The sequence below is a fragment of the Meriones unguiculatus genome, chromosome 11, assembly GCF_030254825.1.
Source record: "Meriones unguiculatus strain TT.TT164.6M chromosome 11, Bangor_MerUng_6.1, whole genome shotgun sequence".
Lineage (NCBI taxonomy): Eukaryota > Metazoa > Chordata > Mammalia > Rodentia > Muridae > Meriones > Meriones unguiculatus.
The window spans coordinates 74,864,954-74,967,881 of NC_083359.1; the positions used below are offsets into that span (position 1 = coordinate 74,864,954).

A 102,928-nucleotide genomic window follows, 5' to 3' on the forward strand; every position below is an offset into this window, starting at 1 on the left:
ACCTGATATGACCAATGTGCAATTGTCATACTAGCCAATTAACAGCGGTCACTATGAGTTCAATAACTGGTGGAAGATAAGCAACCAAGAATGGTTTGGAGTATGCTCAGACTTTAGTGACTAAGATTAGGAGCAGTAAGGAAATTGGATGGGTAAGGATAACGACTAAGTGTTAGATCTACTCTGAAAAGATAGGGTGGGCAAATATAAGAATAAATATTAGGTCTACTTTGAGAAGAAAAAGCAGGATGGGCAAAGCAGCTAGCAGGAAAAAGATGGTATACGAAAGGGAGTAGCAGATGTGAGACTGCTAAAGCTGTGAGAGATCTTAATTTAAAAGTAAAAGAATAGAGAATAAAAATAAGACAACAAAAAACAGAAATGGGGGTGGTGCTGCATTCATACAGTATCCATTATGTATCCCAGGTTCTGTGTGTGTGTGCGTGTGCACCTGTGTGTGCTCTCAGGGGTTGGTTCTCACCTGCCACCCAGTACTGAGTCCAAGTCATCAAACCAGCACATAAGCTCCTCTACAAAATGGGCCATCATACTGGCCCCAAGAAGTGTGTGCCACCGTATCTAACTTTAAAAACTAATCTTAATAAAAAACAAAACAAAACAAAACTGTCTCATGGAAAACATCAGTCAAGTGCAAAAGACCTTTGACAAGAAAGAAAAAAAAAAGAATGACTAAAAATCGTTAAACATCATTAGAAATAGGAAAGAATTGGTTCCTATGACCATTGTCCACTCTTACTCTGTGAGTGATGCTCTCTGAAATGGGCCTCTGGCTCTCAGCCATGCTTACTCAGGAAGGGCTTGCCCCTTCACTGGCCCCCTGCTCTTTGCCCACTCTTACCCTTGACAGTGCTTTGTTAGTCTACAACAAATTCTGTCTTTTACACTAAACTTTGTGTCTTGGACCAATTTACTGGGACCCAAAGGGAGGTAGGAGCTGGATGTTGCTGACACCACCAAAGGACAATTTGTTTCTGGCATTCCCTCCCGCTCTTGCGTGTATCTTTGTGAATAACTGACAGGATTCACTGCCACTACAAAAATCTTCCCTCTGCAGGCTATCACTGAAACATTATCTTTGGAATTCATCATCTTATCAGAATACAGCCAAGCAGAAACCCTTCATTTCAACGATCTTTACAGAGTATCTGTTTTCAGTCTTGTTATTTTGAGATGGGATCTCATGACAGCCCAGGTTTGCTCTAAGCTTGCTAGGTAGCCAAGAACAACCTTGAACTTTGGATTCTCTTTCTTTTGTCTCTTTCCAAGCACTGGCATTACAGGTGTGCACCACCATGCCTGGCTTATGTGAGGCTATGAGTCACACCCAGACCTCCAATCATCAGTCAGGTGAGCATCCGCCAAATGAGCTTCTTCCCGTCCTCTTTGATGAATGTTCATAATTTTGATTTTTTTTTCTCTGCAGCCTTTTCCCTCAATAGCAGCTGCTGTTGTGATTTTGGCAGGGGGGGGGAGGTTGGTTTGGGTTTGGTTTTTGAGACAGGATGTTGTTATTATGTAGTCCAGACCAGCTATGAACTCCAAATCCTGTCTCCAACCTCTCAGGTGTTGGCATTATTGATATATGCCGCCATGCCTGGGGATACAATTTATTTGTTTGTTTTATTTCATTATTATTTGTGTGTGTGTGTGTGTGTGTGTGTGTGTGTGTGTGTGTACGCGAGTGCACGTGCCTTCTCAAGTGCTTGCACAGTGTAGACGTCAGAGGACAACTTTACGGAAGTTGATTCTTCCCTTCCATCTTTACAAGGCTTCTGAGGATGGAAGTTAGGTTGCTAGGTTTGTAGGGCAAGCACCTTTACCCACTGACCCATTTTGCTGGCCCAACAACTTCTTCAAAAATTAATTTCCTTGAATCATTTTATCTAACAACCTCTCTCAGCCCCTTTCCTTTGCATTACGGATACACTGCCAAGAGCTAATTCACATATTTAAATTTTCATAATTTGGCATTCATTCAGTTATTATCTATCACACCTGTGGGTTTTGTTGTTGTTGTTGTTGTTGTTGTTTGTTCTTTGTTTTTGAAGCAGGGTCTTGCTATATAGTTCAAAGTGGCCTCAAACTTGCCATCCCCCTGCCTCAGTCTTCTTCAGTAGTAGCAGGATTATAAGCTTGGGCCACAAGGCTTGCTTTGTTGAAGCATTTTAAAAGTATTTTTTTGGCTACACAGACTGAGCTCCTCCTGGACAAGTCTCTTTGTTGAGAGGCTCTGAGAATGTCCTTACCTGGGGGCCGACTAGGAAAGAACTTCCTCTGTGGGTGGATGCTAACAGGCCTGTCTGGAACAAGCAAAAGAAAAGGCGCCAAAGTCACCCTTTTCAGCTTTCCCTGAAGGACATGGCAGGGTTCCTTGCTGGCGGCTTGGCACACCTCCTGTTCGATTCATGAGAGTCTTTGAGGCTTGAGATATGTAAATGAGATAGATTTCTTGCCAGTCAGGCAAATTTTGTCACTTTATATCTGTTAAACAACGCTGGCCATGGCACAGAGCACACACACAGAGGTCAGAGGATGGCCCCCAGGAGTCAGTTTTTTTCTTCTCCCATGTGTGTGCCGCAGGGATTGATTTCTGGCCATCACATTTGACAGCAAGAGCTCCTATCCAATGACCCATCTTGCCAGCCTGTGTTTCTTCTGTGTTTGTTTATTTTGTTTTGTTTTGTTTTGTTTTGTTTTGTTTTCCGAGACAGGGTTCCTCTGTGTTGCCTTGGCTGTCCGGGACTCACTTTGTAGAACAGGCTGGCTTTGAATTTACAGAGATCTGCCTGCCTCTGCCTCCCACAGTGCTAGCACTGATGTGGTGGTCGTTCTGTTTTATTTTGGACATAGAGTTTCACTCTGCAGCCCAGGCTATCCTGGAATTCACTATGTAGTTCAAGCATGCTTTGAACTTGCCTAAGTCTCCCGAGTCGCTATGGGCCTGGGCTCAGTGGTTTATAACACATGTTACTCTTGTAGAGGACCTGAGTTTGATTCCCAGCACCTACAAGGTAATCCATAACCCTCCTTAACTTCAATTCAGGGGACCCAGCTAGGAATGTGGTATATGTACATACATGCAGGCAAAACATTTGTGAATATAAAGTGAGTAAAAGAAACATTATTTTTTAAAGACAGGGCACGGAAGGCAATAATAAAAGGAGTGAAAGGGCTGTTTGCTGCCAGCTGCTGTGGGCACCATTCGGAACACATGCACATCTATGTTAGCTTCCTCTGGTAAGAATGGCATGTTCCACGCTGAAAACATCCTTCTGATGTTGACAACCTGGTGCCCACCTTCTAGAACATAAATGCCAACATGGTGACAAAGTGTCACAAATTAACTGGATATCAGCATATCTGATAGTTAATAGTCCCCGCTAACAAATGGCTTGTTCAGAGGTTGATAATATTCTTTTGATGTAGACAGCAGATGCTTCCTCTGCCCAGACAAGGATTCCCTGATAAGGGAAAAAAACAAAAAACAAAAAACAAAAAACAAAAAACAAAAAAAAAACAACCCAAACCAGCCTGAAGCCAGAAAACAGAAGAAACATGATATAGCTAAAGACGTAAGAAAACGAGAGAAATAGCTGACCCTTCCATCATGAGACATGAACTTAAACACACCTTTGATGTAGCTGCTGCCGACCCTCACTGCTAAACCTGTTTTTGTTTTTGTTTTTTAATGTGCATTGGTGTTTTGACTGAATGTGTGTCTGTATGAGGGGATTGAATCCTCCAGAACTGGAGTTACAGAGCCGCCACGTGGGTGCTAGGAGCTAAACCTGGGTCCTCTTGAAGAGTAGCCATTGTTCTTAACTGCTGAGTCATCTCTCCAGCCCAAGCCTGCATTTTTCTTAGATTTATAAATAATTAAATGCAATTATTTTCTCCCCTCTTTCCATCTTCCCTTACAGACACTAGCCTCTTTGTCCTGATGTCCCAGACATATTCAGTCTCTTGAAGACACAGTCCTCTCCTACAGCTGCTTGTAGACTTCCATTGAGGCATTTGCTCAAATTTTTTTTTAAGATTTATTTTTATGTAGATGAGTGCTCTATCTGCATGTACACCTGCAGGCCAGAAGAGGGCATCAGGTCCCCATACAGATTGTTATGAGCCATCATGTGGTTGCTGGGAATTGAACTTGGACCTTTGGAAGAGAAGACAGTGCTCTTAACCTCCAAGCCCATCTCTCCAGCCCCCAGTTGATTTCTTTTAAGGATTTCTGTTTTGTCTTTGCTTGTTTGGTTTTGCTGTTTGGTTTTCTGAGACAAGGTCTCTTTATGTATATGTAGTCCTGGCTGTTCTGGAACTCACTCTGTAGACCAGGCTGGCTCTGAACTCAGAAATCCGCCTGCCTCTACCTACTTCCTCCCGCCTATAGTGCTGGGATTACAATCATGTGACGCTGTGCCCATTTTAAAGGTTTTGTTTTTTCAAGACAGGGTATCTCTGTATAGCCTTGGCTGTCCTGGACTCACTTTTGTAGACTAGGCTGGTCTTGAACTCAAAGAGTTCCACCTGCGTCTGCCTCCCTGAGTGCTGGGATCATAGGTGTGCGCCACCAAGCCGGGCTCTGAAGCTTTTGTTTAACCTATCTTCTTTCTTTCCTTCCTTCCTTTCTTCCTTTCTTTCTCTCTCAATTTTTTTATTTCTTTCTTTCCTGTGTGGGTCTTATTCAACCCACCCTTACTGGCAGCACAGAGTTTTCATCTATTCTATGTGGACTCTGATCATTGACTTAGGTGATGTCACACAAACTTCTCCATGGGACTGTCATGTTTTCTCCCTTTATGTTAAGTATTTTGTAAAGCAAAAGATTTTGTGACATGATATAAAAAGCTTCACCAACATGTCAGGGGTTGTTTTTTTGCTGCTGCTGCTGTTTCTTTGATGTTCCCCTGTCTATATTTATTTTTGAGTTTGTGAGGGATTTTGCGTTTGCATGTATATGAGCACAGGGATGTATCTGTGTGTGGAGGCCGGAGGTTGACATTAGGTATTGTCCTCAATCAGTCTCCACACAATCTCTCACTGAATCCAGAGCACACAAATTTGGGGAGTCTAGCTAGCCAGCTTAATTTAGGGAACCTGTCTCCACTCTGCAGCCCTGGGATTATAGGCAGGCTGCTATGTGGGTGCCGGGGTCCACACTTGTGCTTGCACGTCAAACCCTTTGTCTACCAAGCCTTCTTCCCACCCCACCCCACATCATCTTTTCAGTAGTTCCTTCCTTTGGAGTACAATAAAATATTCTAGGCTTATCTTGTTCCCTCCCTGCAGCAAGCCTGGAGTCAGACAGTTTTATAAGAAGTCCCGGTTCCTCTTGGCGGAAGGTGACATTTAGAAGCCAATGTTCGAGTATGTGCTGAATGTTTGAGTCTTATGTTGTTCCATAACAGAATTGGGGAATGTATATTATGTCTGCATCTATCCATCCATCCATCTGTCTGTCTATCTATCTATTGTCTATATGTCAAGCCTACAAGCTCACATCAATTCTAATTCCATTCTAACAACAACGTGTTGATTCTGGTTCACTTTCTACCTTTCCTTGATAGTGAGGTGTCCATCGTTATTAATGGTTCTATTATTTGATTGGTTCTTCGTTATTTAACCATGTTCCCATTGCTTCTGCTCCATGTTTCGTCTATTCCAGAGATAGCAATAACTCCAGGCTAGCATGAGTGGGGTGGGGTGTGGGAGGCACCAGAGGGAAGTGATAGAAGAGAAAATCAGCACCATATCCCTAGTAACTGGATTTTAAACCTTCATTCTGATTCCAGCCTACAACAGGTACCATCCAGACAGCAGTGAAATTTAACGTGCACGATGGGTGGCTTTATCCCTGGACTCTCTTCTCTCTAGATATGCACCCCCACCCCAGTGTTTTATCTCACTGTTGTGTGTCCAAGCGTGTATGTATTTGTGGGAGAAGTGAATGTGTATGTGTTCCGTGTGGAGTCCAGAGGACAACCTCGAGTGATGTTCTTCAGGCAGTGTCCACCTTTATATTTAAGGCACGGTTGGAGACTGGCCTGGAATTCTCCAAGCAGCTTAGTCTGGCCAGCAAGCATCAGGAATCCTTTCTAGCTGGGATTGTGAGCATGCTACCAAGCCCAGTATTTTGGGTTTGTTTGTTTGTTTGTTTTTGGTAGATTATGGGGATTGAGCACAGTTCCTTGTGACCATAACACAAGTACTTTACTGACTGAGCGATCGATCTGTCCAGCTAGATATTCTGTACCTTACAGTCACTCGTGGGTTATATAGCGAGAGACCCTGCCTCAAAACAAACAAAAGTCAAAACAGGGACGAAGGAGAGCTGCCTTCAGATGCTGGGACTACAGGAGAGTGCCACCACACACATCTTGCTTTGCCGTTTTTGTATGTATCATAACACATAACGGGTACCTCACAGTTTCAGTTAGTTACTGTTAATTCAAATCTTTAATTTAAAAGCTAAATTAAAATTTTGCTGCAGCAATGTGTTAACTCTCTGGGCGTTTCATGCTTTTTCTTTCAGTCATATTCGCTTCTCAATTTGTTTCTTTAAAGCACAACTGAGCAGTCCTATTTTCTAAATATATATTGGCTGGATTTTTTTATAGAGGAAGTAATGATCTGAAGTATTTCAGAGGAAACTAGCTTATTTTTATGTATTCTTAAGGTTTTCTTTTTTAAGCATTCTATTGTGTTAGATGTGTAGCTTAGACTTTAACAATGACATTTCCTTCCCCTAGCCACCAATGTACTTATTTCCTTGGCAAACACTGACTTGGGGCTTCCAAGGTTTACAGTAGGAATGAAATCAATCCACAGCAAACCCAGGAATCAAAGAGCACACGGGGCTGGGGATTTAGGCTCAGTTAAAAGAGTTCTTGCCTAATATGTGTGGTGGTACACATGCCCATGCTGTAACCCCCAAACTCTGAAGGTATAGGATCAGGAGTTCAAGGTCATCCTTGACTATGTAGCAAGTTTAGAGGCCAGCCTGAGCTATAGGAGGCCCTGTCTTGAAGGGGAGAGATAGGTGCCATGTGAGACCACACAAACTTTTTTGAAGGGGTTGGGAGTGGGAGGCAACATTTGAGATTTGTTCATCCTTTCAGTCCTAGGGCACATTGTAACTCTGTCCTCGCAAGGAAACCCTCACCACTGTAAGTGCAAAATAACAGGCCCAGTTCAGAAATGGAAGGACTCTTAATTAAAAGTTATAAACAAAGGAATTTTTAACACAACCAAGGGGTTCTGTGGATGACGGGGAAACTGAGACACCTGGGGGTAGTGTGATAACACAGGCATTAACAAGGTGGAGTTCTAGAGTGCAGATGCTGGGGCACAGCAGGGACCTGCTACTTCAGCTGTGTCCACAGGAAGGAGACATCCTGCAGAAGACACAGCTGCTGGAGGTGTGCCCTCAAGTTGAGCCAGAAAAAGAGACATCTCTTCCCTTCCACCTTTTCCTGCCCTCTTGTTATTTGCCAGCGACTCCCATTTAAATGAGCCTAAGCAGTTAGCAGGGATTTCAGCATATCCTAACCACGGTAACTTCACAAAAGAAAGTTTACTCTGGGCTTGTTGCTCCAGAGGGCTAGAGCTCCAAGCAGCAGGACAGCATGGCCATAGGAAGCAGGCATACGGTTGGAGGAGGAAGCTGAAAGCTCCCATAAATCACTGCAATCCTGAAGCAGATAGAGCAAACCGGAAGCAGGCAAAGCTTCTTTGCTTTCAAATCCCACCCCCAGGGACATACTTCCTCTGGCACAGCCACAAGACTATAAGGGACAGATCCATGGTCTCGCCTATATCACAGAAATTTCCCGGATCTAGTGGTTTGAATGAGAAATGTCCCCTATAGTCTCAGGCATTTGAACATCTGGTCCCCAGCTGCTGGCACTGTTTTTTTGTTTTGTTTTGTTTTGTTTATCAGAAATTTAGGCAAGATATAAATGTATGCAAATACCCTGCATGCTGGCAAGGAAAAAAAAAACATTGAGCCAAGCATGGTGGTTCAAGTCTTTAATCCCAACACTCAGGGAGGCAGAGGCAGGTGGATCACTGTGAGTTTGAGGCCAGCCTGGTCTCCAAAGCAAGTCCAGGATAGCCAAGGCTACACAGAGAAACCCTGTCTTGGAAAAACAAAAAACAAAAGACAAAAAAAAAAAAAAAAAAAAAAAAAAAACGTAAAAGTGGTATTTACCATTTGCAGCTATGGAGTATGAACCTGAGGCAGGGTTTAAAAGACTCCCCAAATGACAAAAGCAAGGCCCGTGTCTGTAATTGCAGGATTTGGGAGGTAGAGTGTCAGGGTCATCAAGGATTTAAGGCCATCCTCCTCAGCCAGACAGCAAGTTCGAAGCCAGCTTGGGTTACATCAGACACTGTCTCAAAACACATACACACACACACACACACAGAGAGAGAGAGAGAGAGAGAGAGAGAGAGAGAGAGAGAGAGAGAGTGAGAAAGAGAAAGAGAGCGCTTATACCTATAATGCCAACCCCAGAAAGGCTGCAGTAGGAGGGTTGCTGTGAGTTTAAGACTCGCCTGGGCTACTATGTGAAACTGTATTTATAAACAACAAAATAGAGCTCAATAAGGGTTTTTCAAAACTGTTGGGAAAAATTTACAGATTCAAGAAGTATTATGAACCATTGAGAAGGAATAGATACAAAGAAAACACCTTAAGGTGAAGCCAGTCATGGTGGCAAATGCCTTTAATTCCAGCACAGCAGAGGCTTATGCAGGCAGATTTCTGAGAGTTCAATGTCAGCCTGGTCTACATAGAGTGTTCTTGAACAGCCAGGAGACTAAACAAAACAGAAAAAAGTAAGTGGGAGGGGGGTAAGAAGAAGAAAAAGGAGAAGAAGAAATCGAATGAACCCAGACAGCTCCACAACATGATTGACAGCAGATGCATAACAGAAACAATGGGAGCCATAAAATAATGGAATGAGATCTTCCAAACGACGGAAAACACAGTCCACTAACTATATCCAGCGAAAATTACCTTCAAAAAATTGAAATGCTAGGCAGACATGGTATGTACCTCCTATCCCGGTGCTCAGGAGGATGAGGCAGAAGGACCAGGTTCCATGTCCTGGACCATCCCAGAATACATAATGAGAACTGTTTTAAATAAGAAAGAAAAGAAACAATGAACAAAAACCCCTAAAGGTATGTATACATTATACCTAATATCAGTGAACTGAATACTTCAAAACGGTGGCACTGGTCTGTAATCTCAGCATTTGGGAGGCTGAGGAAAGAAGCCAGCCTGGGCTACAGTGTGAGTTCGAGGCTAGCCTGAGCTACAGGTTTGTTTGGAAATCTGTCTAAACGGTAGAACTATAGTTTGGGAGATGCCTCATTAGAGCAAGTTATCCAGGCATTTCAGATTTAGAAAGAAAGGGCTCCCATGGTGAGTCTGAAGCCTGAAGCCGACCTGGGCTGTGGAGCGAGATCCTGTCCAAGAAAAACAGCTTATTTGAGTGATTTACAAGCCGAGTTTTCACTTTGCCCCACGCTTGACCAGTGTCTGATGAGCATGTGAGCGGAAACCAAGTCCTTGTGTGGACACGTCAGGTACAGCAGGGTAAGTGCTTGTCTGGCCTGGCACAAAACTTCTGCCCACTTCAAGTTGCAACACAAATGCTCAGTCTGTTCAAGGGCAGATTGTCTTCCTCGAAAAGTGCCTTGTTAATTCATCTGAAGACTAGAAATGACAATGACTATTATAGATGAGCTGAGCTGTGGCACTTTCTGATCTTTTTTTTCCCTCCTCAATCAAATTCCTTTCTTTTCTAACAATATACTCTAATTTCACATTAAAAACAAAGCCTTCTCTATTTGCCCAACTACCTATCAAGGAAGCAGACATAAAGTCCAGGGAGAGTCAAGCTGAGTAGAAAGACCACGAGCAGGTCTGTAACAAGTGGGAGCCTGGTGTGTGGGGTGAGAGAAATTACGCAAGTTAACGCCAGGACAATTTACTTGTTTTGTTTGGTTTAACACGAGGTCTCCCATAGCCTGGGCCGGCTTTGAGTCCACTGTGTGGCTGAAGATGGCCTTGAACTGCGTTTTGTTTTCTGGAGAACCTAAGTAAGATATAAACTACATTGCTACTGGCAGCCATGATAAAAAAAAACAGCCGAAAAGAGACAGCTCCATCTGTGGTTCTCCACCTTCCCGACGCTGCGACCTCACGTTGTGGTGGCCTCCAACCGTAAAATTCTTTTCATTGATACTTCGTAACTGTAAAATTCTTGCTGTTATGAATTGTGACGTAAATATATGATATGCAGGCTGGTCTTCGGCGACCACTGTGAACGGGTTGCTACGCATCCACCAGGGGTCACGACCCACAGGTTGAGAACCACTGCCCCACATGGTTCGTTCGCACCCGTGTTTCTAGCTTAGTCTGGCTCTGAGGCCACAGTCACACACCACCTTGCTGGTCACCTGGGTTCTCTGATGAGGTTTTGAATAAAACTCAAGTTAAAAAAATTATTATTATTGTTATTATTATTATTATTATTATTATTTTGGTCTTTTGAGACAGAGTTTCTCTGTGTAACCTTGGCTCACTTTGTATACTAGGCTGACCTCAAACTCACAGAGATCTGCCCACCTCTGCCTCCCTGAGTGCTACAATTAAAGGTGTGTGCCACCACACCCTGGCAAGTTAAAAGTTTCTAACCCACAAACAATTTTTTTTCCTGTCTAATTAGTTCCCCTCTGTTACTTACTATTTCCTTCAAATATAAACCACATCTTAAAATTTGTACCTTACTTTTTTTTTTGAGACAGGTTCTTATTATTTTGCTCAGGCTGGTCTTGAACTCACCTGGTCTCAGATTACAAATTGCTAGGATTAGGCCCTATGCAAAATTTATTAATTATGCTTTATTACATTTTATATATGTGTTGTGTGCTTGAGAAGGCACATGTGCATAGGAGGTCAGAGGACATTCTGTGGGAGTCAGTTCTCTCTTTGCACTATGTACGTATGGATGGATGGATGGATGGATGGATGGATGGATGGATGGGTGGGTGGAACTTAGGTATTCAGGCTTGGTAGCAAGCAGTCCTTTACCTCTTACCAGCCCCTAAAACATTTTTTAAAGGTTTATTTAATGTGCATTGGTGTTTTGCCTGCATGTACGTCCGTGTGAGAGCACCAGATCCCCTGGAACTGGAGTGACAAACAGCTGTGAGCTGCCATGTGGGTGCTGGGAATTGAAGGTGGGTCCTCTAGAAGAGCAGCCAGTGCTCTTCACCACCGAGCCATCTCTCCAGCCCCCATAAAACATTTCTTAAAAACAGATTCACAGCCTGCCTCTTCCCTGGGAGCAGGCACCTTGCCAATCTTTGTATCCCAGCATCTGAACTCACTAGAGTTGGGAAGGGGAGGGGAGGAGCAGCTCACTCCTATAATCCCTGCTAAGGGAGGCTGAGGCCGGATTGTGAATTGAAGCCAGCTTGGGCGACAGAGTGAACCCCTATCTCAGAAAACGAACAAGCTCATGGGTAAAGAATTAGACCCACATCATATCCCAAATATATCAAAGCAAGTCATTTACCATAATTTGTAAAATATGGGTCAGCCCTGACAGTGGATATACACTGTGGTAAGAGGGTTGATTTCCCTTATTAAGTTCCTGTCTGATGCAACCCATCTTAGTATCCTTTTCCTTAGTTGAAGAATGTTAAGTGGCAGCTCCTCAAATGCCTTTAAAGCTTTGTTTGCAGTTCCATCTACCCACAGTACTGATCAAAGTTCAGTGAGAAAATGAGGCAATTATTTTTCTTGGTTTAGAGTCTAATTGAACATCCAGCAAGGGTCTCTGTTTGGTTGGGTGGGTCCAGTTTTGTGAATGAATAACTCCTTTACCGGCAAACAATACTGTAGAGCCCAACTATTAATTAATTGGGAGTTGCTATCTTCTTTCTGGTAGTTATTGCCAATAATCTACAGCAACTGTGAGAAGATTTCAGTTCCTACTGTTGGGCAAAAATTAACAAACAGACTTAAAAAATATTTCCAAAGCTCTTTAAAAAAAACAAAACAAAACAAAAAACATAATTTTCCATTGGTAATGTTTTCATTTAAAAAAAATCATGGTTTCATATTGAAAATCTAAGCATTTTTTTAATTATTATGAATTTTCAATTTGGGAATCAAGACTATTCATAAATTTCTTTCACATTAAGCCTTGAAAATTTAGAACTGATACAATGATCAAATGGATAGTTTACCATGCATGTATCTTGTCTCCATCCACAGAAAATAATCTGCAAAACCTAAAGGGAAGGGGACTGGAGAGATGGCTCAGAGGTTAAGAACACTGGCTGTTCTTCCAAAGGTCTTGAGTTCAATTCCCAGCAGCCACATGGTGGCTCACAACCATCTATAGTAAGATCTGGTGCCCTGCTCTGTTCTAGTATGCAGGAAGAATGCTATATAAATAATAAATAAACAAATTTTTGGAAAAAACAAAACAAAACAAAGGGAGGCCCTACTGTAACCTGTAAATGCTGATTACAAGAAGTTAAACAAGTTATAGGCCAACCTGAACTTCCCGGTTTCAGGAAGAGAAAGAGAGAGGAAAGAAAGGGAGGGAGAGAGGAGCGGAAGGGAGGAAAGGAGAGGAAAGGAGCGGAGGAGGCAGTTCAACAGCAGATGTCGAGCAGGAGTTAACTGATATTCTGTCTTCAGCAGCTTGGTGACAAAAGCAACTGACGCTCATCTATCTTTCAAAAAAAAACCCTTTCGATTAGTCACTGTGACTGCGTGGTGAAGGCAGAACAGGCTTGTCTGGCCTCGGTGTGCTCAGGAGCCAGGGAGTCCTCAAAATCCAAAAGAAACTCAAAACTTAGGAAAGGAACATGTTCTTTCCTCCCAGTTAAGGTAAATTGAGGCCCCAACCCCCAACTTTCAATTCAAATGGTTGATAACAAGTATACTGATACTGAACTCTGACAGAGTCTAGCCCAAGTCTGAAAATACCAACCACTACCCTTCCTCATTGTCTCCTGTGTTTACTCTGGTTAGAAGGAATCTCCAAAGCGTGTTCACTCCATTCTGGGCTTTTGTTCACAGAGTTATCAATCTGAGTGGGAATGTGGGTGGGTTTTGAATTTGTAAAAGCATGATTACATTTATCTAAAATAATCCGGTTCCTATCTTATTGGGTCTTGAGTTCAACGTAGTCCATTTGTATGAAAGATTTTTAGGCAAACCCACTCACTGTTTAACACACCCTGTGTCCCCGCAGTGTCCTTTCTCATTCAATCTGCTCTGGTTTAGATACCACATTCTCGTATTGGAGGAGGCTTCTCACTGCTTTGCTGTGTCTGTCAATTTTTAATGAACAGCCTAAATAGCTCTGGGCATCTCTGGATCTGCAGTTTCTCTTTTAATAAGCAAAACAGGTCTGTGGAAGGTCCCAGGAGTAAACCCTGATAGAGGGACAGCCTTTACCCCTACACTGCCCCACGTCATAGTGACAAGGGGCCAAACAGTTCCCAAGAACTGAGGTAAAAGCAAGAGCACTTCAGTGTTGGCTTTAACATTTGTATGATAGGTTTTTTTTGTTTGTTTGTTTGTTTTGAGACAGGGTCTACTCCCTAGAGTAGACTGGCCTAGCCTTGAAATTTCTTCTTGCCTCTCAAGTTTTGGATTAAAAGTGTGTGCCCCTAATACCCTGCATGATTATATATATATGCCCTAGGTTTGATCCTTATTACTGTATTAAAAGCTGGGAGTGGTATCACATGCCTGCAACTTCAGCACTCAGGGGACAGGAGCTCAAGACTATTCTCAACTATATGGAAAAAAATCTAAGACCAGCCTGGGCTACCTAATACCACGTTCTGAAAGTAAAAACTATATACACATATAAAGTGTATCCAAGAAATACAAATGGACAAATGAAGTAAGAGAAGCTGACAAAGGCCTCACAATGACAATACCAAAATAGACAATGAAACATCTCCAAGGAAAGGCCATCTTGCTCTGTGGTTGTAAACTCCTCCGTAGAGCTGACCCTGATTTAAGCAGTTTATTCAAATATGTTTATTAGAAGGATACTGGGTGAAAGCCGGGGAGCTCACAGCTGGGAAACTATAGCAAAAGCCATAGAAGACAAACTAGCATGCAGGAAGTCTCACACAATTGCCCTAAGAAGTGGCTTCAGGCCACACTCCGACCACACAGAAAACGGACGTCGGCCTGAGAAGGAACCAGCGCTGCTGGTCTAGCAGCCAGGTGACTGAACTGTATCTGTGCTGCCTGCTAGCCCCAGGGCTGACCTCCCGGGGAAGGACTCATCTGAGAATCACGTCTGTCTTCTCTGTTTCTGCTCATGTTTGCAGCACGGATGTCTTCAATAGAGAGGGTTTCCTAAGCGCCTCCTGAAACAAGGCCTCACACATCTGTGCCTGAGGCTGCAAGGGACCTCATAAAACTGGGGGATCTTTATGTTGGAGAAGCAGACCCCCTAAGACCAGAGATTTCCCAGAAATAGCAAAAGAGGTCACTGTGTACAACAGAAATAACGGATGACGTGCTAGAATCTCTACAAGGAGCTAAAAAGAAAGCCATCTTTGTAGATTAGTGATCTCAAGTAACCTAGTAACTGTCTCATACTCGTAACATTCTGGCTTTTTGGACTCCTGTAGCTGAAACTGGCCTCAAACTCCTAATCCCCTTGCCTCCACCTCCTAAATGCCGGGATTACCACCATACCTCGCTTACACCTCTTTAGATGATTTATCCATTTCTGAAGAAAATTGGTTATGTGGCAATGTGAGGATACTGCCCTGATGCTTCTTCTCACAAGGTGTGGGTGTCTGCACCCCTCTCCCAGTCATGTGACCAGCAGGACTAGTCAAGTCACTGGGACTTGTAGACTGGCATGCTGACTTCATCCACAGTGGCCATATTGACTTACCACTGCTCTCTCCATACAATTCCAGTATACTAGAGCTCTCCATGTCAGTGCTTTGAAGCACCATTTGCCAGGCATGGCCCTGTTTACACCGTAGCCCCTCCTGGATTTTGAAGGAAAGTGAAACAATCCATTAAACCTACGGTGAAATCAGAAAATCGTTTTTCAATAAGAGCTCTAAGGAAGGCAGCTTAGCCACAAAACCGCCATGACTAAAGGCACAAAGATGGGAAACCAGGAGGACCCAGATCCAGCTGTGCCTGAAGCTCGGCACCTCCCCCCCAAAACTCATAGTCTGGTGAGTTACTTTAAAAGGCGGGATGGAGAGAGAGAGCAAAAACACTCACTACACAAATGTGAGCTCCAGTGTTTGGGTCTCCAGCACCCATATCAACACCAGCTGGGTGTGGCCGCCCACCTGTAATCCTAGCACTTGGGAGGCAGGGGCAGAGTCCCTGGACCAGCTGAATCAGCCAGCTCTGGCTTCAAGCGAGAGACCCTACCTCAATATATAGATGGAAAGTGATGTAGAAAGACAACTCTGTATGCATGAGCACACACACACACACACACACACACTCATAAAGGTTCAAACACTGGTACATAAATACACGGAACACACACACACACACACACACATCACAATAACTATTGTATATACTATCAGGCAACTAGGTATCCAGTCAATGAGTGAAATGACTGCTTTGACTTTGGGGCATAGGACCAGCTTCACAGAAGGAGAAGTAATCCAGAGCCACGCTAAGGTTTTAGGATTAGTACGTGGGCTTCCTCTTCTTTAGAAATTCTCTCTTCCTCGGGCACCCTACATTTGCTCGGTTCTCTTTTGTTTGAGGCAATCTCACTGGGTAGCCTCAGCCTCCAACTTGAGATCTTTCTGCCTCAGCTCCTCAGCGCTGGTATGACGGTCGTAGACCACCAACCCACCCTGCCCTGCAGGGCATGCTTTGACGAAGACCCATTCATTGCATATGCTCCCAAGCAGACGGCCGAGCATTTTACAGGTGAGCACATATACCACCCTGCCAGCTGCAGAGTTGAAAGGCTCATGCAGAGGCGTGGTAGCCCAGGCCTGACTGGGACTCCCGACACATCTGGGCAGGCCAAGGGATGAAGAGCCCAAGGGAATTTTGATGAACAAGTGCTCTCCAAGGGGCGCCATCTCTTTTTCTGTGGCCTTGCTGCTGGAGGGGACATACCTAACAGTGAGGAAACAGGAAGGACACGAGCTACGTTTTAGATAAAGGAGGTGTCTGACATAGGCGCAATTTCTCCTCGTTGCCTGTTTGATAAGTGGAAAGGAGCCTTCTAAGCAGAGAGGAAAACAAACAAACATAAAAAGCAGTCTTGTCTTCACCTTGTGAATGCTGTGCTGAAAATCTTGCCTCTGGATAGTTTCTTTGGGCTTTTGCCTGCAAAGATCGTGACAGCCACCTTTGGTTAGCTCAGGCCAGAATGCATTAATGGCGAACTAGAAAACTCCAGTCAAGGCCAGTTCGTGGCAGGTTTTGATTTATCTTATAAATGTCCTTCATTTTGTCTCGCATCCTTGAAAAGTTAATGTTTTGAAAGGATCTTAAATCTGAGCGATAACTAATGATTGACTAGAAAAACTGAAACAGGTTGGAGCAGACTGATGAGGAATGGTGACTGCCCGGCCCTGCCACCAAAAACTAAACTTCACTGCTTTTGTCTTCAGTTGCATTCCCATGACCAGCATTTAAACCTTTGTACAGTTTAATCCATGCTTCCTTTTCCAGCTCTGTCGCCTGAAGAACTTTATCCCATACAAGGACCTGTGGCTTTCTGACCTGAGTTTTTATCCAGCTGTCCCACTCTTGTTCAGAACATCCTGTTCCTCTCTTTCCCAATATTTGCCCATGAAATTTATATTCTCATGGCAGATCCCAGGAGGGCAGAGAAAAGGGAACTCTTATACATTGATGGTGACAATATGAACAAGATCAGCCAGCCTTCTAGTGAATGCGGAGATTCCTCAGAAAACTAAAAATAGACCTACCACTTTGGGAATAAACCCAAAGTGTGAAGTGAAAGAAGCCAGATGTAAAATGGCAGATGTCACGTTTTCTGTCATATGTGGGTTTGAGTAAAAGAGAGACAATCTAGAGAAGACACAGGACCAGTAGGAACGTGGGGAAAAAAATGGAGGATACAACTCCAGAGTGTAATCAAAATACATGACCTACATGAATGGAATCTCTCTCTCTCTCTCTGTGTGTCCTTCAAATTCAAATATGTGAGTTCTCAGTCACCCTGTCTCTGCTCTGCCATCATGGACTCATCCCTCTGGAACCACAGCCAAAATTCTGTGTAGCCTTGGTTGTCCTGGACTCACTTTATAGGCCAGGCTGGCTTTGAACTCACAGTAATCTGCCTGCCTCTGCCTCCCAGTGCTGGGATTAAAGGCGTGTGCCACCATGCCCTGCTAAACTTTTATATTTTAATGTTGACTCATTCTATTTCTAATCCAGTAAAGGTCCTTCTCTATAATTGGAGATAGGAAAGTTAAGAATTCCACTTTGGCTAGGCACGGTGGCACATGCCTGCGATCCCACCACTCAGAGGCAGAGGCAGGTGGATCACTGTGAGTTCGAGGCCAGCCTGGTCTACAGAGTGAGTTCGAGGACAGCCAAGGCTACACAGAGAAACCCTTTATCGAAAAACAAAACAAAAGAAAAAGAATTCCCTTTTGCTGCTGGCCTGGGGAGCAGGCCACATCAACCCAATGAGGTGGGTTCTACCATTATTCCAAGTGACAGGCGGAGCAGTGGACCCCAAAAAGACTTCAACTACATTTCTCAACGTTACACAGCTACCACAGGCTTTGCTCACAGTCTCCAGAATCTGTACTGACAGGCATCCTGGTGGTCCCTGGTAGGGGTCAAAAGGCATCTGTCTCCATCAGTGTCCTCTGGATAGCCTCTTCCCTGGCAATTCCAGGCTTAGGGTTAGCATCAGGATTACAGCAGACTTTTCCCTCCAGGAAACACTTCATTTCCTCTAGTGCAATAACTGCCTTCCCTTTCCATATAATTCAATAGAGTCAGAAACTGAGACAAAGGGCTACAATTTGACTCCCTCCTTCCTTCCCTGCGCTGTGGGAGAAAACCTGAGGCAGGTGCTGGAACCCTGATTTATATCCCTAATGCTTTTTGTTATTTTTATTTTTGAGACAGGGTCTCCTGTGGCCCGAACTGACCTTGTACTCCTGATGGTCCTGCCACTACCAGCTCCTGGGATGACAAGCGAATGCCAGTGTGCCAGCCCTCCAAAGCTTTTTTGCTTTTTTTTTTTTATGTCTGTGTATAGGTATGTCCATTTTATGCAGACTCACTCCGAGGCCAGAAGAGAGCAATCAGATTTCCTGGCTCTGGAGTTACAGACAGTTATCGCATCTGGGCGCTGGGTATTGAACTGGGATCCTCTATGATAAGAAAACGCTCTTAGCCCCTAAGCCTGTCTTCAGCTGGTCCAAAACTTCCTTAAATGCCATAAAGACAGATCTACCAATTAAGATGTAACTGTGAGAACACAGAACAGTAAATACTCATTTCTAATATTTTTGCCAGGTTAAGAAGGACGTGAAACAAGAGAAAGATCCTGGAAGGCCAGACATGGTAGCGCACACCTTAGATCCCGGCACTCACACTCGGAGGGCTGAGGCAGGAGGATTCTGGATTGGAGGCAAACCTGAATAATACAGCAAGACCTTGCTTACAAATGAAAAACAATGAAAAATAAATTAACTTAAAATTAAAAACAAGCTGAGCAAAAGTTTTGCTCTAGAGCACTTCAGCGATGTAGTGAATTATGTTAACTATATAGCAATATAGTCAGTATGGAGTGAAATATGAAATGCCTCTTCACGCTCGTCACAACCATGTTCTCCTCCACAAAGGCTACAGCCGAATAACGTCTGCCTGTGTGCATGTTTGTGTGTGTGTGTGTGTGTGTGGTGTGGTATACTGATTGTCTATTGCTTCCTCGGTGGCTTCTCTGCTTCATCTCATCTACTGGCCGCAGTAAATACTGTTTTCCCTGTTAACTAGGAATTTCTGCTCTTTTCAATGTGATTCTAATTATCTGATGCCCTTGGAGACCTTTTCCATCAAGCCCGAAACGCAAGCATCCTGCCGGCTGTTAAGACCCGCAGGGGCCGCTAGCTTTTCTCAGGCGTAGCCGTAGCCAGGGATTTAGTTTGTGTCCTTTCTTGCCTCTGTCTAGTGCCATGCATGAGCCCTTAAACAGGACGGAGAGCCCTTTGTGCGGTTTATGCAGAGAGAAAATTTAAACCCGTTTTTGTGTAGGAAGGAGGTGAAAGAGGAGGCTGAACAAGTACGGAGGGGTCGGCCCTCGCCGCCAGAGCACGACGCCTCAGCAGAGCGGCGTGCCGGAGGTTAGAGCGCTGGCGGCGGTTCCAAGTCTGAACTTGCTCGCTCGACTGACTTCCGAGCCACAGCTGGACTGAGCCCCCGCGGCAGGAACGCTGCGGATCTGGGGACTGGGGATGTCCCCCACCCCAAAGCTCTCCGGTGCCGCCCTGTGGTCAGACGAAGGAGATACACGTCGGAGCGTCCACCTTTGCAGAGTTTGGGCAAAGTTGAGGGCGAGGGTAAAGAAAATACAGTTGATGAATCTGTTGCCAGTTGGAGCGCTTTTAGGAACAATTATTTATCTGTTCAATTGGGAAAATAATAATTGTGTACAGTTCCAAAAACAACAAAAACCAAGCTTCCGCCATCCAACACTTGAAAATTTCTGATTCTTCAGAAGCACTCATTACATCTCCGGAAAACGTAAGCCTTATGCACCTTTATCATGGGCTTGGGGTGTAGCTCAGTTGGTGGAGAACTTGTCTGGCATGCTGGGTTTCAGGGCCAGCCCCAAATCAAACAGTTTGGGGTCACATGCCTATAATCTCGGCCGTCTGGGGGTGGAGGATCCGAAACACAAAGTCATTTTCTGCTACATAGTGAGTTGGGGTTAGCCTGGGCTACATGAGAGCCTGTCAGAAAAAAAAAAAATCCTTCTCCTATAGGGGTGATTAAAATAGTTTGTTAAGGATAAAGGCCCTAAGCTGGAGTTGTTCCTTATGTCCCCGGGGACCTTGTGCCTGGGAATGACTTGCTGATGGAAAATGACCCCCTTATTTCTGAAACAGCCAAAGTCGAAGATTTTCCTCTTGACACCCTTGAAATCCTTGTGCAAATGTCATCTTCCCTCCGACACCTTCCAGTGGGTTCTCCCCTCCCCCTCCAGAATTTGTCATTCTCCACAGCATTCATCAAAAGTTATGCAGCCTGTCAAATTACCTTCTAAATAACCACACTCGTGTCCACAGACTAGCACTAGTGTCAGCTTTGGGCAGAGAATATTCTTCTTGCAGTGGTCTCTGGTGACTGCAAAGATTCAGTACACATTTGTCTGGCCAGGCACGGTGGCACAGGCCTGTAATCCCAGCACACAGGGAGGCAGAGGCAGGAGGATCTCTGTGAGTTCGAGGCTAGCCTGGTCTACAAAGTGAAATAGTGAGTCCAGGACAGCCAAGGCTACACAGAGAAAAAAAAAGGTCTGGTTGGAAGGTAGTGGCACACACCTTTAATCCCAGCACTCAGGAGGCAGAGAAAGGCAGATCTCTGTGAGTTTGAAGCCAGCCTGGACAGCCAAAGAGTTCCAGGACATTCCCTGGGAAACACGCCCAAAAAGGAGAGAAGAAGGAAGAAGAGGAGGAAGGGGAGGAGAAGGAAGAGAAAGAGGAAATGACAGCCCGGTCATAGGTGGGGCATACAGATCACCTTTCAAAGGTTCAGGAAACATCATGAAAGGAGGAAGAAAGAATGTAAGAGCTGGTGGGAGCCTGGGAGTGGCTTCCCTGCAGGACAGGGCTGTTGCAATCTTGAATTGACAGTACGGAGACTACCTGCACAAGCTCAGGACCATCATCATCCTGTCAGGGAAGGGGAGGGGCTCGTGGGATTTAATGTCCACTTGGATTTAATGTTTCATGGAAGAGGGGGGATGTCTTGTTCAATGGTGCAGCCCCTGCTAACAAACTCTCACCCTACTGCTGTAAGCACCCGTAAAGAAACACTTCTCCACAGCTTCTGCTTCATCTCCTACCTCCACGTTCCTGCCCTCTCACTCAGTGATGGCATGTTGTTACCTGAGGGCTGTAAACTGAAATAAACCCATAGTTGCTCCATAGTTCCTCCATAGTTGCTTTTGGTCACTTTTTTTTTTTTTAAAGATGTATTTATTATGTGTACAATGTTCTGCCTGCATGCATGCCTGCATGCCAGAAGAGGGCACCAGATCTCATTATAGATGGCTGTGAGCCACCATGTGGTTGCCGGGAATTGAACTCAGGACCTTTGGAAGAGCAGCCTGTGCTCTTAACCTCTGAGCCATCTCTCCAGCCCCTGGTCATGGTGTTTTATCACAGCAATATAAATCCTAAGATACTAATATTGCTGCCATGAACATTTATACGTTCTTTTTATTAACCTTGTGTGTGTGTGTGTGCATGTACCATAGTGCCTTTTACATGGAATAAAGGGTTAGAACTCAGGTTTTAAGATTTGCTTAACACGTGTCTTTAATGACTGAGCCATGTCTCCAGCTGTCCTGTATAGGTTTATGGGTGATACATATTGCCACTTTCTGGATAACTCTTCTTTTAAAATAATACGTTTATCGCCTCTCTCCTCCACAAGAATGTGGCTTAGGAACTCTCATGTGCCTCACAAGTCATCAGCAGCAGCTTGCTCACAGAGCCTTTATCTGTAAAAGCTGTTCCCTTCCCTGCTGGGCAAGCCTGCTGGGCTCGGATCTTTACATTCTGTTCATTCTGGACCCACCTAAAGCCATGCTAAAAGTCATCCCTAGGGCCAGGCGTGGCAGTGCTCACCTTTGATCCCAGCTCTTGGGGGACAGAGGCAGGCCTGATGTTCATAGCACATTCCAAGCCAGCTGGGCTCCATAGTGACACCCTGTCTGAGGAGTCATCACTAGGATAACAAGGTAGCAAATCTTCTGGGTCCTTGCTTTCTTCCTGGTGCCTTCTCCTAATTCCAGACCCAGCTATTTTGCCCTGGAGCCACCACTGCACCTCAGTATGTACGTCTGTCAAGTAGCTCTGTTTTGTCTATGAGCCTACTCATGTGCCTACGAAGATGAAAAGGAAGTGTTACAGAAACTCATTCTGAGTGCATCTCTGACCTCTGACCTGTGAGACTCTTACCTATTTTCTGTTCTGCCTAGAGTCAGCTGTTACTGTGTGTCAGTGGTCTGCGTTCTCCTTTTAAAGGAAAAAAAAAAAATCCAGAAGAGCTGTGTACTCAGCGAGACTGCAGGCTTGAAGGAATTTACAAGCCTAGGTTTGGCTTCACGCTGAGCCAGAAAGAAAAGTTTTGACCAGAATTTTTTTTTCCCCTGATAGAAAACGAAGTATACTTTTACATGAAATCTTAGAAATGTGTTCATCATGAGACAATGTGTGGACTCAACCCCGAGGCCCCCTCCTATCGCTGCTTCAACACCCCTAACAGCAACAGCATAAAATAGGTTCACTGAGTTGTAAAAATTAGCAGATGTGCACTGACTGAAAGCCTGTGCTAAGCAAGGTCTTCACTAACATAAGATGAACAGTGTCAGGGTAGGACCTACCGAGTACAAAGGACAAGCACAGAATTTGGAAAACATTCATTGTTCCCCTCTAGCTATGTAATTCTTTTTTTTTTGGGGGGGGGCGTTTGTTTGTTTTGTTTTTTGAGGTTTTTGTTTTTTGAAACAGGGTTTCTTTGTATAACAGCCGTGCTGTCCTGGAACTTGCTCTGTAGACCCAGGCTAGCCTCCAACTCATAAAGATCTATCCGCCGCTTCTACTTCCCAGGTGCTGGGATTAAAGGCATGCGCCACCAAGCCTGGCCCTAGCTACCTAATTCTTACAACTTTCACCAGTTAGACACTAAGCATCATGGAAGCACTTGGAGAGTGAGGAGAAAGAAAGCCGAGTACAAGCCATAGCCTACGGACCTGAAACCCAGTCTTCAACAGAAAGAAGAAAAACTCATGGCGAAGCATGCCCATGGGGATTTGGCAATGACCTAGTACAGGAAACGGCGACACTTGGGGAATATTCAGGGCCTGAACTCTTGAATTCGCTTTTAAAGAAGCAGCAGAAGAGCCTGGCTTTTGAGGCTGCGGAGCATGGAAGAGGACAGGATCGGCCTGAGTGCCGCAGAAGCGGAGAAACTGAGTAACAAAGCCACCTACCCCTCCTTAAGACAAAAGACACATGAACTTCGGAGTACAGGGAAGTTTGTCCTTGATGGACTGGTTCACATCAGCCATAAAAGACTTGAATGGTAATGGGGTACAGGCTCAAAGAAAAAGGATTCATTCAGTTCCATTTAGTAGTGGGGCAGTTATCACCTAGAGTGCTCAGTATTTGCTCTCCCTGAGGGAGGGTATATTAGAGGAAATAATTATTGACACAGCCTTTTAGCTAAGTGCAGCCAATAGAAAGCCAAGAGTCGTAGTGCTTGCCAGAAGCCAGCAGGAACTGGGGGATGGCAGGCTAGAGAATGGCCCTTGGATTTAGACTTGAGCCTAACAGAACAAGCCAGTCCTACCAAGACCATCAGGTGTGGAAAGGTTACAGTGGGCCTAGGGAGCAGCAGCGCCCCAGCATGTGGAAGCTGGACGGTTCGCAGCAAATGTGAAGTAGGAGGGCCACGTGAGGCAGTGTCCTCCATCTGCACTGCTAACCTGACGTCGCTCTTCTAACTCGACACTGATCGAAGTGTTTGTGTCTTTTCATACTATGTTGGACCTTGGTGGTGTTTCTTTTTCTGTATCCACTTGGCCACCCAGGTGGCACTTACTTGAAACCCATGATGGTAAAAGCTTTCAGAGATTCTGTCCATCCTTTCTAATAATGTTTCTTTATATGGCATTGACCCTTGAGTGTGATGCAGACTGTAAGAGCACCCAAAGGAATAGTAAAGACAGCAGCTAAAGAGTTTTTAAAAGAGGACACAGTATGAATAGAAAGGACCATTCCCAGAGGCTATCAGGTTGTTGAATGAAAACCTCAGTGCCAGGGCTAGGTTATCTCCCGTTGAGCTGTGGGCCAGTGTCCTTAGTTTTATGTCAACTTGACACAAGCTAATGTCATCTGAGTGGGGGAAGCATCTATTAAGGAAATAGATAAACCTCCATAAGATCCAGTTGAAGGAAAGCCAATAAGGCATTTTTTTTTTAATTAGTGATGGATGGAAGGCACACCTGGGCTGGTAGTCTTAGGTTCTAAAAGGAAACAGGCTGAGCAAACTATGAAGAGCAAGCCCGTAAGCAGCTCTCCTCCATGACCTTTGCATCAGCTCCTGGCTCGAGATTCCTGCCTGGTTTGAGTTCCTACCTTAGCTTTCCCCAGTGGACTGCCATTCAGGATATATAGGTCAATAAACCCAAGTTGCTTTTGGTTATGGTGTTTCATCACAGAAATAGGAACTCTAAGACAGCCAGGGAGGTCCCTGAAGCACCACAAACTACCAAGGTTATTGCTATTGCAGTTGGTTGCATAAGTCCCTTTTGCTGAAGACGCCAGATGTTTTGGCTGAAGGACATGAAGAAATCAAGCCTGTGCTGAACCAGACTTTTCCTCCCTACTGAACTGTCTTTACAACACCAGAAGGTAGAGAACTGTCACCAACAATTCTGCTTGACTATCAGCCCTACATGTTATAGTACCAACATGTCAGGCCAGAAGTTCTCATTGGTATAATAGTGTCACAATTCTTTTGGGTACAACCAACTGCTTTCCTGTTATATATGATGCCTACAACACAGGAGGGAACCCACAGCTGGTACCATAAGCCAGGGAAAAGACCAAAAACTAGGGAGGTAATAGGCCCCACTGGGGAGGCCATTGCTATTGTTTTGTTAAGCAAATGTGATGTTCCTGGCAAACTGACTTCAACATTTGTGCTTATCCTATAAATCACTCTTTCTGTCAGCCTCAATTGGTCATGGAACAGAACTTTCTTTTCCAATAGAAAGTACAACTTCATGCAGTTGTACTCACAGCTTCATCATGCTTTTGAAAATAAGTGACTGTTGCTGTGATGAAGAAAAATAACCTCTTTTAAGGCTCAGGAATCATTACAGAAGACATGACAGAAAGAATGTAAAACCTAGAGGAAGGAGTGGAGTGCAGTATAGCAATTCCCTCTAAACTGAAACATTCCTGGAGAGAAGTGCATTAAGTCTCAACAAGACAATGATCAGAAAGTTAGAAACTCACAAGTCTCAGGGAGTTCCTGAAACTTGTAAGATTCACAAGGACACTCCCCAAAGCCACTCCTTGCAGTAAGGATGCAGCAGAAAGAAAATTCCAACAGATTTTTATTAAGCTTTCTACAAGCCAGGTGGTGGCGGCACATGCCTTTGATCCCAGCACTTGGGAGGCAGAGGCAGGTGAATCTTTGTGAGTTCAAGGCCAGCCTGTTCTACAGAGCAAGTTCCAGGACAGCCAGAACTCCACAGAGTAAGCCCTATCTTGGGGGTTGGGGGGAAGCTTTCTACAAGGTCTGCAGGGCGCCCAAGGAGCTTTTGTGAGCTGTTACTCAGGCTGTGGCAGGCTTGAGGTATCCATTTGTTATCCATAGTCCTCAAAGTAACTCATTGGTTCACCAAACTGGCCTTTTGTGAAATAATTTTATGATATGTTGTTAGAGTCCCATCTAGGGTAAGATATTTGCTTATATTTTTGTGGGATCCACTTAGATCCAACATAACTCAAACAACCAGGTCAATGCATGTGACAAAAATTTATTGTAATTAAGCTGCTACTGATAGATCAGGGCCTCAGAACAGACTCAGGAGCTGAACTGCAACCCCGAGCCAGAATATCTAAGCTTGAAAACCACAAACATCTATGCCAAGTTATTTTACATTTTTCCACCAATCAAGATAGGGGTTAGTTCCTGGGTCTGGGAACATGAACTTATTTAACCCTGCCAGCAAGATGGAGAAGTTGTCCTTGAGATGTCTGGACTCAGACAACTCTTTCCTTACAAGCTGTATCTGAGATGGCTGGACTCAGACAGCTGTTTCCTTACAACAGAAGCTGTTTGGCTATTGGGAAGTCCCCAGTTCCCCTAAGCCTGGGACCTTGCACTTAGTTTCTCCCTATGATTAAATGGAGTCTGAAAACAAAATGGCAGCACTTAGAATAAGTTGGTTTTGTTCATTCTCAACAATCCAACCAGGCCATTCCTGAACGGGCTAAAGAAAAAAAAAAAAAAAAAAGGCATTGAAGGAGTTGGCCAGTATATACTGGCTTGAACCTGAGAACTCCCATGAGAGCAGTTATGGAAGGTCCTGGAGCAGAGGGTGAAGCATAAAGTTGTAAAAGTGAGAATGGAGACAACAAGAGTTTAACCTAACACTGGAACTCACTCTGTAAACCACGTTGGCCTCTTAAAGAATACAGAAATCCATCCACCTGCCTCTGCCTCTGATTAAAGGCATGCTCCACCACACCCAGCCTTGTATCCAGTGATTGTATGTCTTGACAACCTGACCTTTGCCCCAGTTTGCCATTTCTGCATTAGTCATATTTTACTTAAGCCAACTTTTTTTTTTTTTTATGGGCATGGAGCTTTTTTCCTTTTACTTGTTCTTTGACAATCACACAGGTAAAGGCTGCACCCCACCCTCTCCCTCCCTCTCACCCCCAGCATCTGCAAAGTGTCCTCATCACCTCGTATGGTCCCCTTTGTGTTGTTAATAACCCACCGTGTCCAGTCAGTTCTGCCTGCTGGAATGTTAACTGATCTTGTCTTTGATCTTGTGCAGGGAAGCCGCAGCTGTGGCCACGCCGTGTCCTGAAGACAGATTCCACAGCACGCCTCCCTATCCTGAGGCTCTTACATCCTTTCCACCCCTCTTCCACAGTGTTCCCTTATAAGCCAACTTCTTTTACTCCTTTGTAGGAACAACTAATGACTCTCTGTGTTTTTTTTGTTTTGTTTTAGACAGGGTCTCACTTTATAATCCTGGAACTCATGGAGCTCTGCTTGCCTCTGCCTCCCAAGTGTCTCTGCATTCTTTTTTTTTTTTTAAGAGTGTTTTTTTTTTTTAAGATTTATTTATTTATTATTTATACCTGTGAGCCAGCAGGCCAGAAAAGGGAACCAGATCTCTTTATTGAGGTTCTCATTATCGATGGTTATGAGACCTCTGGAAGAGCAGCCAGTGGCTCTTAACCTCTGAGCCATCTCTCCGGCCCGTGTCTCTGCATTCTTCACGGTGTTCTCGCCTCTGTTTTAGCCCCGCCTCCTTTGCCTACAGCATACTTCTCTTTCAAAACTCAGCCCCACTGGGAATTGTATATCTTGTAATGAAAATATAAGTTAAACTTCTGGGGAAACAATCTGCCAACACAGTCCTTTTTTTAAATTATTATGATTATTATTAAGGTTCCAGTGTACAGCCCTGGCTGACCTTGAACTTGCAGAGATCCTCCTGCCTTTGCCTCTCCAGTGCTGGGATTAATCCACCCCAGCTCTAAAAAAAAAAGTCTTCTTAACTGCTGAGCCATCTTTCCAGCCCCAACACAGTATGGCTTTAAAATATGTAATAATCATAGTCCTTACACATGGCAGTTGTCTACTGACCCATCTGTACACTTCACTAGGGTTTGGAGGCCATGTGTCTTTTATCTGTATGCCTGTGCCATCTACATAATGCCTGCCTGGCACCTAGTAGGTCCCTAAAAAACATTTGTTTCTAGAGAAAACAAAGACTGCTGCTGTTTTTTAAATTTTAAATTTAAACTCTTTGATCCAGGACTTATGATGTTTATTACTCTGAACCTGAGGACTATAACAGTAGTAATAATAATGGTAGTAGCAATAATTAATAAAAAAAAAAAAAGAAAGAAGGGGGCTGGAGAGATGGCTCAGAGGTTGAGAGCACTGGCTGCTCTTCCAGAGGTTCTGAATTCAATTCCCAGCAACCACATGGTGGCTCACAACCATCTATAATGAGGTCTGGTGCCCTCTTCTGGTGTGTAGGTGTACATTCAGGCAGAACACTGAATATGTAATAAGTAAATATAAAAACTTTAAATTTTTTTAAATTAAAAAAGAAGAAGAAACAAAGTATTAAAACAAAAACAGAAGAGTAAACAGGGAGTGACTGTGGGTATCTATAATCATGGTGTCTGGGAGGCAGATGGAGAACCCTGAAAATTTGAGGCCCAGTCTACGTTATTCTACAGAAAAGCGTGGATTATACTATAAGACCCTTCACACCAGAGGTGGTGGCACACACCTGTAATCCCAGCATTTGGGAGACAGAGACAGGTGAAGCTCTGTGAGTTTGAGGCCAGCCTGGTCTACAAGGTGAGTCCAGGACAGCCACATCCACACAGAGAAGACTTGTCTTGAAAAAAAAAAAAAAGGCCCTTCAGACACACACACACAATAATGAGTTAAAAGAGAAGGAAGGGTAAAAAAGAGACAGCGGAGTTAATAGATTTTATTTGGGTAGGTGGACTTGGGCAGTTAAAAATGGCATCAGTGTAAAGAGGGTCACAGTTTAAAGAAGGTTACAAATAGAGTAAACTCAAGAATCCAGAATAATTCAAGTCGTCATTATTCTGGAATGTTTCCTTCAAAATAAACTCAAACTTAACACGGCGTCCTTCCAAATGAGCTAGAAGGCAGGCAGGTGTTTTCCCAAGGCACCTCAGCTCTGGAGCTGTGGGCCCAAGTGCTGAGTTCAGAGCTAGAGTAAACCATATTCCAACTGGCTCAACGCACATTCAGCCCTAAACACCAGATATTGGAGTTCTGTTGTTCTTCAAAGGCCTTGAGCAGCCTTTCGGAAAATGTTATTCACAGATTTCTCCCATTGCCACCGCTGGAATCCGCATTACAGAACTGCGAGACACCCATCAGAGAGAATTCCGAGTAGCTCCACTGACTAATCTGTCCTTTTGGCGTGGCCACACCTTGTCAGAAAATGAGCAATTTGTCGAAGATATGAAGGAACTCGTAAGCTGGGATCTGTGTGGAAAGGTGACCCCAGGTGGCTACATCTATCCCAGAGTTTTTCTCTTGTAATAATCATCTGGTCCCAGTTATAATTGCCTCCTAGCATAAAAACCTGTTTTCTTGGCCTGGGGATATGATTCAACCTGTAGAGTTCTTGCCCTGCATGCACTGAATGGCGTGGGTGGCTCAGGCCTGTGAACCCAGAACTTGGGAGGATCGGAAGTTCAAGGTCGTCCTTGGCTACATAGGGAGTTTGACGCTAGCCTGGTCCAGAAATGTTTCAGGACTTAAGAAAACCAGGCGGATCCTTTCAGAGGACCCTCTATAGTAGACTCCCATCCTGTTTCTTCTCTTCCACCACTTCTGGTGTCTATCCTGTCTGCCATTCTGAATGAGATTTAAGCATCCTCCCTAGGGTGCTCCTTAGGGTGCAGCTTCTTTAGGTCTGTAGATGGCTGTCCTATATTATACAGCTAATACCCACTTATTAGTGATTGTATACCATGCCTGTATTTTTGTTTCTGGGTTACCTCACTCAGGATGATCTCTTCTAGTTCCCACCATTTGCCTGCAGTTTTCATGATTTCCTTGTTTTTAATAGCTGAGTAGTTTCCATTGTGTAGATGTTCCACAATTTCTGTATCCATTCCTCTGTTGAGGGATATCTAGGTTGTTTCCAGATTCTGGCTATTATGAATAGAGCTGCTATGAACATGGCTGAGCAAATGTCCTTATTGAATGGTGGGGCATCTTTTGGGTATGCACCCAGGAGTTGTATAGCTGGGTCTTGAGGTAATGCTATTCCTAATTTTCTGAGAAAGGATTCACCTAACAGGGGATCAAAGCAGATGCTGAGACTCAGGGTCAAACTTTGGGCAGAGCCCAGGGAGTCTTATGGAGGAAGAGGGGTGGGAACACAGTGACATAACGGGGACAGGAGCTCCACGAAGAAACCAACAAAACTAAAAGATCTGAGCCCAGGGGTCCTGCAGAGACTGATGCACCAACGGAGGACCATGCATGGAGAGGACCTAGACCCCCTGCTCAGATGTGGCCGATTGGCAGCTCATTCTCCATGTGGATCTCTGAGTGAGGGGAGCAGGGGGCTGCCTCTATCCCAAACTCACTTGACTGCTCCTTAATCACTTGCCCCTGGTGATGCGGCCTTGCCAGGCCACGGAGGAAGAGGATCCAGTTAGTCCTGATGAGGCAGATGACAATGGAGGAGAACTCCCCCTTTCAGTGGAACTAGGGGAAGGGGATAGGAGAAGAGGGAGGCAGAGTGGGACTGGGGGAGGGGAGATGAGGGAGGGGACTTCAATCAGGATATATAATGAATAGATTATGAAGAAAAAATCAAAATGAAAAAATGAAATTAAAGACAGAAAAACAACAACAGAAAACTGGGCTTCTGGGGTCTGGGGTTAGGCGAGCGCCGGGAGCGATGGGCGGAGTCAGAGGCAGAGCACCGCCCCTGAGCTGCGAGCTCCGGCGGCTCCTGCTTCCGCTCTCAGCTCCGCGCTGCGCACGTGCCCGGCCGCCCGCCGAGCGCGCGCCGGCTGCGCGGTCCCGCGCGGGGAAGGCGGCCAACGGCTGCTGCACGGACATGGAGTCGGACCCCCAAACCTCCGAGCCGAAGGCCGGGGTCTGCAGTGCGAGCCGGCCAGCGGAGCAAGCCGTCCCAGCCACCCCCAGGGACTCGGCGGCCGCGTCCTCCAAGGACCTCACGTCCCCCGTGCGCTCGGTGGTGGCCTCCCCGCGCCCCGTGAAGGGCAAGGCGGCGCGGCGGCGGCTCCAGCTCCCACCCGTCTCTCAAACCGAGACCGGGGACGAGGAGCCCGTGCCCGCGGTGCCCGAGGACCAGGAGGAGGCGCAGCCCCTGCCGCCGCTCTGCGCATCCCCCATGAGGGGTATGTGGCGCAGCGAGAAGGTGGCCCTGTACTGCGACCAGGTGCTGCAGGGCTCGAAGGTGCGAGGCCGAGGCTGGGACCTTAGCACAGCAGAGGGGGGGCGGGAGGAGCAAAGCTGTCTCTTCCAGTCTCTCAGATTCCAAGGTGTCTGGAATGGCCACGCTGGCCGCTTTGGACGTGCCCAGACCCTCAGCCCCTACCCTAGGAGTTGATTAGACTGTCATACAAAATAGTCAGTTAAGATGACACCTCCTAAAAGACGAGGTCGTGGAGGTGGCGTCACAGCCCGGGCATACATCTTACTGTTCGCACCTCTGTCCACACATCTCTATGCTTCGGTGTCCGCACACCCTAGTGTCCGCACCTCGATGTCAGAACCTAGTGTCCACGTATCTCATTGTTGACACACCCCAGTTGTTTTTTTTTGTTTTGTTTTGTTTTTAATACATCACAGAGTTCTTAGAATATTAGGTAGCAGTAGCAATTTGGGCCCAACCGTAAACCTGAGGTTACACAGTAACTCTAAAAGTGGGAGCCAGAGGGATGGCCCATTTGTTAAGCCCTTGCTGCTCTTGCAGAGGACTCAAGTTCCCAGAACCCACATGGTGACTCACAACCATCCTTAACTCCAGTTTCAAGAGACCCCAGATCCTCTCCTGAACCTTACCAGGCATCAGGTGCAGAGGGGTGTGCATACCCACATACACTAAAACAGAAACAAACCCAAGATGTTCTAAAAATTGTTGCCAGTCAAACGGGTCGGTGGGGCCACATGCCTTTAATGCCAGCATTCGCGAGGCAGAGGCAGGTGAATTCCAGGCCAGCCTGGTCTACAGAGCAAGCTCCAGTACAGCCAAAGCTACACAGAGAAACCCTGTCTCAAGAAAGGAAAGAAAGAGAGAGGGAGGGAGGAAGGAAGGAAGGAAGGAAGGAAGGAAGGAAGGAAGGAAGGAAGGAAGGAAGGAAGGAAGGAAGAAAGGAAGGAAGGAAGGAAGGAGGGAAAGGGAAAAAAGGTTCCTAGTGAGCAAGCCACGATGTAGATATTTTGTATGGAAAATACCTGTTAACACCAAACAAAACGAATATATGTTTTCATACTATTTTGTTTTTTAAAAGGTATAGCAGAAGAATTTGTGTACAAGTATATTTATTGCTTTTAAAATTTGGCTGAGCATGGTGACTCATGCCTTTCTTTTGTACTTTTTTTTTTTTTCCTCTAGACAGGGTCTCACTTGCTTTGATTATCCTGGGACTTGCTATGTAAACCAGGCTGGCCCAGAACTCACAAGGATCTATCTGCCCCGGCCTCCCAGTTGGAGGCATATGCCTGTAATTACAGTATTCAGGAGGCTGGAGCCTGAGGATCATGAGTTTAAGGTCAATCTAGGTGATGTAGGGTTTGTTTTTCTCAATAGCAAAGAAATAGCTGAAGGTTTCGTTGAAATGGTAGAGTACTTGAAGTGCTGTGTCTGAGGCCCAATATCGCAAGCATACTCGGCATTTATTGACACAATTCCTGCACTTCATGGAGCACTAAAAAACTACATGCCCCTGTAAGCCCAGCATTTAGGAAGCTGAGGCAGAATTGCCCTGAGTTTGAGGCTAGTGTAGGCGATGCAGCAACATCCTATCTCAAACAAAAATAACTCACAAAGAACTTCCATGGCGTCACACAGTGGAAAACTATGCAGTTGTAAATCCATGTTTGTGCTATAATTAGGTTGAAAAGCAATCAAGTCTGGAGGAGGATGTGACGGCCGGGTGGGCAGATAGACACACAGAAAATTGACCGAGAGGAAACACAGCATGAGGTCAACAGTGCTGGTCTTTGCCAGACTAGGGCTGACTTAAATCATTGTCTTTGCGTTTCCTATATTCTGTTTTTCCCCCTTTCGATTTTTGAGAGTCTCACTGTGCAGTCCTGGCTACCTGGAACTCGCTAAATAGTCCACTGTAGCCTTCAACTAGTGTTGACCCTCTTTCTCCCCATTTTGCAGATACAGATGTCCCCACCATAGTGGCCACACATTTCTTGTGTTTCTTGTAAGGGTTGCTTATCTTAGAGACAGGAGAGAAATTTAATTTTAAAGACATCATTACTATTCAAGTACCTGTTTTTAAATCAGAGTTGAGGGCCAGATCTTCTAAAAAATAAGTGGGAATATTTGCATAAATGATTCTATCATTGATTATGGCCTAATGAATTTCTTAATAGTTTAGATTACTTACCCTTTAACTAGCTGACTTTAAATTTAAAAGTGAAATGGGCAGATATTTACTGAGTGTTTAATACACTCACTTGTTTTATAAAATGGAGCGCAATTTGAAATTTTTATGTGCCAAATTTGTTTTTTGGTTGGTTTTTGAGCTGGTCTCATGCAGTCCAGGCTGGCCTTGAATTCGCTTTATGATGGGTACTGGCTTCAAACCTGGATCCTTCTGTACTGACCTCCTACGTGCTGGGATCACAGATGTGACTCTGTGGCTCTGAATGTTTTAAACAGGCAATGCCAGTTTTTATATTCATCAAAACATTCTTATGAGTTTTAAAACTGCTGTTGCGATTTCTAAAACCACACTCCTCCTGCTCAGTGGATTAATAAGCTACCCGAAGACATAACATGAGTGAATAGAGCTCTACATTCTATTTTTTATATTTATAACAGTTTCTGCTAAATACAATTTTAGTTAAAACTTATTAATTTTTCCAAATTTTTCACTGTTTTTTGTTGTTGTTTGTTTTTTGTTTTCTGATTTTTGAGACAGGGTTTCTCTGTGTGGCCTTGGCTGTCCTGTACTTGCTTTGTAGACCAGGCTGGCCTCAAACTCACAGAGATCCTCCTGCCTCCACCTCCGTGTCTACTGGGATCACAGGTGTGCGCCACCACACCCAACTCGGGCTTTTCACTGTTTAAGGCGATATTGGTTATATTTCCAAGTAAAAATATTTGTTAAAAACTTCTACATATTTATGTAAAAGTCCTATCCAGTTAAAAAATCATCATCTCTCTGTGTGTATGTGTACATGCGTGTGTCACAGCACACATGAGGAGGTTGGGAAAATGGGTCGGAGTCATTTCTCTCCTTTCACCTGTACAGGGGTTCTGGAAATTGAACTCAGCCTTGCTCTGCAAGGAACTTGGAGCTGCCTCTCCAGGCTCGTGTTATCTGTACAGCTGTGTCTTCTCTCTCATTAGGCAGAAGATGCAGATGAAGCTATGAGCAAATACCTGTCAGAAAAACTGAGACTTAAGGACAAATGGCTTGGAGTCTGGAAGAGTAACCCTGAGCTATTCTTTGAGAAATATGAAGAGGCTTCCATTCCTTTTGTTGGTATACTAGTTGAGGTAAATCTTACTTGCTTTGTTCTATGAATGAAATTAGTAGCCCCTTTTATAATGGAAATGTCATTTTATTAATCTGGAACTTCAATCCTCATACAAATGCCAAACCAGATGAGCCTGTGGAAAAAGATAAAGATGAACACTGGCATACATTTACTTGGGGACAATTAACAGTGAAATGGGAACTGGTAGCATTGAACAATAATTATGAGCTCAGTTTCCTTTGCCCTGTAAAAATAACAAACTGTATTTCTTGCCAGGGGGGCAAAGGCAGGCAGTTAGAGGCCAGCCTGGTCTACAGAGAGAGAGTTGTGGGAGAGCCAGGTGACAGAGAACCTGTCTCAAAACAACAACAACAAAAATATATTGCTTGAAAAATTAGTAAGTTGGGCTTTCACAAATGCTCTATACTGTCCCTTTTATTTATCTGAATTTTTATATACATTGGTTCAGATGAGGAAAGAGATTAGATCAGAGAACTGTTGTCAAAATTTGACTTTTCCAGTGTAACCAACGTGCAAGAAAGACATCACCTTAAGCTTCAAATTCATTCAGTCCACAGGCCGTATAGTGTAGCATATTTGGTGTCATAAGTTTAGGTCACTTAACAATAATTATCCTCATACAGAAATTAATATCAGTGGCTGGCTCTTTGACCCTCCCTCCCACATCAAGGGAGAAGCAACCTTGCCAGGCCACAGAGGAGGACATTGCAGCCAGTCCTGATGAGACCTGATAAGCTAGGGTCAGATGGAAGGGGAGGAGGACCTCCCCTGTCAGTGGACTTGGAGAGGGGCATGGGAGGAGATGAGGGAGATAGGGTGGGATTGGGAGGGAATGAGGGAGGGGGCTACAGCTGGAATACAAAGCAAATAAAATGTGATTAATGTAAAAAATTTTAATTAAAAAATGAAACTTTAGAGAAATCTTTAAAAAAAAAGAAATTGTTACCAATATTATACTCATGATTGGCACTTGTGTCCTCCAGTGGATTTTTTTTCAATTTTTTAAATTTTATATGTGTGTGCACATTCTTGCATGCATGTGTGTGGAGGTCCAAAGACAACTTTCAGGGGTCAGGTCTCTTCTCTTTCTCTGTCTGGTCTTGAACTCAAAGACTTAAGCTTGTTGGCAAGCCCCTCAGTCCACTGAGCCGTCTTGCTGACCTAGACAGATGTTTCAAATATGTTGTTTTGGTCACAAGGAAAACCTTGAAACTTATCACATTACACACTACTTGAAAGCAATTAAATATATATATATATATATATAGTGTGTGTGTGTGTGTGTGTGTGTGTGTGTAAAAGTGAGTAACTGACAATTTTCAGAAAAGGAATGGTGCCTTTCCAGTAATAGATATTAGAAAAGCAGAGTCTAGGGGTTTACTAATTTTTCAGCAACGTGCTAGTTTTTTGAGAGACTTTTTATCTTCAGGTCTGGGGGGGGGTTGTCTGGATCTTTTATAGTGTCTCTGGACTTTTTCTCATGGGTAAAGTAGGAGTAGGTAGATTCCATCAGTGGCAATAAATGTGGGTATGTTTTAAACAGTATATTGAAGGGGGTTCTAATCAAGGGTTCTGTGGCAAGTTAGCACTCTAACACACTACCTCAGCATATGAACAAACGCACTACTGAAAGAAGGGCCAGGGCCCCAGCAATTGCTCCACACCCTTTTCTGAGCCTATGACAACCCCATACTCCCAACAGACTTCCCAGCACTGCTGAGGCTCTGTGGAAATTTGCAAATTTATGTGGATGGGTTCTTCCTGGTTTTTGACATTTTATTTCTCTCCCCCTCTCTCTCTGTCTCTGTCTCTCTTTGTGTATGTGTGTGTGTGTGTGTGTTTGCATACATGCTACAAGTCAGATGACAGCTTGTGGGATTCAGTTTTCTCCTTCCTCTGTAGGGGTCTCAGGTCGAAATCATGTCATGAGGCTTGGTAGAAAGCACGCTCACCTGCTGAGCCATCTCACCAGCCCTACATTACATTTGCAAAAGTTCTACCCAGGTCTAAGGCTCTACATGGAATAAGTTCATTATTCAATTTGTCTTGTTGCTTTTCTCTCTTTAGACAGGGTCTCATATTATAGCCCTGGTTGGCCTGGAACTGCAAATATAGACCAGGCTGACCTGAACCTTAGAGATCCACCTGCCTCCTCTGCCTTCTGAGTGTGGGATTAAAGGTGTGTACTACCATGTCTTTTTCTTAGTCTAAAAATAGCAATATTGAAAATTATACTATTTTAGAGTATTTTATTTTATTTGAGAAGGGGTTCTTTCTCTGCTGCTCTGGCTAGCCTTGAACTCAATATATATATATATTATAATATAATATAAAATATTATATATATATTCACACACACACACACACATATATATATGTATATGTTTATATCTCATGCTGTGCTCCTGCCCATGGTTTCTGAGTACATGCAAACAGGGCATGCACCAACATACCCAGCTGCTTTAGACAGCTCTAGGAGATGCTAACCTATAATTAATTAATTGATTGGGTTTTGTTTTTGAGGCAGGGTTTCTCTGTGTTTTGAGGCCGGGAGTCTCTGTCCTGGACTCGCTCTATAGACCAGACTGGCCTTGAACTCAGAGATCTGCCTGCCTCTGCCTCAGCTTCCCAGAGGCTGGATTAAAAGCGTGAGCCACCACTGGCCAGCTGATAATCTCTTTTTTAAAGACAAGGTCCCATTGTATAGCCCAGAATGTCCAGGAACTCATTATATAGCCAAGACAAGCCTAAAACTTTTAAGAATCCTCCTGCCTCAGCCTCTCAAATTCTGGGAGTATGGTATGAACTATCATGCCTAGCTAATATCCTTTAAATGTTAATGTCCTCTAAACATCAGACTGATGGATGAAATGGGAGAGCTCTTTTTCTTTAAAATAGCATATTGACTTTGTCTAATCCTTGAAATTACATGGCCACTGAGCAAGCGAGACTCCCTCTTGTGATCTCTTCCGGAGCTCAGACCTGGTTGTCTCCCTCTGCTGCTTGAGTCTCGCTGAAGCCAAGTCTCAACAGTGCTGCATGGTGCATTTTGTTCTAAAGTTATTTCTCTGGATCCCAATCTGCCACTCCTCCTACAGTCCTGTAGTGTGTGTGAGAGATAAAGACAGAGACAGAGACAGAGAGACAGAGAGCAAGAGCACACACATGCACACTAAGGATTGACCCCAGAGCCTCATGAATTTTAGGCAAGCTCTCTACTGCTGAGTTACACCCTAATTCTCTTGTCATTGTTTGTGTTTCTCCCACAGCAAACGACCACAAGGTCTGTGTATTAAGTGTTTTGAGTTACAGACCTTGTAACTCAACAGACCTTGTAACTCAACAGATCAGAAGTGTGCTACATGACTAACAGTGCTGAGAGTGAGGCACAGACAGAACTGCAGACTTTCCTGGAATCTGCTTCTGTGCCTTTTTCAACACTTAGAAGCGTCCTGCATCCCCTAGCTTGTGGCACTTCCCGTCATCCTCAAGTTGAACAAGGCATTGCATCAGCGTGGCACTCACTAGGCTGGAAGGGTTGCTCCCCTCAGAAGGGACTCCTGGGACAGGCATGGACCCAGCCCGCTCATCCAGAATAACCTTTCATCTCTGTCTTCCAGTGTAATCTCTCTGCAAGGCCCATTTTGCTGTGATGGCAGCATAGTCACAAGTTGCAAAGATTAGGGCCTGAGCATCTGTAGGGGCCATAATTTTACCCACCACAGTCAGACACTGAGCAAAAGAACTTGGAAGCACAGTCCTTGTGTTTCTTCTAGAGGACTCAAGTTTGATTCCCAGCAGCCATGTCGGGCAGCTCGTAATCACCTCTCACTCCAGATTTAGGAGTCCAACACCCGCATGAGCATCTGTGCGCACACACACATACCCATACACGTAATTTAAAATACAAAAAGGTTTGTGTTTCAAGGTGGGGAAAGTGTGAATGAGAATGTCCCCAATGGGCTCGTGTGTTTGAGGACTCGGTCCTCGGTTGGGGGCGCTGTTTGAGGAGGTTATGGAACCTCCAGAAGGTGGAGTCTGGCTAGAGGAAGTATGTTACTAGGGACAAGCTTTGAAGGTTCACATGCTCATCCCAGTTCCAGATCCCGCAGCAGAGGTAAGGGAATCTCTGTGAGTTCAAGGCCAGCCAGGGTCACATAGTGAGATCCTGTCTCAAAAAACAAAAACAAACAAAAATGCAGAAGGACACATTCTTGGTTAGGATTTCCATTGCCGTGACAAAACACCTTGACCAAAAGCTACTTGGGGAGGAAAATATTTGGTTTACATTTCTATTGTATATTGAAGGAAGTTGGGTCAGGAACTCAAATACAGCAGGAACCTAGAGGCAGATTCAGAGGCCTCTAGGAAGAGGCCTGCTTACTGGCTTGCTTCCCCTGCCTTGCTCAGCCTGCTTTCCTATAGAACCCAGGGCCACCAGACCAGGGGTGGACCCACCCACAATGGACTTGACCAATGATCAGTAACTGAGAAAATGCCTCACGGGCTTGTGTATAGCCTGATCTTACGGAGGCTTTTTCTCAATTGAGCCTCCCTCCTTTCAGATGACTCTAGCTCATGTCAAATTGACATAAAACTATCCAAGCGCACAGTCTCTTTGTAAAACTTTAAAACTAACACCTTTAAGGAGATGCGTGAAGTACTTGGAAGGCAGAGGCAGGTGGATCCCTGGGTTCTGGACCAGCCTGGTCCACAGAGCAAGTTCTAGGACAGTCAGGGCTATACAGAGAAAACCTGTCTCGAAAACCAAAAGTAAATATATATATGTGTATATACATATTTGTTTTTCTTGTAAAATGGAGGTGTAGCCAGGCTTGGTGGCTCACACCTGTGATCCCAGCAGTTGGGGATGCAGAAGCAGGCAGATCTCTGAGTTTGAGGAGAGCCTGGTGTACAAAGCAAGTCTAGGACAGCCAAGGCTACACAGAGAACCCCTGCCTGGAAAAAAAAAAAACCAATAATAATAACTAACAATAAAAAAGGAGGTGCTTGAAAGCCTGCTGGCATTTAATGTTTATCCAGAATTATTCAGTATGTTGGTTGCGAGAGAAGCCATAAGAATTGAGAAGGATCAACACTGTGACTAGCTCATACGTGAGAAGTTCTGGTGGCTTCTGTATCTTTGCAGTTACCTCCTGTGTGACATTTATCCTAGGTGACATGTAAACCACGCCAGAACTTGTCTTGTTTCAAAGTGACCGTTTCTGTGGCTGAGCCCTTTTCATCTAACATTGCAAACATCCCGAGGGACTTGGTGGACGAGGTTCTCGGGGAGATGGAGTACAGTGCACCTCTCCTGGAAGTGTACCCCGTTGAAGGACAAGGCACAGATGTCCATGAGATTGCCCTAGCCTTGGAGGTTGTCAGGTAACAGGCTTCCTTTTGAAACTTAACATTACTTTATCCAGCAGCTCAGTTTCATGTGTAAGTTTTGCTCATATGAACATGTTTGTTATGCATACAGCCTTCTGCCTGCATGTGTGCCTGCTCACCAGAAGAGGGCACCAGGTCTCACTATAGATGGTTGTGAGGTACCATGTAGTTACTGGGAATTGAACTCAGGACCTCTAGAAGAGCAGGCTGTGCTCTTATCCTCTGAGCCATCTCTTCAGGCCCAATTTTCCCATTCTTAATTAACATAATACATTTGTAACTCAGTTAGTTACAAATTGTGTAAGTATTAGATATGGTTAATGAAAAGTTTGTCCTGTTTTTATCTTGTACTCTATGAAAATTGACTTTAGAAGACTTATAAGCCTGATGTGATGGTGAATCCCTTTGATCCTAACATTCAGGAGGCAGAGGCAGATGGGTTTCTGTGAGTTTGAAACTAATTTGGTCTCTGTAACGAGTTCCAGGCCATCCAGGGCTGCATAATGAGACCTCGTCTCAAATAAATAAGTAAATTAAAAATGAGAGAGTTCTCGAAGGTAGGTGCAGTGACAGACCCTGGGATGCCAGCATTGGGGAGGTAGACGCAGGAAGATCCACACAAGGTCATCATCAGCTGCACAGAGGGCTCAAGGCCAGCTTGATCTAAATGACATCTTGTTTCAAAGAGAAAACAAATTCTAGAAATGACAAGACACTCCTATCTGTGTTTAAGCATCTGCCTTAGTCTACTTTCTATTGTTGTGATGAAACACTCTGAGCAAATTTAGAAAAGGAAAAGGTTTATTTGACTGACACACCCAGGTCACAATCTATCAACCTGCAGGCAGACACCATGGAGGAACACTGCTTGCTGGCTCCTTATACAGCCCAGGGCCACTAGGATACTTCTGCTTGCAGTGGGCTGGACCCTCACATCAATTAACAACCGGGATTTCCCACAAACATGCCCACAGCCTTGTCTGAGCTGGGCAATCCCTCAACTGATATTCTCTCCTCAACAGACTCTAGGCTGTGTCAAGTTGATAGTTAAGTAACCAAGACAGCATCTGAAATAGATTTGATTTCTTGTTATTTTCCCATACAAATTGTGTTAAATTTTGCAAATTATTTTTTATAGCTCAGATCTATAAAATTTAAGACCTGAATGTTATACTCTCACTTCCAGAAACACTATTTTATTCTTCTTCTCTTCTTCTTCCTCTTTTTTTTTTTCCTTTTGTTTTGTTTTGAGACAGGGTTTTTCCTGGTACTCACTCTGTAAACCAGGCTTGCCTCAAACTCAGATCCTTTTGCCTTTGTCTCCCAAGATCTGGGATTAAAGATTTATGTCACTACCACCTGGCTATTTTTTCTCTTTTTGCTTTGGCTGTCCTGGAACTTGTGCAGACCAGGCTGACCGCAAATTCAGAGATTCTGCAGCCTCTGCCTCCGTGCTGGGACTGAAAGGGATGTGCCACCACCTCCCAGTTATTTCCTCATCTTTAGTAACGTAAAATATAGTCTAGGCCACTTACTATTTAAAGTTTGATCTCTTATTATTGGGTAAATCATAGACTATTTCAAAATATTTTCCTTAAGAAAATTAATATTTGGCCTGGAAATAATGGCTTAAGATAGAGTGCCTGCCTAACATGTATGTAGAAGTTCAACTTCTAGCACGAAAAAATTAAGGTATGGGGAGAGGAAGGTGGGGTCATGGAGATGGCTCAGGGGGTAAATGTGCTTGGTGCTAAGCCTGGCTGTGAGCCCCATCAAACTTGAGTTCAGTCCCTAGGACCCTTGTTGTGGATGAGAGTACAGACTCCCACAGGCCTGTTCTCTGACTCCCAGGTTCACGTTGTGGTGAATAAGTGAGAAAGCACATAATTTAAAAAACGGTTTATTTTTGTTTGGGGTTTTTGTTTGTTTGTTTGTTTGTTTGTTTGTTTTTGAGACAGGGTTTCCCTGTGTAGCACTGGCTGTCCCTGACTCGCTCTGTAGACCAGGCTGGCCTCGAACTTACAGCGATCTGCCTGCTTTTGCCACCTGAGCGCTAGATCAAAGGTGTGCGCCACCACCGCCGGGCAGTAAAGGTAATTTTTCTTAAGTTTGAAATTCACACTAAGTCTTGACACTGTTTTAGAAGTGTCTAAACGTGGTCTATGAGTTGTCGGTGACTGTCATCCTAATTTGGTTTGTTGTAGGTTTTTTTATGACTTTCTCTGGAGAGACTGGGATGATGAAGAAAACTGTGAGAATTACACTGCCCTTATCGAGGAGAGAATTAACCTGTAAGTAGAGCTGCGAAGGCCCTGAGCCGCCTGGGGGAGAGGAGCAAGTGACACCGTGCTGTTTTCCAGGTGGTGCGACATACAGGACGGGACCATCCCTGGCCCCATCGCCCAGCGCTTCAAGAAGACGCTGGAGAAGTACAAGAGCAAGCGTGTCGAGCTGATCGAGTACCAGAGCAACATCAAAGAAGACCCGTCCGCGGCCGAGGCCGTGGAGTGCTGGAAGAAATACTACGAGATTGTGATGCTGTGTGGCCTGCTGAAAATGTGGGAGGACCTGCGCCTGCGGTGAGGGCTTGTCCCGCTGGAGGGGCGAGGAGGGGTGGAGCGCGTGGGAACTCCGAGGGAGCTGGGCGCGCACGGGGAGCTGGAAGGAGGATCAGCAGCTAGGCGAGCCTGGGCTACGTGAGAGCCTGTCCAACACCACCACCACCATAGTAATAATGACGATGCCTTGCTTATGAGTGAAGCGTAAGGTACCACAGGAATATTGGAAGATTAGTTTGATACTAGCTACTTATCAGCAAGCGGTAAAGTGCTTCAGAGACCCCGAAAGCCCGAATCTAAGTAAGTGGCCAGTAAATGTGTGTGTGTTCAGGAAAGGAAGCGTCACCTTCGGCTGACAGGAATGATGAAAGGCAGAGTTAGACGGGAGCTTTCCCCTGATGGGAAAAGAGACAGGCCAATGATACAAAGACAATTCTGCTCGGAGGGCAACCGGCCAGGGTTTTTAAGTCACATCCTTACAAGCAAAAGCAACCTGCTCACTAAAGATGCCTAAAATCAAGGGAACCGGAGGGACAGCACAGCAGTGAAGAGCGCTTGCTGCGCTGGCAGAGGACCGGGGCTCAGTTCCCAGCACCCGTGTCGGCAGCTCACAACCTCCTGGAACTACAGCTCCAGGGGAGGAGTGAGGGGTTCTGGTCTCTGCGCACTGCACTCTCATACACACACCCTCTCCCACGCTCACACACCTACACATAAAAACAAAATAAGCCTTTAAAAAGTTAAATACGGCAGCTGGGTGTGGTGGAGCAGCCTGTAATCCCAGCTCTCAGGGAGGCAAAGGCAGGCAGATCTCTGTGAGCTCAAGGCCAGCCTGGTGCTCTACAAAGTGAGTCCAGGGCAGCCAAGGCTACACAGAGAAACCGTATCTCAAACAAACAAACAAAAATTAAGTATGTCCCGAAACTTTTTTATGCCTCCAGATCCCAAGACACAAACCACCTCTACTTTACATAAGTCTACAAGAGTAGATTATAAAATAAAATCAAGATTTCTTTCCTACTGTAATGGAAAGTCAAAGTGACTAAAGCAGTGGTTACAGTAGGTTGTAGATTTCTCCATTTTAAATAACAAGCCCCCCAAAAGAAAAAGATTTTCGGACGTGAGAGTTTAAACATCAGTTATCTGAAAGATCTTGGTGGCCAGGCGTGGTAGTGCCCACCTTTACTCCCAGCACCTGGGAGGCAGAGGTGGGAAGTGGGGGTGGGGATGGAGGTGGAATCTCTGTACGTTTTGGGCAGGGCTGGTCAACAGGTAGAGTTCCAGGCAGCCGGACCTATACGGTGAGACCTTGTTTCAAAACACCTAAATCAATCAATCAATCAGTCAATCAATCAATCAAAATGAAAACTCCTGTTAAATTGCTCTCAAGCTGCTCGATGCTCTTAACATGCTTATGGTTAATAAGCCTTGGTAGCTTTCAAAGTGAAGACAGGTTAGGTTTTTCCGTGTTAATTTACTCGCAAATATTTTCTACTGCAGAGTTCATGGACCCTTCTTTCCAAGGATTCTGCGGCGTAGAAAAGGGAAGAGAGATTTTGGGAAGACTATAACACACATCGTAGCGAAAGTGATGACCACTGACATGGTAAGAGGCGCTTCTTTCTTGTGAGTCCACTTAAGGGTGCGCTGCACAGCACCGTGGAAGAAGCTCCCGGATGTAGAGTTCTTGCCTGATGTGGGGATGATGCCTTGTCTCTTTCTTATGCTGTTTCAGTGTTGGCAGACAGATACTAAGTAAGCTCCCACAGCTCCTCCCAGCACCCGGCCTTGTTGCCACTGAGTAAGAGACATACCCCCAAGAGAGGCTGCAGTCAGGGGAGACAGAGCACAGACTCTCCGTAAGCTTCACAGATTTCATGATGGAGAGATGGTCAAGTAATGAGGCAGCGACAGCCACAATGCAGACTAGTAAATACTGCGGCAGAATATGTACAGGGCTCATGTAGAATGGGCCAGATGTCAAAGGATTTGGAGAATGCTGGCTGGGAAAACGAAGCCAACTGAAACCTGGGTTAAATATCAAAGGAAAGAACCCTGGGTGAATAGGTTTGGCCAGCCTCTGAACAAACGTGAATTGTTCTGAGACCGAGAGTAACTATTTCCACCCAATGTGATGCTTAGTAGCATTTCATGGCTCCATCTTTGAACTGTTCTGCGTTGCCTTGTCTCAGCACTACCCTGCTTTTCATTGTCTCTAGATGCTTTTGCCCTCCTGCCCAGTGTTTCTCTTTTTCCTGAACTGTCTAGTCTCCATTTTTCAGGCTCTTGTTAGAATTTCACTTGTGTATCGTTGTAGTAAATAAAAAATAATGAGTGTTGGGCTATATAATGTTTATTATTAGCCCTAAGATTATTACATCAGCATTATTTAACTCGCTATCACAATAAGACACAGACACCTGTTAGACTGAGAATTGCCTTATGTACCTTGGGCTGGCAGATGTTTCTCCTACACTGTCTCCAGATCCTCACCATCCATCTCCCAGCCCCATCCAATGCCATCAGCCTTAATACTCCGCAGCTGGACTACCTTTCATCCATAATCGATGGTACTTGCTTTTATTCTTTGTCTGGGCCCTTCCATGTCTTCACTGGAGTTCTTTTCTCCAGTACTACGTGGTTCCTTCTCCAAGCTAACCCATCATGGCATCCTCCTTCCTCCTCTCTTCCCCTCTGTCTCCCATGATTCTCTCTTGAACCCAAAAGCCCGGGAAAGCCACGCCTACCTCATTCTGCCCTGCCCAGGTATAGGCAGTTTTATTAGCCAATTAGTTTATTTGAAGGCTAGTAACATGCATTAGACCAACCTCCAAAAGTGTATGTTTCTTTTCTATTTCTTTTGGTTTTTTGAGACAGAATTTTTTCTGTGTGGACTTGGCTGTCCTGGACTTACTTTGTAGACAACCAGACTGGCTATGAATGCACAGAGCTCCACCTGCCTCTGCCTCCCAGAGTGTTGGGATCACAGGTGTGCCCCACCACACCTGGTTCATTTGTGTATGTTTACAATCTGAAATATATATATTCACAGGCCGGATATTTGTTCTAAGCCCAAACTACTCCTGCCCATTGCTCTTAAGTACTCCAACTCCCATCTGCAATTAAATTCAAGCTCTTATGCACTGGCTTGCTCATGTTCCAGAACTCTGTCCCAGTAAATGGCCCCAGCATTGTCTGGTTGCTAATTACAGCTTTTCAAGAGTTACTTTAATAGTCCAAATCACCTTCATATACACTGTAGGATTGTACCCAGGCACGTGCAAACTTGTTTCTTCAATGTAATGAGTAAATCTCCATTATTCAGAATTTGGTTTAAATAACATTTCTATAGAAAAGGGCCTTCTGGGGTTGTATGTTGTATGTTACCTGCAATCCATTACCCAGGGGACAAGGTAGGAAGATCATGAAGTCAAGGGTAGCCCGGGCCTCATACTGCGACCCTGTTGAAACGGTTGTACCAAGTGGGGACATTTTCCCACCTTGGAGAATATATTGCATTGCTAAATTCATTTATAGTGCCCCATACTTTCCTTCTATTATAAGTATAAAAGGATTTTCTGTGGCTGTCTTTTTGGTTTTGTTATTTTTAAGACAGGTTCTTGCAGCCCAGGCTAGCCTAAAACTCACAATCCTCTTGCTTCAGCCTCCTGAATGCTGGAATTCAGGCTCATGTCTGCTGCGTGTGGCTGTCTTTTGAATGCTATCTCAGTATAAATGTGTTGAACACCAGGCATGACCTTGGCATATTGTAGACGTTGACTAACAGTTTTTGTTGAATCAATAAACTAGTATATGACAAGGAAATAAGGTACAGGTGAGGAAAATCAGAGAAGTCCACCCAGGCCACACCTGAGAAGAGTGTGTGAGAACAAGGCTGAGCTAAAGGCTCGTCTTGTCTGCTAGTGAATGTTTCTATTGTTTTCTCTTATTACATTTTATTTATTTGCTGTGTCGAGGAGGGGACATGTGTGTTACAGTGTGCCTTGGAGGTCAGAGGATATATTGTGAGCGTCAGTTTTCTTCTTCCACCATGTGTTAAAGATCCCAGGTATTAAACATAGGTCGCCATGGTTGGCAACAAGCACCTTACCACCGAGTCAAGTGGCAGCCCCTGTTTCTATTATTTGTAACAACATTTTCTATTTTTCATTTTCTGGCAACTGAGTATAATGTAATATCTTCATACACAAGATGTCTCCCTTCCAATGGTCACCTGGAGACCATTTCACCCACGACTCTGTGGCTGCCAGCCTTTGTCACACCTCAGCAACGGTGTAGCATATTTCTCTTTCTCAGGGAAGAAAAACCCAGTTTGTTTCCTTTGCTGGTAACAAAACTGTTGGAAGGCTGTGGCAAAGCCATTGGCATTGGCATTTTTTCACATGGACGATGTAAGAAGAATCAGGATCTCTCTCGTGGTGTTTGGTGACCACCAATTTTTCCCAGTCTGGTTACCACACATAGGTTACTAAGTGCCAAAACTTATTAAGTCACCTTGTGACCTGGAACAGAAGGTCATTCTTTCATGACAGCTCCTGAAAGAGAGGACCAGGGGATGAGCAGGTAGGGAGATCTGGAGGTCTTGTACAAGCTATGTCTTATGCCAAGCAAGCTTATTAAGAAGAACAGCATCTTAGCTACTGTTTCCAGGGGAGAAATGGGACAAAGCCAGCAGAAACTGTCACAACAGGATGAAGTCAGGAGGTTACTCTTGCCAGCCTCCAAATCAATGTGAATGGTGCCACTGCCCCTGACAAGCAGAGAATGTGCTCCTACCATGGTCCCCCAGACCTTTCAGTATTGTGCTCATTTTATAGCTACACAGTGCTATGTGGCCTGCACCACATAGCACCACAGTTTGTTTACCCATTCATTGGAATCATTGGGCTATATGACTGATTCTCTGTTTAAACTTATGGGGAATTGTCATGGGGCCCAAGCCACTTTTAACCCTCGCCTGCAATGCAGAAATGTTCCCGTTCTTTCAACCTTTACCATACCAGGTTTTTGTTGCTGTTTTGGTTTTGAAATACAGTCTCATGTAGACCTGGCTGGGCTTGTGCTGATCCTCTTGCTTCTACTGCCGAATTACTGGGTCTTAAACGCAGGTGTCACCATGCCTGTCACCCACATTGGTTACCAGCAGTCTTACCTATCACAGTCACCCCAGCAAGATGAAGAAGTATCTACTGTGGTTTTGATCTTCATTTCCCAAACGAACCATGATTCTGAGCCTATTTGCAAATAGCTCATTCATTTGTCTATCTTCTTTGGAGAAATGACTTTTCAAAGTGGGTTGCGTGCTTCTTGTTGATTATGTGAGTTCCTTATATATTCTATATGCATCACAAATATTTTCTCTCTTTCCATAGGCTGTCTTTCACCTTCGTGATACTGTTCACTGGTGCACTTAATTTTGAAGAAGTACAACTTACCTTTTTGTTGTTGTTGTTGTTACTTCGTTTTTGGGTATTACATCTAAAACCCATTGCCAAATTCAAGGTCATGTTTACTTTCTTGCTTTATTCTAGGAGTTTGATGGGTTTTATCACATTCATGTGTGCGCACACACACACACACACACACACACACACACACACACGTGTGTATGTCTATGTGTAGGTGCTTGCCCACCTGCAAATGGGAGCCAGAGTTCACACTGTCAGATATCTTCTTCATACCTTCTTCAGTAGTCTTCAACTTTTTTTCTTTTCTTTTTCAGATAGAGCCTTACATAGTCCAGGCTGGTCTCAAACTCATCAACTTGTGGAGGATGACCCTGAGCTCCTGATCCTTTTGTTTCCTCTCTGAAGTGCTGGGATTGCAGGCATACACTACAATGCCTGTTTATTGGCGCTGGAACTGAAGAGAGAGCTTAATGCATGCTGAGAATCTAACGTACCATCTGGCTGCACTCCCAGCCCTTCCCTTACTTTTAGAAACAGGGTGTCTTACTGAAGTTGGAGTTCTCTGACTGGCTAGGCTGCCTGGCCAGCAAGCTCCAGGATCACCTTGTCTTTGCCGCTGCATTGTTGGGGTTGCTGCTTTGGTTTGAACACATTAGGGATAAACTCAGTGTCACTAATAATGTTTCAGTGTTATATTTAGGAAAAGAAATTAGAAAGCACTTCCCCTTGGTATAATTTAACCAAGAGTGAGCCCATTTTTTTGGTCTGTTGTATGAGTCTCAGTCTACACCTTGCCTGAATCCTCTTTTATGAGGATCTCTGTCCCTGTGTGTGTTCCCAGCAACAGGCTTTGCTTTCTCTCTTATTAAACAGCATAGAAAACGTCACATGGTGGGAAGGAATGGGATCTATTACAGAAATCTCGAAGAAAGGTTTTACAGGTTAAGGTTAAGTCACTCACTGGTTTCATGTGACCCCAACTGGCCCAGATAGTAAAAACTATATTGTCTTCAACATTTATGGTGGATATTTATTTATAAAATTGCTTTCAAACTGTATTTGTATTTTCAGCAAATGGTGATCTTACCACACATACAAACACACATGCATTATTCTGGGTCAGGGGCATAGAAGAGTACATAATTCAAGATTATAGCTATGCATTAGTTTAGGTTGTAAAAGCTGAAAGGCAAGACAAGTAAATTTGGTTGTTCCATTGTTCTTTTTAAAGACAGGTTAAACAAACAGGCTGAGTATACACAGTGGGATTTCAGTCTAACTCCGGTCAGTCCGGAAGCATGTAAGAGATAGTTTGATAATAATGTCTCATCACATGTAACAGATGCACACCACTGCACTTGGCTTTTTTTTTTTTTTTTTTTTCTTTAACATGGTGGCTAGAGAACTGCATTCAGGTTCTTGTGTGTGTGGCAAGGACTTTACTGGCTGAGCCAGTTCTCAGCCATAGCTCATTCATTCGTCCTAGCATCATTTGTCAAAGAGACGCTCTCTACACCTTGAATTGTTCTGACATCCGTGTTGACTGTTAACTGGATGTTCTTTTTCTAGCTTGTTGGTTCTATCACGCTGGATAGTGTCCTCCTTGTCCCAGCACCACACTGTTTGATCACTGTGGCTTTGTAGTAAGTTTTGAGATCAGAAATGTATGTTCTCCATTATGCTCTTCTTTTTCAGTATTGTCTTCTTGCAGTGTCTTATCATCCCACGTGCACTGGAAGATAAGCTCTTACATTTCTGCAGAGTCCCACAGAAGGGCTGAAGAAATGACTTAGTGAAATGCTTTCCTGGCAAGCATGAGGACCTGAGTTCTATCCGCAGAACCCATGTTAAAAATTAAAAAAGCTGCGTACTGGGGGTATAGATAAGCCCACCGTAGCAGGCATATATTTCTTGTATTTCTCATAAGGTTTGCTTATCTTAGGGACAAGAGAAATTTTTTATTTTAAAAACATCATTACTGCCAGGTGGTGGTGGTGCAAACCTTTAATCCCAGAACTCAGGAGGCAGAGACAGGTGGATATCTGTGAGTTTGAGGCCAACCTGGTCTACAGAGTAAGTTCCAGGCAGCCAGGAAACCCTGTCAAAACAAAACAGAAGAAAAGCTCTGTTGAGCATGGTGGCACTTGCTTATAACCTCAGTGCTGGGGCGATAGAGACAGGCACCTGAAGTTTGCTGGGCAGCCAGCCCCGCTCAGGACCCTGCTCACTCTTGGTCCTAGTGTTTGCCTAGGCATGGTGGTATGCTTACTGCTCTAGTAAGTGGTGGGACCTAGAAGGATGAAGCTGATAAATGAGGTGACTAAGTCTCATGCCAACCTTATTCAGAGCCTCAAACACTTTTATACTCTAAGGGCTAAAAAGGGTCACAAGAGTAGAGTGTAAGGACAAGCTGAATGTGAAAGAAACATGGTTTTCCCAGAGAGGAATATAAACAAATAACAATAGGCAATTATAATGAATAATCTGAAGTAAACTCACTCCTAACCTCTCTACCTGAGCAGGGACATGAAAGTACATTCCATAAACAATTCCCTGTTTTCTTGGAGTTTTCTCATAAGCACTCAGAATTCTCCTCACTGGACGTCATTCTTGGACTGCATTCCAACAGTGGCACATGCCTTTAATCCCAGCACTCAGGAAACAAAACAGGAGGTTCTCTGTGAGTTCAAGGCCAGGCTGGTCTACCTAGCAAGTTTCAGGTCAGCTAGGACTACAACAGTGAGATACTATTTCAATAAATTAATAAACAAATGGATAAATAAATGCCATTGCTTTTCATTATAATTAATGAAGTTCCTCTCTATTCCTAATGCAAATCTTTAGTACTTTTTGTATATAACTCCAGAATCTTCAGTACATGAAATTGTGTGAATACCCCACAATTGGAAGATCATTCTGAGCTAATAAAAGCAAGGCAGGGCTGGTTCAGTAGGTGAGGGGGCTGATAACGTGAGTTTGCTTCCCAAAACACGCATGGTGGATGAAGAGAAACAACAGCCATAACTTGTCCTTCACACAGTGGAGCATGCACACACACATACAGTCACCTAAGTAAGTGTTAAAAAACAAAACAAAACTGGGCGGGATCTCAAGTTCCAGGATAGCCTGGGCTACTTGGGGAGACTTTGATTTAAAGAGAAGAGGTAGAAAAGAACAGGCAGGAGGGGAATGTGAGGAGAAGGGGAAGAAAGAGGAGGTGGTGACAGCAATAGCAGAAGGTAGTTGGTACATGAGAGTGAGTGTAAGGGCCAGTGTCACTTGCCCTGCATTTAAGACTTGACCTCAGCCCTCCTCTCCGTCCTTAAGCTATTCATTTAATCTCACTGCTTAAGGTAATACAGAGCATTCAAAACGGCTTCTGGCCTGTAATCCATACCCAGCACTTGATAGAGGAATAATGGCCACCAGGTGAAAGCATACTATCTAGGTAAGTCTTTTGGAGAAAATGACGTGTCCAGGAAGCGTATTTAGTGGCATGCTGTTGAAGGTGCACTGCTTTCTTTATCTTTCCAGGTAAAGAACTTGTCTTCAGACACACTTCTCCAGCAGCACGATGATTTGAATCTGGCTTTGGACAGCTGCTATAGTGGAGATATAGTAGTCATTTTCCCGGGAGAATATCAAGCTGCAAATCTTGCTTTGCTGACCGATGACATCACTATAAAGGGTTAGCAGGCAGTCCTTTGCAGGTTTTCTTAGAGCAACATAGACTGGCCGAACTGTGTACTAATAAGCATATTTAATCAAACAACCAGAAACCAGGACAACTTGTCCTTCCCCAAATCCCTGTGCCTTTTACAGTAAAAACCATGTTGCTTATGCTGGTCTCAATCTTTTGGGCCCAGGTGAGCTCTCCCTGAATCAGCTTGGTGAGTGGCAGGAGCCACCCAGTGCACCATGATGCCCAGTGGCCCATCGTATCTTTTCTCTTTGTAGTTCTTGGGACGGAACAAAGGGCCTTGCCCCTGATTAGGCGAGCACTCCACCACTGAGCTATAGCCCCAGCAATATTCATCAGACTTTTTGTACTTCTGTGTATATTTCGATCAAAATGTTTGTGTCCTGTTAACTTTGAAAGAAGAGTATTCCAATTGTGGTAAAAAGAAAATAATAGCGAACTTACATTCTACATATGTGTTTTGAAAATTCAAGCAAATCTTCACTCTAAAAAGTATTATACCAAACACTCTGGATAATAAGGATTATATAAGCACCTTAAAACAGATATAACCTCGATGCTAATTTTGGACAACTGCTTTGGTTAAATTATTAGTATGATTAATCTAAGATTCTCTGCCAGGTGTGTGTGTTGCATAGAGGTCAGAGGACAAGTTTGAAAGCAGGTTTTCTCTTTCCACCATGTGAGTCCTAGGACTAGAACTGAGATCACCAGGCTTGGCAGCAAATCATTGCTATGGTAATTAATTATGGTATTGAAAGCAACTTCAGATGTTGTGCATTTTTTTTTTGTCTTAGATATCTATACACAATTGTTGATTATAGGAAAATATGTGAGATTTAGAAATTGGGTATGGCGCCTCATGCCTGTAATCCCAATACTAAGAGGCTGGGGCATGAGTTTAAAGCTAACCTGGCTCCACAGTGAGTTCTCCAGTAGCCAGCCCGGGCTAAGAGTGAGGCTTTTGTTGTTGTTATTTTATTATCATTATTAGAAATAATTAGTGGAATGAGTATGTTGGATAAGTACTGTAAGTGTATAGTTAGATCTATTATAAACAAAGATTTCAACATCAAGTAATCAACGTATTACCAAAGATCATTTCGTAGGTGTGGGTGGGGAGATGGCTCAGAGGGTGAAGGGCTTTCCGTGCCAGCATGAGCATCTTGAGGCTCCCGTGTGCCACATGCTTTCGAGGGGCAGCGGGTCCATCTGTAACCCAGAGCTAGGCAAGTGGAGACAGATAAGATGCTGGGACTTACCTGGCCAGTTAGTCTGCCTGAACCAGTGAACTCCGTGTGTACCAAGAGGCAGAAAGAAATGGAGGAAGATGCTTGGTCTGCCTCTGGCCTCGGCGTGAACAGGTGAGCGAGCTGCTGGGCACACAAGATTGCGTTATAGATCGCCACTTGTCAATAGTGAATGTCTGCGCACACACGATGAAACTGAACAGACGTGGCGAACATTACTGAGTGACTAAAGAACTTTCAAATCTTGGATTACTAATTTGTTTTTGTCTCTATGCATCAGGTGTTGGAAAGAGAGAAGAAATTATGATTACTTCTGAGCCTTCGCATGACAGTTTTGTGGTATCCAAAGCTGATAATGTGAAGCTAATGCAGCTCTCTTTGATACAACAAGGAACAGTTGATGGTATTGTAGTGGTCGAGTCTGGTCACTTGACTCTAGAAAACTGCTTGTTAAAGTGTGAAGGAACAGGAGTGTGCGTTCTTACAGGGGCGTCACTGACAATCACAGACAGTGAAATAACGGGTGCCCAGGTACTCCCTTCTATAAATAGTATGGCCTTGTATAAGTACAGTTTGGGGTGATCTTAACTTAAAAACAAAAGTTAACAATTGTGTACATGTTCGGAAGTGTGAGTGTGGGTATGCACATCTCATGGAACATATGTGAGGTCAGGGACAACCTTGGATAGGAGTCCCTTGCCTTCTACCTTGTTTGAAACAGGGTATCTGTAATTAAAATTGTTTTATTATTTGTATGTGTGCGTGCGTGCGTGCGTGCGTGCGTGCGTGCACGCACGTGTTCACGCAAGAGCTGTGTGTGCTCTGTGTGCAAGTACAGGCATAAATCAGTTTTTGGTAGTGGGTTCTCCCCTCTACCACAGGCTATGGGCAGTGCTGTTCACTGCTGCTGCTGCACCCACCAGGCTAGCTGCCCTGTGAGCTAAAGCAGTGGTCCTCAACTTGTGGGCCATGGCCCCCAGGGGTCACAGATCAGATACGTATGATTCACAGCAGTAGCAAATTACAGTTATGAAGTAGCAGCAAACTAGTTTTCTGGTTGGGGGTCACCACAACATGAGGAACTATGTTAAAGGGTGGCAGCATTAGGAAGGCTGAGAACCACGGCTTTGGGCTATGTGCCTCCACTATCGCCTCCAGTATCACCACAGAAGCGCCGGGGCTGCTACAGACAGCATGCTTTCACGCCTGGCTTTTCCATGGGTTCCTAGGTTTTGGATTCAGGTTCTCACACTTACACAAGGACTTCTTCCAAAAGACTGTTTCTTATCTTTCCACAGAATTAAATAACTCAGCTTAGAAAGTGGGAGACATAGGGCTAGAGAGAGATGCCTGATGGTTAAGGGAGTGCACTGCTCTCACAGAGGACCTGAGTTAGTTCCCCTGCAGAACCTACTTCAGGGAGCTTACAGCCACCTGTACCTCCAGCTCCAGGTGATCTGACGCTCTCTGTGTTCTGTTAGCACCTGCATTAGTATAAACACGTACCTTACACACATAAACAAGCATGCGTAATTAAAGATAGTCTTTTCTTAAGCAGTGGGAGATATGGGGCTGGAGATACGGCTCGGTGGTTAAGAGCACTGGCTACTCTTCCAAAGGATGTGGATTCAATTCCCAGCACCCACATGACAGCTCACAACTGTCTGTAACTCCAGTTCCAGGGCTTCTGAGACACTCACACAGACACACATGGAGGCAAAACACCAATGAACATAAAATAAAAATAAACGTAAAAAAAGTGGGAAATATGCCAGGCATGGTGGTATACACTTATAATTCCTGCTCCAAGGGGGTGGGATCTTTCAGTAACTTGTGTTGTTTGCTCTGAATTTCAGGGTGCTGGTGTTGAACTATATCCTGGAAGTATAGCCATTTTGGAAGGGAATAAGATTCATCATTGTAATAATCTCAGAACCAGTGACAGTTCAAAAAGCACCTTAGGTGGCGTTAACATGAAGGTATTGTCTTAGTGCTGTTTGTTTTGAAACAGTATCTCACTGCTTAGCCCTGGATGGCCTGGAATTCTATGTAAACCAGATTGGCCTCAAGCTCATATATCCCTACCTGCCTCAGCTTCCTGAGTGCTGGGGTTAAGGGCATGTGCTAAATGCTTGTCTTAGTTCTCATTAGAGAAGTGTTCTAAGAGTTTTAGATAGGTCAGGTCTGCTTCTTTTCCTGTTGCTGACAAAAGCAACAGGAAAATACTGACAAAAGCAACTCAAGAGAGATGCTCACGGTCCAAGGACACAGTTCATCATTGCAGGGTCAAAGCAGCGGGATCCCAAGGTGGCTGGACACAGTGCACCCACCATCACAAGAGCTTCTGTTCAGCTTGATTTCTCCTTTCTTGAAGTCTAGGACCTAACCCCAGGGAGTGATGCCACCTTTTAGGATGGGTGTTTCGCCTCAATGAACCTATCAGTATAATCCCTCATCGGCATAGCCAGAGGCTAAGTAACCCGCCATAGGTGTGCCTGGAGACCTGGCAATTCCGTCCAGTTAAAAATACTACCACAGTGTTAAAATGGTAACAATCCTTTTTAATCATACACATAATACAATATAGTAAATGGTAGCTGATGGCAAACAAGCCTATCCTTGCACATTGACCCCACCCCACCCCCAAAAGTGTCAGCTGAACTCAGGCTGCTATGCACATGAGCCAGCACTGGCATGGAGTATGTGCCCACCGTGCAAAGCTGGCCCTGACTGGCCTGGGATTCTTTTGTCTTTCAAGACAGGGCTTCTCTGTGTAGCCTTGGCTGTCCTAGAACTCAATCTGTAGAACAGGCTGGTCTTGAAGTCAGACATCCACTTGCCTCTGCTTCCCGGAGTGCTGCGCCACCACCGCCCATCTTGGCTTGGGATTCTATAGCCTAGTTGGGCCTTAATCCTCCTGCATCAGCCTTCTGAGTAATTGGGGTCACAGGCCACCAGGCCCACATAAAGAAATTTTGAATATGAGAAAGTAAGTGGACTTTTCTCTTATGCAATAGATTTTTCATTGACCAGATGTAATGCATTTTTGGAAAGTAAAGCAAAATTGTGGGCAGGCTTGCAATCCTAGCATTTAGGAGGCAAGAAGGTCAGAAGTTGAAGATCATCTTTAGCTACACAGTGAAGGCAACCTGACCTGGGGTATATATGAGATTCTGTCTCAACTTCTCCCATCACAAAGCACCAAGTTAAGAGAATAATGTTAAATACTTTTGGGGTGAAATGTAGTTGTGCATGCTGATAACCTCAATACTCAAAAAGCTGAGACAAGACTGGTGTGAATTCCAGGCCTGCCTGAATAGGTTTATGAGTCCTGGGTCTTGGAAATAAGGAAGGTTAGAGAAAAGAAAGAAGGAGCATAGGAAGGAAAGAAAAAAGAGGAAAGGAATAAAGGCCACTCTTGCCCTGGTGTGGTGGCACACACCTTTAATCCCATTACTCTGGGGGCCAGCCTGGTCTACTAGTGAGTTCCAGATCAGTCAAGGTTACACAGACTTTGTCAAGAAAAAAGTGTATTTTTGGTTTTCAGATGATACGGAGGCTCAACCTGCACCAGCAGACCACCTGTGGTACCAATGCCTCAGCAGGGTTTTCAACATTGAGTCAGATAATTGTGATAAGGGAAAGAGGTACATGGGAGCACTGTAAGGCCACTTTTGAAACTTTTCTGTTCTTAAATATTTTTCAGTTGTTCAAAAATGTTGGCTTGCACCAGGACCTCTCTTAACCACTCTTGAGGAGTTACAACCTAGTTACCGATTCAGTAGGTCTGGAATGAAGCCTGAGAATTTGTTCTTGTCAGTTTCCAAAGCTGAAATTACTGGTCACTCACTAAAACATAAACCCCACTGATCATAGTGACCACACTGACACTACCTGGCGGTGGGTGGAACTGCAGCATCCAGAACACTGATTGGGAGACAAGAAAGCAGAGGCAGGAGGATTGAAAAGCACATAGCAAACAAAAACAAACCCATGAAGATCCTTGAGCCTTATTCCATAGTGTGCTGTATTAAATTAGACCCTTTCACCAGAAACACATTTCTCCGTATCTACAAGCAAAGGATGAATACTCCATTATCACTGTTCTTCAAAGTGGTTATTGTGAAGAGCATTAGTTAAGTGGCAGCCTGTCTGTATCAAGTCCTGTTAGGTTTCACTGACCTATTATATTTTGTCCATATTATCTGAAATCATTTTCATGTTTGATCATGTTGCGGATGTTAACTGACTACATCCCTTATCTAGAATTTTTATCGGGTTAGGACAAAAACATGAAAAAAAAAAACTTTCTCATTCACATTTCTAAGCAAGGTTGATGAATATGAGGAATAAACATTTTTTGAAGCTCATAGCTTCAAAGAACCATGACAACTCCAGAGTAGGTCTCATTGCCGTGTTAGTGCTTGTTGTCCTTGTATCAAATCACTGAACAGCTGACTTCCTCAATTTTACAGGTTCTTCCAGCACCCAAACTGAAGATGACTAACAATCATATCTACAACAACAATGGCTATGGAGTGAGCATTCTTCAGCCATCGGAACAGTTCTTTATTGTAGCAGAAGCAGCTCTCAACAAAACGGCTGCTTCAGGTGATAAGAAAGATGACAAAATGCTCTCCAAAGTCATGCAAACTCTCAATGTGGAAATGAACAACAACAGGATAGAGGCAAACTTAAAGGGGGACATAAGGATAGTCACCGGCTAAAGCATCTGGATAGGTGTTCATATTTTGTAGTTCAGGAATGTTAAGGATTCTTGTTATCACATACATTGTAGTTTTAAAGATTAAAATATTTAAATGCTTTCACTGAATTACTCATTTTAATGTATTATTTAACATACTAGCTTTACTAAAAGATATGAGTCATATGTCAGAATTTAGCTAAAAGTGTAGCTGAAGGGCTGGGCCATGTTGCTCAATAGGTAAAGTGCTGGTTTAGCATGCATAAACAAAGCTGAGTCCCATCACCAGCAGTATCACCTAAGGTGAGGAGCTGGAAGCAGGACAATCAGGAATTTCAAGGTTAGTCAAAGCTACAAGGGAGTTAAAGGCCAGCCTGAGCCATTTTTTGCTAGACTAGGTTAGCCTGGATAATTTAGACCGCTCTCCCCATCTCAGGGACCTTAACGTACATCACGTAAGCAAATTTTAAGTATATACTGAGAGTCCCTGAGGACTAGAACTATTAACATCTTTGACTACTTTCCCTACAACCTATTTCAAACTGAATGGACTAACAGATCCTGAGGACTAGGACCATTAACGTCTTTATTAACATCTTTACAGCCTATTTTCTCAGCCAAAGGAATCTAAATTCAGTGAGATGTTCCTCAATTAAGGATCAATACACAGCTCCTTATCCTTGTATTTACCAGGGATGGAACTCTTTAAGCCTTACACATTACTAAGCACATTCTACAATTTTGCCACATACTGCCTGTGCTGACTATTATTTTAACTTGACATCCAAGAGAAAACCTCAAGTGAATTTTGTTCTGGGTTTGTTTTGAAAAGCAGGGCTTCTCTTTGTAGACCCACATGCCTCTGCCTCAAGAGCACTGGGATTAAAGATGTGTGTGACCAAGCCTGGCTGAAGAAATTTTGCTTGTTGTTTGGTGATCGTGTATGTAGAAAGGCCCAGGTCATTGTGGGTTGTGCCATTCCCAGGCAGGTGGCTCTGGATGGTATAGCAAAGCAAGCCAGTCAGCTTTCCTTCATGGCTTCTGCTTCAGTCCATGCCCAGACTTTCCTTTTAACCCTTTCCACCCCAAGCTACTTTTGGCCAGTTTCCACAGCGACAGAAATCCCAAGGCACATTGCGCCTCCTCCAAGCCTCTTTGTATATTAAGACTCTAATGGGAGATCAATTTTTTTTTTTTTTTTTTGGTCACAGACATCTAAGACATCCAGTAAGTGATGTCTTAGATGTCAAGGCATAAAGAACTCAACCTTGCACGTTCCTGTCTTCTGGACAGTAATTTAAACCTAGAACCTAAATTCAAAGGAATTCAGAAACAATTAGCTCTAATCCAATTGTAACCTCCACTTCTGGTGTTCATAGTTTTCTGTGACTGCTTCCTATAACGGGTATGGTGAGGAAAGCATGTTAAGTGCAGTGAGGTAATTTACTACACAAACTGCCTAATCTAACTGGTACTTACACTTACATCTCTTATGAAGATTACTGTTTTCAGATTTGTGGGCATATAACTTCCAAATAAAAACTAGAGCTAAAGAGAGTGGGGCAGTTTTAGTTCCCAATCTATATAGGTTTACAGTACAATACTGGAAAAAAAATAGAACTATGCTCACAGGTTCTATGAAACTTCAGGCAACCCTCAGGGGCACTATATACAACTCGGCTTCTCATTTATAACCAAGTCAAAGAAATCCTATCCTAATTCTACTTCTTTACAGCAGTTTTCACAAGCACCATTATGTGATTCAGTATAGCTAGTACAGCTTTTGAGTTTAGAGAGGGTAGAGCGGAGTTTTTTATTCTCTAAGCAAAAGGAGGCATTAGGTACACTATGGAGAATGTACTGGTTGCAAGATTACGATGTTTTATAAGAAAGCTAAGGCCAGCCAGCATATAGGAAGTTGGATTTCTAAGAGAACACAGATGGGAAGATCTGACTAGATTTAACATGCAATTAAACAGCTAAACCCTACACAAAATGACAAGTTTAACAGACAGGAGCATCTTACAGCATTTGCAATGGGAATGTAGCTCACTGGAAAAACAAGCCTAGCACCCACAAAATTTAAACATGTAGATGTTGAAAGAGTACCCAATCTATTCAAGATGGTGGGTAGCATGGGTAGTCCTGGGTTTATTTCCAGTATTCCTTGTTCCCAAAAGAACTCAAGTAATTTACTGTAAAATTTGTTATCAAAGCACCTCTAACTTCACATCTATTGAGATACACGTTGATGGGAAAGAATCTGCAAAGTACTTCTCTAACCATACAGTCATGTGTTAACAAAGCTCACATACCTTTATTCCCACTAGGGGAAACTGATTTGGAATAGAAAATGCTGGCCTTAGTTTTTTGTTTTCCTACACAAAATGTTTCGGCTCAGGTAAAAAGTTTTACCAAGGGTACAAAAGTGCCTGTAGCCAATATAGTGGTGCACAGCATTTGGAAAGCAGAGGTAGTTCCTGCACATACTGAGACCCTACATTAAAGGGGACCTTTACTCTCTGTAATAAAGACCATCAACTACACAGCCATTTTCAGTTTAATGCTTTATTTTGTATTAAATGAAAACCAAGAAAATGTAAAGTTAAAAGGTAAACCTTTACCCCTTAAAGAAAAAAAAAATACAAACTGTATGGTGTGATAATAGGTCATATTTTACATTACATAATATAAACAAAATCACTAGTCTACATTCCTCGTTGCTTGAAACTACAATGAACCACAGATTAAGCGGAAAATGGGTTTACTTTTTGGTGCAAATAAACATCTTGGAAAAACATAGCATGCATTTTTAAACGGTCTATGCATAGGCTATGACAGAGTCTGGTCTTAATAGCCACCGCCACCCCCTCCTCCTCTTCCCTGTCCAAAATAACCGCCTCCATAGCCACCCCTTCGCTGGAATCCTCCAGATCCTCTATAGCCGCCACCAGATCCCCGGTAGTCTCCACTAGATCCTCTGTAGTCACCACCAAAATTGTTTCTGTAACCTCCTTGGGAACCTCCTCTGTAGCCGCCCCCACCACCTCCATAATTTCCACGGTAAGAGTTGGGGCTAATACTATAACCTTCCCCACCACCGTAGCCTCCTCCCCCACCTCCATAGCCACAACTGCCTCCTCCATAACCACCACTACCACCACCTCCATAACCCCCACCTCCCCCACCATAGCCTCCCCCACCACTTCCAAAGCCTCCACTACCTCCAAAACCCCCACCTCTGCCACCACCAAAACCACCACCACCTCCCCCACCACTGAAACCTCCGCCACCACCAAAACCACCTCCGCCACTTCCAAAGCCTCCTCCACCACTACCAAAGCCTCCACCGCCACTGTTGAAGCCACCTCCAAAGCCTCCCCCACCACTTCCAAAACCGCCTCCAAAACCTCCTCCTCCATAGCCGCCGCCGCCACCACCATATCCTCCACCGCCATAACCCCCTCCTCCATAACCCCTTCTATATCCGCTTCCATTATCATATCGGGCCATCTTGGGAGGACGTGGACCATCACCATACCTAGGAACAGGGGGGGAAAAATCACTTTAGTTGTGTGTGATTAAAGTCAGAATTCTACACATACTAAATTAAGAATCCCAGTCCTGTGTGAAACAAGCAACACTTAATACTTCTCCATAGACCTCATATAAACAGCCATATTAAAACATGCAATGTATGAAACTGCTCTGGTTCATGGTATTTGTTATCGAATATTACTGTGCACCAACTTTAAAAAAAGTGTCTTTGGTGGGGGCTGGGGAGACAGCTCAGAGGTTAAGAGCACTGGTTGTTCTTTCTGAGGGCCTTGAGTTCAATTCCCAGCAACCACATGACGGCTCACAACCATTTACAATGAGATCTGGTGACCCTTCAGGTGTACCAGTGTACATGCAGGCAGAACACTGTGTAAATAATAAATCTTAAAATTCCTTAAAATACTGAAAACTAGTAAACACAGACATGGAAGATAAGTAACCACTGTAACATTCATTTGGTATAAATAGGGAGCAATTAAGCAAATAAAATATTTTATAAAGAGAAATTTCTTAAAGACAGCCTAAAACGAACCCCAGGCTTTCTACTTGAGAAGCCAACACAGCACTGTGGAAAGAATCTCATCTAGATTACATTTTCTGACCCAGTGACTTTCCATACATTCTCTACTTCTTAGGGCTTTATTTCTAATGTGGAAATGCTGTGTATACAGTAACAGACATTAAGGAAATAAGCATTTTGTTCTGAGTTCAACTAAATTCCATATTTAATGTTTAGAATCTTTAGTAGTCAAGACTAGATTTAATAGACACACGAATTCAATTAGGTATTCACCTTACACTCCCAATCATAAGGTTGATACCAGAAGCTGAGGGCCTAGAAATCTGACGGATTGTGTTCAGCATATGTTCATTTACAGGGTCCAACTGGCTGATGATATTTGGTTGTTTGGACACTTCAACAACCAGAGCTTCCATGGCTGCCCGGAGGGCTGTGATACAAGCTGCAGCTTCGTGCGATATTTGAAGTCTGATCCTAAAATGAAAGAAATAAGACATATACTCGGAGCACACACAGAAAGATGGATGACTATTTGGTCAGATTGCTGTCCCATGTGTTGAGTGAGGCATAAATGTACCCGCTTATTTTATTAGACTCAGACATGATCCAAATTAGGTGAATTTAAGTATGAACAGTAATAGTCAACATTACCCTATAAAACATCTCAAAAATAACCAATTCTAGTAGTTTGATAAACCATACTACCAAAATCTCAAAGGAAATGTATTATAAAAGTAACTTTCTTTCATTCAACCATGAAATCCTGCCTTTTATTTTTCAAAGTTTAAGAGTTTGAAGATTAGAGCTAAATTTTAATAAATCTCTATTCTAAAAAGTTCACAATTGAAAGGCTGTCCATACCAGTCATCTATAAATATAATCTGCCCATCAGACTGGACTTTCTTGGAGGCGAAGAGAAGCAACTGTAAGGGGGTGACTAAGGTCATGCCTTTAGCTGAGATGGCTCGGGTTCGAATCTGCAGATAGAGAAAATGAAAAGTCACACACTGATAATTAGCTATGTCAAAACTTTGATCTTTCAGACTTCCCTCATCTTCTTACCTTTTCACCAAAAACAAAGAAAGGAGATGGGTACTTCATGTCTTGGCTGCTAAAAGGACAGTTTACAGATGACTTGTGGATAAGTGCATTACGTCCTTCAGTGGTAAGAATCTTTCTCTTTTCTTTATGGTAGCATACATTGGGGTAGACACCAAAGGCCAGCAGAGAGATAACAACATCCAAATTATTATCTGGTCCAGTGTTTGAAAACACTTGTGTCAATAAGCAATCTGTTAAAAGAATTAGAAAAAGTTTTAAAAAATGTTAATAGAATGACTCCAACAGCTTTCTAAGAACTTTTCTGTCACAAATCAAGTTTTAAGGAGCTCTTCTGATAAGACTTTCAATCAAAGGTGCCCACTGTTCTTATTAAAAGCACAGCAAAATGACAATCCAAGAAAGTAATGCCATGAAGGCTGTTTTCAGCCAATACACACTTAAGCAATACTTTTACCACTGAATGGAAAACTAAGTAACAATGTGCTATAAACCGCAATTCTAGATTTAGTTATACGAACCTAAGCAATTTAAACTGTTATCAGTTTTACTGGCTGTAACAGGATAGGAGCTTAATAAAAAATATACAAAAATGTTCTTTTCCCCTTTATTTTTTGGATGTCAGAAATTGTTATTTTTATAAATAACTACTTTATTCAGCTTTTAACCTTTTAAAATTCTACTTTCTGGGACTAACATGAACATATTTTATTTCTGACTACCCACTCCAGCTCAAAGAGCTTAATCGATTTGTAAAAGACAAACTCAACATAGAGAGGGTTGGATTAGTGTTTCATCATAAAAATGTATTATGGTCAAATAGCTTAGAACACAGAAGTATGCTGTTGTCAATGTATGACAACAGTTCACTTTTTTTTTTGGGCGGGGCAGTTTTTCCTGTATTTGAGAGCGGGTGTCACATCAATTCAAGCTATCTAGCCTTGAATTCTCAATGACTCTATTCTGCCCTTAGCCTCCTGGATGCTGGAGTTACCAGCATGAGACACAATGAGCAAACAAATGGAGACGTTTACCTTCTGGAAAGCCAGAGTTAATGAGAATCTCTTTAAGTTGTACTTTAGCCTCCCAAGTCATTCTTAGGGTTGCCATGTTGAGTCGCTTCTGCTCACAAAAACGTATTTCTGCTTCTTCTCCACTCATCCTAAAACAAAGCATTCATTTTCAAATGCTCAGCAAGCTCAGATCATTACAAACTAAGACAGCTGACAAAATTATCAACAGTGATTGATTGTCTCTAAGTCCATACCTAGCATCATCCCAGGCTTGGAATACTGACAAAAGAGCCACATGATCAGAAAATCTGTTTCCAGCAAAATTCCGGTGTATGTACCCCAAGCGTTTTCCTTCACTGATAAAGGGCTCTGGAAAGCAGGTAGCAGCAGAGATGGTACAGACAGCATCTCCCACACTGAAACAACAGTTACATTAAGAGTGAAGCAATCTTTTTGCCAGAAAATCACCAAATGACGACTGAACCCTTTCCGCTGTTGGCTAGGATACTGCTTACTTACATGCGTGAACAACATTTTAGCTGGTCTGTAACAGAAACTAATAATTTACCAAACCTATTTTTACAGCTAGTTTTTCGTCAGCAGCCTACCTTGCCTTTATGTAATCCGTCCCACCTCTTGACAACAATAAAGCAAACTTACTAGAAAATACACCCCATTATCATCATTTTTCCAAAACGAGGTTCAATGGGGAGTTTAGCCAGGATTCGTCCGAGAGGAGTCAGCTCATCATTGGCATCTAAAGCATCAAGTTCTGTGGGAAAATACTTGTTTGTGAGTGAGCATGTCAATAAATGCACATAGTATTTCACTATGTGTCAAGGAAAGTTTCAAGCATGATGACCCCCAGAACAAGTAATTCAGTCAAAACCCGAACACCAAATCCTGGTGTATCTTAATACAAAAGACACTATAAAGTTTCGTTCTGTGCAAATTGGGGCTATAGCCATTGATAGAGGACCAGCATCAGCATTCAGTACCCACATATTCCCTAAGAAACTGAATCTGTACAATTCTACACAGCAGGGAAATGGCAGATTCCAAGTTCAATGCAGAGCAGACTTTAACAGCCTCATTTTTCAATACACTACACCACTTTAATGACAGATTTGAGATTAAGAAACAAAACTTCCAAGGTATACACATTTAAAATATTACATACAGGTCCAAGGAATAATCCATGTTCTAACTCATATTAAGATATAATAGTTTGTATTTCCTTAAATATCTTCTAAAGGAGACGCATTTATGCTAACTCACCCTTCAAGCTCCTAATGGAAATTGATGTTTAGCTACAAAGCCTCATTAACACAGCTTTACGGGGCTGGAGAGATGGCTTAGTGGTTAAGAGCACTGTCTGCTCTTCCTAAAGGACCCAGGTTAAATTCCCAGCACCCACATGGCAGCTCATAACGATGCCAATTCCAAGGGATCTGACACCATCCATAAAAGTTAAATAAATTATTAAAAAAAAATATATACAGCTTTACAAAAAGGATTTGCCAGGTAAAGATAAGCCTAATGTAGAGGCACTTACCTCTAAGAGTATGCTCTGCCTCAATTACAGCATCCAAAGGTGGAGGTTCAATAGCCTTTGCAAGGAACTGGCCAATTCCTCCCAGGCGCAAAAGTTTTATGCTCAAAGCAATTTCATGCAATGGTGTTCTAAACATCTCTGGTGTCATGTGGGTTTCCAGTCTAAAATTGAGAAACAGAAAAAAAAGAAAATGACAATTTGATAAAATCTTTGTAGAGAGAAACTGGGTACACAGTAGCCCTTTCCTGATCCTTTTACAATTAACAACAAAACTTTCTAGGGGGCTGAAGAGATGGCTCAGAGGTTAAGAACACTGGGTGCTCTTCCAAAGTTCCTGAGTTCAATACCCAGCAACCACATGGTGGCTCAAAAATCTATGAGATGTGGTGCCTTCTTCTGGCACATAGGCACACATGCAGGCAGAATACTGTATATATAAAAAAAATTCTTAAAAGCCTTCTGACTGAATTCAGAATGTCTTTTTAACACCGAAGTAAAGATTATTACCTCTACTTATGGCTATTACGGATACGGCCTATTAACAATCATGACTGAAAAAAGTGGTGGCAAGTTCAGCGAAAGACAAGATATCCTTAATCTACATCACCTCCAAAGGCTCCCAGTGCCAACCATTTTGGGAACAAACAAAAAGAATTTACAAGTTACTAACACTTAGCCTTTGAAACTATGTTAATATTTCTATTTCCTGAGAAGCTACTATAAACAAGCACTGTTACAAAGCACCTTAAGTCTTACTTAAACTCAATTCACAAAATTGCATGAACAGAAACCTTAAAAATCCACATCTCTAATTCAGAAATGTTTCTAATAAAATTGTCATGAAGACACACACTGAAACTGTTGGCATATAAGAATTTAATACTAACACCTTTTAAGTTTACAAAAATAATTTATCAGTACACAATACTTACCACATCAGGCACATATCCCTCAATATTGAAGGTCAACTGAAAACACCGAGAATTGGGGGTGAGGGGTAGATGGGGTGGTTTTACTAAAGTTAATGTTTTAACTACTTGTTCCTTCAATTTCAGGGACAATCTAACATTTAATGTTTCTCTTGTTTGATAGGAGTCTCTGTATAGCCTTATTAAGAGTTGGCGTGGTATGGCTGGGTGTTTGAATGCTAAATATTGCCCCATAAGATCAGTGTAAATGGAATGATGCTGTGTAAACTTTGCTCCCCAATATTCTCTGAGTGGTTAAATCGCTAACAGCAAATTACTGTGAATAGAAATAGGCGGACTTTCAGTTCCGGGACTGGGCGTATCAGGTAGGGATCTGAGGCCAGGAGAAGCAGGAGAGAGAAGATGAAGAATGAGGACTTGGCCTTATGGAGCAAATCCAGCCCATTAAAGACGAAATATTGGCAAGTAACTTGAGAAATGCAGCTGCAAACTAGCGAGACTAGGTTAGAAAATTAGTTTATTATGCTGTCTAGTTATTATGCTAGAGCTGTTTAAATAAATTGTTTGGTCTGTCTTTATTATTATGGGCTAGCCAGATCATAGAATAGCCCTCAAGAGTTTAATAAATATTCAACAACATAGTCCTGGCTGTTCTAGAACCCATACTCTCTATCAGGCTAACCTCAAATTCAGAGATCTGCCTGCCTCCAGCACATGGTATATATATTTAAATATTGTAGCTAGTCTCCTGAACACTTTTGTTTACCAAACCTTCAATTACAATTGTTGGCATAATTGATTGCGGAACTAATTTTTCTATTCTAGTTCATTACTTGCGGTCTGTCAAAGTTATGTAAGTCATATACCTCCAAAACACATTTAGTTTTCATTTTGTTTTGTTTTTCTTGGGAATGAATACTTTCAACTAAGTGGCATGGGAAAATGAAACAAGAACTACCATACTCTTGGATACGTGCAACATGTCTTTAAGCTCAGCACTTGAGAGGCAAAGACAAGGCACATGTGAGTTCAACGACAGCCAGTTTCATGGCGAGACCCTGTCAAGACCCCAATCATAAGAAAAAATAGCCTATAAATGCAAAGAAATAGAAAAAATTTTAAGTTGTGGTGCTTAAAAGACTGCCCATCCAGTATCACCAGTCATTCCAAAGAGATAAAGCAATGGAACTAACTATGTAACACTTGTATTACATAAGCTAACACTGGCTTCTGGGTTTTAGTCTCATTTATATACACAGAATTCCATTATTCAAACTTAAATAAACCTTTTTGAAGGCAGTTAGGTATGCAGTTCATTGAAGGGAAAGATAGGGGTAGGGACTGAACAAAAGAGTAAAAAAAAACCTTCCACCCTTATTGGGACAACAAGATGGCTTATTAGTTGATAAGAGCCCAAATAACAGCTTTACCCAAGTTGTTCCCCAACCTATATGTATGTAAATATATATAATACAAATGTTATTTAAAAATTTATTTACCTGTCAAAACGAGCTCGACTACAAAGGTGAAAACAGAACCCAGGTCGTACACGGCCAGCTCGCCCTTTCCGCTGCTCAAGGTTTGTTTTTGATGCCCATACAGTGGCATAGTTGGTCATGTTGTTGTGAGCAGTAAATAGTTTCACTTTTTGTCTAAATAGGAAAAAGTGGTTATTGGAGACAGCAGTAACAAATAAGCAATGATTTCACATTCTATCAGCTACCAATCTATTCAACAATATAACATTATCTACATCACTTACACTAAGCTAAATTATGACATCCTGTTAAGTGGAGATAACAGGATACTACAAGTTCTATCGCCAAGCTCAGTGACAGACTTGTCTCAGAAAATAAGGTGGAAATTAAGAGATATATTTCTGGCTTTCAAGTATTGCACACATGGGTACAAACATACAGAAGCATAAAGAACACTAGATTTAACACTGAAATACTCACTAAAGCCTATCAATAGTTAGTTTCAGGCCAGCTTGTATGCATACATAGATAATATAGATCAGGCTCTTTCCCTCTAGAATAGTAAGCTTGAAAAGCAAAGCCCTTCCTTTAAATTAAGTGTTGGTATTATATTTCTACAATGGGAGACCTAATTGGCATGTGATGTCTAGGTATGGGGGCAGAGTTCAAGTCAAATCAGTCATCTCAAGAATGAGTAGAACATGGTTAGTTTTATTTGCAAATCTTAAAACTCATTACAGCTATTAGGTACTCACTACTACACACCTGAGATTAGAACAAAATGCTACTCACTGACCAGCAAATCAAATACATTTGACAGTTGTATTGAAAAACTGTACAGCAGCCACCAAAGCCTCCTTTATTACCCTCTTCACAAAATTTCTGTATATTCAATATATAAAAAGGCTCAGCTCACATGGTTACTGAGTTTGAGGACAGTTTGAGGACAGTCAAGGATACAGAGAAACCATTTCACTATCCAAACCAAAACACAGCATGAAAAGTTCAGTGAGCAATGAAAACCACCAATGGAACGCACAATTAACACATTGTAATATTAAACACTGGAAGTTGAGCCAGCATGGTGGTGTACACCTGTAATCCTAGCACTCTGTGATGCAGAGGCAGGCTGACTGCTGTGAATTCAAGGACAGCCTGGACTGCAAGGCTACACAGAGAAACTTTACCTCAAGAAGAAGAAAAAAAAAAAAAGAAGAAGAGAGAGAGAGAGAGAAAAAAAAAATCAAAAAAGTTGTTTTGGCTGTCTACTAAACCTGGTTATTAAGTTGTACTCTTAACCCACAGTCAGTATTATATACAAATGTATGATATCTGTGTGGGTATAGAAGGAAATTTGACAATGAAGTTTAAAACCTAGGTGAAGCTATAACCCTAGTACTCGAACAAGAGGACTAAACTTTGAAAAGGCAGCCCTGAGCAATGAAATACCTCAAAAGAAATACAATTAGGGATTGGAGTGAACAGATCTTGCAGAAGACCTAGGTTCGTTCTCAGAGTTCCCAGGACCCACATGGCAGTACATTGGCACCAGGGACATGACTAGTGCATAGACATATATATAAACAAAACCACTACTATATGTAAAGATAAAATCTTGGGCTGGAGGGATGGCTCAGGGGTTAACAGGCCCTGAGTTTGATTCTCAGCAACCACATGGTAGGCCCACAACCATCTATACTGGAATGTCCTTTTCTGGCATGCAGGTATACATGCAGACAGAGCACCTGCATATGTAAAATAAATAAATCTTGGAGAAAGAAAAAAGCAAAAATAAAACCTAACAAAAAAGAAATTAAAGTGCTAACTGATGAAGTTGGCAATTGCACATAAATTTCCTGGAAACTTACTTGCAAGAGTCAATGACATAAACAACATCATTTATGGTAATGCTTGTTTCAGCAATGTTTGTAGACAAAATAACCTGCAAAACAATACAAAAAATGAACAATGATCAATCAGATTTATTAAATCCACCTAAAATAGGTTCATTAGTGCAACAGGAGTAAAAAGAAAAAATTACCTACCAAGCTTAGAAGACTTTAGAAAAAAAGGATACCATAGCATTTTCGCAGTAGCTCTTAGAACATTTAATAATTATTTATTAATCAGATCACATCTGATTTCATTGTAATGGCCTTGGTTACCTTGGTTACTCCATCTGGTACTGGATCAAACACTTTGCGTTGCTCCTCTCGAGGAATCTGAGAATGTAGAGGCAGAATCTGATACCGGTGACTTCCTATAATACAAAATGGTTAAGGACTAAAGTAGGAGCAAATTAAAACAGTTTTCCACTGTACACACTTTCATTCAACAAACACACCAACATATTAGTCAAGACAAAAAGCAGTAATACTCAGTCAATCTAAAAGAGAACTCATACCAAAATGTGAATTATTTTCCAAATGCTTCTGCATAGTATAAATCAAATTCCAGCCAGGCAAAAAAACTAACACAGCTCCAGGAACATTAAGGGTTTCAATGTATTTAAGGAGAGCTTCAATGAGTTCAAAAGGTGTTTCCTTTTCATTCAGTTGAGACATGCTCAATTTTGTTTCTGGCCCATATTCGTCACCACATATTAGATTGCAATTTGCCTGCAAGAAAAAGGAACATGATTCATTTGCCACAACTCATACAGCTCTCAACTTCCTTAGATTTGCCTTTTCTAGCCAAGTATATCTAACATTGTTTAACCCTAGGGTACAGTCATAATACTATTAACTTCTTCTCAACTAGAGATGGTCCACATGCAAGCCATGAAGTCCAGTTGTTACCATTTACCAGCTCCATGGACCCAGACCTTTTTCTTGCCCATGGAAGCACCTGAGTATGACTATATACACACACATGTATGTCTTCAAAGAGATTGATGTCCATGAATATAGAAACTATGATAAAGGAAACATAATAGTATTTTTCTGTGATATAGCTAATATTCCACTTCGAACTTTTAAATTTGATTCTGTAATGCTTCTTTTACTAATTGAGCTTTCTAAATATTTTTGGCAATTTCCAGGAACTGTCTTTCCAATCAATGAAACATAACCTACTAGTCATAATTCTACACCCATTTCCCACTTTGTGTAACTCGGTCTGGCTTTGAACATACAAAGTCCAGGCTGTCTTCAAATAGTGTTAGCAGAGAATGAGCTTCATCTGGCGTTCTCACCTTACCTCCTAGGTGCATTCTCAATACCTACAATTTCACATTACTTTCTATCAAAATCACCATTTCTGGTTGTCATGACATAGATAAGCCAGACCTGGTGGTTATAAAGGCTTTCCTCGGCTACCTTGGGAGACTAAAGAAGGAACAAGTTCAAGGCCTGCTTAGAACAGAAACCCTATCTCAACAAAACAGAAAGGAATTTAACAGCAGATATGTAAAAGTACTTGCCACACATGCTGACCACCTGAACTTTGCTCACCAGAACCCACTGTGTTAAAGGAGAGAACACATTCCCTTCACAGTTGTTTTCTCTTATGTCCCTGGCAAACATCCCACAAATAAATTCAAACATGAAAATGTTTTATCAATGTGGTTGCCTATGAAGTTCAACCAATACCTAACACTACGTTAAGAAAACAGAACTGGGGTGGGGCAAGACAATCTGTCAGGTTCATCTGGTACCGTTAATTAAAGAAATAATCATAAATTGGATATAAGAAGCCCTTGTAAAAGTGATGTATAGAAATGAAACAAGTCTACTCTGACACAGAAACACAAAAGGACTGAGTTTGTTTTTGTAAAAATCTTAAGACTTTATATCAGACCTTATATAATACCTATATGTAATTATGACAGCCTCATCACCGAACCTGGAATCATTTCAACAGTCAAAGATTAGCTATACCAATTATTTTAAAGGGGTCTACACGGTCAATTTACTTTGTGCTTTAACAACCCACTTGTCTTTTCTCCACCTGATATTCTCACAATGAACATTCCTCAGTCATGTAGGTGTACAGAAATCTACATACATCATCATCTTCACCACCATCATCCTCTTTATCCTTCTTTTTCTTGTCCTTTGGAGGAGGAATGAACTGAGTCATCTGAATACAGTCCTCCAGAAAATACTCTGTCAGGGATAATCAAATTAGTTAAGTATAGTAACTTACAAAAATGGTACAGCTATAAGTTCATTCGCAAATACAGTTCAAATTCCTTTAATCCCTATCAACTCGATTGTACAAAAACTAAGAAATTCCAGCAGTGAAATTTCATGAATGGAAACTAAGTATGCACCCCGTCCCCATTAAGACCCTGAAAGAGTAATTCTTGAATATATTCTGCCAAACCCCTTTATACACATTTTCAAACAAACATTTACATAATCTTTATACACTGTCATACTCATTAGGATCTTAAAGCATAGAGTAGATCACTACCATTCAGCAATGTATTTTAAAATTCTAAAAAGCCAAGAAGTGTCTCTATAATCCATTTCTATCTTGACAACAAAATGCTCACACCCAGGACTGCAAACAAAAGGCACCTAAATTAATGTTCACCAATTTTGTTCAGTGCTAAGCTGTGGTCCTCTGCCACTTGTGACTACTCTTCAGAAACAAATCCACTCACTGAGTAGAGTCAAGTTGCATGGACAAGAAACTTACACCTATTACTTAGAATTTCTGCATAAAATCTGTAATTATCACTTATTTAATTTCTTATTCAGCACACATTCATGTTTTAAACTTTATCCTCAAATTGTGCCCATTTCTCTCTACCTTCTGACTGAAGACTGGGATGTAAGCTCTCAGCTACTGTTCTAGTGGCATGCCCGCCTGCCTCCATGTTCCTCACCATGATGATCATTAACCCAAAACTGTAAGCAATCCTTCAATTAAATGTTTCTCATGCCTTGGTCACAGTGTCTCTTCACAGTAAGAGAGGCAACTTCTCAATGTAATCTGTAAGAAACTTTGCTCCTACCTGCTACCATCCATTAATCTCTGCATAAAGTTCTGAAGTATAGAGAACAGCAAATATTAGCTTTGTTTCTCTATCCTGGTTGCCCTGAAAGTCTCTTTGTAGACCCAGTGAGCCTCAAACTCAAGAGTCCACCTGCTTCTGCCTTCCAAGTGCTGAAATTCAATGCATGCGCCACCAAGACAAGCAAGTATTAGAACTTTTTAAACCCATACCCTAAGAAATAAAATTAGCTTCTACTTCATACATTTAACTTATGTATTGTGTGAACATGTTTGTGTGTTATCTTCTTCAATCACTTTTCACCAAATCTGAACTCACTGTTAAGCCAGCAAGCCCTAGGAATCCCATTTAAGAGGTAGGTCATTTAGATCATTTTTTTAAAAAAGTATTAAAATGACTTAAAAAGTAAATGAAATATGGTTGTATTCCATAGGCTCAATACTGTTGCAAAACTAAACAACACGGGCCCAAAAAGTCTCCTAAATGCTGAGACATTTATTAATTTAGCACACTTTTTTTTTGTACTTGTAGTGTATGGCGCAACATTTAGCATCCAGAAAGGCAGAACAGGGTGTGAAGTGCCCTGGGACTGGAGTTAGATAGTTACTTGTGGGCTAATGTTTTCAGTCTTTCAAACTGTCACTGACATCTCCAAAATTAAGAAAATGAAAAGCCCTTCTGTATAAAATGTTTTCTTCCCGATACACTCATAAAATTTACCTTGAACTGGGAAAGTCCTTCCATAAACTTCAATGATCGGGCAATTAAAGAAATATTCACAGAACATGGTGGTATCAATCGTTGCAGACATAAGAACAATGCGGACTTCAGGATAAGCCAAAACCACATCACGTAGTACTACCAAAAGGAAGTCGGTCTATTGAAATACAAAGAGGGGTTATAAAATACACCTGTAAGATTTGTGGTAGTATTAAGACATTACTGAAATTTTTTAGGAGACCAGTAAAAAGTAAAACAGATTACAGTGAATTTTCATTTAGAGGCAGGGTACTAAGAAATTCAGGATGTACTTGACTTCACTATAGTTGTTCAGTTTCCCACCACATTACCAGTGCTGAGATTGCTACAAGAATGTATGACCAACCCTAGTTTCATGTATTACTGGAAAAAAAAAAATTCAAACTGGTGGCTTTTGTGTATGCTAGACCAACATTCTACCAACTGACATTGATCAACAGGCCTGCCTTTGTTTCTATATGCTTTGCATGCTTAAAAAAAAAACAAAAACAAAAAACAACTTAAGGCATGCATGCAAACAATTCATCTACTTTTCAAGCAATCAAGTTTATAATTAATTACACAACACAATTTCCATTAAAAACATAATAAAATTTAGTTCTAATAAAGTAACTGCCAAAACAACTTAGTTTTATAATTTAAAATGTTTCTGTGCTCTTGCATGCTTATAGAAAAAGTATGCATATCTACTTTTCAGTACAATTAAATTTATAATTGCACAACACAGTTAGAAACATTAGTTCTAATAAAACAGCCTAAATAATTTAGTAGTTTTATAGTTTAAAATCTCTGCCAAACTACCACCCTCATTTATGCTTGATTCCATCCTATGTAAGCTCTCTATGCATACCACACGTAATCTTTATTTCAAATCCACCTCAAAAGACTGAAGTAAAATAATTTGAACACAAGATATTCGAGGTGTGGATTTGGGTCAGTGAATGAAACTACTCCCCAATAAAAGACTGACAATCTAAAAAATAGTGGGACATCTTTAGAAGTGCAAGAGATAACGGTGGAAAATTTTAGTTTTCCATGACTATCACTACCATCTGAAATGATAAGCTATCAACAATCATCTTTTGCTAAAAACACAGAACTTATATAAAAAGGAAAACTGATAAAATAAAAAAAATCCCACCAGCTCAAGTCATAAATCAGCTTCTAGGTTATATAAACGCTTACTGGTAAGAGTGAAAACTGATGGCTCACAGGACCTGAGTGAGTAGTATTTAGCAGTGGTAGAAGAGAAAAAGAGCAAGGACATAATTTGTCCATTCAGAGACAATGCAAACTCTTAACTCCTAAGTTACTTACGTTAATATCTCTTTCGTGAATTTCATCTACAATTACATGACTGATGCCTCGAATCCCTGCTTCTAATTTTCTTAGGAGCACACCTTGGGGAGAAAAAAAAACAAGGTTGCTTTTTTAGAGTCAAAGAAGCAACAAAAAAATTTAGGTGGGGGTTGGTGGCACCTGGCCTCAAGGCTGTTATAATAGACCATCTAGACAATAAGGTTACACATATAAGAGAAATCGTTATCTCAAAACAAAAACACAATCACAAAGAAAATTCTTAGATAATTGACTCTGCTTCAACACAATCCTATGATTGTAGATAAGGTCTTGAAGAATATGCAAGAAGTAACATTCTGAATTTTTCTTTTGTTTGAGACAGTTTCTGTGTAGCCACTGACTATAGACTGTCCTTACTGAAACTCACTCTACAGACTAGTTGGCCTTGAACCCAGAGTTTCCTGTCTGCCTCCAAAGCACAGGAACAAAAATGTGCACTATGAAACCAATGACTTTTTGTAGTCTTCTTAATAAAAAGATGACAGTAAGCTGAAAATGAAAATACATTACTGACCTACAGTACAAAACATTATACTGGCATGGGGCCGTGGAAGTATAGACTCAAACCGAACACTGTAACCACAGCTTTTTCCAGGCTCTTCACCTCTCTCATAGGCAACTCGCTCAGCCACTGCAACTGCACTGATCCTTCTGGGCTGAAACAATAACAGAAAACCAACATGAAATTACAAAATTAAGCTTTACTTGTTTTACAATGTCTGTGTGTGGTGTGATAAACTTAGGTTACATGCTAGGGAAATTCTCCATCACCACACTAATACACAGCTGCTTTTTTTTAAGGGTCTGATTACATATGTAAGTGGGCTTTTTGTGCAATGCTCTACTCTCCATCCAAAAAGTTCAGAAGTAGAGTTATACCCAACAGTTTAACCTAATATCTACTGCCCTCACAACCCCAAGGAGCAGTTTGCTAAACTTATCTTATTTACAGAAAGATAACACAGTAGTTAAAAGAATAAGATCACTTGGATTTGATCTTTGCTTCTCTTATGGGGGTTTGTATATTTAAATTTTAGGGAAACTAAGACAGGACTGGTGATTTTGCCCTATTATCCAGATACATAGCAAAATTTTAAGCGCAAGTGCTCCATCTGCATGAACACTTGCACACCAGAAGAGGCATCAGACCCCAGTATAGAAAGTGGTGATCCACCATGTGTTTGCCAGGAATTGAAATCAGGATATCTGTCTGGAAGAACAAACAATGAATGCTCTTAACCACTCAAACATCTCTACAAATTTTGCTTAAAAAAAAAAAAAAAAAAGGGGGGGGGGGAAGAGGCTATAGTTCTGTGGCATATTCAGGATTCCACAGTACTAAGAAAGCGGGCAGTGTATAGGTGCTTATATTACTAGCTAAAACTCTTGAAACCTTATTTGACAACCAAAAAATTAGCCAATTATCAAGCAATTTATAGAACTCAATACACTGGCTTGCTACTTACCTGAGTCACAACAATATTACACTCTGCAGCTCTGTCATTCTGGATAAAATCATCCAGAATGTACTGTGGAACTTGTGTGGTTTTACCACATCCAGTAGCTCCTCGGATAATCACAACTGAATTTTGACTAATGGCCTCCAGAATCTCAGCTTCAAATTTCTTTACAGGGAGCAGTTCTCGTTCTTGTAACACCTGTTAGCCAAGTTTCAACTCTTTTAAAACATTTGCACAAAAGGTAGAGCTTTCTAAATGTTTATTAATAGAAACATTTTAAAGAATGAATACATTTGTATCTCTAATAAAATTCTCACTAAATTTCTAAACTAACTGGTCTTCATTCCCCTAATTCATTCTTATGTCCCCGTAAACATCTAAATAATTTCCCATTTTGTTATGACTTGCCATAAATGTTATCACTATATTTGCAGTAAAAATGTACAAATAGTTATATAATGTTTAAAACCAATAAAGTAACAGCACTCATTCTTAAGTCCTGACTGAATTGACAGCCACTACTACCAGAGTTAACTATGACTAATAATTTGGTGTAACCCTGAAATTAGGCCTAACTACAAGCAATGTTTTGAAGCTCTACACAACATATAAGATTTTTAACACTTACACTTTGTAAATTGTGATCCTGTTCCAGCTGGTATGTTAGTTCATTCTTAAGGTCCATGCTTATTTGTTCTGTAGAAGCCTGCAAAAACATTGAAACAAAATCTATTTTATCCTGACCTAAGAAAATATATATACAAAGGGAAAACACCAAAACTGATCTTAGAACCCATGCTGTACTTACGTAAGCAAGGGGCCCCTCATCAATGTTGCTACTAGTCCAAGGATTCCAGTTGGACTGTGGGGGTGACCAAGGAACCACTCCCACTGCGTTTTGCCTCTGAGATGGTTCAAAATGAGCCAATTTCCCAATGTTGAGTATCACTGGCATAGAAGGATCAACAGGCTAATAAAAAAACAAAAATAAATAAATACTAAGAAGACTGGTGTCTAAGAAAAGACTTTAAACAAGGTAAACTACAAAGCTGTATATATGCTTACTGGGGGCACAATTTCAAGATCTAGCTCTTGAACCACATTTTGCAGCTGAAGCTCCAAATCTGGAGAAAGGAAAACTTTGTAAGGTTCCACCTAAAAAAAGGAATAATGAAAATCATCAATAACATCAATGAATGTAATTCAAAACTACCAATTTTACCAAAAGTAGTAATAGAACTGACTAGGGCTATTACTGTCAGAAATCAGAAATTACTTTTAGTGAGAATGTCTTCAATGACTTGCTCACTAGCCACTGCTAACATTAAGATTTTCACAGAGTTCTAGTTAGTACAGCATTTTATTTCTGCTTTACTAAGCTCTGAGCTCAGATTACAGCTCAGGAGTAATGTGTTATTTGTCTGGCACTTACATTCCCATTATAATGCTCTGCTGAAGGAACTCATTCTTCCAACTATATATATTCAACTCCTTTAGCTGAAAACGAATAGAATATTTATGCCTAAAAACTTACTCTCTCTCCTTCTTTCTTCTTTGTAAGCCCAGAATAAGCTTCAATCACTCCAAGATGATAGAGTTGTCGGACAAGTGAAAGGGCACACGATTGTGCTGCTAATTTCTTATTTGATCCATGTTCACGTGCAAAAATCCCTGTAAGGATTACCAAACAGTTATTCCATGAGGAATAACTAGACATTTATGCACTAAAGAACTGCTGATATAAAGCACAACACAGATATTTTTCACTAACCAAACACCAATTCAACAATCTTATTAATCATTTTGTTAAAAGTTAGCACACTAAACTGTCATTATTACTATATCACTTAGATCCCTCAAAACATTTCCACTTAATGGGTACAGTGAGGCATGACTACTGATCACAGCTTTGAGTTTAAGATTCTGTGAGCCCAGGATTCCAAAGCAGTTTTAATGGGCTATACCATGTGAAAGGAAGAAAAAGGAAAGAAAGCCTTGCAAGTCATACAGCCTGTCACAATTATGTTAGTCTGCTTTAAACTATGAAAGTAGAAGCAGACCTAATTTGATTGTCAGAGTTACATAGTGAGAATTTGTCTTGGGGTGGGGTTGTGAAAGCCAGTACTGTTAACGAAAAAGCTACATTTGAGCATTTTTTGTCAACCTGCAGAATTCTTACATAAAGTATTTCAGGTCATTCCTCTAAATTTCCTGATCTAAGTGACCCACTATTATGTATGGTACAATATAGTTAAGGTATAGTGTTTGTTAGTAAACACAAATATTCCCTATCTTTCTAAGACTTTTAAGCCTTCATCTTAGTGCTTAAGAAGAAATAATAGTTGTGTGTGGAGGCACATGCCTTTATTGCCAGCAGTCTGCCTTGGAGAGGCAGAGGCAGGCGGATTGTAGTGAGTTCAAGGCCAGCCAAAGCTTGGCCATCATCTCACATGAATGACCTCTATTCTGCGTTTTCTCAGGGTTTAGGATTTTCTCATGGTTTTTGTTTGGTTGCTTTTCATGTAGCCAGAACACAGTATCCAACAGTCTGTAACAAAGGATAACTTTTAAGTATTTGTGTTGTTTTAAGATTGAGAAGCTCTTATGTAGTCCTGAATGGCTGGCTACTCCCATACTTTTTTGATTCCCTGCTTCATCTGCCAGTGCTGGGCCTGTGTCACCTTACCAAGCTTATGTGGTACTTGGGATCAAACACCCAGGCCACAGAAAGTTATGCAAACACTTATCAAATAAGCTTACAACAAGCCCAGCCCTCACATTTCTCAAGTTTTGGGTCTGTTTTGTAGAAGAGATGCAACCAGGACTTTCTAAATATAAGCTCACTACCATTGAGACACAGGACAAAACAAACTAACCACACACACACACACACACACACACACACACAACCTGCACAAGATACTGATACAAAGCCCAGGGATTTGTTTCATGGCAAGTAAGCACCTTAGCTTCTTGTGGTACAGGGGACTGAACCTCTTAGCCTAGAAAGTAAGCATTCTACTAATTTGAACCATTTCTTAAATCCATAAACTTACCTATTTACTTTCTAATTACTTAACCTTTTTTTTTTTTTTGAGACAGTGTTTCTCTATGAACCCCTAGCCGTCCTGGAACTCACTCTGTAGACTAAGCTGGCCTCAAACTCTGACACTCACCTGCCTCTGCCCTTTGAGTATTGGGATTAAAGGCATGCACAACTGCCCAGCATTTTTTATTTTTAAATAGTTTCACTGTATTTCATAGGCTATCGTCCTACCTTAGCAATCCATACAAGGAATAGTGGCACCTACCACCATATCTACCATTCACTACATGGCTCTCAAATGTAACTGTTATCTTTAGGTATTTAATTCTCTTACTTTATTAAATTCCATCTTTCTACTTTAATCTCGAACTCTGAAATTCCTTGGTGCATCTCCTTTACCTCCTAATACCCAACTCTTCCATATCCATGAAATTACATATCTATTTCTCACTTTACAGTATTAGCAACTGCCACAACCCTACATGTTACTCAATCTCCTATTGTTCTTTCCCATTAACAAATGGCACTTTATCAATTTATGCAATAGTCTAAAATTATCTTCAAAGTTAGTTTTATAATTTCTCTGCAATGTTATATGTTCTACCATAGAAGCCCAAGCCTCTAATTTGAAAATATCTCTGCAAAAACATAAGGAGTACTAAAAAAGCAATTATACTTACTTCTGCCCAGCTGCTTGATATAAATGGTCATTTCTGCAATAAAGCTCCTGTAACAACATATACAAACAATGTTAGTAATTTACCATTGTAGATTGCTAGCTCCGCTAGCTCCCTGGTCAGGGAGGTTTTCCAACTGCATTAGGCAAAAATTATAGCAAAAACCATTCTGAACACTTATTTCTGTCCAATCCTAGAACAAAAAGTATGTAAACTGCAAATATATATGACATTAGTTATAATCAGCTGATGCGCTTTCATGAAAAGAAAATGTTATGGTTTTGAATTACAAAATTACTTAGTTTTATTCCAATGTAGAGTTTGAATATGAGAATGCTTTCAATGAAAGAAAATTTTATCTTGGAGCTAAGAAAAACACCAAACTCAAATTATCTATATACAAATTTACAACTGCAACCTGTTAGGGTAAGTTTATACATGCAACCACTATATACCAGTAGCTCCTGTGGCAGAGTCCGGATTTATCTATAGCTGGAAGAAGTCCTTGGTAACAAAAAATTTAGCCTACTTTTAGATATTTAAACCAGGGCCTAGAGAACAAAAGTCACATAACTAAAACTGCTAACAGGTTCTAAGGAGTGAATTTAGGTTTTTAGCAAACATATACTGGTCCTTCACTGCTCAGGTACATTCAAAATTGTCTTTGTGCTGTGAATAAAAAGGTTAGAGGAAGCTTAAGGGGAAAAAAATGTTAGTTTCCTTCCTGTACTTCTTTGTCAACTGACCTTCAGGCACAAGGGCTTCAAGGGGTCAAAGGCCACTGGTTTTCAGGGGAACAACATCCACCCTTTCATTAATGACACCGATGACAGTATGTTTCTCAGCCAGGCTTAAAGTCAGCACTCAATCTCATTCTCCTCCACCTAGGGGGAACAGCAACACCAGAAATCAGTTTACAATAGTAGCCCATGTGATTGCTTAGTTCAGCCTAAGCATCAGCACATGTGTATATGAACACAGACCTCTGGTGTTGCTGTCTGTTATGCCTTTCATTAAGGACATACAGGAGCAATGTGTCCCAGCTCCAACTGTCTGCCTTTTACATTGTCTTGTCCTGAATTCTTTGTTTTACATCAGAAATCAGTAAGTTACATCAAGGGTTGGTGTTTTTTGGGAGGGCAGCAATTTATTGAGTTTTAGGCACTTAGGTATATTATAATTTTTAATATAATAAACATTACTGATGCTGGAAATTTGAACTCAAGGCCTCACGTATGCTATGCAGACGCTCAACCCCTGAGCTCTACACCAGCCTTTCTAATTACTCTTTAAAATGCTGCCATGTCCAATAAGTTGTAGGCAAAGCATTAACAAAAACGAATTATTTCTTACGGCCTCAGAGTTTGTTTTAAATTCTGACACCAAAATGGAGAAACTATTAAAAAATGACACTGAGCATATAATATTTGAGAATTCAGGACTGAACAAAGCAGTAGGAAGCAGGAGGAGCCATGCTCTCATCATTTTGAATATGTGGTCAATTTTTTGTTTTGTTTTGGGTAATGATTTTAGGGGTTGCTACTTGCAACCAAGGGAGAACACTGATTTAAAAAAATGTTTTAAATTTATTTTGGATAATTTCGTATAATTAATTAAATCGAATCAAGATGTTTTCCAGAACCACTTCCTTTCTCTTCCAATAGAAACACAGTGCCTCCCTGTAGAGTCTAATCTGTATGAGCCTTCCTGGGAGTAATAAGTACTACACCCTGGAATGCTCTTAGGAAGAACATCAAGCAGGCTGAGAAACATACGGTCACATATCTTCCCTTACATTCAGTTTTATAAGCTTAACAGAAAAAAAGCATTCTAGTTTAAGCCACGTATTAAAACTTCGCGATCCTTCAACTTCATGGTACTCAAGTAACAGGATTCTTAAAAGAGCTGCCAACATCAAACTGAGTCAAAAGTTGAATAGAGGTAATACAATCTACTTCTAAAACAAGGAAACATACCAGAACCATGTAAGTACTTAAAAGTTATCGCCAATAAAACTATATTGAACATCAAACAAAATCACCACCTCTGGCCAGTTAAAGCCAACTAGGAGCAAACCATGACTGTGGATGTTAACTATGGCCTTCATCAAAAGGAAATCTTTAAGTCCAGCAATGTATTTTTGTAGGACTCCTTATAAATACATTAAGTGAAAACTATGGTAAACTGCAAGTTAATTCTTATGCATATTTATCTTTTTACAATTCACTGCTAACCCGCAAAATAAACCGGGTTACACTTGGCTAATAACATTAAGTAGTCAAACCACCTTAACTTTTTACAAAGAAACAGTGAAATAAGCAAACCTGTTGTGGTCGGGACCCACTTGGGTGTACTTATATTCTCCTTGGATCTTTTCTTTTTGGAAATACTGGTTCAGACGAGCCTTAGCATTTTCCAATGTCCAGTTTCCATGAAGCCCAGCATTTAAATCCACTTCTTCTGACTCAAGAGTCTGTGGAATCAATGATGTTTATTATATTGGGCTGCACTACTGGTACTTAGCCATACTTAAAGGTATGGTAAGATCATGTATCTGTTTTTTTGTTTGTTTTTTTCAAGACAGTGTTGCTCTGTGTAGCCTTGGCTGTCCTGGACTCGCTTTGTAGACCTAGCTGGTCTCAAACTCAGAGATCCACCTGCCTCTGCCTCCCACAGTACTGGGATCACAGGCATGCACCCAGCCACAAGTGTTTTATTCAACACAAAAGCCAAGTTTTGTTCTGCAGTGCTGAGATCCAGAACCTTGAACATGTCTAGACACTTTCTTACTGAACCTGTTTTTGAGATAGGATATCAATGTTCTCAGAACTCTGTAGTCCAGGCTGGCCTTGAACTAGCTCATTCTCCTGCTCCGTACTTCCTAGTGCTGGGACTAGCAAGCATGATCACCACACCAGGCTAGGGCTAGCAGCTAGTAAAAATTAGCCTTTTACACTAGGGCCACTGGACTGAAGGCCAGCCTGAGATTTAAGAAACTGCTTTAACCTATGGAGGTCTCCAACCCTGCTGAGGTAAATTCCAAATTCTATGTTCAAGGAGGTTAACACAACACGAGGTCACTCACCGCTTGCACTTCCTGCTCCTCCTTTCTGGAGTAGTAATCCTTTAAATTGGCTCCTCGGTCCCAGGTTGGTCCAGGAGAACCATAGCCAGAAGACGACTCAACTCCAGAATTATTTTCTGATAAAAAAATAAAAATAAAAGATTGTTCTTTTAGGTAATCAGGTGGGGGAATAGGTTGTTTTTTTTTTTTTTTTTAATGTCCCTAATAAAAATCTGACACTCCTTTTAGATGTGTTCTCAATAATTTGGAAGGACTGTCTTGAAAATTTTAAGTTATTGCTAGTCCAGTCTGTTTCTTTGTGGGTGTTTATACTGTGCATGTGGAAATCATAGTATAACCTCCAGGAACAGTTAAGTACGTTAGTCTGAAGACTGACTTTAATAGTCAATTTTACTCTAAATCTCCTGGTAATGCGGTCCACTTGAGATTGTCTTGGTAAAGTTAATAGAGTGGCTAGCCTTGCCCACTCCAAGTGCTCCATTCCTTGGACTATGAAAATAGAAAAAAGAAACTATGGGCTAGGGAGATGGATCAGAGATTAGGAACACTGGATGGTCTTCCAAAAGTCCTGAGTTCAATTCCCAGCAACCACATAGTGGCTCATAACCATCTACAGTGAGATCTGGTGCCCTTTTTTGGTGTGCAGGCAGAACACTGCATAAATAAATAAATCTTAAAAACAAAACAAGACAAAACACCAGGGCTGGAGAGATGGCTCAGTGGTTAAGAGCACTGTCTGCTCTTCCAGAAGTCCTAAGTTCGATTCCCAGCAACCACATGATGGCTCACAATCATCTACACTGGAGTCTGATGACCTCTTCTGGCAGGTGTACATGCAGAAAGAGCACTCATATACATAAAATAAATAAAAACTTAAAAGAAAAAACACCAAAATTATTAACAACATAATGCTCTCTTGCTTTTCACAATATAACTATGTCATGATGGATGGTGAAGCAGAATAAATAGCCTTTCTCCCTTGATCTACTTCCATTGGGGTACTTCTCTCTCATAAAACCAGAAAAGTACATTAAAGGTAGCTTAGCTAGCCAACTTCCCAGAATCCCATAAGTCTTTGCTCATGGACGCTGCTGCGTATAGAATGCAAGTCCTCACGCTTGGTTATCTCTCTCGCCTTAGCACTAACATGTATTTTTATATGCAGACTTGTTTTAGAAGTTTTTACATCTTGAACAAAAAATGAGGACAAACCTATACAGCTAGAAAATGTTTAGCTGGGAAAGACATGAGCCTAACTGACTTCAGTTTGTATTAGATGGTGAATATCTTGTCCTTCTTTCTATAAACTTGTGCTATGAAGGAACACCTCAAATACAAGGATGTACACAGAAACATACACACACACAAACACAAGGGGAGGTCTGTCTATGCAGCTTTGGCTGTACTAATACTTGGTATGTAGACCAGGACACCTTTGAGCTCAAGAGATCTACTTGCCTACAGCCTCCTAAGTGCTAGAATTAAAGATGTGTCCCACCATGCCTGGTTCTAAAATAATATTTTTTCTAAAAGTAAATGAAGTTCAGTTAGTAGAATATGTTTGCCTAGTAAGCACCAGGTTCAGCATCAACCAGAGTAATGAGTATGACAGACAAGCCCAGTTCTAGAGAGGTAGAAACAGAAGAATCCAAAGTACAAGTTCATCCACCAAATTACAGTCTGAATAAATAAAACAAAAATCCCCAAACCTAATAAAGATGATTCTAGACAAAACAAAACAAATAAAAACAAAAAAACCAGGTCGTGATGTGCACATCTTTAAACCCAGCACTTAGGAGGCAGCCTGGTTTATCGAGCTAGTTCCAGGAATGCCAAGGCTAAACAGAGAAACCCTATCTCAAAAAGAGAAAAGAAAGCTAGTCCCAGGACTATTGGTTGAAATAAGTAGCCCCTGAAGATTTTTGACTACATAAAAAAAAAAAAAAAATCAAAAACCCACAGAGTGGGGCGCTAAAGTGATAGCTCAGCAGGTAAGAGCAGTGGTTTCTCTTACAGAAGACTTAGGTTTGATATCCAGCAGCCATATGTAGGCTCAGTTTAACTCTAGTTGTAGGGAAATGGTGCCCTCTTTTAGCATTCACAGGTACTGCAAGCAACCACCTATACTTTAGAATTCTGTAGTTTAATACATTTTGTTCAATTTTTACTCCACAAATCAATGGGATAGATAGCTGTAACTGTTTAAGAACTATTCCAGTATTTAAATAGTCAAAATCCTACTCTACTCTTCACACCCCACAAAAAATTTTCAACTGTGTATTAAACTCAGCAGGGCTAAAAACCACAAAGAATGCAAACAATCCTGTTATAGGTTATGAGAAAAACAAAAAACAAAACAAAACAAACAAACAAAAAACCAAAGATGGGTGGAGTATATGTGCAAAGACCTAAGCCTGACTCACAGCCACATAAAAACAAAGGCAATTAATAAAATTCTTTAACTATATGTCCTAGCCTATGCTAATATCTATTTTGGACAATTAATTAAAGGTAGAAAGGCACCTGTCTTAGGGTAAGCATAGCCTAATATTCCAAGCCAGCCAGAGCCACAGTATATTCTATATTTAAAAAATAAGCAAACAGGGATAGGGCATGCCTTTATTTCCAGCATTTGGGAGGCAGAGGCCAGACTGGTCTACAAAAGTGAGTTCCAGAAGAGCCAGGGATACACACACAGAAACCCTGTGTTGAAAAAACAAGGGGGGGGGGGAGAGACACAAAAATGTTTAGAGGGCTGAGATGTCAGGGATTAATATCTGAGTTCTTATTACTTTTGCAAAACATCTGGGTTTAGTTCCCAGCACCCACATGGTAACTTACAACCATCTATAAATATTATTCTGGGAGTCCAGCAACACGAAGCATACAAGTACACAAGCATACTTGCATGCATAATACCTATAAAAATTAAAAACCTTCAAATAAAACAAATCCTAAAGCAATGGCTGCTTTAGTGGTATCACCTAGTAAACATGTTTACTGATTTTTTTACACAAATGACAAGGAAAAATGATAGCAAGCATGACTTCGTTACCCTCAGTCAAGTACACGTATTGAAGTCTCTTACCTGCTTTGAGAGCCAGATGTGGAGGTAGCGGTCCTCCCATTTGTGTTGGTAAGCCTTCTCCAGTACTTGCTGTGCTATCAGAGGTGTCGCTAAGTATGGGTGGGGGTGGTACAATCTGTAAGAGAATAAGGCAACAAGTGTCAAGTGTTTTTTTTTTTTTTAAACAGAAAGACTCTTTCAACAATATTTTTTCCAAACTGGCTTTGGAGACAAAGTTTCATGTAACTTAGAATAATGAACTTCTGCATACCCCAGGCTCACTTGCCGGTTCCTAAGTGTGCTACTACAGCCTGGCTATCACCATTGGTGTTTGGTTCCTCAAAATCTGACCATCTTTTTAAGGATGTCCAAATATTATATCCTTATCAGGAAATAATACTATCTTCAACAGTGTATATGGCACAAAAAGGAAAAAAAAAAAAAAAAAAAGGTGGCAGCTATTCCACTGTCCAGAAGTGTCCCTTTAAAATTGAGTACAAGAAAGCCTTATTGATAAGGCTTCAGACTCTGAGGGTCCAGGGTTCAATTGCCTGCTACCACCTCGCTGCTGGGCAATGGTGACACATGCCTTTCATCCTAGCATTAGGGAAGCAGAGGCAGGCAAGGCAGACCTCTATGAGTTAAAGTCTAGGCTGTTCTACAGAGCGAGTTCTAGGACAGCTAGAGCTATATGCAGAAAAAACCTATTTCAAAAAAAAAAAAAGCAAGACTGAGTACAGACAGCTACAGTACAATCCTACTATTATTTTCAATTCTCACCTCTGCCTGTGTTGTTCAAGAGACTGAAGGACAAGAAGAACCACTCCAAACATAAATTTCGCTGCACCACTTGTGTTATTTGCATTGGGGAATTCTGTGTTGTCAGCATCTATGAAACCGTGGTGGGCTAAACTGCAAATGTGCCAAGTATTGTAAAATATCAAATTAGGAGTTCTTTTATTCCTTTGTTGTTCAGAAAATAGACCCAGGGCCTTGGGCATGCTAGACAGCTTTAATGCTATGCTGTACCCTATGCCCACATTAAGAGTTCCTGGACTACCTTTTCCTAAAATTGTCTTTTTAGGTCCTGCAAATTCTATTTTCTATAGTAGACAACTTGGTGCTGCCTTAAGTATACAGTGATTTTTGCTCTATGATACTGAACCTCAAGCTGTCTAAAAGAATTGGCTTTGAGTTTTTTCTCTGGCTCAAACTGCAGAAATCCTCATGTTATTCCTATTTTTATATTAGATTATAGGCATGAGCCACTACACCCAGCAGTAACTTTTTATAACTGGTGCTGGATATAGAATCTATCTAATGGTCTTGCATAAACTAGACAAACATCCTATCACTGCACTCATTATCTCTATAGGCTAGTCCTGTCTTCAAATTCTGAAACTCAAATAACCATAGGACCCTAAACAGCAGATAACCAAAAATTTAAGGCCAGTTTGGACTACGAGTGGATTCTAGGTCAACCCGAAGAAAAAGCTGAGAATTATCTTAAAGAATAAAAAAAGCAGCTGGGAGTATTGGTACATGTTTAACTCCAGCAATGAGGAAGACATATAGAGACTTTCTAAAAAAAAAAAAAAAAAAAAAAAAAAAAAAAAAAAAAAACCAAACCAAACCAAACCAAACCAAATACATTAACTTCCTTATGCCAAATATGGTAAAGCATCACTTTAATCCCAGCAATTAGAAGGCAGATAGCTGTAAATTTGACACTTAGAGCTGTGTCAAACTTCTAACTAAATGTTTATACAGTTAATTATAGAAATTATCTTTTGGGGTGGGGGGTGGGGGTGAGACAGGGCTTTTCTGTGTTGCCTTGGCTGTCCCGGAACTTGCTTTTGTAGACCAGGCTGGCCTTGAACTTACAGCCATGTGCCTGCCTCTGCCTCCCTGAGCACTGGGATTAAAAACATGAGCCACCACCATGCCTGGCAACAGGGTGTTACTGTACACTATCCAAGTCAACTGAGAGTGTGAACCTCTATACTAAGATGTCTCAATAATGTCCCTGGATGGATCTGTTTTGAAGATATCATAAAATAGCCTAGTTGATCTAGAACTTGGCATATAACCCAAGATCTTGCCTCCAGTCTTACATGTGCCAAAACAGGCACCATCAAGCGTAGTTTGTTTCCATTTTTAAAAAACAGTATTAGAAATGGAGACACACACCTTTAATCCCAGAACTTTGGAGAGAGTGGCAGATGGATCTTTGTTGAGGTCGAGGCCAGCCTGGTCTCCATACTAAGGCCCTGTCTAAAGTCAAGTCAGGGAAAAAAAAACCTAAACTATAAAACAGTATTAGGGAAACAATTAAATGACAGGGTAGGTAAAGGTACTTGCTATCAAGTCTGATGTTTGACTCCTGGAACGCACACAATGGAATGGGGACTCTTACAGGTTTTGCCTGGGACCTTGTAGGCCTATTTAAAATGTCAAAATCAAAAATGGACCCAGGTATAGTGCCACAGCCATAATTCCAGCACTCCAGATCTTTGCAAGTTCAAGATGAACCTGGTACAAAGTTCCAGGGCAGCCAGGACTATGCAGAGAACCTGTCTCAAAAAGCAAAAAGGGTATCTATTACACGACTTCTCTTTGTTCTTAAGTATCAACAGAATTTTCATTTTCTTTTCTTTTTTTGTTTTTTGACAGGGTCTGTTTGTGTAGTCCTGGCTATCCTGGACTTACTTTGTAGGCCAGGCTGGGCTCCAACTCAAAGATCTGCCTGCCTCTGACTCCTGAGATTATAGGCGTGCACCACTACACCTGGCTCAGATTTTTTTTTTTTTTCTTTTTCGAGATAGGGTTTCTTTGTATAGCCTTGGCTGTCCTGGAACCCTCTGTAGACCAGGCTTGTCTCAGATCTCCTTGCCTCTGCCTCTCTAGTACTGGAATTAAAGGCATGGGACACTACCAAGCGGCCCAACTGACTTTTTGAAGCTTAGCATACAACATACTGTGGAGCCTATCTAGGTATAACTTATTTTTATATTTCATTAAAGAATTATGTTTGGGGAACCAGGTATCATGGCACACACTTGTAATCTAAGCATTTGGGAGGTGAATGCAGAAGGATTAAAAGGTAGAGACAGATCAAAGTCATCCTTGGTTATATAGCAAGCCTAGGATATCTGAGATCCTGCCAGAGTTCTCAAAATGCTAATTTAAGTCTGAAAATCTAGCTGTGAGCAAAACTCGTAAACACAGAATATCTGAGAAGCATGACAAACTTCTGAAACTTATATAAGACACCACAGTTCTTTAACTGTACCAGAGATGTCCTGTGGTTAACAGCCCTTGCTGTTCATCATGCAAAGGGACCTTAATTTGGTTCCTAGCACTCATATGGTGGCTTTCAACAATCTGTAACTCCAGTTCCAGGAAAGCTGATGCCCTCTACTGACCTGTGGGCACCAGGCATACATACACATGCATGCAAAACATTTATACCTGCAAAATAAATCTTAAAAAAACACACAAAATATAGCCTGCTGGGCTTCATGGCCCAAGCCAATAATCCCAGCTACTTTACTCTGAAGACTCAGACAAGGATATCTAAGTTCAAGGTCAGCCTTGGCTACAGAGAAATGCAGCCTCAGAAACTTAGTAAGTATAAAGCTTCATGGGGCTTAGCTGGGGGCAGGAGGTTGGGTGGTGGTGCAGGCCTTTAAGCCCAGCACTCAGGAGGCAGAGGCAGGCAAATCTCTGGGATTTCTCTTCAAAGAGCTATTTCCAGAACAGCCAGAGCTACACAAGAATCCCTGTCTTGAAAAAACAAAAAAAGTCTGTCTTCATACAAAATTTTAGGCATGCATCTCTATGTATGGGGGGAAAATGGAGGGAGAACACCCTCCTTAAAATTCAATTGAAGTAACTACCACCTAAAAATTGTGGCTTCTGAAGTTCAAGGATAAGGTACTTTAGACAGGGAATAGTCACAAATAGGGGGAGGCCTTTTCTCTCCCAAAACAAATTCACCTATCCTAAACCTTCTTTTGCCCACCCCAAATCTCACCACCTGAGATGTTTCTAAAACTCACTGCATTTCTGTATAATCACTATATTCATATGATGCTCACGGACAGTGTGTGTTCACACACACACAACCCTGTAAACCTTGTGTTAATTTGAACTCATGGTAGAAAGATGAAAGCGAACATAAAAATAGCTCAAGTTCTTGGCCATAAATACTTACCCCAACAGCTGGAACTTCTTCACTCTTTACTTCATTTATCCGAACCAAATAGTTAACAAAGTCTCTAGCAGCATTGCTCTGTGCATCTTTTTTATTGGTGGAGTTGCCCATACCAGCATAATTAAACCCTTCTACTCGAACCTTTAAGATTCAAGGAGAAAAAAGGTTGAATTAAAACTGAGTGATTCTAAGGCTTTAAAAAATTAAATCATTAAATAACCAATTAAAAACAAAACCACTGTTTTTCAGACATACTCTATAAATGTACTTTTAGTATACCCATGGATTATTTTATTACAAACACAGAATTGTATTGTTCATTGAGACGCTGATCCAACAATATCAACTCAAGTGGCTCAGGTTCCCACAAATATTTTAGGCTTGAAAAATCTAACTAAGCTCTGTGGGACAGTGCTTGCCTATTGTACCTGGCCTTATGTTCCATTCTCACCGCCGTTAGAACATGTTGTGGTTGGTAGGTGGGACAGCAGGATGACTCAGCAAGGGCACCTGCTTCCAACCTGATGGCCTAAGTTGTATCACCTAGGCGAGCACAGCAAGAGAAATGAACCCCCACAGCCGTCCTGACTTTCTCGTTTCTGTGCACACATAATTTTATAATAACTAAGAGAAAAGCTCTCCTTTTCTCTGCTTCTCTAAATAAGTTAGAGGAGCCAGGCATGGTGGTATACACCTTTATTCACAGCACCTGGGAGGTAGATTATTACTCTTGAGTCTTGTGCCAGCCTGATCTACAGTGGTGAAACTTTGTCCCTCCGCAACAAAAGAAAGAAAAAAAACCACAAGTACTTGTTTTCTGAACTTACTAGCACCATTAGAAAAACTTTCCTAGCAGTATTATGAAACAAGGTTCTTGTCCAAAGTTAGTCTTCCACAATCTGCAACACCTTAGCTTTTCCAAAAAAAAAAAAAAAAAAAAAAAAAACAAAACAAAAAAAACATGCCTTTGTAAAGCATAAATAAAATTCATCAAGCATATTAATAAGTTTTCTTTAATACCTCACACATGAATTTCTGTCTGTTTTTGTTTCCTACTGCTCTAATTTCATAGGCTGGGGTCATCTTCCTTTTGCCACACCAGGCATACAGAAAATTTTTAATGTCACCCATGATTCAGGTGTCTTCTTCACACCTAAGAAAACAAAAACATTATGATAGCAAAACCTCATAACAGATACAGAAACCACTGTAATCTTACCTAAGAATAAGACATTCTATCATACCATTTAGGAAATTTAAATAGTTTAAGAAGTCTATGCCATAGTTAAAGATACAAAGTGTATCTTTGAATTATGCACACTCTACAATGGTTATCCCTGTGGCATATTTTAACTTAAATATTTTATTAAGTGTAAGTACATTCTACAATGTGTATCTTACATACTTTAAACTTATCACTCAGCAACGAAAAACATGACCCATTTTATTATTCTTTTTCAGAGAATTTTAAGTAAAAATAGTATAGAGAAAATACATGGGTCAGTGGTTAGGAGCACTTGCTGCTCTTGAAGATGACAGAGGTTCACATGGTGACTGGCAATCATCCTTGGGGTCAGTTCTAGGGTATGTGACTTCTGAAATCTGAAGGTAGCTGTCATACAAGCAATACACAAACATACAGAACACTCATACATACAAAATAAGCATCTTAAGAAAGAAAATTTAAGTAAAAAGTTCCATGTGACTGATGGTGAAGTCAAACCTAATTCCACTATACTAAGAAACACCATCTCACACACACAATATAAGAGAGGTAGGGTGGGACTCATGACCCTATTAGCATCAGTAAGCTGCAATTAAAAGCTGTTTAATAACAAAGGCTTGCCTGAAGTTACTCTCAACTGGGGGGGGGGGGGGGAGGAGAAAAAAATGGCCAATAATTTGCATATAATGAATGCAAATAAATTAGGCCTTCATTTTGACTTGTAGCCTAGATTGACCTTACCTTCAATAAACAATTTTTTTTCTTGTTTTTCAGAAACGAGTTTTATTTTAGGTCTGGCTGTCCTGGAGCTCATTCTGCAGAGCAAGATGGCCTCAAACTCAGATCCACCTGCCTCTGCAGGGTTAAGGCATATGATATCACCGCTGCTCCGGCAATAGTTTTTTGTTGTTTTTTTTTTAAGAATATACTAAAAATCAGGAAGAGGCCAGCAGTTCTGAGAGTTAAAGGCTACCTTGATTTACAGTTCCAGGCCACCTAAGGTTACTTAGCCAGACCATCTCACGACATCTTACGCCTTGGGGCTAGTAAGAAATGGCTCAGTGATTTTATCGTGTTTCTCTTGCAGGACCCAGGTTTGACTACCCAGCTTGAAACTGTATGCATAATTCTAGTTCTAAGGGGTCCAATGTCTTCTTCTAGCAAATGGTGCACATACACACACTAACTTGGCATCTCTGAAAGAATGTTTTCTGTTTCTCGAGACAGAGTTCCTGGAACTCACTTTGCAGACCAGGCTTGCCTCAAATTCAATAGCTCCAAGAACTTATGATCCCCAACCCTCCAAACCTGCTGGCGCATGCCTGTAATCCCAGCACTCAGGAAGGCAGAGGCAGGCGGTTCTCTGTGAATTCGAGGCCAGCCTGGTCTACAAAGCAAGGACAGAACAGGCAAGGCTACAGAGAAACCCTGTCTCGGAAGGAAAAACAGACAAGCAAACACGTGAGCCACCACTCCCGGCTCCGAAATTCTTTTCCACTCTTACAACCTTGAAACGCTTTAATCTCTTTCATCACCCTCAGGTCCCTCCACCCCCGGTCAGTATAAGTAAGGCTTTAGGCGTAAATAATCCCTCTGCATCTTTGGAGGAGATACATTCTGCGCCCCAACGCCAGACTCCGGCCCGAGTAACACTCAGACTGCGAGGCGCCGGCCCCGGCGACCGTTATCTAGAGTTGGGCGATCCCGTTGCACAGTGTAATTCCGCCGTCGCTTACTAAATCATGCATACATTTTCCTGCTCCTCGCTCCGCCCCACCCATCCCCAGTAACCTGTGCCGACTGGGAAGAAACTGCATAGAAGCCACAAGTGCCAAACGACGGACCCCCCCGCCCCCATGGTGTCCCGGATGAGTGAACCGTGGGTTCCGGGGACCGTCGGGCCGCAAGCACTACAGGCGACTCCAGATACCGACACCCGCCGCGTGACGGGCCGGAGGAGGAGGCCCTCGAGAGCAGTCAACCCGTGTGAGGAGGACCACCGCGGAGGGCCAGGGCCACGGGGCAGCTCCGCCGCGCGAGTACGCCACGGCCGGCGCGCCCACGGCCCGTAATCCGGGCACCCGCCCCTCCCCCACCCGCCGCCCGCGCCTCACAACAAAGCCACGGCACAGCCGGGGAGGCCGGCGTCGGCCGGCGGCTTCGAGCCGGCGTCGGGGCCGCCACGCTGCTCCCTTACCCTCCTCCACTGCTCGGTGCCCGAGAGCACAGCCTCGTTAGACGGCTCCGCAGCTCCAATCTTCCACAGAAACGGCGAAGGAACACACCTCAACCCGCATGGAAGCAGCGGCGAAATGGCTCCGACCCGGGGACCGAGGAGGTGGAGTCAGCGGCTCACGCTTGCGCAGAAGGCTAGCTGCTGAGCCGGCACGCCCAGAAGGGGGCGGGGCTGCAGCCACTTCCGGGCGCCAAACCTGAGTTCCCGCGTGAGATCCGCTGGTTTAGGCCTGCAGTTTCCGGTCAGGCGCCTAGCGCCTTGGTTTCAGGAAGTTGAAGTCCGGTTGCTTTTGTCTTTGTAGAGCCGGCTGGCCTGCATTTTAACGCCGTGTCAGTGCAAAATTTACAGGCATGCCACCACGGATCTCCTTTTATACAATGGCAGTGTTGCAGAATTATTTCTTTCAGAACTTTATCAGAATAGCCATTTTAAGACACGCCAAAGAAGCCGGGCGGTGGTGGCATACGCCTTTAATCCCAGCGTTTGGGAGGCAGAGGCAGGCGGATCTCTGTAAATTTGAGGCCAACCTGGTCTGCAGAGCGAGTTCCAGGACAGACAGGGCTACACAGCTAGACCCTGTTTCGAAAAACAAAACAAATAAAAGGTCTGAAATGTTTTTGCTTCACCAAAATGCTGTAGGCAATGCAGAGCATAGTGGCACATGTCTTCAATCACAGCACCCAGGAAGCAGAGACTAGCAGACACCTCCGTTAAGTTTGAAACCAGCCTGGCCTGCATGGCAAGTTCCAGGCCAGCCAGGCTTACGTGGTAAAACCCTGTCTAAAACAAACAACAATAACAACAAAAACTAAATAAATAAATTCTGCGACATGCCAGGCTGAGTCCCAGGCTAGACCGTTCCATATAGGAAAAAAAAAAAACCTCAGCTGATGAAAATGGGCTTTTCTATGTATTTGTGACATCTTTTCACAGGAGTTCTGACACCTGGCCCAACTACAGATTCCTACAGGTAGTTGTTACCTGGGAGATTTCATCTGCATAATAATAAACAAATAAAATGACTCCTGGGCTGGAGAGATGGCTTAGAGGTTAAAAGCACTTGTTGCTCTTGTAGAGGACTTGGGTTCGAGTCTCAAGCACCCACATGCTGGCTCACAACCATTCATAATCTTAGTTCCAGGGATCAAACAGGCAAGAACCTGGTGCACTTACATACATACAGGCAGGCAAAGCATTCATAAAGGGATATAAATCTAAAAGAAGAAAGAGAACCTTGGCTTATTGCCAGAGGTGGTTGTATATGCCTCTAATCCCATCATAGTGAAATCCAATCTCCCCTCCAACCCCCCCCACACACACAAAAGGAAAACCCTAGCTCAAGATGCATCTCCTAACCACGCTCCACTCCATTTCCCAATTATCTCTTGTCTCAAAATTCTACCCCTTGGTTTAACTTCAAATGTGAAGGCTCCTTTGTGCCTAATACCTATTTGGGGAGGAGGGGTGTATTTTTGAGGTGCTGAGGAGTAATCCAAGGTTACTCTACCACTAAACTTTCAAATCCAATATCCCCAACCAGTTTATCTGCTTATTGTTGTTTTGGGCTAAACTAGCTTGCTTCAAGCACTGGATTCCATCTCCACCCATATAAACAAAATACAGAACTATTGAAACTTCAAGAGGAAGAATGTGCTTAAAACGTCCCAGGCCAGAGAGTGAACACAGCTCTCTGCTGGCACGCTGGCCTAGCCTGCAGAGGCAGCAGATGTAAACTCCCGCGCTGAGATAGAGCACATGGGAATTTCACTTCTGCTTACTTTTACCAACCCTTCCTCTGTTTTAAGGACCTGTCGCTTTCATGTGACAATCTGACTTCTAAAGGGCCCCTGTGTCAGCTTCCTCTCAGCTCATATGACTTTGTCTGAAGATAAAATGCAGACATTGACCCCAGGAGATCCCACTTGTAAACTTTTCCAAAACCAACAGAAAAAGTCCTAGAGAGAAAGGCTCTGCCCATTGAGAGGATTTCCTAGCCATTGTCTCACTGTGACTTTTCAGTGACCTTCCCACTCCTTTTTTTTTTTTTTTTTTTTTTGTATTTTGAAGCAGGGTTTCTCTGTGTAGCCCTGGCTGTATGGTCTCACTATGTAGACCAGGCTGGCCTTGAACTCATAAAGATCCTACTGCCTCTGCCGTCCAAGTTTTGGAATTAATAGTGTGTGCTATCAAGCCTGGCAAATGAAATGTTTTCCCAGCCATTCTTTTAGTTATTTTATTTTGATAGTGTGCTTGTCCTTTTTAAAATTTTATTATTTATTTGTTTGTTTTTTTGTTTTGCAAGAGAGGGTTTCTCTGTGTATCCCTGGCTGTCCTGAACTTACGATGTAGATCAGGCTGCCCTTGAACTCACAAACATTTGACTGCCTCTGCCTGACTTGCCTCAGATGGTATTAAAGGCCTGTGTCACCACCACCCAGCAACTTCTCACTCTTAAACTTAACCCGAGAGATTTGAGTCACAAAGATATTCCCCCAGGGACAGTCTTTAATAAATCTATTTTCTCCCCCGAATTTCTGTCTCTTGGGTTTTTTGGTAGAAAGAAGAGCAGTGTGAATCATTGATTCCAGTAAGACCAAGAAAGAAAGAAAAAAAAAAAGCTGGAAACTGTGGCTCAATTGAGAAAGTGCTTGCTTGAAGTGCCTGACACCAACTCTAGCATCATAAAAAGGTAGGCACAGTGGCTAACAGCGTGGAGACAGCACCACCTGACAAAACTAAGGCAAAGCCCCAAATCACCGAAGTCCGTAATCATGGAAAAGTTTCTAAATATACTAACCTTGCTTTTTTTCTTCTGTAGTTCTGCTTCTGGCTAACTGTTCTTCTAACTGAAGTATGCCAACCCAGAACATGGATTTTGTACTTAAAAGCTCACCCTAAGAGAGGATTAGAGCTACAGTGGGATCCGGAACACCCAGAGTGGTCTTTATTGACATTGTTTGTTTGCTTGTTTCTGAGACAGGGTTTCTCTCTGTAGATTTGGCTGTCCTGGATTTGCTTTGTAGACCAGGCTGGCCTCACAGCAACCTGCTTACCTCTGACTCCCAAGTGCTGGGATTACAGGAGTGTGTGCACCACTCCTGACTCTATACTGCTATTTTTACAACAAATATGCTGCTATGGGAATATTTTAAATATTTTTCTTAAGAGCCTGGCATTGATGGCACACGCCTCTAATCCCAGCTCTTGAGAGGCAGAGGCAGGTTGATCTTATGAGTTCGAGGCTAGCCTGGTCCACCAAGTTTCAGGACAGTCAGGGCCACACAGAGAAACCCTGTCTCAAAAAAAAAAAAAGAGTAAAACTGCTGGAATTACATGTGTGCATCACGGAGTCCATCTTAATAAAGACTCTTTATTGGCTTAAACCCATGTTCAAGCAGTTTTCTCTGATGAACACCCCTCAACTCCTAAAACACTCAAGACCCTGCCACAAAAAAACAAAACAAAACAACGAAAACCAGAAAATTAATGAGGGTGAGGTTACTACGTGAGCAAGTGACCTTGGCTAAGGAGCCTGGGGACCAAAGCTTAATCCCCAGGTCCTACATGACAAAAGGAAAGAACCTAGTCCCTCAAATTGTCCTCTGTCCTCCACACACATGCCATGCTATGCTTCTGCACACACACATGCATTGAATACATGGAAGTGCATACTTAAATGCAGGCTACGAAATACTAAAGCAAATACAACATGTTAATGAGATGAGGATAGAAGTGTAGCTTACTGGTAAGGGTTAGGTTTAGCATTCCTAGGACCCTGGCCGTAAACCCCAGCACATCCATATTGCCCAAATAGCCAGGCCCAGCACAGCAAGCCTATAATCCCAGCTATTTGGGAGACAAAGGCTGGAGGACCACAACTTCAAGGCCTTCTTGGGCTACAGAATGAATGAGCTCAAAGCCAACGGGGCGACTTGTTCTGAGACTCCATCGCAAAATAAAACGGGGTCGGAGGGGGCAGATGGGAGGAACTGAGAATATAGCCAGGTGTAGAGCAATTGGTTAGCATGTATGAAGCCTGTGTTCAATCTCGAGAGAGACAGAGAAAGAGAGAGCTTTGGACTGAGAACTGTTAGGTTATAGATCATCTGGCTGCTGGTCTCCCTAAAAATCTGGGCTTCCCCCCTAAGGTCTCATATTTTCTCTGTTTCCTCATGTCCTTGTGCTGTAACCTTGAAGCTCCCACAGAGTTTTCTCACTCCAGCTTGCACCTAGCTGCAGACAGGCTCGCTCTCCCACTGATACCAAGGCCTGAGACAACTTTGAATTGTAACTTTTTTCTCAGGGCCCTCCTCCATTTCAGGGGCCATGTAGGCTAGGTTACAAGTAACTTTCTCTTCCCTGTTCCACCACTTCAGAAAACCTCTAAGAACTTTTTGTACTCTGGATTTGAAGACTCCCTTTCCCTTCAATGCACCATATAGTTGCATTCTCTCTCTCTGTGTGTGTGTGTCTCTCTCTCTCCTAATGCTCTCCCACTTCAGGGCCACATCATAGTTTGCTAGAGCCATGAGTTTATAAACTATCCTCATAAAGTTTTTCAGCAAGCGTCATGTAGCCAAAAGTAAATAGGAAGTGAGCATGACAATTTTATATACGTGTGTGTGTTATATAATTTTGAACTAGAGTATCACCATGTAATACTGACTGTCCTGGAACTTGTTCTGTAGACCAGTCTGGCCTCGAACTCACAGAGATCCTCATCCCTCTGCCTCCTGAATGCTGGGATTAAAGTCTTCTGCCAACACCTCTGTCCTGAGAGGTAATTTCTTGTTTTTCTCTGAACCTGCAGTAATTTCTGAAAGGGATGTAGCTCAACTGGTAGTGTTGCCCTGGTATAGTAGCATACAACATAATCCCAGCCCTCAGGAAGCAGAGGCAGGAAGATCAGAAGTTTGAGGTGTTCAAGGCCAGCTGGACTTTTGAAACTCTCTAACTCAAAAGAGAGTTGGTGTGGCAGTAAATGCCTGTCATCCCAAACTTTAGGAGGCTGTTCAAGTATGAATTTAAGATCAATCTAGGTGAGAGGAGATTCTGTCTCAAATAAATAAATAAATGAGATGGCGTATTAAGAGGGTCTATGTAAGCCCTAGCACAAAATGGTTGTTCAGTACATTCTCTAATAGAGTGATTGTGAAAGCCATCACAGGAAATAAGCTCTATGACCACAGTGACATATGTTGGCTGGCTAAAGCCACTTACTAGAACCCGTAATATCTGCATATTGTAAACTCTCAGCGTTAGTTTAATGTATAAAGCAGGAAATGTTTTATTGGATAAACTGCTTCCCAAGAATTTGAAATACATTCTCTCTGTTTGTTTGTTTGTTTGTTTGGCTTGGATTTTCAACACACAGTAGTTTCTCTGTATAACAGCCCTGGCTGTCCTGGGACTGGCTCTGAGACCAGGCTGGTCTCAAACTTATAGAGATCGTCTTGTCTCTGCCTTCCAAATGCTGAGATTATAGACGTATGCCAACACACTAGGCAAAATACACTGTCTCTTAAATATTATTATTCCTTTAAATTTTGAACTCTAGTCCTTATTGTCAATCAGCTTAAGCTCAGAGACTGTGAAAGCATATGAACTTTATTGGGGTCATAGGTAAATGGAAAAAAAAGAAATAAAAAGGAAGGACATGACTTTTTCCAGATATGGTAAAGGAGAAGGTTTATTGTAAATAAAAGGGAGATTATAGGTGTTTATTGTAGATAAAAGCCAGAGACAGGGATATCTGAGAGAGTCTAGAGTCGACATGACCCAAACCAGGTCATGTGAGGAGAAGGGAGAGGGGAGAAGAATAGACAAAGAAAAGCAGGTAACCAAAATTGCTGGGTTACATAGGGAAGGACAGTTGGGGAAAGTGCTGCCCAGCCCCTGGGCTGGAGAAGTTTAGGGTAGGGGAATGGAGTATGCCAGCCGTACCCTTAAACAGATAAAAACTGAGGAATGTTTGGGAGAACCTGGTACTCAGGTCCGCTTTGATATGTTAGGAATGGCACCAAGGCTATCCCAGGTTTGAGACCTAACATTGGGAATTGCAACTGGGAAAATATAGCATGCATTTGGAAACTTTTCTTTTAATACTAAAAAGCATTGACTACTCTTCATTGAAGAACACAAGATGATTAAAAGTTGGATGAAAGCAGGCCTGCTGGTGCTCGCTCACCTTTAATCACAGCACTTGGGAGGCAGAGGCAGGTGGATCTCCGTGAGGCCAGCATGGACTTGAAGAGTTTAATTTAGCCAGAATATAACTCCGTTTTGAAATAAAGATTTTGACTGGAAACTGAATTCAGGTACCAGGAAATATCACAGAGTGTACACCTGGCAAAAAACAAAGTTAACTCTCCTAGCAACAGCCTGCAGGAAATATAACAGAATAAATGCTTCATAGAAAATAGAGACAAACTCCCTGGCAATAATCAATGGGAATCGGTTGAAAATCGGGTGGGAAAATTCTCCCCAATGTTTCAGATATGGTTTAGAAAAATAGCCATTGTGATTATATGCCTTAGCCATTGTGATTATGTGCCTCAGAAAAGGTCACCCCGCCCTGCTAAACTTCACCCAATTCTGTAACGCCAAGGCTTGTGCCCCCCTGCTTGCTGCCATGGAAACCCCCTGCTCACAGACTTTCCCTTTAAAAATCCTGTTCACTCAGAGCTCGGGGTCCCACTTCTCTACTGCTGCGCCAGTGAGACTTGGGTCCTGAGTTTGATCGCTCTCGTAATAAAGCTCTCTTGCAATTGCATTGAGTCGTCTCCTGGTGGTCTCTGAGGGTCCCATGAACCTGGTATAACAGACTACAAAAAAAGTTCCAGGACAGCCAGGGCTGTTACACAGAGAAACTGTCTCAAAAAAAAAAAAAAAAAAATGTAGGATGAAAACCTGACTCTTTGTCTCAGAGTGTCTGTCTGTCTAAAAAAAAAAAAAAAAAACACTGATATCTGCCAGGTGGTGGTGGTGCAAGAGGCAGGAGGATCTCTATGAGTTCGAGGCCAGCCTGGTCTGCAAAGTGAGTTCCAAGACAGCCAGGGCTGTTACACAGAGAAATCACCCTGTCTTGAAAACAAACAAAAAACAAAGAAGCAAGCAACAACAAAAAACCCATCCCTGCTACCTAATAGATCTCATTTTTCTTCAAGGCTGATGGCACAGAGATGAGATGCTCAGCTTAGCCCAGCACGATGGCACACACCTGTGATCCTAGCACTCTGGGAGGCAGAGGCAGGAGGATCTCTGTGAGTTAGAGGCCAGCCTGGTCTACAAAGCCAGTCCAGGACAAACAAGGCTACACAGAGAAACCCTGTCTCAAAAAAAAAAAAAAAAAAAAAGAGCACTCAGCTTTTTACAATGTCCTATTCAAGATGTCCCTCTGCCCAAAGGCCAGTCATTGTCATAAACCTGAAGTCATCCTGAATTACAGGAAAAGCAGGGCCTCTAGGGATAAACCAGCCCTGAGATGAGAGCAATTATCTATGATGGCAGGGATGCCCTCTGGCCAAGCAGGTAGCATCTCCAGAGAACCAGCTTGTCCTCCCAAGCCATCAGGACTCCTTTAGAACACCTTGCACAACCAGACCTGAGGCCTGAGGCCAAAAAGTCGTGCCTGTACCAGACTGTGCCTACCTTTTTTGCTCAGTCGTTCCTTCCATTCTTTCTCTACTGGGATGTATCTTCTGCTACTCTTCACCGTACTGGTGTGCCTTGTTTAGTTAATTAAATTAAATAATCAATTAATATTAATTAGGGTTTTTTGTTTGGTTTTGTTGTTATTTAGGTTTTTCGAGACAGGGTTTCTCTGTGTAGCCTTGGCTGTCCTGGACTCACTTTGTAGACCAGGCTGGCCTCCAACTCACAGAGATCTGCCTGCTTCTGCCAGGATTACAGGTATGCACCTCCACACCTGGCTAATATTAATTAGGTTAAGTGAGGGCAGAAAGATTCAATCACTGTGGGAGGCACTATTTCCTGGAAATAGTGAGATCCTGGACTGTTTAAAAAAGTGAGCCTAGGCCAGGCATGGTAGCACGAACCTTTAATCCCAGCACTTGGGAGGCAGAGGTAGGTAGATCTCTGAGTTTTAGGCTAGCCTGGTCTACAGAGTGAGTTCCAGGATAGTTAGGGCTACACAGAAGAACCCTGTATCAAAAACAAAAAATAGAATAGAGCTAATGAAAATAAGGGACATTGATTTGGACTGGAGAGATGGCTCAGCAGTTAAGAGCACTGGCTGCTCTTCCAGTTGAACCTGGGGTTCAATTCCTGGCACCCACCTGGCAGCTCACAACTGTCTAAAATTCTTGTTCCAGGGGATCCAACTCTCTTATAATATGCAGACAAAATCCCAATATACAGAAAATAAAAATATAGAAACAAATTATGAAAGAAAAAAGAAAGTGAGCCTAAACTGGGTGGGGGTGCTTACACACCTTTAATCCCAGCACTTAGAGATGCAGAGATAGGGGGAAATCTCTGAGCTCAAAACCGCCTGGTACACAGCGCTAGTTCTATGACTGGCAGAGCTACACAGAGAAACCCTGTCTCAAAAAGAAAGGAAGGAAGGAAGGAAGGAAGGAAGGAAGGAAGGAAGGAAGGAAGAAAAGGAAAACAAACAGAAAGTGAGCCTTACCAGGTGAACTCCTTTAATTTCAACACTGAAGAGGCAAAGGTGGGCAGATCTGTGAGTGTGAACCCAGCGTGATCCACTTAGGGAGTTTCAGGCCAGTCAGAGAAGTGAGCTGAGCACAGGCATTAATCACTCTCAGGCTCAGGATCACAGACTCACGTGAGCAGCTACTTCAAGCTTCTGCTGCAGTGACTTTCCCGTGTGGACTATGACCTCAGGTAAATCTTTCCTGTCCTTCTTTGCTTCCCACTGGCTACTTTATCAAAGCAGCAAGAAAAGTAACTAATACTCAGGGTAACCTTGCATGAGGCAACTGGACTTGGATTTAACTCCTGAGAGATGATGAGGTACTTCCTCACACCAATGGCTGGTGCTCACAAGGACTTCTGTACCATCATACCCAACATCTGGCTCAACCGTAAGACACTGGAATTTATGAGGTACAGTCCATTAGCTGTGGTTTCCCTAGTGGTTCATTTTTCAGAGCCTGAACACTGCCATGCTCAAAGGGAACAAGTCCAGTTGGGATATGGGTTCTGTGGGCATTCTGCTTTCTAGTTGTGTGACTATGACTTGAGACCATCCTTCCGAATTTTCCTTGGTTGTCTAACTTAATGCTAACATGTTCCATGTTTCAAATTGCCTCATGTCACCAAAGCACAGTCTAGCTCTTCTGTTTACTCAGATGAGAA

General features: G+C 42.4%; 2 protein-coding genes across 3 annotated transcripts; one reads left to right on the forward strand and one right to left on the reverse strand.

Annotated features, from left to right (window-relative positions):
* Positions 1-30,607: 30,607 nt before the first annotated feature.
* On the forward strand, positions 30,608-57,515 carry Shcbp1l (SHC binding and spindle associated 1 like). Its single transcript, XM_021632878.2, has 10 exons — positions 30,608-31,055; positions 34,194-34,343; positions 39,522-39,733; positions 41,944-42,030; positions 42,100-42,318; positions 43,798-43,903; positions 51,261-51,414; positions 52,957-53,207; positions 54,533-54,655; positions 57,152-57,515. Exons 1-10 carry the CDS (start codon positions 30,693-30,695, stop codon positions 57,401-57,403), a joined length of 1,917 nt encoding a protein of 638 aa, XP_021488553.1. The 5' UTR covers positions 30,608-30,692; the 3' UTR covers positions 57,404-57,515.
* Positions 57,516-59,933: 2,418 nt separating this feature from the next.
* On the reverse strand, positions 59,934-93,702 carry Dhx9 (DExH-box helicase 9). 2 transcript variants are annotated; one of them, XM_021632858.2, is made up of 28 exons: positions 93,548-93,702; positions 91,146-91,278; positions 90,126-90,266; positions 85,931-86,045; positions 82,843-82,958; positions 82,082-82,230; positions 79,761-79,807; positions 77,569-77,705; positions 77,100-77,189; positions 76,843-77,004; positions 76,663-76,740; positions 76,041-76,232; positions 75,089-75,230; positions 74,533-74,615; positions 73,177-73,333; positions 71,499-71,599; positions 69,898-70,111; positions 69,659-69,753; positions 69,362-69,435; positions 67,515-67,667; positions 65,087-65,247; positions 64,192-64,303; positions 63,786-63,947; positions 63,553-63,680; positions 62,522-62,751; positions 62,321-62,436; positions 61,733-61,933; positions 59,934-60,922 (listed from the first exon to the last, which is right to left on the reverse strand). In XM_021632858.2, exons 2-28 carry the CDS (start codon positions 91,254-91,256, stop codon positions 60,232-60,234), a joined length of 4,158 nt encoding a protein of 1,385 aa, XP_021488533.1. In that variant the 5' UTR covers positions 91,257-91,278; positions 93,548-93,702; the 3' UTR covers positions 59,934-60,231. The 2 variants fall into 2 exon arrangements, with proteins under 2 accessions (XP_021488533.1, XP_021488534.1); XM_021632859.2 differs by lacking the exons at positions 82,082-82,230; positions 82,843-82,958; positions 85,931-86,045; ... (1 more) ...; positions 91,146-91,278; positions 93,548-93,702 and adding an exon at positions 80,504-80,641.
* Between the last annotated feature and the right edge of the window lie 9,226 nt (positions 93,703-102,928).

What these genes read in the sequence shown, in the direction of transcription:
- Shcbp1l (XM_021632878.2), top strand. Translation starts at nt 30,693, where the DNA reads ATGGAGTCGGACCCCCAAACCTCCGAGCCGAAGGCCGGGGTCTGCAGT. An exon ending in AGGTGCTGCAGGGCTCGAAG is followed by an intron (nt 31,056 to 34,193) that starts GTGCGAGGCCGA and finishes CTCTCTCATTAG; the next exon opens with GCAGAAGATGCAGATGAAGC. An exon ending in GTGAAATAACGGGTGCCCAG is followed by an intron (nt 53,208 to 54,532) that starts GTACTCCCTTCT and finishes TCTGAATTTCAG; the next exon opens with GGTGCTGGTGTTGAACTATA.
- Dhx9 (XM_021632858.2), bottom strand. Translation starts at nt 91,256, where the DNA reads ATGGGTGACATTAAAAATTTTCTGTATGCCTGGTGTGGCAAAAGGAAG. An exon ending in AGGAGCAGGAAGTGCAAGCG is followed by an intron (nt 82,231 to 82,842) that starts GTGAGTGACCTC and finishes TTGATTCCACAG; the next exon opens with ACTCTTGAGTCAGAAGAAGT. An exon ending in AGGATCACAATTTACAAAGT is followed by an intron (nt 76,233 to 76,662) that starts GTAAGTGTTAAA and finishes CTTGGCTAACAG; the next exon opens with GTGTTACAAGAACGAGAACT.